This window comes from Aphidius gifuensis, linkage group LG1 (genome assembly GCF_014905175.1).
Source record: "Aphidius gifuensis isolate YNYX2018 linkage group LG1, ASM1490517v1, whole genome shotgun sequence".
NCBI classification, from domain to species: domain Eukaryota; kingdom Metazoa; phylum Arthropoda; class Insecta; order Hymenoptera; family Braconidae; genus Aphidius; species Aphidius gifuensis.
In genome coordinates, this window is record NC_057788.1 from 10,951,973 (window position 1) to 11,090,025 (window position 138,053).

Consider the following 138,053-nt stretch of genomic DNA (forward strand, 5'->3'; position numbering starts at 1 on the left):
AAATTATACATTTTTAAGTTGACAAAGTCTTCGTTTGATACAAAGCCCGTTGTTTGAATAAAATAACACAAGCATTATTAATTAAAATTAAAATTTATATAGAAAAAGTATTATTATATATTTTAATACAATTTACAGATTAATAAAATGTTTGGTTCTATATTTTTGTCAACAAAGAGTTGACTTGAAGTCTTGGCGACTGAACCCACAGAGTTTTCAACATCTCTACACCAACACAGTTGTATTAATACAATTGTATTCATAATTTTACAATTTTTTTGAACTTTCTTTGTATTGTTTTAACACAAAACTCAAGACAAGACCATTTTTAACATCATATTTATATTAAATTGTACCGAGTTTGTTTTTTATGTATGATGGAGAAATTGTTACTTGAAAATTATTTAAAATTATATCTTAAAATCAAGATTTTTATATATACTTAATCCAACTGATATTTGGTTGATATGTTTTGATGTAATATATATCTTAGGTATATATAGAATGGGGGTTTAAATTTTTATTGGAACCCGTGCATCATCAAACCGCAAACATTCTGGCCATGGTAACATAAAACTTTTGGTGAATTTCACAAGAAATCATTACAAGAAATAAATAAAAAAATAATATATATTATAAATTTTGATGTCTGTGAACTGTGTATACAATGATCTTGAGCACTTCTGCATTTCAGAGTGAACCACAATCGTCTTCTCAATTTATATTCGACCGCGGGATATTATCATCACAATATCAATGCTTTTATATTAACTCTTTTTTTTTACTAATTCAAGAAAAAAAAAATTATTCGAATATCATATATATTTTCTTGTTTTTTATAAGATTATACTTCAAGCTTTTAACCTTGATAATATTTTTTTTCAAAATTGTATGTATTCTCGAAATAAAAGTGTAGAATTCTCAGGAAATTAAAAATTTATAGATCCAAATTTTTAAAATAAAGATATACGTCTTTTTTGGTAATAATATATTTACAACACTCTTAGAAACTTTATCAACAATAGTTGAAGAATTTGTCCACATGCATTCATGAAAAATAATTAATAAAGTTGTTTTTTTTTTCAGACATATTCCCAGGTAGAAATAAGAGTCAATTTTTTGACTTCTCACATCAAATTAACATGTGAAGTCAAAAAGTGACCTCAAATTGACTCTAATTTCTACCTGGGTTAGCTAATATATATTTATAGCTTACGAGAAAAAAAAAAAATTAAACAATATTTATGTTTTCATTACAAATCTATATGCTTTTGTTTCATTAGGTTATTTTAATTGTAAAAAACAAGTGATAGCAGATTGTAATAATTTTTTATTGACTGATATAATTGTTAAGTAAACGGAAAGTTACGAGGGGCTATTCATCACCAAAATTAGTGACACCGTGACTACAACATGTAATCAAAAAATACAAGTACTACACTTACTACACCTCCACTACACCAACAAAATATGATGACTACACTATTTACTATATAGTATACATGTATACTAGGGTGTTTTTTTTTTTTCGATATTTTTTTTTCTCTTTACCCATCTTTATACAAGTTTATACAACTCTAAATCATGCCCAGAAAAATGGTTAACTTCATTCAATTATTTTTGATCATGGAGGCTTTTACTTTTTTCGACCAAATTCACGTTGGTCCTATTATATATTGAATTTTATAATATTTATAGTTTTGATCATTTACAATTTTGTTTTTCAGAAAAATTGGAAATACTACCTTTTTGAAGCATTATTTCACTATTTTTTTTAATTGTAAATGATCAAAACTATGAATATTATATGCTATAAAATTTAATACTCTATAAAATGAGACCAACGCAAACTTTAACGGTCGAAAATTAAAGCCTGATCAAATCAAAAATTGAATTAAACCCGTTATTAATCAAATGGAAAAAACAAATGACCCCTGAACCACCTCTAAATATTTTTCAATTGAGTTCAAATTTTTTCTGGGCATGATTTAGAGTTGTATAAACTTGTATAAAGATGGGTGAAGAGAAAAAAAAATATCGAAAAAAGAAAAAAACACGTACCCTATACATAGTATACATTGTATACATTTCAACTATATTTTTTAAGTTTTTTATTAAGTTTAAGAATATTTCTTTTCACATTTCTCCACGTTAGTATTTTTCGGAGAAAAAAATTCTCTCCTCATTTCTCCGCATTGGTCAACATGAGAAAAAATCGGAGTAATCACGGAGAAATTCAAAGTAATGGCGAAAAAATTCGGAAAAATATTTTCACAAAAGTAGTGAAAAAAGTACAAATACTACATAACTAAACGTGACTACACCTCGACTACATGCTACTACACCATGACTACACCAATGAATAGCCCCTCGGAAAGTTAAATATAAATAAAAAAATCACCTAATCTACAAAAAATCATAGCAATAAGTGGGTTTTAAAATACAATTTAAAATTAAAAAAGTTATCCTACTGATTAGAAGTCTTAAAATTTATCATCAAGTGCAGAAAAGGTCAAAAAATATTTAAAATCATTCCCATCTTTGCAGAACCACTGGATCACAATGTTCCTCAACCAAATAAACTATAATATTATGTCAAATTTAATTATCAAAGTGATTAAAAAATGTCCAAGTAAATTAAATGCATAAAATTTTTAATTAAAATACAAATATTTTTTTAAATAAATTATTGATTAATCGATTCTTATATAGATACTCAAAAAACAGATAATAAATCCAGTTAAATATCTGTAATTTAAATCAAGAAAGTTGAGCCGACTCAAGTATTATCATTTATCACGAAAATGTAAAAAAATAAAAAAAATGAATGTTTCTTTAAAAAAAAAAAAAAACATCCATATCTTGTTTAAAAAAAATAATAATTAATTTTCGTCATTATATTTTCAGATTAATATTTTATTTAAATAAAAAAATAATATACAGAATTAAATATAAATAGGTTGGTTTATTCAAATTTAAAAAACACACTTGTTTATTTTTAAAATTTATTTTATTTTTTGCCATGCAAGCACGACACAAAAACATAATATCCTTATTATATTAATTTTTTAATACAAACATAATGATTGCGTAAACAAAAATTAACAAAAAAAAAAAAATATCTGGTTACATCGAATGACAGTGTTTAATTTAACAGCATTGAGATCATTACAGAAAAATAAAAATATAGCAGTTATTAAATTTTAGTGAAATAAAAATATTTTTAAAAGAAAACAAGAAACAAAAAAGGACAAACAGTGAATATGGTTTGAGGGTCTGTATATGGTATATGGGTTTATGGTCTGGTCAAGCCTTTCTCATGCATGTACCTATGGGTACCAGAGTCTGTCTGTGTCTTTGAATGTGTATATATGCACATGGCTTGAGAATATATAAGGTTTTATTTTCAAAATTTATGATTGTCAATAAATTTTAAAAGCGTTTCGTCTGGAGCCCTTAGGGCTGCCAACGGTTGGGCCAAAATAAAACAAAACTTAGTTGTATTCGCGCGCAAATATACTATAACCAAAAATTGCATCAGTGGCGGTGGTGGTGGTGCATCATCAGAGTGTTCAGAAGACTCTCAGCTTCTGCCGCTATATTTTTTTTTTCATTTTATATATTTTATTCTACGTTCTGCTTTTTTTTTTTTTTTGAATATCTTTTTAGGTATTTTACATCCTCGTTGTTATAACAATACTATAAATATTTTTATATACATGTCGATGGGACATTTTATATCAATTAGATAGACATATAACTCTCAAGCAAAAACTGACCTAAAGTGTTCCTCTTTTCCACAAATTTTTTATATCGTTTCATCAAACTAACGTAATATTTTCATTAATAAAATTATTAACATTTCAAATTTAAATGAAGCTTTTGATTTTAAAAATTAAAAGTAAATACTTATGTGATTCAAAATATAAAATATAGCTCATGTATATATAAATTTTAACATTTTTTTTTATGTCATTCTTGGCTCAACTTTTTATATGTCTTTTTAACTTCATAATTGGATAATTTTCTAACTTACTTATATACAAGTTTTGAACAGAGACTATTTCATTTAAAACACCTTGTGAATTAGTGCAACTAATTACGTTTTGTACAATCGGCATGAATTTTACTACCCTGCGATTTTCATCTTTCTTATTTCAGCACATATGTGTTTGTGTATTTGTATATATGAAGAGAACCAATATTCCCCTTTCTTTCCCTCTATTTTCAATAACCCATCTCTTACCTTATACCCCAGATTTTATTTCTTTTAGCTTTAGGGCTTTAAACGTACATATATCTTTTATAATACCTTTTCTCTAGTTTCGTTCGTTCAATTTTTTTTTTTCATCTTTATTTTTGTATTTCAACTCAACTTTTTTTTTTTTTTTTTCAAAACATAATCCTATCCAAAAGTATAATTTTTTAATAACCATCAACAATTGTTGTATTTGTAGGGAACAAAATTATCTTTTTTCTTTTTTTTTTTTTGGCAAAACATACCTTCTTAATAAGTTTGAAACAAAAAAAAGAAAAATGCTTTTTTCACTTTATGCAACTATATTATATATCCGCACATGTATATACCATACGCACAGAAGTTAACGATGAATATTATATTTTCTGTATGGATGTTTCTTGGAACGTTTTATGTTTATTGTTAGAATGAGTCAGAATGCGCGGCAAATGGATTGTTTATGTGTGTGTCCTTGTTTGTGAAAGAGCGAAAATAAGGGAACCTTTTTGCATTCACCCACGAGAGACAGAGGGTATTCCCATTTGCCTTGGTTCCGAATGAGTAAGTTTTTTTTCTTTTTTTTTTTTTTTTTGAATTATCACAAGTTCTGTCGATGTTATTATGGGTTTTGCGGTTCCACGGATCAACAACACACACTCATTCTGTGCTCTTGGTTCTCCAGAATGCCAAAAGTTTTGTATTTCATTTCTTATATATATTAGTCGGATATTTTTTTTTGTTTTTTGCTTTTTTTTAAATACCAAGAGCTCGCAAAATATATTGCAAAAAAATATTTAAAATAAAAATATGAAATAACTTTAAAGTCTGGTACAAATACGTGATTTTCAACAATATTTTTTGGATATGAAATTTTTTGTTTTTTATTATACATGTTACACTTTTATGTTTGAGACTATGTTTCTATACTGAAGACAAACTATTCGTTGTTTGAAATCACCTCCCTCGTCATTTCATTTTAGCAGTTATTTCTCCATACACGAAAATCGATATTTCATGGCTAATCACCAGGATTTCTGGAAGGCGTGGAAACGCCATTTATTATTTATCGCATTGCCTCGGGTTAGAAAAAAAAAATTAAAAATAAAAATCATGTACACTAAAATGAACATATATGAATTTTTTGATTTATTTTTCATTATTTAAAAGTCTTAATAGTACAATTAATTTAGATCAAAAATCAAAATGCTAGATGCTGCAAAAATATACACTGTTAGAATAAAAATATAAATACAATGTTAAAAATGGTTTACACCTAATTTTTATATAATGTTAATTTAACACATTTAAATTTATTGTAAATAATTTTTTATGTTAACTAAAATTTTTAATTTGAAAAATATGTTAATTTAATATTTTTGATTGTCGAACAATTTATTTTAATATTCTGCCAGTGAAATTTTTTAAAATTAGTAATTAATTTTGATCGAAAAAATTTCCTGCAAGTCTCAAAGAAAAATTATATTTAGGAAGACTGTATGTTAGAAATACGCACTCTATTACTCGAAAAATAATTCAAGGGGAAGTCACTATTGTGTAATCTGATGTACATCGAGAAAGGAATTCTCAATAATCTTTTGTAATCTTACCGAAATGATTTTTAAAAAATTGTGAAATCATTGCAATCTCTTGTACTCTTCTCTAATAAACATTTATCTATAGTGTACCCTAAATTTTGAAGTCACTTCCTCTCATGAAAATTAATGTATTTAATATACATGTATACACATATTTTTTTTTTCTTATCTTTTACACTAAATTTTTAAGTGCAATACATAGATAAAGCTAGACTATATACATCTGGATAAAAAAAAAAATAAATAAACGAGCATCACCGTTCATATTGTGTTTATAAAGAGACGAAATAATTACTCATATAAAAAAGCTCAATCGAATGCCTGATGCAGGATGACGAGGCGCGTGCGGTCGAATCGTCTTGTCTTTTTCATGACCCCCTTCTCCCATCCCCTTCATAACATTATTTTTTATTTTACATTTTTTTTTTTGCACAATCTTATTTCTTATTATTCCACATGAAAAAAGATGATGTAAAAAAAAAAAAAAAACTAAAATATCAGGCAATAGAGAAAAGCCTAATCATGCGCCATCTTCAATATTATATTAATTAAAAATCCAAGATCCTTTGAACATATAAACGATTTCATTGTTCGATTATTTTCTTGTTTTTTTTCATATAAAATTTATACATATATATATATATTTTATTATTATTCTTTCCTTGTCGATTCTTTGCTTGTTTTACACTTGTCTCCATCGTTGAGCATATATAAAAGTCAGAGACTATATTATCGGAACAAAGAGGAAACGATTTGAATTAAAGAGATGCCCAGAGAGAAGTCAAGGTGAAGGGGAATCAAGAAATTTTTGTTCCCACAATATTGAAAATTTGTTGAGTCATCATTTCAAAGTTCGACGAGCCAAAGAAAAAATATATATTATATATTATTCCAATTTTAAAATGAACGTGTGGCTTCTTTCAATGTTTATACTTAAGTTAATGTGTTTAAGTGTGCATTTTATATATGTATGTGTTGGACAGCTTTAGTCCCATGTTTTTTTTTTTCTTTATATTTATATATATTATGTATATGTGTATGTATATTATATGATCGTAATACAACCCTTGTCTCTCTTAAACGTCTGGCCACAGGGACCTGTATATATCAGTACTACTCTATTTTATATCTACAAGAGCCACGCTTCATTAGCTCATATATGAAAGAGAAAATAAATTATTCTTTATTCTACATATGCCTTTTTCATTTTTTAAAAACTGATCAATATATGATTTTTTTTTTTAAATTTTATTTTATAAATAAGCACAAGGCCTACAACACATGATCTTGTTCATCGTTAGAATTTACAAATGTAATTATTCAACTTTGTATATTTTATTTTACTCTTTTTCTTCTCATTATAAATTATTTTTTATGTGTTTATATTTTTCTTTATGCACAAAGATATAACATTATTATATGTATCATACATGGGATCTTTTTTTTTTTTTTTTAAATTGTCTGTTGTTAATTATAACTTTATTGCATTCATTGTATTTATTAACGAAAAAAACAATAAAATTTTGTTAATTATTTATGAATAATATAAATATTCTGCCAAATTATTTATGGCATATTTTTCGTTATATATTTTATATAAATTGTTGTTATTTAATTATTTTTTTTAATGAGAAAAACACTGAGTGCTTTTAATACAAACTCTTGCGTCAATTTTACACACAAATATACTGAAAAGATGTTTAAAAAAATATATTAGTACTATTAAAAAAAGCTCAATTAGATAAAAAATTAATTGACTATTAAATTTAGGGGTTGTTCTTTCAGGTAAAAAATTACATAAAGATTAAACACATATTTTTTTACTGAATGAGTTCTTTTTCATGCTAAATTCAAAAAACAATTGTTTCAATTGTTTTGTTTTACCAAAAAAAAAAATACTAAATTTTCTTTATGAAAATTTCATTGTTTGATAGAGTTAAAAATTCTTCATGCGTGACAAAAGACATCAACAATATCCAGCATGGAATTTTTAATATATTTAATTAATTAATTAAATTGTTTAATTTAATTTGATTGATGTGATAATAAGTATTAATACTGTCAACTAAAATTATAAATATATATATACAAAATAAATATATATTGAATGTATTAATTTTCAAAAATAATTACAACAAGATAATGGTAAATGTAAGCTTTCTTTACATTGTCAGTTTTAATTGAATCAATCGCTTAATTAACGAACATCACAAATGACGCGTCGAAGACATCGCATTTATTTGTCTCATTCTTTGAGTTGTCTGTCTCTTTTTTTTTTTGTTTTTTTCTTATTCTGTCTCTTGTTCTTTTTTTTGTTTTTTTGTGTATATATAATAAAATATATATTGTATGAACTCGTCACTGCAGTGTGTGTTTTGTTCTCTGCAAGCACTCAAAGTTAAGCAACTTAAGACTCGCACACATACTAAACGAGAGTCGCTTATTAATTTCTGTTCTCTCTTCTCGATCTTATATAAAATCTTATACTAAATGTGCAGCATCGTTTTTCATCGAATCATGTATCTTTTTTTCATCGTTTAATCGAACACAACAACTTCTATTTTAAATTCTAGCTGAATTATTATTTTTTTTTTTTTTTTGCCAGTAAAAATGAAACAACACTTTGGTATGACAGCTTTACATAAAAAATCTATAATCATATATCTTATGTATTTGGACTTGCTTATTATAACCATCTGCCTCAAAAATTTTTAAAAAAAAAGTTGTATAAATTTAATGAAAACATTGACAACAAATTTTCTTTATTACCCTTAAATATTTTAATGAATATTTATTCAAGTTTGTATTGTAAAAAATAACAAACAAATACTTATTAAATTTTTTTTTGTCAATTTTTTCAAGAGCCATACACCCGCATTATATACCCGCATAACCAAATTTGTATTCTACATTTTTTAAATCATTTTTTTATTAAAAATTTCAAGAAATTAATGGAAATATATCACTGTGGGAAAACCAGTTGATGCTTGTGTTTTTTTACTTAATAATTTCATAACAAATAAAGCTTTTTTTGTTGAAGATTATTATTATTTGAGCAAGTGGATGCATGCGATTGTAGGTTATGTTTTAAATGTGAATTTTTTGACTGATATATATTAGTAAATATTCTGAATCATTAACTATATTATTTTTTTTTTTTTTGGTTTTTATAATTCAATTCACCTACACAAAAGAAAGAGAGATAAAAAAAAATATAATCAATTGAGTGCAGGAGGAAAAATTCGTTGTTTTTTATTTATAATTTTTTTTAAGTATTCTGGATGAAGAAAAAAGAAAAAAAAAATTTCTTGATTTATACGGAATTGATGTGCAGTACGATTAAGAGGCACACAGCCTTTTTGTACAGGGAAAAAATATAAAAAAAATATAAAAAATGAATAAATAAATGAAAGAAAAAGAAAAATAAAAGGGCCTGTTGGACCCATTCTTGTGTATATATATATACATGTTGTTGGAGGTTAGACCTCGAGGCTCCACGATCTTCATTTTTTACTTTCAAAAAACATGACGATGCTCATTTTTCTGACTCGTGAAGAATTCTTCAAACTGACGTGTAAACCAAACGGGGTTCTACAATATGTGAGTCCATGTGGGGAGAAAGGACGGACGCGGGCCCCTTTGGATATCGTCTTTTGGGTCCTGAAATCCTCCACCCATCATCGCTCTTTCTCACTTTTATATCTTTTCGCGTTTTTTATTTATTTTATTATTTTTCATAATACAATTCAACAGAATTTTTTATATATATTTTTTTTTATTTCAACTATTTTTCAGAATAATATATCTGAGGAAAGACTGCAAAATGAGGACCCAAAAAAGAAAGAAAAAAATATTCTTTTGTGTCATTTTTACCAGCCGGTTTTTATTGCAGGATATAAACAGTAAAATGAATTTAAAAACTTAATCAATAAATATTATACTTATGTGTATGGATCATATTAAAATCAATTCTTTTTTTTTTTTTTTTAAATCTCTTATCAGCAAATGAATAGAAAGATTATAATTATCATTAATTTTTTTATGAAATATTATTAATAAATAAAAAAACTTATTCATTTTCGATAAATGTCAAGATTGGACGTTTCAAAAAATATGAATAAAGTCTGCTTCATCTTTTTCGTCTTGGAATATTTCATATTTTGTTTGACATACAGGGACCAGTCTCGCGGTTATAATACTGGGCCTTACAATATGACTTTGGGATTTTCAGGCCCCTGGCTATATTATTCTCTATATAGTATATCTCAGCAGCGCGATCTCGGCGTGGAATGATTTTCGAAATATGATTAATTGCCCAGCTCGTCGGTATTTTTCGTTCGGGAATCCATTTGGATTTTAACCTGGCTTGGAATATCTTTCTCCTCTTATATAGCTTCCACTATCTTCTATTTTTTTTTTTTTTTTTTTACTTTTTCTTAACACACACAGTGTCTTTTTTTCTCAAAATTTTTTTTTTTTTTATTGTTCTGTTTATTTCATTTGGTTTTTTTAAAAAACAACATTTCAAAATAAAAAACTTTTTGTATGGTTTTTGTATTATTATTGTTATTTTCTTGTTTCCAAAATTCAAAAGTTTGTGTTAAAAATTTGAATTTATCATGAAATTTAAATAATATTATGATTAATTTTTGGAAATACCAAATAATATTATAATTTCTTTTTCAACCTGTGAATTTATTGTGTCCACAAAGAACCCTGCTTAGGACTATACATTTTAAAATTTTACATATACCTATACAAATGTATATTATTAAAGAAAAAAAAAAAAAAAAAAAACTCCTGAAGGTTTATAAATGCATTTATATATATACAGTCAATAAATTCTTTTGTAAAATTAATAGAATACTAATATAATTGGTTATACATTTTATTTTTTATTTTAAAAATTTTAATTTAAATATTCCAAAGAATTTTTTCATATATATTTTTTTTTTTCAAATACAATATATTATAATACTTCATTCTCCACTACTTTATCTTATTTCTCTGCGATTGCCGTAGAGTTGAACCGATATATCTCAAATCAGAGCGCGTTCAATTCATTTGCAAGATACGATCTTTCATTCGAAATATGAATATTATATTACAAGTTACCAGTCTTTTTATGTGTTTGTATATGTGTGTATGTGTATGTGTATTGAGTTTAAGATGAGAAAAAAAAAGGAGAGTAATCAAAGGGAAAATAAAAGGGCACAGAAGACAGTGTCGATGGGGGCCCCCACCATTAACTTCCTCATCGGGGATTCACCCTTCGTCACATGAAGTACACGAATTAATGCATATAAAAAAAATTTTTTTTTTCTTTTATTTCTTTCCATTTCGTGTTATTTATTTATTTTCATTTTATTTCATTTATGTGTGTATTTGTGTGCGAGTTCTTAAGAACTTGTAGATCGAGAAACAGGAACCTTGGATGAGCATAAGTCGCGGTTTGTCGAATGTAAATGTCTGTAGGAGCTCTTCGATTCTTAGCTCTTATGGTTTAAATGATTATTGTGATGGTTATATAGCTGTATCAGTATAAAAGATTCACAATGATACTTTAAATTGGATTTTGAATATCATCAGCAGAAGTATACTGTATAATTACGTTGCAGAATGCACTAGTTTTTAATAAAATTGATTACAATATTCAATCATTTCTCTGCTTTATACACAAAAGTATTTTCCATAATCGAAAGAATTTTTTTTTCATATTATAATTGTTTCAATAAGGTTGCAGAATGCACTAGTTTTAAATAAAATTGATTAAAATATTCAATCATATCTCTACTTTATACACAAAATTGTTTTCCATAATCGGAAGTATTTTTTTTTTTTTTTATTCATATACATTATAATTATTTTAATGCAATTTTTTTATCATTATTGTTATTTAAAAAATTATTACACGAACCAATAGTGACTTTATACTTTCGAACAAAAAAATTGGCTTTAAATCTAATATATTTTTCTTATTATAAATAAATTTGTTTAAAAAAAAAAAAAAATTCTAAAACAAAATTAATTATTTCAATTGAAGAAATTCATTTTACAAACTCAAAAAAAAAAAATTGTTTCTGAGTGTGTAAATATATTACAGGGTGTTCAGACAAGAATATAGTGATTGATGGACATTAAAATATAAAATCTTCAAGTATAAAGATAAACTGCAACGGCTTTTATTAAAATAATAAAAAGTCATGTCATATATCATGCTTATTAATATTTATTATTTGAGATATTTTTCCATCATTCGGTATAAAATCCATCGATACGGTACAAAATTTTTTTACAATTTTTAATGGATAAAAGCTTTACTATTGTCTTACTCTAAATTGATATGAATATGTATATTTTATTTAATTATCAAAATAACATGTTGAAATTTTCATAACAAATATATATTTTTTTTCAATGAAAATTTTAAATTTAATCGTGCAATTGATTTAAATAATTTACAATGCATTTCAACAATTTTTTTATAAACAATAGTATGTACATATAATACAGAAAAAAAAAAATAAATAATCCGAGCGTGTGCGGGCGGCCTATATATGCATTGGCGCTCGCGAACGGAATAATAATAAAAATAAAAAATGAGAATTGGAAAGAAATAAATTCGTGTATATAAATATAAAAGTAAAAAAAATGAAAAAGGCAAAGATGGAATAACGCAAATAAAAGTTGCTATAAAAAAAAATATATACAGAGTGAATACTCTCCTCTCTTTTGACTAAGAATTTTTAAATTTTGTCACGTTCAAATTTAAACACAGTCATTTGTTGCCGCGTTCTTTTCTCCCATCTATTCTTTTATTCCATTCTGTTGTGTTTCTATGTCTTTTTGTCTTCACCAATTCCACTATTCGAAACTGATTTTTTTTTTCACTTACATATATATATATAAATGTATCTTATTTTTTTTTTAACTCAAATCTTGATGACTTGAGTGGCGGGAAATTACGTTATTTCGAAATTATAACATTCGATGTGGCTTTGAATCGAACGAAATCGTGGGATTATTCTTGACTTCTTCTTCTTCTCTATATCATTATTAAATAAAGATAATATAAAAAATAAAAATAAATAAACAAAATTACAAAAGAAATTTATATATATATATTTTTTTTTTATTTTTGTGATTTGATTTTTCCAAGAATACTGTAGTCTCATATTAACATGATTTCAAAAGAAATCACTGCCTGTAATACAAGATTTTATCGTATATATATATTAATAAATAAAAAATTCATACCACAAATATATTTAGTGTATCTTATCTAATCGGTATAGATAAAGGAAAAAATAATAATTAACTTAGGAAGTCCTCTTGAGATAATATATATATTTTTTAATAAATAAATTAAAATTTAATTTCATATAAATTTGATAAATATATTTTATCTTGTAATTAAAAATTTCAATATGTTGCAATACATAATAATTTTTTATTTATATTTTTTAATATTGATATAAATTAATTAATATTAAAAAAAAATCAAAAATTCGTTTCTCCATTAGACAAAAGATTGAAAAAATAAATAAACCTTAATGTATATAAAAAAAAAAAAATGATCAAGAAATAAATAATTTGCAAAACAAAATATTATATGCTGAATACGGGTATAGGGTTTATTTATATATATAGGTGCAGAGCAACACAAATGGGGGTCTGTCTCTTTTCAAATAATTCAAAAACCAGCCGATCGAACATACATTTCAGGGGTCCCGGGGCCCTCGCGGTCTCGCACCGTGTAATTATCGTCGGAGTGCTCGAACCGTGCCCCTCGAATCACTGAATGCACCCAGTGATCCTCAATCCCTTGTATAAAAGTGAATAAAAATTGCCAAATCACATCCTTCATTATGTATTTCTGCATAAAATAAATTATCTTATATACTCACTTTAGATAACAAATATATATTCAGCTCAAAAGAATATTAAAAAATATATCTAGCACTAAAAAGTTTCACGGTAAATGTTTTTTTTTAAAACTTTAATAATAACTAAAATTTCACCGACTCATGTTTAAATATATATATCTGAATAATCATTAGTCTATATACTTGAAACGAATAACTCAACTTGAAACAATATCAATTTATTTATTTTTTTTTTTCTTCTTTCTGGTATTTTTATAAGTCATTTATCTTATCAACTAAAATTTAATATGGAAAAAAAAATATTTTTATATTATTTATCAAATCAAAATCTATTTTAAAATTTATACATTACTTGAGTATATAGATATGTATTTATTTTATATATACTCGAGTTATAATTATCCTTTTTTTCTTTATCTATAATTTACTTTTAAAATATTAAATTAATTTTTTTATTAAAGTTATTATTTTTTTTTTTTGTTTTTATATTCTTTAAATTTAATACAGATTCAATTACTATCATTATTATTTTTTTATAATATATTAATATTACTCTAAATTTTTTTTCTTTAACTGGATAAAAAAAAAAAGTTTTAATTAATAAAGAAAAAGTTTTTTCTTTCGTAGTTTTTTGTTTTTTTTTTTTTTTAACGAATCTATAGGACATTTTTTTTCGATTGTATTATTTATTTTTTGTACATTTAATTTCATAAAAAAAAAATAAAAAGTTACTTTAATTAATTTTTCTTATTTTCATGTTATGGTCAAATTTAAACGACAGTATTAATTTTAAAATTAATATTTGTACAAAATTATATATCAGAGTTACTCCATATTTTACAAATAATACTCTCAAAGATGTTGCTAAAGATGTAAGTTAATTTGTCCTTATTTATATTAATAATTTACATTTTTTTAAAATAAATTTTTGTGTTTTTTAGAAATGTGTTGTACTGTATGAGTAAGTAAGAGAAATGTGGAATATAATTAGTTTAAAAAAAAGCATTAAATAAGTATCTGAATTGCCAACACGTGCAGCAAATGGTGTTGATATAATAATGTTATCTTCAACAATTGAAAATGCAATTGAAAGTTTTAAATGAATAATCATCAACAAAAAGTCAATAAATAAAACTATTTACAACAATTTTAATAGTAATTATTATATTCTATAAAATAAAATACAAAATATTGCAAAATTTTCAAAACTTATTTATTTTAAATAAAAAGCTATTTATCATATAAAAAGATAGTTAATAAATTAGCTACAATATTAGAGAAAATTTTGTTTCATTCTTCATCCTTGTTTGGACCAGCAACACGAGCAGTTTCTGATGCAACCTTTTAATCAAAAGACAACACAGAATAATTATAAAAGAATTTGATTATTGTCAATAATGTTGAATTTTATCTTTTTTTATCAATCGAAACTTACATCTCTTTGCTCTTCTTCTCTTCTCTGTCTTTTTTTTTCTTCTTGCCAGGCTAGAATTCTAGCTTTTCTTATTTCCAAATCTGCTTCTCTATCTGACATTGTTGTTATTTACTTATTTATTATTAATACATCTTGCTAGAATCAAAAAAAATAATACATATTCACTTATTGATTTTTTACCACACAAGAAACTTCTGTTAAATAATTTTTTTTTCGATTTATAATAAATTTATTAATTTATCAATATATTTCTGGCATGGAAATTTCCAAAATAACATTTTATATTAATAAATTATAACGGATTAATAATGTCACGTAAATGTAAAATAAGAACAATAAAATTTTTATGAATATTAAATCTGTCCTTAAGAAAGTTATGCAGCTAACACTTTTTTATTTGAAATATAACGAAAATGTTCTGTAATTTTGTACACAGTTAGATCTTTTCATTCGGAATACGACAGTATAATTATTTTCTTATGATGATCGGTTGAATTTTTTGAAATTAATTATTGAAAACATTATTTAACATTGGACTTTATGGAGATTTCGACCAATTTTTTTGGATAGAAAAAATGATGAAAAAGTCTGGAAAAAAAACCACACATATTCTTGAAACCGAGTTTTATTGAATGCGCGAAAGATTTTTATATGTTGATAAGTCAATCAAGGAGTAATTAATTATAAACTTAACCTAAAATAAACAATTTCAGTTTTGTCTGTGACGTCAGAAGCCCCTCACAACCCTCGCAATGACTTTGTGCATAACCTCTTAAAATCGGTTCTAATTAAACAAATATTGTCAAAATAATCATGACAATCACCCTGTTAATAAGTTAAATAATTTAAAAAATAATTTTTTATAGCAATAGAACAATGACAAATTTTATAATAAATATTATATTTAAATCAATAAAAATATTAAACCTCACGTGTGATTATACGGCTGACCACGATGCGAATCGATGCAAATCTATTTCTGTCTTGGCAATGCTTTGCAAAGAGAGACACACACAGACACACATACATGAACACCAATGGGCACTTTTACACCATGCACATGTAACATACTAAGTTAGCCAAAATTATTTATTTATAGACAATAATTATTTAATAATATCTTGATAATAATACTAATGAATAAATAAAAATTTAAATAAATTTTTTAATAATTATTGTATAGTTAAATAATTATAATTATTTTTTTTAAAAATAAATTAAACTGTTAAATGTTGAGAATTGTTATAACCTCAGAAATTTAGTCATGTGTGTTTATTGTTTACAAATTGTCGTTGTTGCTTTAAATATATAATTACTCAACAAAAAAATCTAATTTTTTTTGAAGAGAAAAGCTGGGCATCAATTTATGGGATCATTGTCAAACCTCAGCATCCTCATTCACCTCTATCATATTTTAATTAAATTTCTAAAAATTGGGGACAGTAGTTCTTATCAGCACACATGCTTTTATCAATACATATATATTTCTTTCTCATACTTGACTCGAGGCATTACCTCTTGATTGACTAATTACAAATAACTCTCATTATTTTATCCCTTTGTGTGACAACCTGAGAACTTTTTATAATAACAACCCGAGTGGAAATTGAATCCGGCTTGGCCGGATCCTGATCCGAATCGGATCCAGTATGGCTAAGGTAATCCGGATCCGGGTTTCCTGACCCTTTTCGGATCCGTTATGGCTGAGGCTAACCGGATCCGGCTTTCCTTACTCTTTCCTGATCCGAATCGGATCCAGATTGCCGGACTTTAATCGGACCTTATTTTTTTTTTTCAAAGTTATCTCCGGGTTCAGTCAGGTTTGGCTAAGGCTAACCGGATCCGGCTTTCCTGACTCTTTCCTGATCCGAATCGGATCCAGATTGCCGGACTTTAATCGGACCTTATTTTTTTTTTTCAAAGTTATCTCCGGGTTCAGTCAGGTTTGGCTAAGGCTGACCGGATCCGGCTTTCCTTACTCTTTCCTGATCCGAATCGGATCCAGATTGCCGGACTTTAATCGGACTTTATTTTTCTTTTCAAAGTTATCTCCGGATTCGGTCAGGTTTGGCTAAGGCTAACCGGATCTGGTTTTCCTTACTCTATCCTGATCCGAATCGGATCCGGAATGCCGGACTTTAATCGGACCTTATTTTTTTTTTCAAAGTTATCTCCGGGTTCAGTCAGGTTTGGCAGCTAACCGGATCCGGCTTCATTTTCCTGATCCGAATCGGATCCAGATTGCCGGACTTTAATCGGACTTTATTTTTTTTTTCAAAGTTATCTCCGGGTTTAGTCAGGTTTGGCTAAGGCTAACCGGATCCGGTTTTCCTTACTCTATCCTGATCCGATTCGGATCCGGAATGCCGGACTTTAATTGAAGTTTGTTTTTTTGTCAAAGTTAACTTCCGGATTCGGTCAGGCTTGGCTAAGGTAAGCCGGATCCGGTTTCCCTGATTTGAAACGGATCCAACTTAGAAGTATTTGAAAAAAAAAAAAAAAAAATTAATTTCAGAATGTCATTTTATTTTTTGATAATAATAAATACATTGTTGCATATATATAGTATTAATCATATCAAGTTTTTCTATTGTAATTTTGAAATAACTTTCTACACTTGTAAAGGACTTTTGATTTTATGGATTCCACGTACGCCGCCGTGGTCAATAGGATAGAGTTGCCGACTTTGAACAGAATAGCCCCGAGATCGATCCCCGCAAAATCCGGAATTTTAGTTTAGTTTAGGTTGAATTTTCTAAGATAAAAATATTGTTAATAATGATTGTTAAAAAAAATAATTGAAAAAAGCAAATATATTTTTTTTTTTAAATCAAAATTTTTTTAAAACAAAATTTGGATCCGGTTTAAATATAATCGGATCCGATTTGATAAAATCGATCCAATTTGATGTAAAATCGGATCCGTTTTAGATGTAAAATCGGATCCGATGTAAAATCGATCCGATTTAAAATGTATTTCGATACATAATTTGGTATCCGATTTAGCCACGGTGTTCTTATTGTAACCGGATCCGGTTCACCGGATCCGATCGAGCCAGCCGGCGTTACATTTTCAGTCCGAATCGGATCCGGCCAGCCTGATCCGATTCGGATATGTAATCAGGCAAACCGGATCCGTCCTGGATCCGAATCGGACTGAAATTTCCACTCGGGAAAGGGTGTTCGTCGATGTTTTACATTTCTAGCCACTGTTATACTTCTGTTATGGCATGATCATATCCACCCTCATACAAATTTACACACTGCATACCTCAAGTTTCTTGTACTATACACGGAAAAAAATTTTCACGAAATTTTACTACGGTCCCACAGTATTCAAGAAACATCGGTCAACTAATACATTTTTTACATTAAATATTACGAAAAAAAACAATGTTGTGATTAAAAAATTGCAATGGACCATAGCAATATTTGAGATTTCGATTTTTTACTTTGTATAAAATAAAAACTGCAACGTAACATGGAATCTTTACAAATTTAAGTTCAAAAAATTATTATGCTTCTTTTCTAATACTACAATGTACCATAGTAATTTTTATAGGTTTTTATTTTTGCTTGAGCACAGCGTCGAACTTGCTGTGCATATTGTAGATTTTACAATAGTTATGTTGAAAAAATTGGAATGTCTTCATCTAAAAATTACAATGCACCATAGCAATTCTTTATCTACTACTTGCCGCGATGCTCGTTGTTACCGACTGCAGTATTCAAAAGCCTATGTTGATATGGGCTCAGCGAAAATTCTAATGGGCCATAGTAAAAAAAATTAAATTACTGCGCGGCCGTTATTCTGCGCATTGGAAATTCCAGATGATTTTTAGCTTCGTCTGCCTTTGCCGATAATCGATTCTTTCTATCAGACGTGCACAGACATGAAATAAATTTTAACGGCGAAATGTGTAATGTGCTTAATTCAAAGTCAGCCAGTGTTACTTTTGTTGAAGTTATCAAGGGATTTTAAAAATATATTTTCTTTAATTTACAAGTGAAATTTTAATTTTATTTAAAAAAAAATATAAATGTTATTCCTATAGAATAACGTAATATGATTGATAAAAAGTTAATAATACAGTTTACAATACAAAGAAAATAAAAAACTATTAGGATGAACACTTTGATGCATATAAATTAATCGACTCAAATGATACTGAACTAGGTTTTATTCGACACCACAAAATTATTGAGTATATACATCAGTTATAACGTCAGAAATTTTAACATCTCAAGGTTTTCCTTTAATACCAAAAAGTTGGATGTAAAAATATTATTATTATTATTATTATTATAAATCATTCTATAATAAATTATCGTCTGAACGTTATCTGTGTATTTATTTAATTTTTCTATTTGTTAGATAGTATTTCCTGCACTGCCCCTCACGAGCGGGAGGGGGCGGTGCGGGGTAAAAAAATTTATAACTATTGTAAAATTTGCTATTGCTTATTTCAATTTTTATTGAGTTTCAAACAAATTTTTCGAGTGTACATATTTTTTTTTTTAATTTTCTACATTGTAAAATTTACGGTTTGTCTCATCAAATATTAATATTCACTTCTTAAGAATTTGCATCGTCAATTTCCAGTATTTAGTATTGGCTTTGTACATTTCTCATATGGTTATTTAAAATATTACTACGGTACCAGGGTAAAGTCCAAACCGTTAGGTGCTTCAAGAAAAATTGCTATGGCCCATATCAAATTCTAATACATTTCCCCCACGTTTCCAGATTGCTGTGGGCCATCGTAAAAATCGCGGTGTTTTTTTAGTAAAAAAAAAAGAAAAAATCTATCCGTGTATATATACATATTCACTTTCTCTTCGCAGCATCAGCATGTGTTGAATTAGGACTTGCCTGCACTTCCGGCTCTGATAAAAAACGTATTTAACTGTTTTTTTATATTTATATTTTTTCTTTTACATGGATATTTTAAGAATACATTTATTTTTTTTTCATTTTTCTTTCCTTGAATCTTATTCCATCAAAATATATGACAGAATAGCTTGAAAAATGTGAGAATTTTTTAACCGACTTTTTTATTATTTTTTCATTTATTTATATATAGAAAGAAATGTAAAAAACGATTAAGAATATTCTCATGAGGTTCAATCATTAGAATTTTTACGCAACGCCAGAAACTCTTTTCATCGTTCACTGATGGATGGATTAAAAAAACCCTTTCTTCATCTCCCTTTAAAAATGATGCCCCTTAAATAACGTAAACCTCAAAAAACGTGACGAGTCGAAAACTAAATTTCATAAAAAAAAAAAAAACATGGCAAGAAACTGGTTGAATATATATAGTGAAGAAATATTTAAAAAAAATAAAAAATAAAAAAACACTCAAGAGGGTGAAATAAAAAATAGTCAGGTAAATGATGGGACGAAAATGATTAATCGTTTCATCAATTCACGGCCCCATCAAGGGCTAGTATTTTCAATTTTTATATTTTTTATTTGGAAAATCATTTTTTTAGATATTTTTTTTTTTATCTTCAAGATTTTAAATAAAAATCTTTATTCGTGAGAGTCGACAACCCCTACTATGAGGGGTCCGTACCCCATTGTAAATCGATACCTTCGTAAATCTTGAAAATTACCAAAACATTTAGCAAAAAATGCATTCATTATTAATGGGCTTTTTTCATTTTATTTTTTTTAATGACAAATATAAATAAAATAAGCTATGTGGATCAATTCTAAGTGGAAGCGGATGTTGGTATTTCAACCCTTGAATAGTTAAATCAGTATTCAATATTTACCCACATATGAATTTTTAGCTCAAGATAAAAAAAGACAAGTGAGGAAATATAACATTAGTATATATTTCCCATGCTCATCATATTTTTTGATGGTTGTCTAAATGAAAGCTCTAAAATAAAAAAAAATTCTTGTTTTATACTTTAAAATTTTTATACCTATTTTAAATAAGTAAAATAAAAAAAAATCATACAAAGAGAAAAAAATAATTGTTAATCAAGATATGTTTTTAAATAAATTTTAAATTTAAATAAAATTAATTTTTATTATTTTATATAATGAGAAATAAATAATTTAAAAAATAATTTTTGTTATTTAAGATTCGTGACATGCACAAATTGAATTATTGACAACAAATAATTTTATGATGAAAAATAAAAAAATTTCTATTCAACAAGGCCATGTTTAACATTTTATCTTGAACGAAGATTTTTTTTTCTTTTTTTTTTTCGAGTCATGAAAAATTTTTTTTCTCAGTGTATATTTATAATTCAGTTTGATCCCACGTTTATTTCCAATAAACCATCCCCTTTTTATACAACTAAAGAAAAAAATAAAAAAAACCAGAAAACAAAACATTTGAAGCTTAATTGAATTTTATGAATGTAAATTGAATATTTCTCGTACGTGACACAAGCAGAGTCACTAGAGTCATATTTAGGCTTAACTCTTATATCCTCTTTGAAAGTTATTTCTTTATTTTCTTTTATTTATTATTTTTTTATTTTTTTTTTTCTTCTTTTTCATCGCATATATATACGACTACATTCCCCTTACTTAATTTTTTCCATTCGTCGATTTGAAGCACTCAAGAATTAAGGCAGAAAAAAAAAAAAAAAACAAAATAAGTAATAAATAAATAAAATAAAAAAATAAATAAGATCTGTGTATTATTTGTATATGCGTATGTAAGAGTGTCAAAAGACCATGAATTGGTGAGAAAAAAAAAAAAAATACGAAATAATACATCCGGAAGTGACCAGCATTGATGTATACATAAAGCAATAGAAATTACTTAAAGACGTTTTAAATGAAATTTACTAAGCCTTTTTTTATGTGAAACTTTAATATTTTATGGTGGTTATATTTATACCAATTGTTGAAAAATTAAAATTTATTTATACATATACAAATGATGCAGATCAAAGGGGTTAACTTTTTTTTTTTTTTTTTCTAATTTAAATTCAATTGAATTATTAATACAGTAATTGAATACATAGAGATAAAGGCAACACATATACGCTTAAAACACACGTATTTTCAGAAATCTAAAATTATATATATAAAGATTTGATAAGTGGAGCCTTAGGGCCATGTGCGGGCGCATCTTATAAATTATTATTTAACCTTCTTCGCTTGATGTTGCCTTGATGTGTACATGCTTTTCAAATCAGAGAAAATTTTCTTTTTTTTTTAAATATAAAAAACTGACAGTCTGCGCTCTTTCAAATATGTATATATATATATCCTTATCATGCAGTATATTTGCTCAAGATGATTAAAATTTATATTGAGCACTCAAGAAAAATTACACGCATTAGTTTTTTTTTTAACTTCATTTTTTTTTCGAAAGAAATTATGATATTTTTATGACACACCTCAAATATCTGTAGTTACATATTTTCAATAAATTTTTTTATATTTTCCAAATTATTACGTAGCACGAAATTTATCCTTTACCCACGTCATCAGTTAAAAAAATCCTGACGACTCATCCGGAGTCACGTTTCTATAAAATACATATGTGTTATTATGTGACCGTAAAAACGGCAGATGTAAAAAAAAATTTATCCCACATTCAGTAAATCTACAATTTTCATTTTTGAATCTGTAACAAACAAGTCTATCGAGATGAAGATTATCAACAATATTTTTTTTTTATTTCTGTATGTTTTTTTTTATACATGCTTCCTGTTTTATCACGAAAAAAAAAAAAGGTAAAAAGAGGTAACACAAGAAAAAGGAAAGACACATCTTGCTTCAAAACAGCAGTTATGGAAAAAATATATAAAAAAAGCTAAATACTCTTTTTTTTAGGCGTCAGAGGAAAAAGAGGAAAGGGTATATATATAAGTACAGATGTTGAACGTGGTGTGCAGCTGACAAAAAAAAAAATGAAAAAAAAAATAAGAAAAAAGGGGTTAAGGACCCTGTTAGAGATGGAAGAGGGTCGTGGTTTTCGTACGGGTAAGTTGAAGGATAATATCAGAACCCGAAACTCTCAAGAACAATTGACCCAATACAATGAACAAGATATAAAGATAAAAAGTTATATTGAGGACAATAAATATCAATAAAATTTTCCAATAAAATTTAACAGAAAAAATAAGCAAATTAAATTGTTTTTAATTTATTTAAAAAATTATTTAGCAATTGTTTATCAATTTTATGACTCATAACTTTTATTGTTTTAATTTTTTTTACTTTCTAACTTTTTAAATTTTTATACTCTTCTAATGTTTGAAGAGAAGAGAATTATTTTATTTTTTTTTTTCGGGTGAATAGGGTTAGTAACACAGCAGGATTGTAGTGAGCATAAAAAATAAAAACTATCAAAGGAAAAACAGACCGAATTGGTGTAAGGGGTGTGTAAAAGAAGGGATATTCTGAAAAAAAAAAAAAAAAATTGCGCAAGATGACATCTTTTGGGTTCCCATTTCAATTTTTTTACTTTTTATTTTTTTCTACTTTAATTCTATGGACCTCAGTTCCTTATTCACAAGATCTTTACCTGCTACGCTATACGTAACCAGCACCAGCTGTGTTTTCTCAAGAGATTTTGGATTTCGTATTTCCGTGGATATATTTTTATTCTTTTATTTTTTTTTTTTTTACCCCAACAACATACATATATAAATATATATATTTTTTTTATACAAAATTATGTGTTTAAATTCATTTTAACCACCTTGCAAACGCGATCTCTGACACTTTTTTCTTGATCAACTTTGACACTAGATCTTGATAACGTCAAAAGCAACTCGATAATATTTCATGGTTTATTTTGTTTTTTTTGTATACTGTTAGAAATATATAATATAAAATTTAACGTAATTCTGTCGTTAAAAATGGTCAATAATTAATTTTTGTATTCAACCTTAAAGATAATTAGTCAAACAATTTGTTTAAATTTTCAACTGTCAGGTGTTTAATTAACATCTTGGAGTAACAATTTTAGTTTAAAAGTATTTGTATACTTTTTTAATCTATAACACTAAATTTTTAACAGTGTTATATTTTTTTTAAAGTAGACTTTATAGATCCATGATCGTCTCCGCCAATTATTAAACGAATTTTTGATGCCAAAATTCAATGAATATTGAAACAAACGAAAATATATTTTTGCAAATTCATGGACACTTTCTGACTGTGGTCGATTTAGTGGCAATGCTAATTCTTAAATTGAAATATAATATACACTGTTAATTAAAAATCGCACTGTTTTCAAAAATATTAATCAAAAGATTTTGAAGATAAGTTGTGTCATTTACATTTAAAGAATTTGTAACTTATTTTTCAAGTGGCAAAAACTAAAGTACTCTTCCATAAAGAATTAATTTTTTTTTTCGCATATTGACTGAACTACCCTTTCACAAAATTCTCAGAGACTTCAAGCTATATACTGATCAAAATCTAAAAGAAAAAAACTTAAGAAAAAGAGGTAAGCTTTATTATTTAGCATAGCTTTTTTATAATAACAGAAAAGTGTTAATATTATTTTGACTTTTACGAATAAGTAGAATTTCGAGGTATTTCTAAACAAAAAAAATAAATCAAGAGAATGTAACCAACATAAATAAAATGACAAAAACACTCACCACCAGCACTGACTCTCAGCTGTTATTAAAAATACTTTTTTTTTTGTTTTAAATTAACAGTGAAATTGGAGTAAAATTTTCTATTACAATTAAAAAATTAATTTAAAAAATCTCTAGTTTATTAAAATACCTCTATTTTCAATTAAATTCCAATATACTATCATTTTATTTCTTTGATTGTTGTTCATAATGGCAACATAAAATTTGCAACGACTTTTATTTAAACCAAACTTTTCCAACATGATAAAAATCCATTACGTAATTATCTACTGATGATTTTTTGCTTTCAAAAGATACATATGATTTATATGAAAATTTTAAAAATATAAAAAAATCATCAATTGAATGCTAAATGAATAGTTTGCATTCACCATTTCACGTAATATTATATTGCCCCTTCGACCCTGAAAAAATAAAAAATAATAAAATAAATAAAAAAACGGGAAAAAAAAAAAAAAGATACACTGGAGAATTTTTTTTTCTTTCCCAGGACGCAGGTATATTTTGGAAGGTATGATGAGATATAGCATAGAAAAACCGACGCAAACCAGGGATTGTATATAATATACTGTTGCATAAGAGGTAAAGGGAGATTTAAAAATCCCAAATCGTGTCTCTATTTAAATAAGATTCACCCTGTTTAAAAATTCTTATAATTCTCATTTTTTTTTCCCTTTTTTTATTTTTTATATATTATTTTCATTTTTATTTCACCCCTTATACGAATAAAACCATCAGCCAGTCATAAACTTCTAGTGGATTCAGAAGAGATCTAACGGAATCTATTCCCAAGGGGTTAAAACGTGCAAATATATTTTTTTTTTCTCTTTTTTTTTATTTTAACCCTTTAAGTTATACATTTATGTCCACAAATGATAAATTTATATAGTTGACACATTCAATATTGTAAATATATTTCAACAGATAAAAAAATATTAAAATCAACATAAATTTAAAAATGATGTATATATACAAAATATTTAATGGTTTATTTATTTTTTTTTTTTTGTATACTGTTAGAAATATATAATATCAAATTTAACGTAATTCTATCGTTAAAAACGGTCAATAATTAATTTTTGTATTCAACCTTAATAAGATAATTAGTCAAACAATTTGTTTAAATTTTCAACTGTCAGGTGTTTAATTAACATCTTGGAGTAACAACTTTAGTTTAAAAGTATTTGTATACTTTTTTTATCTATAACACTAAATTTTTTTTATTTATATAATTATAAATTTATAAATATTTATTATTATTATTAATAAATATCTATTATTATTATAAATATATAAATTTATTTTATTTATTATAATTATAATTTTTTTAATGAAATTATTGATTTAATTTAAAATAACAAATCAATAACAAGTAAAAATAATACTCTTGTCATTAAAATTAAATAATTACTCAAGTTGATTATCAATTAATGATTTTAATAAGATTATTTTAACAATTGAAAAATAATCTTTGAAATCATTCGACTTTTACTCTCGTGATTCAATTGAAAATAAGATTAATTTTTGAAAATATCTATTCAACATTTAATACAGTTTTTTTTTCAGTTAAAATATATATAAGTACATAACATATCCAAAGATCACATCATTAGGACATTTTTTTGTCTCGCAATTGACACTTTTTTTTTCCAAACAATAATTTCTCACGACACCCCCTTTTGGTTCCTGTATCCTTTTTTTTTCTTTCAACGATTTCGTTTTTTAAAGTAGTCATGAGTGACAAAAGTTTTTATTTTAAATAAAAAAAATTGATCACCATCCATGATACACCAAATCGAATTGAGTGTGTAAAGTCGATTGGCGACATGGTATAAAATTGGTATAAAATCATCTTTCTTCGGTATAACGCATATCTGACATCAGCAGCAGTTTGATTCATTTTATTTTCACCATATTTTGATGGATGGAGTGTTCCAATCATGTGTAAAAAAATTTCGGTGAATATTTCCATGGATAATAAAGTTTCTTATGTTGCTTATAATATAAATTGTGGATTTAAAATTTAAAAAAAAAAAATGATATTCAGAGGGGCTGTATTTGTAACGATGAAATTGCAATCCAGTGGGTTTATATACTTTATTATTTGTTTATTTTTTTTCTTACCAATGCAGTCACGGGAAATGATCAGTGTATAAGTTTCAAGGCAAGGTCAATCACTTGAATATTAACGACATACTAATATTTTTTTGTCATTTAAAAATAAAGTATTTGCACTCGTATCACAAGAAAAAAAAAAAACGTGAAATTTAATATAAATTTGATGTTATAAAAACGATGTAAACTTAATTTTTAAATTAATTTAATACTTGTGGTTTTGTGATATTATTTTTATATTAACTCGATATTTAATTCAAAAAATAAATTAAATATTTTAGGTAGTCGGAAAATATAATTCAACATTAAAATTTAAATCTTAAAATTGTGTAAAATGTAGTTCAACAAAAATGGAAAGTGTTATTTTTAACTACGTGCTTCAATAACTAAAAGATCCATCATATTGTCTTCACCAATTGGCAATTATAAGGATTTTTGATGCTAAAATTCAATAAATATACTAAACGTAAAAAAAAATATTGTAGCAAATTCATGGAAACCTTGGGCGTTCATCAATAATCTTGATGGTCAATCACACATTCTCGTCTATTTTTCTGATTGTTTTCATAATGAAATTATAATTATATTCTGCAGTCAAGTTTATAAGAAGAATAAAAAATACCACTGGATTTGATTAAAACAAACTTAATAATTCTAATTTAAACGTTTTAATTAAATAAAAAGCATAAATTCTTGAGCTTATAAGCCAGATTTTTTTAAATATTTAGAGATCATCAAAGACTACAAAAGGCTCCCGCATATAAAACATCAAAAATGTCGCATAACGTCCCATTAATGTTTTGCTATCTTCACTACTTGTTATTTTATCATTCTTATTTTTCGTTTACTTATCTTCCCCTTTATTTTAAATTTTTTGGTTATTTATGTTTTATTTTTTAATTTCATTTTATAATTTTTTTGTTTTAAGGGTTTTATTTAACGACAGGGCGCCAGAGAAAGGAATCTCAACCAAAGCGAGACGACATTTTTCTTATGTCCTCGGAAAGTCAGGAGAGCCGACGATTGGAACCCATGTTGATCATACAAACTAGCAGTTTTAATACTGTCCATCCAAGACTGTTCCTTTGTGATCGACCTACGCCGATTGGACTCATAAATCAATTAATTTCAGCTAGTTCGATATGCCGGCTAATTTAAATTCTTTCGGAAGCTCCAATGTTTCCTCTTCCACCATCATCATCTGCACCACCATCATCACTGACACTACTATATTATATAAAATTATTTTGACACACGTATACACATGCAGTCTTCAATAAAATTTAAACTGACTATATATATATATATTTATTTATATGAGAAAGAATAAGCAAGAATCGGATGACAGAGAAATGCATTTATTAAATACCATGAAAGCAAACGATAGTTAAAGTAAAGTATAGTAAATATAAAAAAAAATTGATGCGCCAGGTTATAGCTGGGGTGGTAAAGGATGGAGGGCGCCACCTTAAATATTTCTGATCGGATTCCAACAGTGCTTGTTGATCTGCTTTAAGAATTTAAACAACTCATTGTAAAGATGAGCTAAAAGACAGAAAAAGACAAAGATTAAAACTAAAAAAATTTGATTATAATAATAATGAATATACTGCAGAAGACAAGACAAAGAACAAGAGAGTGAAAACAGTAAGTCGTGATGCATGTGCAAAATGACAAAAAATATATACAATTAGACAAAGAATGAAGCACTTGCGACTACCAATCAGCGGCTTTACAAAATTAATCTTTGAATCGAACCAGATATTTTGATCGATAATAATTTTTTTGATCAGTGATTGTTTTTATGAATTTAAAAAATAGTATCTGCAGAGAGTATATGCAAGTGTTGTTTGCAGGTAACACAGAGGTGTGAAACAACATGTAACCAAGTAATTGAGCACAGTTTCTAAGCAATTAGTCATGAAGAAAAAAAAAAAAAAAAGCTTAGGGACATGACGACTTACCAGAATTTTAATAAGAAACATTTTGAAAAAACTAAATAATAATTTTAAATATACCCGTATAAAGTACAAAACAAAGATTGAATTTTTGTAAATTAAAAATTTGTTGAAGTTTTTTTTTTTTCGTATTCACTCAGTTGTTTGAATATTTGATGTTTATTGAATAAACAATCTCAAGTTATCAAAGCACATCAAACTACTTGTCAGTACTTGACAAAAAAATCGAAGAAAAAATATATTGCAATACTTTAACGCCAGTTGAAGTCAGTTGTTGGTAACTTGATCTTGTAATTAAGTAGAAAATCACATATAGAAAAATATATTCTTTAAAATAACAACAACTGAAAAATAGTTAATAGACACACAGAATACCTGTAAAGGGATTCTACAGATATAGACAGACGTTCAATGTGCATAACATGATCGATCCATTACTACGATTTGTTTTATTATGCAAATGAATTCAATTTTTTTTAAATGACTACAAAAATATCGTAAGGCCTATTACGTAGTTTGAAAAAATATTACCATCAATTTTTTGAAGTTACGAGATTGTTGATTCACTTTTACCCCGGAGGGTCGGTTATAGTAGCGACATCTTGCCTTTTTATCGAACATCGAACAGCAGACAATAAACTCAGCAGATATAGTGTAATTTAATAACTTCAACGATGATCATTCAAAGGATCATTAATGAAATTTCTATAAATTAACAAACTATATTAGTTTATTGTATTTGGTTATACATGTAAATCTAAATTAAATCTTGGTTCTAAGGCCTACCAAAACGCAATTTTATTTTGGTATTTTTGATTATCGAATGAATATATTATTTCAGCAAATCATAAACTATGATTTAATTTTGAGTAATAATTAATGATGAAATTAGTGCATGAATAAAATTCTATTTGAAATACTCACCAATATATTCGATGGCAAAAAAACCAACTTACCGTATTCAGATAAAATAAATGTCTTTATAAAATATATTTATCTCCGTCAAACGTTCGTGGCAGTTTATTTCTAACATGTCAAATCGAGGTCCAAAATACTTGATTGGCAAACTATTTAAAATTGGATTCAAGCCTATTGAAAAGTTTTGGAGTATTCTTTGAGTAAGTTCAGGAAATAGTTATTATAGTTTAATTAGTTATATAAATTGAATAAAATGAGCTGTAGTATTTATTGGCAATATAGAAAAGAAAAATTAAAAAATTATTTCATTTAATAGTATGTGTCCGTCTACGGTGCACCAACCAACCAATTAAATAGCTTTTCTAGTAGGACTAGTTGCATTAGCTCACCCAGCTTCACAGTCTTAAAATCGGCCATGCATATATACAGTTTTATGTATTTAATTTCAGTCCTATATAATTGCTATAAATTATATTTCAAAAATATTTTTAAAGTAAACAAATAGATATAATTATTTCAAGTTATTTTGATGCATGTTTTAATTCCCGATTTCTCTCATATTTACCCATGCGGAGAACTAAGGAGAGAATTTTTATGAGCGTGAAAAATTACTCCGAACTTTTTCCTTTCTTTCTCCAAAAAAGACTAACGTGGCAAAATGTAGAGTAATCACGGAGAAATTCGGAGTAATCGCACAATTTTTTTTTTTAATCCACCACTTTTATTCACGTATAAAAATAAGCTATCAAAAGCTTCAAAAGCACGCTCGAACTGTATTGTGCGAGTCTTGGCGTTTTTCAATGACTGTTCCCAATTACTTTGATGGTCAGCTGTTACCTTGAATATGTTTAATATAGCATCTACTACGTCCTTTATTCAAAAGAATCCCTGAAGACAACCCAAATAATGGCTTCTAATAATATCTTTAAATAAAGTTGGATTGACTGGTAGGCCCAACAGAATTGATCTTGTTTTACCGGTAAAGCCTATATGTTTTCTATATGAAAAAAAAAAAATCATTATTATTGTAATTTTTTCGTATATCGAAAAGATACGGACTTTACTGGTAAAACAAGACTACTTTTGTTGGCTCTTAAACGCACTTAAGAAACAATTGCTTGTCTCGCTTTTCTTTGATCAAGGCACTTTTCATTCTGCAGGTTGACCTCATCCATTAACTGCTAGAGGTCTTTCTCTTGTCACGATTATTTATCACAGGCTCTATATTTTGAGATATTTTTTTTTTTTTTAGTACATAGTAAGAATAGGCGATAATAGAAATATAATCGATTATTTTCTAAAATCATCAGATAGCTAATCAATTAATCGGGCAAAAAAAACATCAGATAATCGATTATCCGATTATTTTTTGTTTTATAATTTATATGTTAAAATTATAGTGATGTGAAACGACATCAGCGGACAGTGACAGTCAAAAAACCTTTATGTCACTACATCATTGACCGATTAAAAATTGATGACAGAAAATGACGAAAAATATATATTTTTAAAAGCGATTGTTTTACCGACTCATAATTTTTTGTCCATGATTTTGGTAACGAAAGCCTTATTAATATCATATTTGAAGATATATATATATACTTTATTATATATTTATACGCATTGAAAAGATATGTTATTTCGAATAGCTTGAGTCCAAAAAAATAACCAAAATATAATTTTTAAAATAAATATTTTTCGTATCGGAAGAGTATAATAATATTTAAATGGCTTAACGTATCGACGAGTCAGTAATATGAATTAATAATACTAAAAGGAATAATTTTAATTTTATTGAATAATTGTCCTATTAAAACGCTTGAATCCAAAAATTACTGTAATGTTTAAAAAAAAGTAAATTAAAAAAAAACTTCTATGATGTCCTTGATCCTGGATATCAAAATTATATATAAAATAGTTCAAAAAAATAATTGTAATGTTTCAATATTTTTTTTAATAAAAATAAGCTCAAAATCCAATGTTATTATAGGAAGTCAATATGACCGTGAATATCACTGACCATCATTTTTCAAAGAAAAAATTGTTAGTAAAATAGAGATGGTCAGTGATGACAAAGGAAAAAACCATCATAAACATGAAAACATCTCTAATTATAATTTAAAATGCAACAAAATAAAAACGCTATTAGTAAGGAATAAACAGGAATAAAAAAATCAATAAAAAAATTTAAAAAAAAAAATTATATTTAAGAAAAAAATCTTATTGGTTTCAGTTTTATCACTCTCGTTGGTTTCTTTTTTTTTTTTTTTTTCACTGGAAAAAATTTTTTTTTTACAAATGTTAGCTTTATAAAATAAATATTATAAAAAGGAACAACTGGTAACTTATTTTTTTTTTGTATTTTAGTTTTATTCATTACTCAAAAAAAAATTGGAAATATGTAGAATGTCAAAAGCACAGATATTTTATTATTTAATTTATTTGTTACTTAAACAATTTTGTAAATTTTTGTTATTAATATTTTTTTTTTTCATCAACTAAATATCGTACCAAGAATGAAGACACAATGTCATTCTTGCTGATTCATCATTCATTGAACCACTTGACTCTGCCATAATTGAACCAGAAAGAGAAAAAAGTCTTTCTGATGGAACTGTTGTAGCCATAATAGAGAACAAATCTCTTGCCATACGTCCTAGTGTTGGAAAAGTTTCTTGGTGATTTTTCCACCACTCTAATATGTCTTGGTTCTTTTCAGCTCTCTTTATCGCTAAATATTCGTCCAATTCGTCTTGATAATTTTTATGCATCGGTGTATCTTCGAAAATTGACGTAATGTCAATTTTATCTTCATTTTTATTGTCGATTTCTTGTGAATCCATTTCATGTACTTCAGTTTCAACAGAATCAGCGTATTTTTTATACATGATTTTAAAGTTTTCAATGCAATTTTTTTTCAAATTAGTACCCCATGTAGTGGAAGAAAAAATCTTCACTTTGTGACGTGGATCAAGAACCAACACAGCACAATAAACCCAGTTCGTCAGATTATAATGTTTCATCATTGTATCACGAGCTGCCTGGAAGCCGAGTATTAAAGTTTCATCAACGTTAGACCGATATATTTTTTTGTCCAACTCGTTCACAATTGTGTCAATTTTATCAAATAACATGTTGATAGCAATGATGGCCAATGGCAGAGTGACATATGTTTTGCCTCCTAATGTTTTTGATATATGTTTAAAGTGTCTTAAAAATTCATAAATATGATTTAATATGTCCCACTCATTTTCACTCAATGTGAACTTTTGCCATAAACTAATGTCTACACTCCACAACAAGTTCAACCCTTTTTTTAATTTTAAACTATATTCAATCATATCGTATGTTGAATTCCATTTTGTAGACATATCTAGTACTGGCTTGATATATTCGATGTTAACAAGTGTACAACTAATGTTAAGTGCATTTTGTAAAATCTCAGACCGTTCAATTTTACCCAAAGTCTTCCTCAACTTATAAATGGCTTTTGATGGATTTAATTTGGCAAAAAAATTATTATCTAGGTTGTCTGAATGATCTGTTGCTCTAATTTTAAATACAGAATCATCGTCACTTGAATACTCATCGTCATTTTCATCACTAGACATGGTTGATGCATCATCACTATCATTAATAACATGATCATTATCATCATCATCATCATCATCACCATCATCATTACCACCATCATTTTCTACATGCATAGCTTTGAGCAGGTCTTGCACACCAAGATTTAACACGTAAGATACGCAACAAAAACGTTGATTTTCCTTATCAAAATGAAAACCAGAATTTTCCATCAAAGTCACTAATTCATTCATGAATTTAATATTCGCTGATGCATTATTAAAAGTTATTCCCTCTACTTTGTCTTGGAGTTTATATTCTTTTAAACAATTGAAAAATAATTGTGCCATGTCAATACCATTATCTTTTTCTTTAGAAGAAAGAAAATCTAAAGCGAAAGAATTTATTTTCCAGTTATCATCAATAAAATGACAAGTTATACCATAGTAAAACTTTCCTTTTGAATTAGCCGAACCATTTATTGTAAACGAAAACTTTGATTCATTATTTTGTATAATTGTTTTAATCCTTTCTTGTTGGTTTTTAAATTCAGAAAAAAACATTGCTTGAATTTTTTTTCTAGAAGGTAGTTCCATGTTTGGATTTAAAAACTGGATAAACGTCCGCGTAATGTCATCATCAAAAAAATCAAATGGCAATTTTTTTTTAGCCAGCAATTTAATGAGAAGAAGGTCCTGCTTTGATATTCTTTCCTGTAGAAAATAAAAAATTACATAATATTAGATAATTTATTTTTTACTTTTTTTTATTTGTTTATAATGTACATACATGGAGAGAAATATCCAACAAAAATTGTTAAAAAAATACTTAAAAATTGTTGATGTAAGTCCAATAAAATATGATGTGGTTATTATCAAAATTTGTTTTACCGACCCACAATTTTTAAATATTAAAACAAAAAAAAAAACAAAAAATATTAAAGTGAAAATAGAAATTATTAAATTTAAAAGTAATAAAGACTAATAATAATAAAATGTTTACAAAATTTGAATAAATAAATATAAAAAATTAAAAAATAAAAAAAAATAATAAATGAAAATAAAATTATTAAATTAGAAAATAAAATTTGTAATACGGACTAATAATTGTAGTTAATAAAAATTGTACTAATGTTTTAACAAAAATTATGAATCTACAAATTCAATTAATTGAACATTTAACTTATTAATAAAAACAAATAAAATTTAAATTTGCATCTTGGTACTAAATTGTTGTACCAGAACCACAATTTTTGTTGAACATTTCTCTCCGTGTACAAGAATAACAAACAATGATTTAAAACTTGTATTGTTACTAGCTTCTTATTTTTTTACAATTTTATTTTGGTTTAACCATTGCATTGTAGTAATAAACAAAAATATTAAAATAAAAAAAAATAACAATCAATTTAATTAATACGCGCGCCTGTATCCATAATTTCTAAAATGTTCATTGTTTATTATTGTTATAAAAAAATGCATCAGTAGAAAACCACAAAAAAAATATATTTTACTTCTTCAAAATGTTCTTTTTTCAATGGATATTTCAGAAATACTGTGCAACAAATATTTATTGTAGAAAAATATATTGAAAATGAAAAGACCAGTCGAAAATTATGAAGTTAAAATTTTTTAAAAGTTGAAACAATTTTTTTTACAATAAATATTTGTTAAAAAGTATTTCTGAAAAATCCATTAAATAAAGGACATTTTGAAGAAGTTGAATATATTTTTTTGTGGATTTCTACTGGTGCATTTTTTTATAACAATAACAATAATAAACATCTGAGGTGTCGCGCGGTCTGTCAAGAGATCGCATGTGTTACCGATTTAATCTTTCGAAGATCACTCTTTGTTTATTTGATTTATTCCGTTAGCAGCAAAAAAACAAACTATGTCTCACTCACTCTTTTTTTGTTGTTTTTTTGTTGCTAACTAAAAAAAATAATAGAAAAAGGCAAACAGAAAGAAATTCATATGAGAGTAAGTAAGAGAAAAACAATGACCAATCAAATGTCCGGAAGACCGTGATGATGTTTGTCCTTTTTATATAAGGATAATTTTATAGTGACTTTTAATAATTTTTAAAATAAATTTTTATTATTTTTAATAATATGTTTTTGTTTTAGTGATATTTCTTTTATTTTAATTTCAAATTTTTTAGTAATCTTTAATTAATATAAAATAAAATAAAAAATTCATATAAAAAAACCAGTAAAATATTACACTCGACTATTCATATTAAATTATCGTCCTGATCTACTTTATTCACATATACACGAAAAATGAAAAAATTATTACCTGTGTTTGAAAAAGTGTTCTTTGACCAGGTTCTAATACATTTTGTTTTTTTATCCCATTTAATTCTTTTTGCCAAATCATAGGATGTGCTGATTGCAAATGTTTTATAATGCATGATGTATTTCCTTCTTTGCGTGAAACGAATTTATCAATTTTTGATTGTTTACATACAAGACATTGAGCCTCTTTTTTATTATCACGCACAACAAAATCAAAAAACTTAGAATATTTAGATTTTTTTTTGCTTTTTTCACTCTCAATACTTGGTGTCTCACTCTTAGTTGGATTACTTTCATCCAAACGTCTTTTTTTTGTCAGTTCACTATTATCAGACATTATTGTAAAATTGAAATTTAGAATTTTATAACACAAAGCAATTTATTAAGAGAAAAAAAATTGGTTTAAACGTGTCAACCACTAGCTGGTTTGTGATATAATAAAACAAAATCGTAACTAGTTGTGGGCATATGACACTCACAACGTTGCCGCACTCTCCTACGCTTAAAAAGTAATAAAAAATTTAAAGAAAACAAAATCGTGTTTTATTTTGTTTTAAAATTCGAGGAACCATAGCTTGATAATATATTTTTATCGAGAGCAACGGCTTTATATTTCAAGTAATCTTGAAAATGTTAATACAAATTATAATATATTTTTTCGTTTCTTTCTTTATCATACAAATATTGAACTTCAAAGACATATGACTAATACAAACATAAATATTTTTATGATCCATAAAATTTGAAAAAAAAATTCAACCGAAGCCACCGAAACTTTCGGTCTGAAAAATGAAAATTCAAGTTTTATATCAGTTTCGGTATCGTGCCCAGCCCTACCCAGTCGGGAAAACAACAATCTTGTTCAATTGAATTTCTCCTTACTTTCCCCGTTGTAAGAAATTAATTTAATCAAGTTATATTTTTTAATAAGTATTATTTATCAATTATAATGAATCGGTTGACACAATTAAATCAACCCGGCGGTTCAGATTTTGTTTATGTTTGTTTTCCTAGAAAAAGCTATTACCCTTGGTGCTGTATTGTGTCATGAAAAACACATGATGCATTTGTAATATTACTCCGCATAGTCGGTCACCTCCGTACCAGTATCGGCTTCTAATCTTATTTTAAATATTTCTTACATCGTTATCCTTTAAAATGCACCCAGTCAAAAAAAAAAAAAACGCATCCCACTATAGCTATGTGGTGCATCACCTAGTGCAACGTCGGAGAAATATTTTCACCAAAATTATTAGTGACGCTAAAAATACAGAGATAAATAAAATTAAAAAATTTTAAATGCAATTTTAAAAACGAAATCAACTAAGAGTCTCTAACTTTTATGTTTATCACCTATTAGCGTTTTATTATCATTTTCGTGTTGAATCCTACTTTGATAATACTATACAGGCAATCGCTGTTAATTATTATCAAACTCATTTCTATTTAAAGTATTAAACATTAAAATTATAAAATAATAATGCTAATATTATATTTTCATGATGATATATTAAATTTCAGTTTGAAAAATAGAGCGATGTACAGAGCTGACTGATGCTGATATGAGATACTTACTGACACGTAAATCTCGTACATGTGTAGCTCCCCTGAATAAATGATTGTCGCTGATAACTTGTCCTACACTCCTACGCTAAAAACAAATCTAAAATATCTTCAAAATATGTTTTAAATATTGAAGTTCAACCTCATATTTGAATTATGAAGACTAGAGTCTTTTAGTCTTCAGGATTTAAATAAAGTTAAGAAACAGTGTACAATACACGACTATAAATAGCCACATAAAATATATTTTGTATCAAACTCTAGCTTCTCCTGATCCACTCATTGAAGTCCTCAGATTCATAGTTTCACAAAAATTCGATTTAGAAATATTTGTTTTATGTACATGACTTGAAGCAGGAAGCGTCGTATTACGTGTACAAGTTATAGCAAATATAAAATTGCAGAAAAAGTCAAAATTGATTTAAAAATTTTTTAGGATAGTTTTACTGCACGGAGAAAAAAAAAGAAGTAAAATTTATTATAAATAATAAAAATGGTTTTTTCTTTTTTTTCGAAAATTTTCAGCACCGAATAAAAATTAGGGGTGGTGGGCTGAAAAGGAAAAAAAAAATAGTTAAAAATTTTTAAAAGGTTTCATTTTTCAGGGTTTAATTATGATCGAGTTAAAGGAACTTGTTCCACATGCGTTTCTCGAGCAAGAGAGATATGATGAATTAATAAGAGTGTACTCTCAATGGTCGGGGATGTAGCTCAGATGGTAGAGCGCTCGCTTAGCATGTGAGAGGTACCGGGATCAATGCCCGGCATCTCCAACTTATTTTTTTTTTTTTTCTTCGAAAGTCATCGCGACGGGAAATGAGGCCATAATACTTATTGAATTATCATTTTATAAATTGAAAATAATAAAAATAAAATGTGACAATTATTGCAACAATGAAAAAAAAAAAATATAATAATAAAAAATTATTTTTATTTTGTATTATTATTTTTATTATTATTGTAAAATGATTTCACAAGGTGGTCTTGAAGACCTTGTACATAGCTATATATTTTATTTTGTATGATGTACCATTCTCCATTGAACCTCCTCAATATTAATGAAAAAAACCATACTTTTACGTTGCTCCAAAAAATAATAATAAAAAAAAAAAATATTGTGTAACAATATATTTATTTTTTAAATAAATAAAATACAGACATTAATGTATTTTTTTTTTTTTTAAACTTTAATAAGAAAAATTGATAATTACGGGATAATTTATTACCACGTGTCTCATTAATATAATAAATTGATTTTAAAATTTTTAATGAAGTCAATATTTATAAATTTATTTAAATTATAAATAACTTTAAATTAATTTTTTTTTAGAAGAATTAAATTGTTAAGGTCGAAAGTAACGATAATTTCCCGTTGTTTAATTTTTGATTTTTTGGGCTTAAATTAAAGCCTGAATAATTATCTATTTTGATGAATTATTTCAGAATTTTATTGCTTGGTTTTTTTGAGATAATTGATGTCAAAGTTGACAACTTTAACACACTAGGATAGGGATGGAACACACATTTATGCTTGTAGTTAAAAAAATTGTTGTTTAATATTGCTTTTTTTTTTATCACTTTGTAGTACTTTTTAATACGGATTTTTTAAGCCCTCATAGATCATTTTCCACCTACGATTTTAAGAGATATTCAACTTTTAATTATTAAATTTTCTATCATTAGCGGTCATTCTCTCTCTTTTATTCGTCGTGCTGTCTCATGTTTCTTGGCTATGGTAGTATGTGTGTGCCTATCCAGATGGAATACAGATACACATACTATCAAGAACCTGTCAGTATAGTGAATATATTTTGGACAGAGGGGCACTGAAAATATTTTTTATATGCATATGTAGATGCGCACCCTCTCGGGCCCAAACTTTGTTCGACGATGGGATTTACTTTCGACCTTAATTAAAAGAAAAAAATTTTTAAATGAATTAAATTATATAAAAAAGAAAATTTTTAGTAACGAATTCGTTCTATTGAAAATTGAAAATTTTCAAAACTCTGGCGAAAGCCCGTGTGGTTTATCTCGATTATTCCAGATTCATTACGGTTTAATTTTTTTTCGTTCAATTTACTTTTTTTTTAACTAAACAAATTTTTTTTTTCAAATCATTTTGTTTAATACTTTTATTTATAAGAAATTTTTTCCGGGGCAAATTTTTTTTTCTTTTAATAACGTGGTAATTTAAATAACTATACGCGCATCCCTTTTTTGTCAAAAAACAGTGTTAAAATTCAAATTATTAGTTGTTTATACTTTCAATAACTTTTGAACAAATATATTATATTATAAATATATTATATGTTTATAAACATAAAAAAAATTTGTAAAAATTCCTGATTAAATTTCTGAGAGCCACACTCTCTTCTAAAAAATCGTTAAAAGCAATCCTTCATGTCTATTTTTTTATTAGATTAACATACCAGACACTACTTATTATTATAAACAATTGTTGATAACTAATTAACGCGAGCTCGGAGCGTTTTTTATCAAGACAGTGTGGCTCTCGGTATTTAAAAGGCCAACAATTTGAGACCAAATGGATATAAATTTTGTTTTTTTGTTAATTAACAAATTTCTAACAATAGCAAAAAAAAACTACCTCTTAATTATATAGATTTTGCAATTTTAAATGTCTAGGCAAAAAATCGCATTCACCCGAGTGGAAATTGAGATCAAGTCTTGATCAAGACTTGATCAGGCAACATTGATTTCAAATCCATTCTTGATCAAGATTTGATCAAGTATTCCGATCAAAACTTGATCAAGTATCTTGATCAAATCTTGATCACGTTTAGCGTTACGTTCTTGATCAAGATATTTCATCAAAGCTTGATCGAAAAAATGAAAAAAAAAAATTATTTACAAATTATTAATTTTTTTATTATTGTATTATGAAGTGTGATGTCATAGAGAAGAGTTAGATAATTATCGAGCGCGGAAGTTTTTTTTTTCTAATACACGGTAACCGGGGTAAACCGACGAAGTATAGATTGACGTAGTAACGGGTAAAATTGAAATTATCGACCAGAAGAAATAATACCGTGTGATTTTTTGAAGCTTATATATTTAGACCGATCTTGAGACATTATTAGGGCTGAATTTTTGCGTTTTTTAATTAGTAAAAAACTTTTATTAATTATTAAAAAAAATCGTTATAATGACGTAATATATAATAAATTAAAAAGTTAATGTTTCTTGATCTATCTTGATCAAATATTTAACAAAGAATAATTAACAAGTTGAATATTTATTGATCAATTCGTTATCAAATTTTTGATCAAGATTTTATTATCACGGACGTGTTAAGATTTTCTTGATCCTATCTTAAATCAAATACGACCTTAAATCAGAAGAGTTAAAGTTTTCTTGATCAAGTTTGGATCAAGACAGCCGTATCAAAACGTGTTAAAGTTTTCTTGATACTCTCTTGATCAAAGAAACCTTAAAAAAGAAAGTTAAAAATTTCTTGATTAAATTTGGATCAAGACAGCCGTATCAAAAACGTTAAAGCAATCTTGATGTCTATTGATCAAGACGGCCTTAGTCAGACAAATTAGTTAAAGTTTTTTGATAACTTTGGATCAAGACGGCCTTATCAGAACAGTGTTAAAGTTTTCTTGATCTATCTTGAGCCGGTTATCTTTAATTAAGCATTTTGATCAAATTTGATAAAACGATCAGGTTTCTGAGTTAAAAACAACCTTGATCAAGTATTGATTAGATGAGGCTAAATTTAAATGAACAAATTTCGCTCCACGATTTGTTTTTAGTTTTCTTAATATTTTGATTTTAAAATTTTTGCAAAAACATTTTTTGTTGATAACTAATTTATTAACAATGAGAATATTTTTTTTTCTATTCTCGGTTGTAGTATTTCTTCTAGGCTTTAATTTGGTTCTAATACAAACATCCTATCTATATTATTTTAGAAGATATGAACATTTTTCTAAATTTATATAGTGAAAACAATACTAGTAGGCTTCCACCTACGTAAAAAATTAAAAAAAGCTTAACCATATAATTCATAAAATTTACATTTTTTTTTTCTGTAGTTTTTTTCATGAGTTGTTTTTTGAATATAGGAATCATGATTTTAGGAAAATTCTACCCAGAAATATTTTATTATGAACATGAGTAACTTTGAAATGAAATATTTAATTGCATCACAGAAATAAAAGAATTGAAAATAAAGTGATCGAGACTTTGACGAATGAAGTATCATGGGTAAATTGTGAGAAGGGTTTTTTGAAAGACACAAGAAAACATAATTATAATTTGTTTTTTTTGTAACTGAATGATTAAGTGATCAAAAACACTCAGCCATTAAATACTGAATAGTAAAATAAAAAATATTCAAACTAAACATCCACAAAAATGTCATAAAAAAATGAATTAATTCAAACAGTGGTTGCAGCATCTTTTTTAGAAATTGTCTTTTATTCGTGTGAACGGAGTGTTGTTATTTTTTTTAAATTATTACTAAATAACAATAATATGGTAACTTTAATCTGTATCTTTTGATTTTTTTCTTCTTTCTTTTGACACTGATGACGTTGAATATTCTTTATTCTTTAATATTTTTATTTTTTTCTCTACATTTTCTATTCAAATTATCGTCACTTTTAGCACGTTTATTTATTATTTTTTGTTTAAACGCTTGTTGATCAAGTGATTGACCAGAATTATCAATTCTTTCAGTTGATATAGAATCAAGATGATCCAATGAACGAATTAATCTTGGTAGTTCAAGGTTCTTCATAGATTGGTGTTCCAATTATTTCAGCAGAATTTTTTACTGGTTGATAATGATCGTTAACAAAAGTAACGAATTCTAGTTATTATTTTAAAGATGATTCTATAAATAAATGTCTAACTAATTATTATTAATAAGTTTTTATAATTTTTAAAACAATTGTCTTGAATATTTTATTTTCATATATGTATTCTTCTACATTCATTAATTATTATACTATTATTTATTCTTATTGTCTTTAATATTTAAAAATATTATTAAATTCGAAAAATGATAAATAAACTTATCTGTTTTTCATTAAAAAAATTTAAATAATTCAACTGCATCAAAATATGTAAATTATTTTTTCATTACAGTTATATGATGTATAGGATAAATATTGAAAAATAATAATCTAATTTTTTGAATAGTTAAATGTACAATTGTTGTGGTCAAATGAAAATACGTAATTATATCTGTGTTCATGATTTTCATGAAAACTGTCGTGACGCTCTCTGGCCTGTTCAGTCCATGTGTTTCATTCATTGAAAATCCTTCAAGTATAAAACAACAATAAAAACATTGTAAACATTGCGAATACAACAATCAAAAACTACATAGATTGAAAAAACAAGTTTTAAATACATTCATTAATAAAATGGCACAATTTGATAAACATCAGCTTGAGAAAACTGATCAACAGTTGACTCATTCAATTTTTGTTGGGAATTTTCGAAAAGAAAAGAATATTATCTCGGTCAGCGTGAAACCATATTTTCAAGGTTGTCATTAAATTATGGTCAAGACATGTACGACGCCATGATGATAATTATGAACAAAATTATAAAATCCAATAAACACAAAATTAAAGTTGAATCAACAAAAAGTGTAGCAGCAGAAGCCGCTCGTGACTCAGGTTATGATGATAATTCTGATCAGTTGAATCAACAACAACAACAAAAACAAGTTGACAAAGTTCACAGTCAAAACAAGACGATAACAAAATAAAGAAATATACCAGTTGATGAAATTCATTCCAAGAAGATATTCAAAGAAGGTATGTTTCAAATAACGTTAAGAATTTTATTAAATTGCAACTTGGTTCAATTTATTTTATTTTTTAGATAACAAAGAAAATAACTGTGAAGATTCAAGTAATGCTAAAAATATACAAATTCAAATGAAGAAGAAAGTGTAAGCATTGAAAATGAAATTTTGTCAATTACAGATGATTCAATTAATGTTGACAAAATGAATAACTCAAAAGATTATACAATTGGACTAGGAATAAAGTTAAATAGTATTTCCAATTCATTTAAAGATAATAATCAAAGTTGCTCGAAAATAGTCATTGAGAATGACGAAGAAGAAGAAGAATTATTTACAGAAGAAAATATAACCATTAAAGATGAAATGTTGTCAGTCACAGAGGATTCGATTGATGTTAATAAAACACACAACTCGGACAATCCGTCAGTTCGACTAAAAATAAAGTCGAATGAAATTTCCGATTTATTTAAAGATAATAATAAAAGTTGCTCAAATGAAGTCATTGACAATGTTGATCATCAAAAAAACACAAGAATTCGTACTGGATCACTTGCTTCTAAAAAATATAATGTTTATACAGGAGAAGATGATGAACTAAGCTCTACCGCAGACGAAAATGACCTTAATGATGATGATGATGATGATGTATCAGTTCCTGTCCATGTTATAACGACAATTGGTTTATTTGGAAATGGCTCATAAACAGCAATTGGCAAATCCAAACTTTTTGCTTGTCTATGTAAAAAAGCAACACATTCATCTGTTAAACAAAAAAAAGAAAAAATTATTTATGGGCACTATAGCTGTTGGTCCACCACTCGTGCTGCACTTGCATCATGTTCACAGGATCTTCGTGTTGTTATATGGACATCAAATGATTATTCAAGTTGGACACCAAATATATTAAATTTGATGATGTTATTTGGAATGTAAGCTGGTCATTGACTGGTGGAATCTTAGCAGTTAGTGGTAGTGATAATAAAGTATCATTGTGGCGTGAAAATTCAGAAGAACAATGGACATGTATTTCTAAACAAGATAATGCCAATTTAAATAACGCTGATCAACGAAATTTGTAATTATTAAAACAAGCAAACAAACAACAATAATGAAAAAAAAAAAAAATATTTGGGTTAATAATAAATGTAGCCTTACTCAATATAATAATTATTAAAAAAATGTTTTGAATATACAAATTTGTCAAAACATTTTTATTACTTTTTTTGATGTGATGTTTGTTTGACAAAAATTGTACAGATTTTAATAATTGACTATATCATTTAGTATATTTAAATTATTTATTAAAAGCTACTCAATGCTGCTGCTATTATTATTGTTAATAAATTATTAAATACTAGTTTATTAATATTTATTAAATGATAATTTATTATTATTAATAATTTATTGATAATATAATAATAGTGGTAATAAATAATTTGAATAAACTTTTAATAAAATCGTTACCATAAATAGCTTGTAGTTATACATGTCTGCGATCATGGGCGTTGTGAAAATAAAATTAAAAAAAAAAAAAATTAAATAAATAAATAAATAATATTAATGATTATATTTATTAATCAATGAGTCAAATTTATTATATATAGTTGAAAAATATAGTTGTTTGAAAAATGAAAAATTAATAATAATTTAAATGCTGATAGAGTTTTTTTTTTTTTTTAAATTAACAGACTAATTTATGTTGTGAAATGAATTATTATCACTAACAATAATGTAATATTACTTGAGTTAATTTAATAGAATTATTTTTAGGCTTGGAAAAAGTTGAATTAATTTTTTAAATATAATATATTTTATTTATCTGAAAATCGTTAGATGCGTATATGTGTATTGTATATATAGTGAGTATTTTCTTTTTCTTTTTTTTTTTCTAGGAAAAAATAATTTCTTTTTTTTAATCCTAGACAAAAAAATTTTAATTTACGAAACTTAAAAACTTCATGCGAAACGTAAACAGGTTTTTGCGGGTTTCTGTATGAACTTGTAATAGTTAACCACTGTCGATCACTTGGTCTTGTGGTCCATCTTGCTCAAATTTTATTTCTGATTTTTGTTTATAAATTTTATATAATAATATTTATTTAAAAATGAAAATAATAATAACATTTTTGTTGTCTCTTTGTGTTACATCAATATATTGTGAAAATAATACTGTGATAATAGTTGACAATCAATTAGTGTATGCAAGTACGTCTGAAATATCATTGTATGTGCAGGATAAAAATGTAACATCAGTTGCACCAGATGCCTTTCATGATCTTGGTGATTTATTTGCACTTGTATTAAATGATAATCAAATAAAATCATTCGCAAATGGAACGTTTTCGTATTTTTCAAATATGATATTGTTGAACGTTGTAAATAACAAATTGAAAGAAATACAAGATGGACTCTTTGATGGCCTTGGTGACTTGAGTTATCTCTACTTACAAAAAAATGAAATAACACATATTGGTAAACACGCATTTGTAAATTTATACAGTTTACGTACTCTTAATCTCAGCAAAAATAAATTAACAACATTAACACAAGATTTTAATCACATATTATCATCAGTTAGAGAATTCAAATTTTCTTGGAACCAAATAACACATATCGATCCATATTTATTTGCCAGTAATATTTCGTATTATAGAATCGATTTAAGTCATAATAATTTGTCAATTATTCGCTCTAACATGTTTTATACACTTGGTGAAGGATTAATAGTTGATTTAACTTATAACGACATTAAGTCTATTGAACCAAGCGCATTCACGTGTTTAACATGGGATATAAGCTTTGATCCAAGTGTTGATGTTAGAAGAAACTCTCAACCTTGTTGGTATGAGGTGAAAAAATATCCATTCCATATGTTGAACTAAACGACATTTTTTCAAAACATTTGATTGAAAATGATTAAACAAAATTTAAGTTGCAGTAAAATAATAAATAATATTAATGATGAAGATAATGTTCACCTACAAATAATGATGATGATGATGTGTCATTGTGTCTTGAGAAAGAAATAAAATAATATTGTATATCGTATATATCTATATGATTAACATGAAAATTTAAATAAAAAATATCTTTATAAAAATCACGTTAATTCAACTTTATCTGTTTTTTATTTTTTTTTCCTGAAAATTAATTTGCTTTTTTTTTTTTTATTCACCTTTAGTTACTTAGAATGGAAAAAAAAAAACTTTGTAATTAGTCAATTATAAAAAATACAAAAAAATCATATTATGTACAACAAAGTCGTAAATATGAAAATAATAATTGTATTTTGATATTAAAAAGAAAATGAATAAATATAATTTGTATTGCATGTAAATAACGATAATAATGAAATTATGCATTATTAATTTTAATAATTATATCAGAAAATAAATTAAAAATAATTAAAAAAATTCATTACAAGTTTATATTATATTATACTGTTATTAGATTGTCAAATAATGCTGATCAACGAAATTTGCAATTATCAAAACAAATAAACAAACAACAAGAATGAAAATAAAAAAAAAATTATTTGGGTTAATAATAATGTAGCATACTTAATATAATAATTATAAAAAAAATTTTTTAAATATATAAATTTGTCAAAACATTTTTATTGATTTATTTTATGTGATGTTTGTTTTTTTTTTTTAATTTCCATTTACAATTTTTTAATTAATAATAAAATAAATGATGATGAAAATACAACAACTATATATGTCTGCAACTATTTTATATTTAAAATATAGTATGAAATAATAATTAATTAATTTTTTTTTTTTAGTAACATTCAAAAATAAATAAGTGATTTTAAGTCCTCCAGTAAATATTTATTGATTTTTGTAAAGAGGAAAAAAATTATTACTGTGATACTTTATATCAATTGTTACACTGAATATACAATTTATAAATACATACTAAAATTAAACACGTATTAACGTATTACTTATTTATTGTCAATAATAATAACAGGTCTATAATTTTATAAGTGAATCAATGTTAAAATTTTCAGCACTACCAACAAAGACAGTTCCATGTTTTGCCTCATTTGAAAAACAAAATTTAATTGTATCAATAGCTGCATCAACTTGAGCTTTTACATTATCTAAATCTTTTAAATGATCACTAATTTAATTTGCGGAAATTACTGACACAAAAATAATAAATACAAATAATTTTATTTGAAATTTTAATTTCATTTTCACTGTGGGTTTTTCTTCTCAGCTTGAAACGACAACTGACAATATAATGTCGTAACTAATGGCTTTATTTGCATTATGCCTTGCATGCAGGCGTATAATTATCAAATATTTAATTTTTAATATAAAAAATTACCAATACACTTAGTTAAATAGTTTTATTATTTTTTTATATACTTATGCTATAGCATAGATTTATTCTTGAGATTTAACTTGTGATAAAAATATAGTGGTACACTTGAAAAAAAATCAATAATGAAATTATTCCTACAAGCAGTGAAAAAAAAAAATATATATTTCAAATTGTTTATTATCTTTGCTATATACATAATAAACATAGATCTATGATTCTAGTGAGTACTTTTGTTGAATAGAAAAATAAATAACATTCTTATTATTATATGTCAACAGGCTATAAAAAAAAATCTGATTATAATTTTCTTAGATGAGACTTCCTACTAAAAAATTAAAATATTTAGTGTCTACGACTGAATCTAAAAAATAAATTTTAATTGAAAACTTTTTTTTTCCTAGAAGAGCATCGCAAAACATGATTTCTTTTTATTAAATTTGATCTGGTTGGATATAGTTTGTTCTAGTCAGATCTGGTCAGATAGGATTTTATCTGAGCGCAGATCAAGTTTGATCTGATTAGATCAAATTAGATCTGATTTAATCTGCCGATTTTTCTCTGGGTACCTTATAACAATAATAATAAAGGTATATTTTCAGAATATTTTTTATATTTATAAATATATTTGCATATATTTGCATTGGTTTACCCAGCTTCACAGTCCTAAAACCTGCCATGCATATACTGTTCTATGTATTTAATTTCAGTCTTATTTAATTGCTATATAATTATACTTCAAAAATATTTTTAAAATAAACAAATAGATACAATCATTTTAAGTTATTTTGATGCGTGTGTTAACTCCGAAATCCGAATTAGTAAAAAGTAAACAGAAATAAAAAAGTGATAAAATAATTTAAAAAAAAAATAAATAAATGATTGATAAAAATTTTAATTGGTTTCGGTTTTACACATTTCGTTAGTTTAATTTTTTTTCCTTTTTTTTTACTGGAAAAAAATTTTTATTAACAAATTTTAGTGATGCCGCAAGACGAGACGAGAGAGAGCTGACTTCTCTCTCTCGTTTCGAATATTCTCGTCTCTCGTCTCGTCTCGACTTCTCTCGGCCAACAATTTATTCTTAGTAATTTTTTTTTACAATATAAATAATAAATTCATTACTTTGATTTTATTATATTTTTTTAAAAAATTGTTTAGTACGAATCATTTATGCTTAGATATTATTTGGTTATTCCGGTAATTTTTCTGCGAAAAAAAAATATAATATGGAGAATAAATATATGTTATCTACTGTACTACATAAAAACAAGAAGAATATAAATAATATTATAATCAACATTGATGAAAAAAAATCGAAAATTTATTATAATAGATTCAACAAAATTATGAAAGTATCTAAAGTCCACCAAAAAAACATAATAATAAACCAAAAAAAATTGAAAACAAGTAAAAGAAAAAGGGTCAGAAATTTTTTTTTTTGTATTTTAGTTTTATTTATTACTCAAAAAAAAATTGGAAATATGTAGAATGTCAAAAGCACAGATATTTTATTATTTATTTGTTACTTAAACAATTTTGTAATTTTTTGTTATTAATATTTTTTTTCATTAACTAAATATCGTACCAAGAATGAAGACACAATGTCATTCTTGCTGATTCATCATCTATTGAACCGTTTGACTCCGTCTTAATTAAGCCAGGAAGAGAGAATAGTTTTTCTGATAGGACTGTAGTAGCCATTACGGAAAACAAATCTCTTGCCATACGTGCTAGTGTTGGAAAAGTTTCTTCGTGATTTTTCCACCACTCTAATATGTCTTGGTTCTTGTCAGCTCTGTTTATCGCCAAATATTCGTCGAATTCGTCTTGATAATTTTTATGCATCGGTGTATCTTCGAAAATTGACGTAATGTCAATTTTGTCTTCATTATTATTATCATTTTCTTGTGAACCTACTTCTTTATGTACTTTAGTTTCTACAGAATCAGCGTATTTTTTATACATGGTATTGAATTTTTCAATGCAATTTTTTTTCAAAATAGTACCCCATATAGTGGAAGAAAAAATCTTCACTTTGTGACGTGGATCAAGAACCAACACAGCACAATAAACCCAGTTGGTTAGATTATAATGTTGCACCATTTTATCACGTGCTGCCTGAAAGCCGAGTATTAAGGTTTCATCAACGTTAGACCGATCTATTTTTTTATTTACCTCGTTCACAATTGTGTCAATTTTATCAAATAGCATGTTGATAGCGATGATGACCAATGGCAGAGTGACATATGTTTGTTCTCTTAATATTTTTGATATATGTTTAAAGTGTCTTAAAAATTCATAAATATGATTTAATATTTCCCACTCATCTTCACTCAATGCGAATTTTCGCCATAAACTAATGTCGACATTCCACAACACGTTCAACCCTTTTTTTAATTTCAAACTATATTCAATCATATCATATGTTGAATTCCATCTTGTAGACATATCTAGTACTGGCTTGACATATTCGATGTTAACAAGTGTACAACTAATGTGAAGTGCATTTTGTAAAGTCTCAGACCTTTGGATTTTAACCAAAGTCTTCCTCAATTTATAAATTGCTTTTGATAGATTTAATTTAGCAAAAAAATTATTATCTATGTTGTCTGCATGATCTGTAGTTCTAATTTTAAATACAGATTCATTGTCACTTGGATATTCATCATCATGTTCATTTCTAGACTGCATGGTTAATGCATCATCATTATCATCAACAACATGATCATTAATATCATCATCATTACCACCATCATGTTCTACATGCATAGCTTTGAGCAGGTCTTGCACACCAAGATTTAACACGTAAAATATGCAACGAAAATGTTGATTTTCCGTATCAAAATGAAAACCAGAATTTTCCATCAAAGTCACCAATTCATTCATGAATTTAATATTCGCTGATGCATTATTAAAAGTTATTCCCTCTACTTTGTCTTGGAGTTTATATTCTTTTAAACAATTAAAAAATGATTGTGCCATGTCAATACTTTTATCCATTCCTTTAGAAGAAAGAAAATCCAAAGCAAATGAATTTATTTTCCAGTTGTCATCAATAAAATGACAAGTTATACCGTAGTACGACTTTCTATTTGAACTGGCCAAACCATTTATTGTAAACGAAAACTTGGATTTATTATTTTGTATAACTGTTTTAATTTTTGCTTGTTGGTTTTCAAATTCAGAAACAAACATTGCCTGAATTTCTTTTCTACGAGGTAGTTCCTTGTTTGGATTCCAAGACTGGAAAAGCGTTCGTGAAATGTCATCATCAAAAAAATCAAATGGCAATTTTTTTTTAGCCAGCCATTTAATGAGAAGGTGGTCTTGGTCTGATATTTTTTCCTGTAGAAAATAAAAAGTTACATAGTGTTAGATTTTCTAAGAACCAGTTTAAAAAACAGAAACTCGGAAAAAATAAGAAGTTCCCCTGCCGAGATTCGAACTAGAGTCTTTTGCCTTTCTGGGCAAATACCTCAACTTCTAGGCCACAGGGCTTTTTCATATTTTCTAAGTTCGAACAAGTTAACCACAACGTCCTCCTATTCGTCATCAGAGCTTACACACGATATTTTCTACTATAAATGCATTATAAACGAGATTTTACGCGTGAAAAACTAGGATATTATTTATATATATCTATATATTTTAGAATATTACAGATGACTAAGTTGATGTATAAGATGTATAAGTTATAAGATGTATAAGTTATAAGATGTATAAGTCGTATGCATCCCTGGTGGAAATATTTTTCCGGCATTACTCTGGCTTTCTCCAGCATTACTTTGCTATTTGCCCATTTCCTGAGAAATTACTCCGGTATGACATCAATGACCGAAAAATTCTTCTGGCATGAAATCACTGACGGAGAGATCAATGCTGGATTTTTGTCTTCTTCATTGATCTCATACCGAAATAATTTTGCCGGCACTAATTCCATGCTGACGAATCTATTCCGGCATCAATCACATGCCGAAGTATTTTCTCCGACAATGGGCCAAAATTGGAGTAATGCTGGAGTAATGTTTCCACCAGGGTAATATAATATAATCATATTAGGAATAATATAGTTTTGTTTATTTAAATTTGAAAAAAAAAATTAACCAACTGATAATTATTACCAGTTAATTATTATAATTGTTAACAATTAAATCACAATTATTGTATAAAATAACATAAGAATAATTATACTTTTAATCTTTTTTTTTTTTAATTTAAAATTAAGTGTTTTTGGTCCAATTCATTTTGCATAGCAAAACTTGAAAAGAAAAAAAATAAAAGTTGAACGTAAAAAAGTTATTTCGAAGAAATGTTACATACCAAATTTGAACAATTGTGAAAATAAAATACAGTTGATTCATTCGTATCCGACGTACTTGGTTCTAATTTTATGTTGATGTTTGTTGTTGTTGCTGTTGTTGAGATAACAGCGTTTTCATCATTGACTGAACTCAATTTTATATTTTCAGTAATTTCATTTGAAACTTTTTCTTCATTATTCAATGGATCAACAACTGCCACCTCATCAGGTTCCCAATTACCATGACGCTCAATATCATCTTTTGATTCTTCACTGTCAGCCATTAAAGTTGTTGACGTAATTCGCCAGCTATGTCCAGTATAAGTTTCGGCATCTGGTAATTGTAAATATTCAGCTACTTTTCGTGGAAATGAGGCGATTGTATTTAAACCAATTGGTACATTCCAGCATTTTTGTTTGTGATATTTTAAAAAAAACCTGTCACTTGTTGTTGCTGTTGGTCTCAGATTCATGTATTTTTCTATTATTTTCTTATAAACCCCTTCAATGACAAATGATTTTGGTTCACTCGTCTTTGTTTTTGGTATATTAAATTTAATTAATTTTGTACCTTGATCACTAATTAACTTTTCAACATTATTAATTTTGAGTTCAGTAAGCTCTGTTCTTCTGAGCTCACCTTTCAAGGCAAGAATACTAACAGCCTGTAACAAATTTTTAAGTTAGAAATATTAAACAAAAAAAGGAATTGAAAATAAACCCTGGTAGAAATAATCTCTCCGGATTTCTCCGGATATTTCCGGATTTCTCATGATTTCTCCGGACTTAATCCGGATTTTCTACGTAATTGAGACTTCCGGAGATATTTACGGAGTAATCTCCAGACTATTTCTATATCTCCGGATTTTTTCCGGAATTTTGACTTAAAAAACAAACACAAAAAAATGGAAAAATTAATAAGAAAAAGTAGAAATAAGAGTTTACCTACGAAAAATAAAAAAGAAATTTTTTTTGAAAAAATCCGGAGAAAACCCGAAAAAACTCCGGAAGTCTCAATTGCGTAGAAAATCCGGAGAAATCCGGAGAAAGTCGGGAGAAAATCCGGAGAGATTATTTCTACCAGGGAAAATAGTAATATTGAATATTTTTATTAACAAATATTATATTTATACATACCTTAATACACAAATATTCATCATTAGGTGCATTATTTAAAAAAAATTCAATTTCTTTGGCAGTTAAATTTTTTGATTTTTTACTTCTGCATCCAATTGATTGTTTTTTCAAATATGCTGACACTTTACTAAATGAAGAAATATCTATCTCTTCTTCTGCTAATAATGTTTTTTTTAGCATTGTATGCACTGACCATAATGATGATGGTGAATAATTTTTATCATCTTTTAAATATTGCATGTATGTTAAAATAATTTTTTCATCTGCAGAAGATGTTTCTTTTAATAATTGCCATGTCTTGAAATGTTGATATGTACGTTTATATATTTTTTCAGATTTATCTGGCACCAACTTTTGTTCAATAATATCTGCTGTTTTCAATTGTTCAATTGGAATACTATTAGATGAAATACAATTGTCAACCGACATAGATATATCTGATTCTGTCATTTTGCACAATCTTGAATCACTAAAACTTACTGATTAACTTGTATAGTTGGTTATGACTTGAGTGTATGTGTGTTTTTTTTTTTTTTTATATCATATGTAGATGTGTGTGATACTACGTCGTTGGAAACAAGACTTAACACTAAACTAGAGGAAAAAAACACCTATTACAGGGGCAAAAAACAGAGGCACATTTCGTTTACTTCATGCAACTTTTGTTTACTCTAAGCAACGTTCGTTTACTCTAAGCAACTTTCGTTTACTCTAAACAACTTTTGTTTACTCTGAACAACTTTTGTTTACTCTAAGTTACTTTCGTTAACGCGTTACGCGTCTATGTTGTCAGTTTACTTATGGTACAAGAACTACAAGTATAGCAAGGTATAGTCCATCAACTTTTCGTCACGGTTTGCGCAGCCGTTCAGCCAATCAAAAGATTACCTTTGATTGTCGAGTCTCTAACTTTTATGTTTATCACCTATTAGTGTTATTATTATTTTTGTTTTGAATCCTACGTTGATAATACTACAGGCAATTGCTGTTAATTATTATCAACTCATTTCTATTTAATGTATCAAACATTAAAATTATAAAATAATAATGCTAATATTATATTTTCATGATGATATATTAAATTTCAGTTTGATAAATAGTTATTGGCTGATGCTGGTATGAGTTACTTACTGACACGTAAATATTATATACATGTAGCTCTCCTGAATAAATGATAGTCGCTGATAACTTGTCCTACGCTAAAAACAAATCTAAAATATCTTCAAAATATGTTTTAAATACTGTAATTCAACCTAATATTTAAATCATAAAAACGAGAGTCCTCATGATTTGAATAAATTCAAGAAGCAGTGTACAATTCACGACCAAAAATAGCTGCATAAAATATATTCTGTATCAAACTCTGGCTTTTCGTGATTTACTCGACACAATTATTGATTAACATACCAACATGAATGACTGTCTCATCTACATCAATTGTCAATCGTTTAAAAAATTTAACTACAATGTAAATATGAGTTGAAAACATGTCTTAACAAGGTAATTTTATTTATACAACACTGTGGCGAAAATAATTGATACATTTCCATTGTGTAATTCACATACTTGAAAAAATCACTGAAGAAAGCACAAAACTAGAAAAAATTATTTTCTCAAAATGAGTTTGTTACATTGATCACTAAATTTACAATTATTAATTGATTCATTTACGTATTGTATTTTCATTCCATATTTGTTTTTGTGTAACACTCTCAAAAAAGTTCAACACATCAATTATTTATATCCGTATTAATTGGAAAAAGAAAAAAAAAAAAAAGATATTTGTAACAAATTGAATTTAAATGTTTGTTCTTTTTTTGTTTTATTGCAATACAAGACCAATTCTGTCTGGTGTCATACTTGGGCAACGCCAGTTGAAAAGATAGTATTGAAGATTTCCATCACCAATACCAAACTTCAAGGTTTCCAGGAATTCTTTGTTTTCCATTAGATCAAGAGCATTGAAAACGTCAAAGCCAAGCTATAAAAATAAATCAATTATTTAAAAATGATTACTCAATTATTATGAATGATTAAAACTAATAAAGCTTACATTTTTTGCTGAAATAAGAGCATCAGTCATCAGATCAATCCAAGGTGTTTTTGTTGAAACATTGTAGAAGCTATATGCTGCACGTAAAGTTTTATGTGTCTGATGATGCATGACAGAACTTGGTAGAGTATAATAACTAACAAGATCAGTAATTATTCCATTATTTTCAACGACAAAACTATTAATAATACCATCATGAGGGAAAAACCAGTGTCGAAATTCATCTTCAGTAAAGACTGGTGATAAATCAAACTTCTCGAGATACTAAAAACAAAAATATTAATAATATTTATTAAAATGATTTATTTGTGTTTAAATAATTTAAATAAATAAATACCTTGTTGAGTAATTTTTGTGCTTGTGGCACATCACTTTCTTTTAATTTTCTGTAACCAGGAACTTTTGTATTTTCTGGTAACTTGTAAAATTTAAGAGTTCTTTGCATTGTCATATTACGTGAAAGATGTGAAAATTTAATTTCAATTAATTTTTTTGGATTTAATGAACGATGCCAATAACGACAAGTTGATACTGGTTTTGGTAAAACAACACCAGCCGTATAAACAGCTTGAAAAATACCTTTTAAATTTACTCTTCTTGTTATTTCACGTATTAAAACTGGTGCAACACGTTTTGATCGTAATTTTTTGTGTACACAAAGAAAATTAATTTCAACCATTTTTTGTGAGCTAAAGAAAACAATTTAGAATAATTAAAACTCAATATTTAATATAATATTAATGTTGAATTGTAAAAAAAATCCTCACTGATTATAAACTCGTAGAGTTGCTGGTATTGCTGATATAAAACCGACTAGTTTACCACTTTTTGATACACGAACACCACAGTGCCACTCTTTACACCAACCTGGTGGTTGTAAATTCCTACATAAAAACAAATTTAATAAATAATCAACTTAATTTAGTTACTTATAAATTATATTGTCATTTTACCATTTAAGAAAATCTTGTGGATAATCAAATCTAAACATTGCATCGTCATCTTCAACATAATTTTCCGAGAGCAATGCATAAAGTTCAGCAAGAATCAATGGATCTTCAAGATTCAATGTGTCCCATTGAAAATCAACAGGTAATGAGTAAGGCTCTTGTCTTACTGATGTTTTATTTGGTTCAATTGGTTCATTAACAACAATTTTTTCATCTATTAAAATAAATACAAAAATAATATTAATTATCTACAAAATTATAATATTTTTAATCAATTTATTTAATTATAGTTTACCCATTTTTGGAACTGGTTGAGTGCTCCAAAATTGATATGATTTATGCAAAGCTTCTTCTTGAGTTTTTGCTGGTTTATATTGAAGTTCAAATGCCTCCAAGGCCAATTGAATTTCCTTCAGTGGAATGTTACAAGTACTTGGAGTTTCGCCATTTTTAACAACGACATCAGTTTGATTTTCACTGGCACTACTAGCATCGACAACTTGATTTTTCTTTTTACGATTACGTTTTTTCGAACTGAAAATAATAATATAAATATTAACAATAAATAAACTTTGTATTTTTTGATATAAAAATTAATTAACAAATATTAAAATGCTCCATATTAAATTAAAGGCGTGAGTACTTTTTTTTTTTTCATGAATCAACACTTGGTTCCTCATGCTTTCATATAAAAATGATTATATAATTTTATAAAAAATTAAAATCAATTAATAAAAACAAAACAAATAGTTTGTTGTATTATTATTGCTATGACTATCTAGTTGTTGCACCCAAATGAAAAAAAAATGCCGGCCTTGTTGGCAGGCCTAACTCATGTCATAGTAAACTATCAACTTAAAATAGTAATAAATAAATTATAACCTTATTATACTATTGTTTAATAATGATTTAATAATTTACCTTTTGCTTTTAGAATCTTTCTCACTATTATCCTCTTTTTTTATATCTTGATTAACGACTTCATTTTCTTCTTCCATTTTTTGATGATTCCTTATTTCCTCTAGGAGGAATTATAAATTATGTGGAATGCCCTTGTAGTTGGTTCTTCTTGGTTCATTCCCGTGTCCATATGTACATGAAAATTTTGTTTCTTGCGCAGGCCCGCTGGTAGCCTAGCAGCAGAGTTGAATGAAACGAGTAATTTTTCAGTTTCTTACCAGTTACAGTAAATTATTTGTAAGTTACTAGGAAAACGGTAAGTTACCGTAAATAACATATTGTTTTATGTTAGGGATGTGTGATACTTTTAAAAGTATTCGGTATCGATATATCGGATATTTTTTTTTTCAAATATCGGTTATCCGTTATATCGGGTTGAAAAGTACTCGGTATATCGAATATTGAGTACTTTTAAAATAAAAAAAAAAACCAATGTTTAATGAGTTTTTGATATTAATTATTATTTTATTTAAATACATCAGTATTAATATTGTTTAATACTGATCCTGTATTTTATGTAAATTTAAATTGTTTTACATTTAATTTTTTTATTAATATATTAATTGATAATGATAAAAATTAATAATAATATATATATGTATTTTTAATAAATACAAAACAATATTTAATATTGGATAAAATTATTGATAATATTTGAAATTAATAACAACTTTTATCATTTTAATTTATATAATTGTTTATAAAATAATATTTTTTGGTATGCTTTTTGGTAATATATATTATTGGTTGTAATCAGTTAGCCGACAATCGACGGGCCGACATAAAACTAATGATTGAAATCGATTTGTACTTCAATGTAATGTATTTGTGACTATTAGTAACCCCCCTCATCAATTGTAATTAATTAATTAAAATTCTATGTTGCACTTAGCCGACAAATTATAAGGAACAGCTGTAAAAATTAATTTATGACTGTATTTTATAGGAAATCATTTGTACATTCCAAATATATATTTGTTATATTTGTCCGAGGTCAACTTTTTTTTTAATTAATTAAATAAACATTTAATATTAATTGCCTAATTAAAGTTGTACGGCGCATGCGTGTAGATTTTTTTTTCTATAGTGTATCAATTGAGATGACAGCTGTAAAAGATGGCAGCGGATGTTTATTTACAATAAAAAATTTTCAACAACATACAGTAATTTACTAAAACAATTTAAACATTATATTGTTATAAAAATCCCAAGGACAAGCAGTAGCTAAGGAATGAATGGAGCTTAGAACATAATTTTTTTGGCTACATTAATTCCTTAGCTACTGCTTGTTCTTGGTATTTTTATTTATTTAATAAATAAATACATGTATTTTATTAAATAAAATAAAAAAAAATAAATACATTTTTATTTTTTTAAAATAAATTACATGTATAATGTATATATATATATATGCAGCACCGCCATATTATACGTTTTATCCGGTTTTATCCGTATAATACGCGTATTATACGAAATGCGTATAATATTCCAAAAAAGCCCAACACTGACGTCGACTATTTTATTTACTGTTTGTTTACATTTTAAGATATCTGTCGTACAAGCATTGTTAACGTCAATTTTTCTGTTCTGGTTCAGTTCTGGTTATTAACAAATATACAATAAATAAATTAAATTTTATTAATTGATATATAAATTGAAATATAGAACTTTTAAGAACTTACGTGTGGAGTCTGTTATTTTTGTATCCAATTTGTGTATATAATAGTTAAATTTTCAAAGTTAAGACCAAGGTTAGAATTGTCAATTTGGTTTGATTAATAAATAAATTTATTAATAAATGATAGATTAATAAATTTTTTGAACCATTGTATATTAAAATGCTGTTATTTTTTTTTACTATATTGAAAAGTAACTTTTTCAATTAACATGAAATATCATTGTGACAGTAAGTTAATATAATGACATTTCCAAGCTTGATAAAATTGCTAATTAAACATATACTAATTATTTTTATATTTTTTACTTTTTAGAAATATCATAGTTTATATTCTACAAAGAAAATGGGAAGAATATGTATCGTTCGAAATTGTAATGGAGGAAAGAATGATAATAAAACTGAAGGACCTCACATTACTCTTTTTAGTGTACCAAAGGTAATTATATATTAATTAAACTAGATTATAAAATGATCAACAATTCAACCATTTTTTATTTGTTTATAAAAAAAGTTTATTATAAAAATTATGATGCTTTGGTCATTGTTTGTTGGGCCTCATCATTCTATCTGTTCAGTCCTTTAATATTTTAATCAACACAAATTTCTCAACTGATTAATTTACTTGCAATTAAGTTGAATTATGAATTTGGTTAAAGTCTTATTCATTATATTGAATTTTTTTTAAATAAAATGTACAACTAATGCTTTTTTTATGTTGGTTATAACCTTTAGGATCCAGTACTTTTTGATGCTTGGAAGTCGAATCTTCCAGAGCTTCGAAAGCCTTTAAGTACTTCATGTTATGTTTGTGAAAAACATTTCCATCCAAGTGATATATTATCTCATTACACACATAAATTATCAACAAATATATGGACTTATTCTCGGGGCTTGAAGCAATTAAAGCCCAAAGCTGTTCCTATAGTTTCCAATAACAGTGTGACTGTAGATGATACAATGATACATGATCAGCATCACAGTGTTGAAAATTCAAACACCAACGAAAAAAATACTGATGTCGAAATTGAATCCTCAATATGTACAATTAACTCAAATAATAATCATTCAAGTGGTCCAAGTGTATTAAATGAAAAAGATACTTTAAATGATGATACCATGGAAGTCCAAGAAATACAAAACAAAAAGTATAAATCCGAAGTATCATTTAGTTTTGATTCTTTAATTGAAAATTTAGACACTATAACATATTCGAAAGGATGCAGATGGAGTTATACAATTACATCTGATAAAAAAAAGATTATTTTTGTATCGTCTCCATCTGATGGTATTTTACGACGAGTTGATATATATTCTAATCTGTCTACTAATGTTATAATGGATTGTATTCTTGTTCCTCAAAAGCATTTACCTGATCGATTCAAAAATATAGATGAAATTATTGAGTTTTTAACAATAGTTTACAATTGGAATTTATGTCTAACTCTGAAAAATTCAAACAGGTAAACATTTAATTAATATTAATTATATTGTAGCAAAACAAAATAAATAATTTATATTAACCCATTATATTATAACAATTTCACTCAAAAATATTACGTATTTTCATTTTATTTTTACTATATATTCTAGATTTATTCATGATGGTGTTTGTGAGGCCATTGCTCCAAATAATGAAAATTTTTTAGGTCGAAGACGTCTTAGATGTATGCCTTGTGTCTTAAGACGAGAATCTAAGCAATGTCAAAATCTTGATAAACAAATTAAACAAGAAAAGAAATCTTTAAAAGTTTTAAATCAAAAAGTGAGAAGATATAAGAAAAAGGTAAATACTTGTAAAATTAATGGATAATTGCTCAGTTATTATACACGTAGTGATAATTATATCAATCAGATATTTATTTTTTCTCCTCAGATTGTAACACTTGAAGCACATGTTCATGATTTATGGGACTCAAAAGAGTATAATTGAAATATGTAGAAGTTCAATCCTTTTTCCTCCCAAAAAATTATAAAAAGATTGTTAAGAAATGACTCGTATTGAAAGAAAGTATTGAAAAAAAAATTGAAATTCCGTTGACATATCTAATTAACTAACTTATACTATTAATCACAATTGCACCTGTTTTGTGCAAAAGGTAAACATAATCATACATGCTAAACTGAATAAGAGTGATCAAGAGGCACGGTAGTGCCTCGAGTCAAGTATGAGAAAGAAATATATATGTGTTGATGAGAATATGTGTGAGATGAGATTAACTACTACTACCGTGCCTTATTATACATCAAATATTTTGTCCCCTTCCGTCGCAAATCTTTTAGAAATTCAATTAAAATGTGATAGAGTTGAATGAGGATGTTGAGGTTTGGTAATGATCCCATAAATCGATGTCAAGCTTTTTTTTAAAAAAAAAAATCAGTTTTTTTTATTGCGGTAATATATATTTAAAGCATAATTGATATTTACGGTCTTTGCGTTTTTATCAAATCGACCAGATTTCTTCCGTTCAGTTGGTAAAACTTTACAATTACTTCTCTTCTCTTTTTTTAGTGTTTATATTTTGGCTGCACTGCGCAGTATGTTATTATTCATGGAGTTTAACAAGGAGGGTAATCTGTGACGTCACACTGTGTATTGGCATAGGGAGCCAATTTATTTATTCTTTAGTTTTTGGTAAATATGGCATTATTTTTTCAAGTATTTCGATGGGGTATTTTGAAAAGCCGAACATCATTTTCCATAAGAGCCTATGTTTAACCTCAAAAAAAGGACCATCTTTAACAGTTAATTAATAAAAAAAACATCTTATAACAAAAAATCTGATTAAAGAAAAGGGTGTATCGTTATTTCAATTATCTACTCTATAAAATTCGTGAAATCGTCATTATTTTTAATTTTCCCTGGTTGTACCTTAACACAGTTAAAAGCCAGAGTTTACACTCCTTATTCACCTTCATGGAGAATGGAGATTGATGGAGATTAATTAATTTCTGGTAATAAGTGGTATTGCATTTAAAAAGCCTTGCTTTAGAAAATATATGCAATAAAATTCCAATGAGAGTTACCCTGGTAGAAATATTTCTCCGACTTTTCTCCAACTTTTCTCCGCCATTTCTCCACTTCTTTACGAAAATGACCCATAGTTGGAGAAATGGTGGACAAATTGCTCCAACCTTTCTCCAACCAAAAATTTACTCCAACTTTCTTCCAACTTTTTTCCGACTTTTCTCCAACTTTTTTTCGCCATTTCTCCAACCTGAAATTTACTCCAACTTCTTTCCAACTTTTCTCCAACCATGGGTCATTTTCGTAAAAAGGTGGAGAAAGTTGGAAAAAAGGCGGAGAAAGTTGGAAAAAGTTGGAGAAATATTTCTACCAGGGGTGTGTTGGTCAAAAATAATAGTTTTAAAACAGTTTCGAAAAAAATAAAAACAACAGAAGAATAATCATTTTCAATAAAACTCTTGAAAATCTCAGAATATATATCCTGAAAAAAATTAAATATAGATCTAAATAGATGTGTTGCCGTAGATTTGTCCGTCAAGCGCATTTATATGGGAAAAATTCGACTCACAGAAGAAAATGATAGAATTTATAATTTATTCAATAATTCAATTGAAAAAAAAATATTCCATCTACAATAGACAGATGCAATAATTCAATTGAATAATACAATTTCTAATCCAACAAATGAATCAACAAATAATTCTCAAATGCATAAATTGGCATTAAAAATAGTTGATAATCCACAAGAATTAATGATCGAACAACATCTTCAAATATCAGTTGAGCCAAATTGCATGGAAGAAATATTATTATTTAGGTTACCACAAAAAAAAATATTATGTTAACAAGATATCCCGAGATGAAATTTTGTCTCTGAAAACAGCCTCCGAAAACTCTGCAGCCTTTAAACACAGCTGTCTCTAAAGTGGATAAATCAAAGTAGTTCAGAGAAATTCTTCAGAAATCAACGTCGAGAAGAAAATTTTTCCACTCATTTCTCCGCATAGGTCAACTTGGAAAAAATTCGGAGAAATTCAGAATAATTACGGAGAAATTCGGAAAAATTCAAAGAAATATTTTCACCACCCTGGTAGAAATATTTCTCCGACTTTTCTCCAACTTTTCTCGGCCATTTCTCCACCTCTTTACGAAAATGACCCATAGTTGGAGAAATTGGTCCGCCATTTCTCCTACTTTTCTCCAACCAAAAATTTACTCCAACTTTTTTTTCAACTTTTTTCCAACTTTTTTTCGCCATTTCTCCAATTTGAAATTTACTCCAACTATTTTCCAACTTTTTTCCAACCTTTCTTCAACCAAAAATTTACTCCAACTTTTTTCCAACTTTTCTCCAACCATGGGTCATTTTCGTAAAAAGGTGGAGAAAGTTGGAAAAAGTCGGAGAAATATTTCTACCACGGTACGCTATCAATTATTTAATGTATTAATTATGTATAACTTTTAAATTAATAAATATTATTATTTTCGATTCTTATTGATTCAAATAATAATTGGTACTTTGGCGGTGTACATACGTACATAATATTTGGAGTAGGGATGCACAAAGACAAGAATCATTAATCTGCACATACTAACATTTATTCATCAAAAAATTATATTAGTAATTAATAAAGTAACTTATTCCAATAGTATTTTATTACAGATTCTAATTCTCGAAAGAATTATCTTTCGATTCCAAAAAAAAAGTTGAAAATTAAATCCAGGTTATAACTATGCCCTCGAAATTTTAATTAATTAATAACAATCAAACTATCAACTCCCAAAGATTTCTAATTTCACTCTAATATTTCTCCAGAAAATCTCCAATTATTGAAGATGCACACGAGACGAGACGAGACGAGATTTGATCGAGTCTCGTCTCGGTCTCGAAAAATGACCAAAACAACAGTTTCGTCTCGGTATCGTCTCGCCTGAAAAATTGTCAGTCTCGTCTCGGTCTCGTCTCGAGTGTGGCCTAGTGGGCACCTCAATGCTATAGTAAAAATTTATAAAATTATATGCGGCACCCTTCACTTTTTGTTGCGTAGACGGTCCTGTTTTCCACCAATACATATACAGTTGTGTGTATCAATATGCACACAAACGTATTTTGTTACCTCCACTCCTTTACTCTTTAACTTTTTTTTTTTTTAAACAATGATTGTTTAACTTTCTAGCAGGGAACTTAAATTTTTTTTTTTCTATAATTTTTCTAAGATTTTGAAGTTTTATGAAGGTAGTTTTTTATTTAGGTGGTAAGACAAAAACACCGTGAAAATTCGAGATATGTTGTTTTTTTTTTTAACGTTTATGTTTTTTACGTTAGCATACACGTTAAAAGTTGTTGACTTTAAACAATAATAACTATTTTACTAGCACGGATAGACTTCTGAAATTTTGGCATAAGATAGATAATTATTTCATAAACCTACTCTAAAAATTTAAAAAAAAGTTAAAGATAATCGAGTGATGTTCGAACTCCCTTAACATATAAAATTATTTCAACAGGTGAAGTTATATACTAGTCAAATAATAAGTTTCAATTGATACTTACGATATTTGAATTAAATTTATATTTAATTGATAGCGAGAAGAGAAATAACGTTCGATGAATTCAGTAAACTACAGTAAAAATACAGTAAAAAGAAATGAGTAAATTTATAAGTAAGTAAGTGATAAGTAAGCCAGGATAATTCGATAAAACAAAATACAAAATATAACAATGAAAATATTAAACCATACAATTAATTCAATTATAATTTAACGTATAATGTATTATATCCAAAATTTTGTGTTTAATAAGCTCGTAAATATTGATCTAAAATTAATTTTATTTCAACAATTAATATCATTGAAATATTAAAAGCACAAGTATTTAATTGCTCTCTTCTCTTTTTTATTATTTCATTACCAACAGTGTTTTACATTATATATTAAAACATTTCATATTTGTATATGTAATATATAATATAATATAAACAAATGTGAATAGTATTTAGTCTCGAATATATTATATAGTCGCAAGTCAATAACATAAATAAAAGTTAATAGATTTTAGGTATACATGGTAAAATTTCAGTTGAACGATTTATATTTTTAAACCGTTATTGGCCTTCACCATGATTGTTTGTTTCATTATTTTTATTATAGAATTTTTTATTGAATAACCATAAATTGAAGCATAAAGTCCCCATTGGATGTTTAAAATTTTATCTATATATAATAGACTAATTAATTGATTGGAATGAAATTTATGTAGAGAATATATTTTATATAGTATATAGATATATAATTTTTTAAAATTTGTTTTTTTAAAAATGATCGGTGCTTTATGATATATTTTCATTTTTAATTATCTAGATCTTTGAGTTAATATATGGGAACACATCGGTGTCAATTGCTACACACATTTTTTTTATTTTATTTTCAATTAAATCTCAATTTAAAATATAGCATAGGCATCTACATAATTAATACGAGATTTAAACAATTCCTTTTGTTATTGAAATTCATATTGAGTCAATTAATACCCATGAATGTCATGAGTTAGATTTTTTTTTTTTTTTTATAGTCATTTCTTTTATCAATGATATGCATTTAAAATTGAGATTGCGAGTGACAGGCCAATGTATTTTGACAGTCGTGTTGTTATTGTCATCTTGGAACCATTATTTCCTGATTTTGTTCGTTTACCTTTTGATTTACCTCGTCTTTTACGTACATAAATTGCATTTGTTGAGTTTGTTGGTGACTCGACATTGCAATAACTCATATCACAACAGCTTATACATATCTAAAAAAAAATTAAAATATATTTATTTTAGTTCGCAAAATAACACTACTATTTTATTTTTCTGTTGAAAATATTTCTCTATTGTTGCTTTGCAGTATTGTAAAAAAGTTTAAGGATGAATATTTCTATAGAAAAATTTTCTTTTAGCATATTATTATTACATTTTTTTACGGAAAAATATTTTCAATAAAGATAATAATATTTTGTATACCTGTTGAGTGTCAACGGGAATACAACCAATTGACGCTGGGGTGCACAGTTTTTTGCTTGCACAGCTTTTGCTTACCTGTAGATAAACCAAATGAATATTAAGTTATTTTTTACATCCAACTATGACATTGAATGGAAAAAACTTCAAGAAAAAAAAAGATAAATATATACAGATACATAAAATTGTGAATTTGATAGTTTGCATATGATTTAATTTTCATTTTTTCTCACCAAGACGCTGTTACCTCGACTATCTAAAATATGAAGAGAACGGCAGAAATCTCTACTCCCAAGTGGGCAGGGAGTATCAATGGCCCATTTGTTGCACATCTGCGAGATAACAAAAAAAAAAAAAAAAAAACTATATATACATTGACTATATAAAATTACATAAATATATATGAGATAGTTTGACGTGTTATTGAATAACCAAACAAGCGACGACAGCTTGAAGAAATATTGTTATGATAAATGATAGATGCCCGAGAGGATGTATTGAATAATTTTAGTTTTATCTAGGTATAGAATAGTGATAAATTGTCAATTAGCAATGAAGCAGACAAATAGTTATATGGAAAACAAATGAAAGACTATTTAAATCAATATATCGATTGAATAAATTAGCACGAGTTCATCTCGATTTTTTAAATTATTCAGTAAAAGAAAAAAAGGTTAAATAGATTTTGTTAAAGCAAGTTTCTCGACGAGTGGAAAAATATTATTGAATTATATAATTCAATTTACATTTATAATTAATGTGCATAGTTGAAAATTTAAGGTATGATTTTTGCAAATTTTACAAGAACTAATAATTTTACACGGTTTAAAAAATCTTTAGATAACGACTCATTTTTTTTAGTCATATAACAAAATGACTCAGTCATTTTTCAAGTGACGATTTTAGCACTTATGATGACTCTTAAAAAAATGATTCAGTTCTTCAAAAAATGACTAAAATTAAATATTATTTTTAAGTCCTAAAAAATATGAGTATATGATTTAAATGACTTGATTATTTTTTTACGAAAAGTCAGTCACTTTGAGCGATAAAAAATGACTAAATGACTTGTATTCAACAGCCTTAAAAAAAAAGGGTTCAAATGACTTGCTATTACTTTGTAAGATTAATTACAAACCCTCAAGGCCTCAATGACTAAAAAAAAATGTTTAAGACTGAAAATGACCCGGAAAATTTTACCTTTGAATGTAAAATTCTATCATTTATCAGTAATGTTTTTCGAACATATTTTAACATTATTTATAGTATATTGATTTGACTGATATTTTGTTTTAAAAATCATTTTAACATTTTTTTTATTTACATTATTATCTTAGTTTTAATTAACGTTAATTTAACACAAAAATAAAATGTGAATCATTTTTACCATTAGATGTATATTAAATTTCAAATTTTATTTCTAACAGTAAATATTTTTTCCAGTAAAGTTTCAGCAGAAAATACATAGAGCTTTACATTCTTTCAATAATAATAACTGAAAATATTTTAATCAGTCATTGTCGTTTATATAAATGATAAAGTGCATTAGATAAATACCTGGTTATCGCTTACGTTGACACACGTATAACAAGTAAGACCTGTAAAAATTAATAAAAAATAAAAAATAAATATTATTTATTATTATAAATAACAAGTAAGTTTGATATTTACGATATATATTTTCCTCGTCTGTACTCGTTTTCATAAGGCCACTTTTTTGCTGTATCTCATTCCGTACGGTCTCATTGCTGGTAACGATATTTTTTCCACACGTGCTTTCAACAGCTAAGAGCAGCCCGACCACCAGCAATGTGATCATTCCTTACATTGCTAAAAATCAATGAACAACGAAAATTGGTGACCCACAATATTTAAAGTTATATTTTTTTTTTATGAGATATATCTATAAATTGGTATTTGGGTTAACAAAAGTTCATTCAATTTTTGTGAGATAGTGAATAAAAGTCAAATTGAATAGTATTTTTATGACACAGATTTTTTCATTTGCTATTATATCATTTGACCTATAATTTATCTTGGCATTTGATATCCTAATTAAGAGCTATTCATTTTTTTAATAAAGTTAAAAAGAAATGGATCGATTGATTATCTAAAAAGATTAATATATTACCGCGAATAAAAGTACAAAAAATTTTATAATATACTCACTTGAAGTATCACAAACACTGTGCCAACGTAAACATTTATTTTAAAGGTGATCATTTATAATATCACATTATTGTTTATCTTGTAATTAAATTCATCTCTTGTTCAATCAAAATAAACTTGAAATTTGAAGGCCCCTCAAATGTTTATCTTTCAGCTATGCATCAACTATCCAAATGTAATTAACAAGTCTATTATTATATAATATGTATAAGTTCAATATTTTTTAAAAATAAATTTCTCATCTAAAAAAAAAATAAAGTCTTTTTGATTATTGATTTAAAAAAAAAGAAAATAAAGTCTTGTACTATTTTTGATGAGTATCAAAAGCAAAGCCCAATTACATTGTTATCATCATCATCATCATCTATAAAACCAGGCACACACAAAAAAAAAAAGTGGGTAACCCAAAGAAATGAAAAGAGAACGAGAAAGAAGAGACTACTGGCAAGGAGAAAAAAAGGAAAAAAAAAATCACTTCATTCTATAAACTTGCAAGTATTGCTTTTTCTCAATTATTCTTTTATTTTTATTTTTTTTTTATTATTTGATACACATTCACTCACTTTGCGGCAATTTTTTTTGTAGCACTATATTTTTTTTTTTTTTGTATTGACTGCAGATGAGTGAAAGAATGAGGGAGCTTTTTTTTTTTACTACAATTTTACTACACGTAACAAGTTAAATTTTTGTGGTCAAGAAACAGGGTAAACTTTTGAATAGAAAATATAAAGCTTTGATCTCTAATTCACTGAGTTAAAACAACAAGCTAAATTAGCACCAATTTAGTTGAATGATTTTTTATATTCAACTTTGTTTTTAATAATAATTTACATTTGGAAATAATCATAAACGTACCATTTAGCGTTCTGTCTCGTTTTATTTACACAGCTGTTATAATTACATGTATATCTATGTTATAATTTTTTTTTTGGGAAAAAGGGGAGGGGGAGTAAATGTACGGTCCAGGGTGCCGCGCAGAATATACTGCTGAGCCGACTGGAATACAAGCCCGGGAGTATGGAGCTTTTGCAGCCCCGAATCACCCTATGCGCAAAAGCCATTCCGAAAATCCTCGGAGATCCTCGATTCGATACATTCGAGGTCGCATACTCGTAACAACTAGTGTACACGTGAGACCAATGCAGACCAATGTAAGACAGCCGCAAGAGGCCCTTCCGAATACTTTCGGATTGCGTGCTCACCATGGCTATTGTTACTCCCGTCGTTATATGGCTTGATTGTATTTTTTTTTTTTTTTTCTATTTTTTCACAAAAACGAAAAAATAATAAGCAATATCGACCAGCGACTATTTGGTTTTGCGACTTGACCTCAAGTTTTGGAGATGATTAAAATATCATCTAAAATGTATAAATAGTTTTATTTTTGTATGCTAAATATTTTATATATATAATGGTTATAATTATTTCTCACCTATTGATTTTGGACTCGTTTATTTTTGGAGCTTTTTCATTATGCACAGTGTAATTGTGTTAAATTATTTATACTATTTTAATGTACCCACGTATATAATATGTATGTTTATTTTATAAATATAGTTTTAGTAATTTCTTATTTAATTTATTAATAACGTCTGACCAACTAACCCAAAGGTCATACTTAAAGCTTCTTAATAATTAAATTATAAAAATGCTAGTGTGTGTAAATTTTAATATTGATATTTATAAATTACAAAGTAACAAAATTATTTAATTGCTTTATACATTGTAAAATCTGAGTACTATGAAACAATTTTAAATTTGATTTGTCTGTCGTAATTGTCAAGTCATTTCAAAGTTAATTCATTAACATGTATATCAGTGTATAGAATATTATTAAATTAGAAAATTAGTATCACTGCCGGTTATAAAGATAGCTATATTAATATTTTTAAAAAAAAAAATTCAACTCCTGAAAATAAATTTGAGCTATACGTCAATATATCTATGTTATTCAATTTTATGAGAGAATAAAAATAACATACATATCTGTACTAACATAAAAAATAAATTCCTACATACAAAAAATTTCGAAAATAACAAAAAAATTCAATCATATAAATTCACTTGAATTTATGTTTTACAAAAATATGCATTTTGTTTTTTTATAATGTATAGCCATAGAAGAGAGTCGTTGTGTTTAACAGAAAAAAATAAAATAATGTTAAATATTGCATTATACATTGTATATCATCCACATTCTGAATATATCAAGTGTATAATGTAAATAACTGAAAAGCTATATATATTCAAAATAGCAAGCGTCAAATATAGTTTAAGTATATACAGTAAAAAGTACAGAGAGGGAGAATGGACTGCAGATATTGATCTTTGACACCACAAATATTGAAAGTGTGGGCCTGTTAGAAATGTCATCTATTACGTTATTGATATTATTATTTATTATACATATATAAGAAATATATTTGATAAATTATTTGTTTATTTTTTTTGTTGTCGTATGACATTTTCTTTGTAATTTATGTTCAACATTAAAAACTTTTCAAATATTTATTATTGATTCCAAGAAAAATATAGTACTAATCAATATTATTAATTAATTAATTATTAAGATGCGTAAAAAAGTACTCCTTCAGATAAACGTGAAAGAACAAAAAAAAAATAATAATAATTGATTTTCCGCAATTTGAGCCATTCCTGAACGAAATTGGTTTATCTTAATTATAAGGTATCATATCAAATACTGACGCTATCAAAATATTAGGATTAAAAATTAAGTGTAAACCGTTTTTAATATCAGATTAATGCTAAATTTAACATTTTGTTATAACAGTGTATTCTAGCATATATATTCATAAGTAAAATCGATAAGAAAAGTATGTTAAAACTGATAGAATTTTCAGCAAAAATTTGAAAAGAAAAAAAGTAAATAATACAAAGAAAATGAAAAAAAAAAAAATAGGCTCACTCTGTGGCTGTTGTTGTTGTTCATGATGATTCTATAATAATGACTGTATAATGATGCGAACAATAACAATACTTTCGTTCCACAAAATAAAGTTTTGAATATCTTTCTTTTACATTCAGAAAAAAAAAAAATGGAAAAATATTTCCGCTGATATTGTCATTCATATAAAAATAAGCAAAAATAAAAAGCAAGCGGAAAAAAAAAATATTAAAGTAGAGCGTACATCACACTACGTGATATGACGATGTGCGCCTACGGGTGTTTGGAATGCGGAGATGGTATATATAACAAAATAGTTTTATCCACTTTGTAAATAAATATAAAAGCTCTATAGCCTTATTTAGCATTTTTTTTTCTTTATTCTATTCATTTTGTCACCCTTATTTAATATTACAGGATAGTAATCTTCTTATATATACCCTTTGTACATTCACACTTCTGTATTCTCAATGCTTGTGGTTTATAAGTAGTTGAAGTGGCAATCCTATTTATTCAAAACAAAAGTTAGTAAACACAAAATAAAGAGCGTTCGTGAACAAACACTTTATACGTCAGTTTTTTTTTTTTTTTTTTGCATTGATTTATCGAGTACTTTTTTTAACTCGATTGTACAGGTATATAGACTTTAACAAATTTCAAGTTGAGCTTAATATTTTTCGGTTTATTTAAAAAGAAAATAGAGTTTTAAAATACTTTTATATATGTTGGAATTTTAAGTGGTCTGATTCTGGAGTGATACGCAAAATACGAAGTAATTACTTGATTAATCACCAAGAATTGTTTTACTAGGAAATCTATTGGTCGGTGATATTCTCCACAAAGTATAGTTGGGGTAACCTCCACTGCCATTTTTCCACAGGATCAAGATGAATTCTGGCAAAATTAATGAGTAGATTATTTACTTCTTAGAACATTCAGTCAACTCCTACCATATACAAACAGTAACTCTTGAATAATAACTGGTTGCGAGACTTGGCCAGGACTATAACTCGTCAATGGGTCATTCACAGAAACAGGCAGTTGAAGTAGTGAGAATTGATGAGAACATTTTTATTTAACATAATTTTTTGATAATGACATGTCATTAAAATAGTTAAAACTTTTATTGAAAATTCTGTGAGCATTCGAAAATTGAATTTAGTTTTCATTTTTGCCACTTAAAGTCGTTGTACATATGTCTCTTTTTTATTAATTATGAATGTGTATCAAAATGAAATCACTCAGGTAAGTAACACGACCAGTAAAGTCGTTGTTGCCCCAATCAACTGAAAATGTATGTTATTAGCATTTTTTGTATAGAATTGAAGATTCATATAATTATTAATAAATTATTATATAGACTCACCGATAATAATAAAGGAAGATCAACATTAAAAAGTCCACTTAACGCAGTAAAGTATAGTTTTCGATTGTGGAAGTACATGGTTGATCTTAGATCACTCTAAAACAGAAATGGAAAGAAAATTATTTTCAAATCAATGCTAATAATCAAATTATTATGATAACCAACAACCAAACAACCTAACTATTATTGTTCGAGAATAAATTGTCAGAAAATACTGATTAATATACCACACCAAAACATGCATATGTATTTAAAATAATTTACCTGAGCAATTTTCGATTGAAAATCTATTAATGAAAAAGTTGAAAAGATATCTTGTGAGATTTTGTTTGCCTACAAAAAAAATCATCATATAACTTTTCATGTTTTATGGTCATAAAAATTATCACGTGCTCACTTTTTGACTTGTTAAATGACAAGAAAGTGCTATGATAAAAAGAGCAGAGCAATTAACCAAGATTGAGATCACATTAAATCCAAGTATCAAAGACTGCTTGTACTTAACTGTTTCCAAAACAGAAAAGATTTGGTATACCATAAGTGATGAACAAAATGTGATCCATATAAAAAATTGGACTGAGTAAATATTATTGATTATTTTTGCTGCTTTCATCAAGTTGTAATGCATCCTTACTACATTTTTAATTGTAATGCTATTATATTCTCTTTCTATTGTACAGTTGGAGCGCTGATTATTTCCTATTTAAAATATGTATTTTATTTATTCTCAACACAAAATTAAAGATCAGCAAAATATTTTTCTCACCTTCACATATTGTGTTGTTGTATAAATGATCAAAACGTCGGTACAATAACCACATTATACTACCAAACTTGTAAGTTTGCATATGAATGTTTATATATATGAAACAAGTTAAAACCGCTGTGGTGAATCCTTTGATAGTGTTGACCGTCTCCATATATATCAAATAAACAGAAAAACTCCAAACAAGTATGACTATAGTTAAGAAACAACGAATAAAATAAACTGTTGGAAGATGAGTCTTTTTATTTTGAAAACTTGAAGCGTTGTCATAAGCTTGAAGGTAATTTAATGCTGACACAAGTTGATTTTTTTCTAGTATTGAATTGATACCACCGTATATCGGAATTGTAAAACTTGTGATATATAATGTTAATAAAAAAATTATTCCAACTGTATATAATTCCTCATAATTGTTAATAATAATACTGTACAACGTACGTCCTCGTATAATACAACCCAAAAAAATCATTAAAATAGTGTACAATATTTCCAATTTCGTTATACATAACGATCGACCATTATTAATTATTTTGTAAGGAAACAAACCAAATATTTTTGCACTATATAAAATTCCTTCAATATCGTACAACATGGTTTAATTCCAGTGTTTTTGTTCTTATCGTTTTTATCAACTTGTTCATTCAAATTTAGCCAAAAACTGAAACGTATTTTATTCCAATAAATAATTCTTTCAATGGTCATTTATTATTTATAGATTTTTTTTTTATACAAAAATATATTTATTACTAACCATTAAAATGTGGATTTGTATATATATTAAGTTATTATTGGATTAAATGTGAATGTTTTTTTTTTTTTTTTCAAATTCAGAGTCATTCTGTTTAATATTACGCTAATGGTTCATCAATATTATATTGAAAAACTAATATTACATATTAAATGATATAATATATTGATTTACTGTTTTTATACATTTATCTATTCCAAAAAAAAATATAAAAAAATACTTATGTCGTAGTACGTTATCAGTGATATTTCTATAATAGGCAGTTTAAGAAGTCAACTGGAAAATATATTTTTTTGATAATGATACGTGAATAAGATATTTTAGTTTTTTGTTCAAGAATTCGATGATATTTCAACAACAGATGTAAGATGTAACAAGGCCTTGATTTCGGTTTATGAATTATTCACATTTTTAGAAGTATGTACTGGAAATTCGTGCTAATCACTAATATATAACGTCAAACTTCTAAATTTAGTACGCATTTGAGCCAGTAGAGAACAATTATAATTATATCTCTTTTTTAGTAATGGAATAAGTGTCCAAATGAAATCAGTCAACTATGTAACACCACCAGAACTGTCGTTGTTGCCGCGATTAACTAGAAATATATATTATTTTTTATGTATGGAGTTAATAATTCAGACTATTTATTAATTAAATATAAACTCACCGATAATAAAAGTGGAAAATCGACATTAAAAAGTCCACTTAATGAAGCAAAGTTTAATTTTTGATTGTTGAAATACATAGTTGATCTTAGATCACTCTAAAACAAATTTTAAAAAATCAAAACGTAATTATTTTCAAATCAATGCTGATTCAAGTTTTTACGTTAGTTGATCTAATGGATATAAAATAATTTACCTGAACAAATTTCGTTTGAAAACTCATGAGAGAATACTGCGAAGAAATATCTTGTGAGATTCTATTTGCCTACAAAAAAAAAAGCATCATATAATTTTAACGTGTTGAAGGCATAAAAATTTTGACGTGCTGACTTACTTTTCGACTTGTTAAATGACAAGAAGCTGCTATGATGAAAAGATCAAAGCAATTAATTGCCAATCCAACAAAATAAAGTCCAAATTTCAAAGAGTAATTGGCTTCAATTCTTTCAAAAATAAAAGAAAGTTGGTATGCGATAGTCATTGAATAAAATGTGGTCCATATAAAAAATTGAACTGAGTAAATATTATTAATTATTTTTGCTGCTTTCATCAAGTAATAATGCATCCATACTACATTTTTAATTGTTATGTTTTTAGATTCTTTTGGTGAGCGATAGATAACATGACGATTATATCCTATAAAAAAATATGTATTTTAAAATTTTTCTCTAAACAAAATCAACAACCAATGAGCTATTTTTCGTACCTTTAGATACAGTGTAGTTGTACAAATTATCGAAACGTCTGTACAGTAGCCACATCATACTAGCGAAATTGTAAACTTGCATATGTATGAATAAAAATGTGGTACCAAGTGAAAGTGCTGTGATAAACCCACTAACGATTGCAAATTCCGTATACAATAAAAAAAGACAGGAAACATAAAGCACTACTATGAGTATTAAAAAAAAACGAATGAAATAAACCGTTGGAAGATGTGTCTTGTTATTTTGAAAATTTGAAGACTTATCATAGACACGAAGATAATTAAATGCTGACACAAGTTCATTTGTTTTTAACATACATGAGATGCCACCATACACGGACATTATCAAAGCAATAATTTGTGTTGTTAATAAACAACTTGTTCTAATTGTTGATAAGTTTTCAAAGTTTCTGATACAAATGGAAAACAATAATTTTCCGCGAACAATAGTATTGAACAGAATAACTGAAATAGAGTACACAATTCCCCATTTTGTTATAATCAATGAACGGTCATTATCAATTATTTTGTAAGGAAATAAACCACAAATTTTCGCACTATATAGAATTCCTTTAATATCGTTCAACATTGTTTAAGTACAATATTTTTATAACTATCGTTTTTATCAACTTATTAATTTGAATTTACTAAGAAACTGAAAAACTCAGGGTAAATGAAAAAATTTTTCAGACACTATTTGTTGTAAATTATTATTTAAACAGTTCTTTTTTATATTGTAACAAATTTCTTACGAAATAAATGAGAAATTAGATATTTATTGTTTGTCGTATGTTTATAGATATTGGATTGTTTTTTAACTGCAAGTCATTTAATATAATATTACACTAACAGTATATAAAAATCATACCAGTGACGACATTATACATAAATCAACTGATATACTGTAAATACTATACTATATTTTAATATTCATATTTCTATTTATATTTCTTTTATACTTCAATATATATATATGTATTTATAAATAGAATAAATATTCAAAAAATTCTATTGTTGTCTGATCCCATTATACCTTCAAAATTTTTCCAAAACCATTATTCATTTCATATTTCTTTTATTAATTTTGTTTTTATGTGTGTTCTTGTTTTGTGTTGAGTCAATCGTTTTGACTCCATTGTTGTTAAACAATCGATATTTTTTTTTTTTTACGTTTCAGGCATGGAAAGCAATTTTGACGCTTTTAAATTATTTGCGATCACTTGTATACAACCAACTGCGTCAACATGAAAACAGAACATAATATTAAGTGAGTAATATGACCAGTACTGTCGTAATTGCTGCTCCGATCCACTGAAAATGTATTGAATTATTATTTGTTGTACGGAATTAAAAATTTCTCGTGTAAAAAAAATTTCGTTCATTATGAATTCATGGCAAAACTCCGACAAATAAAACAGTGAATATGTGAATTTTCACCTGCAGATAGTTTGCGTAATGAATGGTCACGTGAATATGAATGTTAATATTTTTAGGTTTACTCGTTATGATTCAAAATATAAAAAGTTCACAATAAGGATCCTGGCGGAAATATTTCTCGGGCATTACTCCGTTTTTGGCTCATTGTCGGAGAAATTACTCCGACATGCGATCAAGGAAGGAGAAAAAAATCCAGCATCGATCTCAGGCCTGAGTAATTTTTCTGGCAGTCATCTCATGACGGAGTATTTTCGACGTTATTGATCTTACGCCAGAGTAACTTTTTCGTCATTGATATCCTGCCGGAGTATTTTCTTAGGAAATGAGCCAAAAACAGAGTAATGTCGAAGTGATGCCGGAAAAATATTTCCACCAAGGGATACAAATGGTAATCCAAGTTTTTAAAATGAATAAATAACTGAATATTGATCAAAATGTATACATTAATTGTAATTGATCTTCTCTTTTTTGACGGGAATATCTTCATTATTTTCCAGAAAAACTAAAGCTTATTTATCCATAGATTCATATTTTTCATACTATAAGGTTTGCTTAGCAACCTTATTTACAATGAAAAACAAAACAGTTTGCGAAGCAAACAGTTGAATTTGTTATTCAATTAATTTTTTTATTCATTTTTATTTCAACATATAATCATTAATGTGATTATCAATTCATCAACTCAAATCTCTAAGAACAAGCAGCAGCCAGGGAAACGATGTAGCTAAAGAAGTAGCCAAATAGATTAATTAGTAATCTTCATTAATTTTTCAGGGATATTTGCCATAATAAATTGAAATAATTGTCGGAAATGGCTGAGGAATTAATTCAGAGTACAAATGAATTTATTTAGATTCATCCTCTCCTTAGATACATTTGCCATAATTTTTTAATTAATTATGGCAAATGTATCTTAGGAAACAGAATTGTACACGTTATTCTTGTATCGATTTGCAAGATCAACTTCAATTCGGTCCAAGTCTTCATTGGTATTTCTGTTAATTCCATTGATATTTTTCTGGTCATGAAAGTGTTAGCCTCCTTTTATTATTTAAGGCACTTTCATCATCCTCAGAGCTATCATAACATGACGGACGTCCTGACCAAAATAGTAGACGGTTTGATGTTGTGCTGGTACCAATTGATGTTGATGGTGTTCATGATGTTTGTTGTTGGCGAGTTGATGATTTTTGTCGAGTAGATGTTCGTCGTTGATGAGTTGATGATTATTGTTGTGTAAGTTGACTGTTTGGCACAGACTGCTGACTCAAACAAGAGTTTTTATCAACTGATAAACTACTCATTGACCGGCTTAGAGTCTCTGCAGCTGGATATGATCGTTCAGATAGCTCTGTTGGGGCAAAATCAGCTGCAGAAAATATATTTCTGTTGAAAGGACATATACCAGTTGCTCTAAATCCAGCTTTGATGTTTCTTGATGTTGCGGATTTCGAAAGAGCAAGACTCATTATCCTGGCTATGTCCTGCTCAAGAAGTCTCTTGAGTCAATTCTGTTGAGATTTCAGCATATTCATTGTTGACTGGCTTCACTATGCTTACATCCAGTTTTAAGTACCAGATCAGGATGACGATCTCGAAAACTTCGGTATCAGTCTTACATGCTGATCCAGTCCAAGGAGTCATAATATTATTTTTTTTGGCTATCACATTGGCTAGTATTCTTGCTTACTTGAATCTAAGCTCACGTAATTATGATTGAACGGTTACAATATGTTCATTAAATCGATTTTCTCGAGCTGGAGTAAAAATAGTTTCAAAACGTCTTAACCCTAAAGAGCAACGAAAAAAGGCAAAAAAAAAAAACAATAAGTTGAACAACTGGTAAATAAAACAGGTGATTTACTCAAATATTCATATTCAACTCAAGTTTAAAATAAAATAATAAAAAAACATGATAATATTTTATCTTTAGGTACATGTATTTTTATTTTTGACTTATCATCCCTATCACCATGATGTATCTTCTGTTACATATATTTTTACATAACGTTTTGAATTCATCATTATCACCATTGTAACTGTAAATAATTGTTCATAATTTTAAATAAAATTAATGTACAATCCACGTCTTCGTGCGACGATATTCACAAGAGTTATTGAAACAAAATTTTTTTTAAAACAATGCTGAATCAAGTTTCCACAATATCCGTCAAAAATCAAGGGAGAACAGTATACTTTTGTTAGACCGAGAATATTCGGTAAGAGTTTACTTCTTCAAACGATCAAAGCTATTTGCAGGTGTAAAAATATAGAATTATTCGCTCCGTATGAAATAGGTCAGAGTAAATATCCAGTCATATACGATATCATGTATATCGATTTTTCACAAATTGTACTCACTTCGGTTCAGGATTTCAAAAATCATTTATCATGTATTCTTGAATCTATCGCTATCGAGTATAAAGTACAATTGGATCGAGAATTATATTCGCAAAATCTCGAATGCTGGTCCTTATTAAAATTATTAATTAAAAAGTTATATAAAAAAAACAAGCAGAAAGTGATCATATTAATTGATGAATATGACTACCCAATTGTTCATGTGAAAGACGATAATAAAGAAACTATTTTGCAAATTATAACATGCTTATATAATACATTCAAATCAGATTCTAAATATGTTAAAATGGCTTTTTCAACTGGCATAACAACCTATAATTTATCCAGCATTTATTCAGGGGCCAATAATCTAGAACACTTAACTCTTAGCAAAAATTATGCTAAGATGACATTAGAAAAATCTACATGCCTCAACTAGAACGTTTTGCTAAGAAATTTTACGATAAGTGAGGAAAAAAAATATATGTAAAAAATGATAATAAAATTTGTGAAATTCTAAATAATGATGATGATGATGATGATGATGATAATAATAATAAAAATCTTGAAATTCTAAAAAATATCGCAAAAAAAAATACCCGACGAGATGCCAAAAAAATTGAATAAAGTTATCGACAAAATAATGGCGGAATTACAGAAAAAATACAATGGTCATAAGTTTTCTTATGGTATTGATTGTCCATTAGTGTATAATCCTTTTTCGATTATGCATTGTTTGCAAAGTTGTAAATTTGGAAATTGGTGGTTTAAAATTGATCCGCCAACAAATTTTGTAGAGACTATTATATTGCAAAAAAATGAATTTGAAAGAATTTTCAATGGAAACAATCTAAAAACTACGACAGTTAATTTGGGCACACGAAAAACTAGTAATCAAGACACAATAGTGTCAATGTTCCAAACTGGTTATTTAACCATTGAAAAAAAAGAACATGGCACTACTTATTTAAAGTTCCCCAATGATGATGTTGGTGATAATTTCATGAAATTTTTCAAGACATTGCTTTTAGAGAAATGTACGATGAAGATTACATATTCAGAGGAAACAATAACGAAATTAATTCAAATCTTACATGAAATGGATGTAAAACCATTAATTTTTTTTTTGAATTCTCGTTTAAGAGTAACAAATTATAAATCACTACCTGACAAAGAATGTGGTATCCATATTTATTGCTTCGCGTGTATAGAGACATTTTGTAACTTGTTGAAAAATTCTGGAATGACATGTAAGTCTGAAGTTATTGCAGCTAATGGAATACTTGACATGATGCTGACAATAAATAACGAATTGTTTTTTATTTTCGAATTTATAGTATATTGTGTAAGGTGGTAAGGTGTGTTTTATGAAATGGTGTGCACAAAGCTAAATTTGACGGCTGTTTGGCAAAATGAATAGTATATTGATCGGTCGTTTATTATATTTACATTAATTTCTTAATTTTAAATCAAAGAAAAAACGGACTATATCCATCCAAGTGGCCATCGTTATTCAATACTCATAATGAAAATACAGATATTATAGAAATTTGTAATTAGGGGTGTGCGAATAGTACTCGGATCGAATCGAATCGAATAGTACTATTCGACCGAAAATCGAATCGAATTATTCGAGTTTTCGAATACCGAATTATTCGAAACTATTCGAACTATTCGAAAAATTCGAATATTCGTAACAATCGAATCTCACGAATAATTCGAATAGTCACGAATAATTCGATATTCGAATAGTCACGAATAATTCGATATTCGAATTATTTGTAATAAATATGCGTTGTATTAAATTAAAAAAAAAATTTTTTTTAAATAATATATGAATGTATAAGAAGAATTATTAATGGAATAAATTTTTATTTAAAAAAACAATTAATTATTTTTGATATATATATATATATAGGTATATATTAAATAGCATTAAATTATTTATTTTATTATATATTTTTTGAACAAAAAAAAATGTAAATTTCTCAGTTGCTCAATTGACTTCGGTTGTCAATCCTGAAACGAATGTGATTGGTCCATGACGTAAACAAAAGTATAGAGCTTAAACCATTGGCCATTTGTAAATATTTTATTTTAAATTAAAGTTATTAATTTTATCATTGGTGTAAAAATTATTTTGGATTAATTTTTTTGTTTGTTAATTGACTTTTTTAGTATTTTCAGTTAGTTGATTTTTTTTGCAAGACCGTTGTGGGTGTATTTAAAGTTTTTGTGACGAGAAATAATGAGTAATAATAGTGAGAGTTCTGCTGGATCATCTTCTGAAGATGATACTCCAATTGATAATTTAGCATGGAAAAAAAAAAGTCTTATCTGGCAATATTTTAGTCTAGTTATTGAAGATAATGCCAGGTATGGAAAATGCAATGCTTGTGCAATGCAGTTGCAAATGGGTACTACAGGTAAGTGGGACACTTAATTATCTATCTAAACTCGATATAAACTTCTATAAAAACTCGAAAATGTGTATAATTTTTTGAATTATATATATATATATATATTTAATATTTACATATATATCTTAAATTCATACGTAATTATATATTACTTTTTGAATATATGTATATATATATATATTCATGGGGTTTACATAGAAGTGTCACTATCACGTGACTTAACCAACATGGCCGGCTGGAAAATAGTAGATTTGAATTTTAATATTTAAAAAAATGATTGTGCATATACTGCAGTAGTGATATATTTTTTAAATGAACAGATTATACCCCAATAAATTTAGTAAAGTAAAAAATGAACATATTCATTTATTTATTGATTTTAAAACAAATTATTTTTCTTTTTGAATTATTTTGTGCCACAAATTTTAATTTAAGTCTGTATTCTTTAGCAACAACTTCATCTTTGATAAATCATTTACGAAACCGACACAAAGAACTATATGGTGAATTTTCAATTGAGCAAATGAAAAGAAAGACACGAGGTAATTGACTTAAATAATCATTTATGGCTTTTGTGACGTACTCGCATCTACGACCACGATTTTTATCATCAGCTGAACTTCCCCGAATGCAATTTGATAACTTAAATTCAATTTAATTTAAATTCAATTTTACCTTAATATGAATTCGTTGAACACTAAAATACCACAATCTTTTTTTTTTTGCTTTTTAATAAAAAATACAATAAATTACATTCAATAAAGTTGAGCTCATGACAAAAATCGTGGTCGTAAATGCGAGTACGTCACACTTCTAATATTCATTTACTCATTATAATATATTTATTTATTAATTCAGGTCCTCCAGCAAAAAAACGTCAGATCGGGTTGTCTGTAAATGAAACCCGAGAAATTGATGAAACTCTCACAAAAATGATAGCGATTGATATGCTGCCATATTCTTTTGTTGAAAACCAGGGTTTCAACAATTTATTAAAAAAAATAATTCCTGAGTACCAACCACCCAGTCGTACAACTGTATCAAGGTCATTGATGCCACAGCTTTATGAACAATATAAAACAAATATAGGTAAACTACAATCAATTGTTTAATAACTTACACTATACCAACAAATTGCTGTCACCGATATTTATGGATTTATTTATTTCTTTATTTATTTCTAAAATACACACAACATTTTTGAATAACGATATTTAATATTTATATATCATCTAACCATTGATTATTTTACACATTAATCGGTCATTAGTCTTTACATAATTAAAAAATAATCAAACAATTTATAAACTTGAAAAAAAAAAAATAACAAAAATTCTTGTAATAAATTTACAAAACATTCGTATTTATAAAAATGTTAAAAATTAGAAATTTGCCTTTCTCGATATAACGACAAAATACTTAACAATTATTCTAAAAAAATTTCATAAAAAAAAATTATTTAAAAGTTTATTTAAAAAATTTATGCAAAAGAATGTAAATAGAATTTTTAAAATGATAATTTTTCATTATTTTTAGATGATAAAAAAAAATATTTATTTTACGATAAGAATAAAAATAAATTTTATAATAACACTTAACTTTTTAATAACTTTTATAATAACTTAATACATTTTTATTCTTTTCATTAAAATAAAGTTTATTTTATATATTTATTGCATAAAATATTAAATAAAAAATTGAACTATTTTTACAGCTGATGAGATCAAAAAAGATATGGAAGAACAATTTACTTGCTTGAGTTATACGACAGATGGTTGGACATCTCGTGCTGGTGATTCCTATTTGTCGTTAACATTACATTATTTAACAAGCAATTTTGAATATAAAAACTTCACTCTGGGAATACGTCACATTAAAACCAGTCACACTTCTTATGAACTGGCGAAGTTACTCAAAGAAATGTCATCTGAGTGGATTGGATCTGAAGAATTATCATTCACATCTTACTGTGTGTCTGATAATGCTCTAAATATAACTTCAGCAGTTCGTAGTGCTGGCTGGGAAAGAATTTATTGTTTTGCCCACACATTGAATTTGTGCATAAAGGATGCCAGAAAATCTGACCCGGAAAATTTAGCAGTGTTGCTTTCAAAGGTATATTGAATTTTACTTTAATCTACAATCAATTGTATTGATATTTATTTTTTTATTTATTTATTTATTTATTTACATGAATATTTTCATTCAATTCATATATTCATTAAAATGAAAAAATTATTGACGATTAAAAATTGATAAAAAAAATTAAAGAAATATTTACGTTTTATATATATATATGAATACGTTATATAATATAAATACAGTTTTGAAATATTGTTTTATTGCAGGCTCGAAAAGTGGTAGGATATTTCAACCACTGTAATCCAGCTAGAAGAGCTTTACTTCAAGAGCAAGTTGCAGCAGGTGTTGAATCACCTTTATTATTAATTCAGATGGTCGATACAAGATGGAATACGGAGTACTTAATGTTGGAAAGGTTGTTGAAATTAGGATCATACGTCAGAAAAGTGGTTCATGATCTTGATTTTGAACAACAATTAACGAAAACAGATTTTAAGTCATTGAAGAGCATCGTACATGTCTTAAAACCTCTGTACGATGCAACAATGATGGCGTGTGCTCGCAAGTATCCAACTTTATCAATGGTGATTCCTCTGACAGAGATTATTAAAATGAAAATGAAATCAGCCATGAGAAAATATGATATTGATGAGTCATTGATGGCTCATGATCTTGCTGAAAATCTTTTAGAAAGTATGTCGATTCGCTTTCTTGAAATGAGTGATAACACCAGCAGATATGCAACCTTCTTGGACCCTCGTTACAAAAAGTTTTTTTTTTCACTTGAATGCACGTAGGGTTACCATATCTCGAAAAAGCCAAATCAGGACATTTTCCTCCCACTCCAAAATTTTACCCCCTCCACCTATAAATTTATGTTTCAAGTAGATAATCATAACAATTCATTTATTTTGATTATATGTTATTTATTCATTTGTTTACTTTTAATTATTCAATAATTATTCATCAAAATTACACAAACGATAGAAAAAATTTTTTACAGTAGTTAATTTCTTTGTCTGTTGACTATCAAAAATTAATTGGTAAGCGAAACTTTTCGTTTGTTTTAGCTAAGTTGTTAAATTAATAATTATTTAAAACAAACTGAAAGCTAAGGGAAGTTGCTTACCAATTAATTTTGAAGAATTAATTTGGCTAAAGAAAATACTAGCGAGCTACATCCTTTTAGCAACTTGACAATATAGCTTTTTATTTATTCAAACAAATTGAAAGCTATAGGAAAAATGGCTAAGAAATAGATGTTGCTTACCAATTGATTGTCAATAGGATTTCGACGTAATTGAGACTTCCAGAGATATTTACAGAGTAATCTCCAGACTATTTTCATAATATCTCCGGATTTTTTCCGGAATTTTCGCTTAAAAAAAACCAACAAAAAAAATAGAAAAATTAATAAAAGAACCAGAAATAAGAGTTTACATCCGAAATATAAAAACCGAATTTTCTTCCAAGATAATCCGGAGAAAATCCGAATAAATTCCGGATTAATATCTCCGGTAGTCTCAATTGTGAATTGCGTAGAAAATTCTGAGAAATCCGGAAAAAATCCGGATAAATTATTTCTACCAGGGAAATTGAAAGTTATAGAAAAAATGGCTAAGGAAAGGATGTTGCTTACCAATTAATTTTTGAAGAATCAATTTAGCTAAAAAATTTAACTGGCAAGCCACATTCTTTCTTTAGCCATTTGTTAATAGCTTTTTATTTATTTGAACAAATTATAAGCAGTAAAAAAAATGGCTAAGGGAAGGATGTGGCTTACTTATTCATTTTTAAAAAATTAATTTAGCTAAAGAAATTAAGTGGCAAGCCACAAAATTTACAAAAATAAAAGAAGGGTTGCCTACGCTATAGAAATTTTGCATCGGGCCCTCTATACTCGATAGGACGAGGTACATATTCTGCACGCCATTTTAATTTCAATAATTAGAGGTATTCAAGAGTCTATCATAGTTAGCGTAAATGATAAATTCTATATTATACCTATTTACTAAAAAAAAAAAATTACAATAAAAAAAAAATTTTCAAAATTGTGAACAAGTCTCAAAAATCAGGACATTTGACAAATCAGGACCGTATCAGGACAAGCCAATCAAAATCAGGACATGTCCTGCTAAATCAGGACGCATGGTAACCCTAAATGCACGAGAGAGATCCAAGTCAATCTGGTTGCTGAAATTATGGATATCAAATCATCTCAGACTGATAGAACGAATGAAGAGATGAGTCGACAACTCAGTGTCCAGTCAAATGCAAGTCAAATTTCTGCATCCAGTAAGTTGATTGTTTTTCAATAGTATGATAATTATATTTATATTTATGTGTATACATATTTTTATATATATGTTGAATTTTTTGATATAAATTATTTAATATTATTATTACCTATATATTTATGTGAATTTTGTCGCCCTATTCTCGTGTATAAAAGTTGTCAACTTTGACATTCATTATCGAAAAAAAGCCGAGGCAAAAAAAACTAAAATAAATTATCAACATAGATAATTATTTAATTTAAAAAATAAGCCTAATTAAAAGAAAACCGAGTAGAAATTCACTTATTTACAAACAACCTTAAGTTATGTTATGTCATTGTTAAAAATTAACACTTTTTTTTAACACTCTATTCGACCCTTTATCAAACACTTGAATGAGTGCTCAAATAGTTGAGTTTTTTAAATAAACAATTTAACGTAAATAATTTTATAATATCATTTTAAAATAATTTTCCAACATTAAAATCAACATATAAAATTTTAATAAACAAAATATTGTTTTAATAATTATGTAATTTGATTATATAAAATACACGACTACTAAAATACACAAAACAAATATATATTAGTATATGACAAATATAAAAATATAAATAAATAAGTAAATATATAAGTAATCATTATATTAAATAATTATTAAAAGAACAAATCAAAAATATGTGTATGTATGTATATAAGTATATGAATTTGTGAAAGAGTGTATAATGATTCGTTGTTTTCTAAAATGCATTATTTCGTATTTTTATAGTGTATATATATATTTACTGGATGTATGAAAATATGTATTTTTAGATATAAATTATAAAAATACGAAATAATACATTATCTAAATCAACAAATTAATATACACTCTGATACAATATATTTCTTGTACATAATATGTAATACATATATTTGTGATTAATTTTTACGGTATAAATAAATAAAAATAAAATCATTTTTATGTTTGCTAATAAAAAGTAGTGGTGTGTTCTTTATATTTGTAAAATTTAATAATATATATATATAAATATAGACAATTAAACGATATATATATATATATATATACATGTATATACTTGATAGAACTACATTTGACTTTTTTAGGTGAATTTTGGAGCGTTATATAGTTCAACCTCAAACTGTGCAACGCTCAAATTCCCAAATTGAAAAAATTTTTATTGAAAATGAATTATTGGCTTATTTGAATGAACCAAACATCGATGCAGCGAAAGGTTGTCCTTTTGAATGGTGGAAAAATAATAAATCTAAATATACCCGATTAGCATTAGTGGCTCAACATTATTTATCGATTCCATGCACTTCAACAGAAAGTGAACGATTATTTTCGGATGCTGGGCAAATCATTGAAGATCATCGATGCTCATTATTACCAGAAAATGCTGAGTTACTCATATTTCTTGCAAGAAATGCTCGTATATAAATATGAGTAAATAATAATAATAATAATGTATTATAATATTAATTGATATTATTCTATAAAACATTTAATTTTAATTCTTGTTTTCATATGCTTTAAAAGTTTATAAATAAATTGTTATTGTTTGTTAAATAAAATTGAAAACGTTATCAAACTTACATTTTTCATTTTTAGTTTCTATATAATTATATATTTATTTTAACACCAATATTAATTTTAATGAATAATTCGAATGCACCGAATAATTCGAATACGTCGAATATTTATGAATAATTCGAAGTTTCGAATAGCAACGAATATCAACGAATTATTCGAGATTCGAACCTTCGAATAGTGTCGAATAGTTCGAGAATTCGAAATTCGAAAATTCGAATAATTCGATTCGAATTTCGAATCGAATTATTCGATTCGATTCGATACGAATTATTCGAGTTTTCGGATATTCGCACACCCCTATTTGTAATATTCGTAATATTTGTAAAATTTTCGTAACAAAGTAGTAGTAAAGAATGTTGTTGTTTTTTCTCAGTCTAAAAAATCTAGCTAAGTAAAAAATTTTGCTGGTAAAATAATGTAGATATTGATAGTTTGGCTACAATTACCCCATGTAGGAGAACACAACACGGCCAATAATTGGCCGATGCTTGGCGAACTTCCGCCAATAATCGGCAAACATAATTAATGGTTATTAATGCGCCAAGCCTGGAGTGTTACGGTAAGTCAATATCGGCTGCCATGAATGGCCCAATTATATTACTTATTATATTACTACGGATTTCCCGTATTTTTCCGAAGTGAGCCAATTCTGGAATAATCCGGAGCAATTCCGAAATAATCCAGAGTAATTCGGAACAATTTCGGAATAATCCGGAGAAATATTTCCACCAGGGTGGTTTTTATATATTCAATTAACTATTCAATCCAGCCACAAAACGTCTTAGTTGTCATCCACCCTCATTCAGTAACTGTGCCCCACGATCCATCCATTGTACCAGCTATCAAAGATGGCTACATTTTTTCCTTCCGAAAATGAACGTGGGGGAAAGCAATTCATATGATGCTGTTACACCGGTGATTGTTTCGCCTTGGTCAGTAGTTGTCAGTTGACCCGATCTTCTTTGACCTTTCAAGCAAAGTATCTTGATAACGGTCTTTGGGTCAACTGACTGACTAGTTTCATCAATATTGAAAATTCTGTTCGGTGGGAACCTTGCACCAGTTTCACCATCATCAACCCTAATATTTGGTTGTTGTTGTTGCTATCTAGAAGATCAAAAAAAAAATTCATAACAACTTTATTGAATCATCTAAAGCCAACTGGCTTGATCGATTGACACAGACTCAGGATTTTTAAGTACCAGATCAGGATGACGAGCTCGAAAACTTCGGTATCAGTCTTACATGCTGATCAAGTCAAAGGAGTCATGATATTATTTTTTTCGGCTACCACGTTGGCTAGTATTCTTGTTTACTTGAATCTAAGCCCCCGTAATTGTGATTGAACGGTTACAATATGTTCAACATTGAATCGAGCTGGAGTAAAAATAGTTTCAAAACGTCCTAACCCTAAAGAGCAACGAAAAAAAGGCAAAAAAAAAAACAATAAGTTGAACAACTGGTAAATAAAACAGGTGATTTACTCAAATATTCATATTCAACTCAAGTTTAAAATAAAATAGTAAAAAAACATGATTTATCTTTAGGTACATGTATTTTTATTATTGACTTATCATCCCTATCACCATGATGTATCTTCTGTTACATATATTCTTACATAACATTCTGAATTTATCATCATTATCACCATTGTAACTGTAAATAATTGTTCATAATTTTCCCTGGCAGAACTGGCGTGATCGCTTTTGTCGCCAAAGCCAGAGCAAAACCAGAGCAAAGCCAGAGATAATAAAAACAGAATATCAACAATATCAAACGTAAATTTGGGCTTTATATGGATATATTATTTAAATTAAATTATTATTGAACTTATTTTTAGCAATAATATTGATGTAAAGAGATAAATATAAGTATAACAAGTAATGTAAAAATTGACAGATTTTGACGTTTTGAGGTTGACTTGAATCGGCTAAACACAAAAATCCCTAGCGTGAAGCAATAGTAAATCCAGACCTTTTCCAGAGAAAAGCCAGACTTGTAAAAAAGACATTTATTTATAACAATAGCACTAACTATTAATAAACAATATTAAATTAATAAATTTTAATGACTTTTAAAGACTTTTTTATTAATATAATTAATGTTTCGCTTGCCCTGGTAGAAATATTTCTCCGCCGTTACTCCGGCTTTTTCCGGCTTTCTCCGGCATTACTCCGGCTTTCTCCGGCATTACTCCGTTTTTGGCCCATTTCCGGAGAAACTACTCCGGCATGAGGTTGGTGGCGGAGAAATTACTCCGGCATGAAATTGATGGCGGAGAAATTATTCCGGCATGAGGTTGATGGCGGAGAAATTACTCCGGCATGAGATTGGTGGTGGGAAAATTACTCCGGCATGGGATCGATGGTGGGGAAATTACTCCGGCATGAGATTGATGGCGGATAAATTTTTCCGGCATGGGATTGATGGCGGAGAAAATATTACAATTGTTATTAATAAATACTATTTTTGAGCAGACAAACTATAGAAGTATTTTTCATCGGTTGAACATTTTTATAATATGACAATCTATTCTTTTGTGTTCTTTTGGTTCATGGAGAACCACATCCAACCCCGCACATACACATGCTTTATAAAAAAAAAAAATTGTCAAGTTCGCTCACACATTTATAATCTAATCCTCGCCGAGTCGCCGGACGGCTGCCAGAAATACCACCTCTACTGCTCACCATCGCTACTCATATACATGTGTGCGCCACTGTAGCATAGCAGGCATAGCAGTGGAAGCAACGTAGATTGTTTTTATTCATTATCTTGTTAAAAGAAAAAAGTTGTAGTGTTGTGCCCTAGTATATAAGGCAATGGAAAATCATATCAATAAACAAATAAAATAATAAAAAAAGCCATATTGTGCCCAGGGCTAATATTAAAACACTCAGAATAAATGAATTCTGCTTGGATAAATTTGTGGTTCAGCAAAATGGCAGCAGCCGACTCACCAACCGACGACAGTCTTTATCCAATTGCAGTTCTGATCGATGACTTATAAAATGAAAATTTACAAGTAAGTACAATAATTATTATTTTTCAAATATTACCAAAGTTTTTTATGTTTGAAAAAAAAAAAATAACTCGATCTTAGTCAGCAAGTGTTTGTAACAATGAGGTTATAACTGGAGCGGTTTTTTTTTATATTAATTTCATCATATCAGTTGACTTAAAATTTGTTTAAAATGTAAATATGATGAACATTTTATTTTATTACAATTAATGAATATATTTTTGTTTTATAGCTGCGATTAAATTCAATCAAAAAACTTTCAACGATTGCCTTGGCACTTTGTGCTGAACATACTCGTTGTGAGTTGATACATTTTGTTCCATTGGTACAACGTTTGGCATCTGGTGATTGGTTTACGTCAAGAACATCGACATGTGGTTTAATAAGTGTATCTTATCCACGTGTCAGTACAGCAACATCAGCTGAATCAAGAAATCATTTTTGTAATTTATGTCAAGATGATACACTAATGGGGCGACATTCAGCATCATCAAAATTGGGAGAATTTGCGAAAGTTGTTGAAATTGAGTATTTAAAATCTGATTCAATTCTAATGTTTGTTATACTTGCACGAGATGAACAAGATTCTGTTCGTTTATTAGCTGTTGATGCATGTGTTAGTATATTGCAACATTATTACAACGAGAAGATGTTGAACAACGTGTTATGCCAAAATTACGTCAATGTGCTGCTGATTTATCATGGCGTGTACATTATATGATTGATGATGAATTTATAGATCTTGGAAAGGCGGTTAATTATAAACGTACCACATTCCGAAAATATAATTTTAGTTTTTCTGAGTCACAAATGTGATGGTTAGTTTAAATAAATATATTTGATAAAATTGATGAACATATAACATTTCTACATTGTTTTTTAGTAATCTCATGCCGAATTAATTACTCCGGCATTAATGTTATGCCGGAGTAATTATTCTGGCATAAGATGAATGCTGAAGAAAATGCTTCGGCATAAAACTAGTGGCGGACTAATTTTTCCGACATAACTTTCATGCCGGAGTATTTACTCCGCCATCAATCTCATGGCGGAGTAATTTTTCCGCCGTCAATCTCATGTCGGAATAATTTTGTCGGCATGAAGTTAATGTCGGAAAAATGAATCCACCACTAGTTTTATGCCGGAGTTTTTTCTCCTTCACAGATCTAATGCCGAAATAATTTCTCCTTCACTGATCCCATGCCAGAATAATTTCTCCGGCACGAATCCTATGCCGGGATAATTCCTCCGCAATCAATCCCATGCCGAAATAATTCCTCCGCCATCAATCCCATGCCGGAATAATTTTGCTGGCATTAATCCCATGCCGGAACAATTTTTACGGCATGAACCTCATGCCGGAATAATTTCTCCGCCATCAATTCCATGCCGGAGTAATTTTTCCGCCATCAACTTCATGCCGGAATAATTTCTCCGCCATCAACCTCATGCCGGAATAATTTCTCCGCCATAAATTTCATGCCGGAGTAATTTTTCCGCCATCAACTTCATGCCGGAATAATTTCTCCGCCATCAACCTCATGCCGGAATAATTTCTCCGCCATCAATTTCATGCCGGAGTAATTTTTCCGCCATCAACTTCATGCCGGAATAATTTCTCCGGCACGAATCTCATGCCGGAGTAATTTCTCCGCCATCAATTCCATGCCGGAGTAATTTTTCCGCCATCAACGTCATGCCGGAATAATTTCTCCGCCATCAATTTCATGCCGGAGTAATTTTTCCGCCATCAACCTCATGCCGGAGTAATTTCTCCGGAAATGGGCCAAAAACGGAGAAATGCCGGAGTAATGCCGGAGTAATGCCGGAATAATGCCGGAGTAATGCCGGAGTAATATTTCCACCAGGGTGATAAAAAAAAAAAAAACACATCAAGTCTGGCTTTACTCTGGCTTTGCTCTGGCTTTTGTCTGGTTTTACTGTGGCTTTACTCTGGCTCTCTTCTGGCTTTTGTATTGTCAGAGATTAATGTGTTTTTTTTTTTTTTTTCACACGAAAAATTAATTATATTAATAAAAAAGTCTCTAAAAGCCATTATAATTTATTAATTTAATATTGTTTATTAATAGTTAGTGCTATTGTTATAAATAAATGTCTTTTTCACAAGTCTGGATTTCCTCTGGCTTTGCTCTGGCTTTTGTCTGGTTTTACTCTGGCTTTCCTCTGGCTTTTGTATTGCCAGAGATTGATGTGTTTTTTTTTTTTTTTAAGCGAAAAATTAATTTTAACAATAAAAAAGTCTCTAAAAGTCATTAAAATTTATTAATTTAATATTGTTTATTAATAGTTAGTGCTATTGTTATAAATAAATGTCTTTTTTACAAGTCTGGCTTTTCTCTGGAAAAGGTCTGGATTTACTATTGCTTCACGCTAGGGATTTTTGTGTTTAGCCGATTCAAGTCAACCTCAAAACGTCAAAATCTGTCAATTTTTACATTACTTGTTATACTTATATTTATCTCTTTACATCAATATTATTGCTAAAAATAAGTTCAATAATAATTTAATTTAAATAATATATCCATATAAAGCCCAAATTTACGTTTGATATTAATAACAATTGTTAATATTCTGTTTTTATTATCTCTGGCTTTGCTCTGGTTTTGCTCTGGCTTTGGCGACAAAAGCGATATCGTTTTCTTCTGGCTTAGCTTTCACCATTTCCGCCAGGGTTAAATGAAATTAATGTACAATACACGTCTTCGTGCGACGATACTCACAAGAATTATTGCAATAGAGTATACTATTTCCCATTTGGAAACAAACTACTCATTATTTCACTACCATCATGGCACCAGCACTCGGACTGTAGAGAAATAATTGAAACTATTTAAACTATAAAAAATATATTTAGAAAAAAAAAAAAATTCATCATCATTTCTTTAAAATTCTTTAAAAAAATACCTTTCATTAAAAAAAAAAAAAAATTTTTTTTTGATTTCTCCAGTATCTGGACATCTAAAATATATGAGAACCAGTTGTTGCACACGTTGGGTACCACTTTCTAGACAGGGAAAAAAATATCAACATCAAACAAATTTAGGTTATGTTTGGTAATGTTGTCAGTTTTACCAGTTGTTAATAGTGTACAGATACTGGTCCCAGATAAAATTAAAAGACCCCAGTAGTCGGACTTTATTATTTATATTTATAAAATTTTTATCTAAAATTTTTTTTTATCTAATCGAAAAATTTAAATATTTTTACAGAAATTAATATTGAAGGGAATGATAACCTTTTAAGATCTAACCCTGCCTGATATTTTTTCCAAACAACTTTTTAATTAGTAAAAAAAAATATAAAGACCTAAAATTTGTATATTTAATGAATGTTCCTGAAAAATTACAAGTGATTTTACCACCTTCTCGTCTAAAGTATATTTAGTAATGCCGCGATACGATACGATACGATATGAGGCCCCATATCGTATGGTATCGTATTTTTTCAGGGCCATATCGTCTCGTATCGTACCGTCAAGTGGTCCTATCGTCTCCATATCGTATCGCAAATTTATCATATCGTATTGTATCGTCATATCGACGATATTGTGAAAAAAAAATTCAGTTTCTGTTGAATTTTTTCAAAATTTTATATATTTTTTTTTACAGAAATGCCTGTATATGTATTTTATTTTTATTCCTTCTATCATGTATACTTCGGCATCTGGATTTTTTAAAATGTTTTCAATGATGAACAATATATTTTCGAGGAAATACAAAGTTTTCAAAGAGATAGAATTGAAAAACTTCGATCAAATCTTAGGGCCAAGACATGCAAATTGGTTGCATGAAAGCTCGTAAAAATATTTCAAACAATGCTGTCTTATCTTTTTTTCATATATTTTTGTATACTGCACACGGAGAGAAATCCGCAGCAAATAATGCTGTAGAGTATCAAACAAATTTTACTGTAGTCTACTGGAAATTGAGAAGTTGCGTGGGGAGGCCACCAGGATCGACTAGAATTTCCTACTACACTACAGTAATTTTAATCAAAACAAAACAAAAAAACGTCACAAAAAATTAAATAAAACCTTATTATTTAAACATCAGAATAAAAATGTAATGTGTTTATTAATTTTAAAAAAATAAACCATTTTATAATTTTCATGTGTTTCACCGTATTTTTATTTAAATTCATGAATAAAATAAAAACAATAAACTTTTTTAGAAGAGGTTAGGAACACACTTGATTTCCAATAAATATTCGTGTCATCTGGCGGGAAAACCTGCTGTACACTACAGTAATTTCTGGCATAAAGTATACCATTAACTCGAGACTTCCAAAAATTCCGGTAGACTACAGTAAAAAATTTAGATGAAATATAATAATAATCATTATAATAAGTGGGAATTAGTCGCTTTAATGACGTCATCTATGATTTTTACGATACCACTACAGTAATATTTGCTGCGGATTTCTCTCCGTGTGTGGTTGTAAATTCCCTGCTGTTAAGGAGGTTATGCACAAATTCATTGCGGGTGTTGCGGGGCGCTTCTGACGTCACAGACAAAACTGAAATCTGGCTACACTGTGAAAAAATAAAGTGAAAAGCACCTGCGCCCCGTATACAATATATGGGATTGCGGGTATGTGTGTGTGTTTAAACATGCCATACGTTGCCACATCTAATTTTTGTAAAGTTTATAATTAATTTCTCATTAATTGACCAATCAACATATGAAAATTTTTCGCGCAATTAATAAAACTCGGTTTCTAGTATATGTGTGATTTTTTTCAAGACTTTTTCATCATTTTTTCTATCCGAAAAAAATGGTTGAAATCTCCATAAGAGCCAATGTTAAATATTATTTTCAATAATTAATTACAAAAAATTTAACCGATCAACATAAGAAAATAATTATACCTTTGTATTCAGAATGAAAAGATCTACTTGTGTACAAAATTTCAGAACATTCTCATTATATTTAAAAAAAAAAGAGTAATTTCTGCATAACCTCCTTAATACACGGTTTTTTTTTTTTTCTTCCTTGAAAAATTATTTTGTCAACAAATAAAACTCTAAAATGTTGCAGATACAGATGATTTTTATTTTTTTTCTAACCGTTTTTCAGAGGTCATTTTCTTAAAATACTCTTCTGTTAATGTCTTATTTTTTTTTTCTTTAACTTTTCAACATGAGTTATTGGGTGTCCGAGTACAGCTGAAATTCCTTCAATTTCATTTAACATGGTTCAACTGCAGTGTTTTTGTGACTATCGTTTGTATCAACTAGTTGTAATTTAAGTTTAGAAAAAACTAAAATATATTTTATGATCATTTTGATCGCTGAAAGCCGTTGTGAATATGTCTCTTTTTCAATAATTATGGATGGGTATTAAATATAATCACTCAGCTAAGTAACACGACCAGTAATGTCGTTGTTGCCCCGACCAACTAGAAATGAATGTTATTATTATTTTTTATATAGAATTGAGAATTCATACAATTGTTGAAAACTCACCGATAATAATAATGGAAAATCAACATTAAAAAGTCCACTCAAGGCGGTAAAGTATAGTTTTCGATTATAGAAGTACATGATAGTTCTTGAATCACTCTAAAATAAAAATTAAAAAATTAAAACAATATTATTTCCAAAACAGTGGAATCAAGTTTTTCCGATGTCCAACAACCAAATATCCTATAACTTTCATTGTTTGAGAATAAATTGTCAAAAAATACTTTTTAATATAACGCACCAAAGCATGCACGGAGGGCGTTCTTAGTCAAATCACAGAGTCATCTGCCTGACCCACTGCGATTTTGATAAGATGGGCTATTTTTGGTTGATTCCGGGCTGTAATAGTCAGAAGAAAAACTTTTTTTTTTTTCAAAATGAATATTTTATAAGTTTTTTATTTCAAAAAAAAATAAAATAAAACTAGATTTTCCCTGTGGTAAAATAAGGGTCTACATGCAATAACCCGCTACGCGTCAAAAAAAATTTTTTTTTTAAACAATAATAATGTTAAAAAGAAAATAGTCTGATAAGAGATAATTTTTATTTTTTGTTGTTAATAATATTAACAATCATAATTTATAATGATTCATAAATAGAAATTATATTTTATTAGACTTTTTTTTTTTAATCATTATTATTGATTAAAAAAAAAATTTTTTTAACGTGGAGCGGGTTATTGCATGTAGACTCTCAATTTTCAGTTTCTGCTTTTTTGAAAATTTTTTTTCTGAAAATAAAAATTTCAAAAATCAAATAAAAGTATGCATTTTTTCGGACCCAGATTTCTGTCATGCTTAAACAGTGTGCATTGTGTACTTTATTCTGTGAAAAAAATTTAGAAAAAAAAAAAAGTCCTTTTTGAGAAATCCCAAACTTAGTAATATTTAAGATGATGGAGTCTAGAAAAATTGATGAAAAAATTTCAAAAAATTAAAGGCCTAATTTCAGCTCAAATCAACCAAAAATAGTCCATCTCATCAAAATCGCAGTGGGTCAGGCAGATGACCCCGTGACTTGACTAAGAACGCTTCATATAGATATAAAATGATTTACCTGAGCAATTTTCGAATGAAAATCTATTAACGAAAAGGTTGAAAAAATATCTTGTGAGATTTTGTTTGCCTAGAAAAGAAAGTATCATATAACATTTCATGTGTTATAATCATAAAATTTTTCACGTGCTGGAGGTTTACTCACTTTTCGACTTGTTAAATGACAAGAAAGTGCTATGATGAAAAGATCAGAGCAATTAATCAAGATTGAGATCACATAAAATCCAAATTTCAAAGACTGGTTGTATTTAATTCTTTCCAAAACGAAAAAGATTTGGTATACCATAGTTGATAAACAAAATGTGATCCATATAAAAAATTGGACTGAGTAAATATTATTGATTATTTTTGCTGCTTTCATCAAGTTGTAATGCATCCATACTGCATTTTTAATTGTAATGCTATTATATCGACTTTCTATCGAACAAATGAAACGTTGATTATTTCCTGTTAAAAAAATGTATTTTTTTTTTTTTCTCAACACAAAATTAAAGATCTACAAAATATTTATCTCACCATCACGCATTGTGTAGTTGTATAAATTATCGAAACGTCGGTACATTAACCACATTATACTACCAAACTTGTACGTCTGAATATGAATGTTCATGAATACGAAACAAATTAAAACCGCTCTGATGAATCCTTCTATAATGTTTACCGTTTCCATATATATCAAATAAACAGAAAAACCCCAAACAAGTATGAATATAGTTAAGAAACAACGAATAAAGTAAACTGTTGGAAGATGAGTCTTTTTATTTTGAAAATTTGAAGCATTGTCATAAACCCAAAGGTAATTTAGTGCTGACACAAGTTGATTTGTTCTTAATATTGAATTAATACTACCGTATATCGGAACTATAAAACTTGTGGTATGTAATGTTAATAAAAAAATTATTCTAACTGTATATAATTTTTCATAATTGTTAATAATAGTAATGTAAAACATATGTCCTCGTATAATACAACCCGAAAAAATAATTGAAATAGTGTACAATATTTCCCATTTTGTTATACATAACGATAGACCATTATCAATTATTTTGTAAGGAAACAAACCACATATTTTTGCACTATATAAAATTCCTTTAATATCGTACAACATGGTTTCATTGTAGTGTTTTCGTGACTATCGTTTTTATCAACCTGTTTATTCAAATTTACCACAAAACTAAAATGTATTTTATTCCGATAAATAATTCTTCCAATCGTTTATTATTCAACGATTTTTTTTTTATACAATAATATATTTATGAATAACTATATTGAATTGTGAATTTGTATATATTTATTTATTATTGTATTAAATATAGATGTTTTTTTTTCAAAGCCAACGTCATTCAGTTTAATGTTAATCCAATAGTTCATTAAAATTATACAAATACTGATATTATATTGATGAACCGATATTACATATTGAATGATATATTCTATATTGATTTGCTTTTTTTAATACCTACACTTACCTATCTTTTCAAAAAATATAAAAAATTACGTGATTAGAATATTTTAGTTTTTTGTTCCAGAATTCGTGAGTATTTCAACAACAGATTTAAGATGTCATACCTTGATTTCAGTCTATGAATTATTTATAATATATTTGGTAGTATATGTACTAGAAATCAAAGCTAATCACTAATATACAAATAACGACTAACTTCTAACTTTGGTCCGTTTTCAAACCAGTAGAGACTAACCTCATCTCTTTTTAGTAATTAAATAAGTTGTAAATCATATTATCTAAACAGTTTTTTTTATTATAACAAATTTGTTACAAAATAAATGAAAAATTAGATATTCATTGATTGTCGTATGTTTATAGATATTAGAATTTTTTTTTTATTGCAAGTCATTCGATATATTACGTCAACAGTATATGAAAATCATACCAGTGACGACATTATACATCAATTGTCTACTAATTAAATATACAAATCTACTAATATTTAAATATTTATACATCAGCTTTTATATTTCTATATACGTATTCATAACAAGAATAAATATTTTAAAAAATTCTTTTGTTGTCTGATCTCATCATATCTTCAAATTTTTTCGAAAACCATTATTTATTTCATATTTTTTTTATTAATTTTGTTTTCATGTATGTTCTTGTTTTGTGTTGAGTTTTTAAATATTTTTAAATAGTTTTGACTACATTGTTGTTATACAATCGATATTTTCTTTTCTTTCAATTTTTCTAAACATGAAATGCACTTTTGTCACCCCTAAATTATTTGGGATCGCTTGTACAACAAGAAAACAGACGTTATTAATAATATATTAGGTGAGTAATATGACCAGGACTGTCGTGGCTGCTCCGATCAACTAAAAATGTATTGTATATTATTGTTTTTGTGTACAGAATCAAAGATTCATATCATTATTATGAGACTCACCGATAATAACAGTGGAAGATCAACATTAAAAAGTCCACTTAACAAAGTAAAGTGTAATTCCTGATTATGAAAATACATGGTTGATCTGAGAAAACTCTAAAACGAACTGTAAGTTATTATGATGTCCAACAACCAAATGACCTAACAATTATATTGTTAAAAAAAATAACTTATAACACAACGAAACATCTGTATATACAATATGGTTTACCTGAGCAAATTTCAATCGAAAATTTATCAACGAAAAGGTTGAAAAAATATCTTGTGAGATTTTGTTTGCCTACAAAAAAAAGTATCATATGATTTTTCAGGTTTGATTGTCATAAAAATTCTCAACGTGCTGACTCACTTTTCGACTTGTTAAATGACAAGAAAATGCTATGATAAAAAGATCAAAGCAATTGATCAAGAATGCGACTCCATTGAATTCAAACTTCAATGACTGGTTGTATTTAATTTTTTCCATGAAAAAAAAAAGGTGGTATACCACATTCATTGTATAAAATGTGATCCACACAAATAACTCAACTGAGTAAATACTAGTAATAATTTTTGCTGCTTTTGTCAGGTTGTAATGCATCCATAATACTTTTTTAATAGTTATCTTATATTCTTTTTGTATCAAACGGATGAAAAGTTGATGATTTCCTATGAAGTAACATGCATTTTATTTTACCTTGAAAAAAAAATAAAAGATCAACAAAATATTTCATTTACCTTCACACATTGTGTAGTTGTATAAATGATCAAAACGTCTGTACAATAACCACATTATACTGACAAACTTATAAGTTTGCATGTGAATATTTATGAATAATGAACAAATTATTAGTACTTCGATGAGTTCAATAATTTTTTTTGTATTCGAATATAATAAATAAACAGAAAAACTCCAAACAAGTATAATTATAGTTAAAAAAAAACGAATAAAATAGACCGTCATAAGATGAGTCTTGTTATTTTTAAAATTTGAAGAGTTGTCATATGCACGAAAATAATTAAGTACTGATGCAAGTTGATTAATTCTTATTATTGAATTTATACCAGCGTATATCGGCATTATTAAACGTATAAAATGCAATGTTAATGAAAAAATAACTCTAGCTGTTAATAATTTCTCATAGTTTCCAATAAAAGTAATGTACCATATATGTCCTCGTGCAATGATACTCACAAGAATTATTGCAATAGAGTATACTATTTCCCATTTTGTTATAATTAATGAATTACCATTATCAATTATTTTGCAAGGAAACAAACCACTTATTTTTGTACTATATAAAATTCCTTTAATATCGTTCAACATGGTTCAACTGCAGTGATTTTGAGACTATTGTTTTGTGACAAGTTTGCCAACTTGTTCAGTTAAATTTATCAAAAAACTAAAATATATTTTACTTCAATAAATCGTTCCATCGATGTTAATTCATTATATTATACAGATTTGCTTTTTATGAAATAATATATTCATTATCAGCCAATTAAATGTGAATTCGCATATTTAGTTATTGTTATATTAAATGTAAATGTTTTTGCTTTAAATCCAAAGTCATTCAGTTTGATTCATGCTGACGGTTTATTAAAATTATACGAACTTGGACATTACATTGGTAAATCAATGGTTATTTAATTTTTAAAGCTTTTTTTATACAATGATTATTGTATAGTATTTATTCATATATTTATTACTAACCATTAAAATGTGAGTTTGTATATATTTATAGTTAATATTGTATCAAAAATAATTTTTTTTTTTTCAAATTCAAAGTCATTCAGTTTAATATTAAGCTAATGGCTCATCAAAATTATACAAATACTGACATTATATTGATGAATTACATAATATACATATTAAATGAGTTAATTTATTGATTTGCTGTTTTTAGACATTTATCTATTTCAACAAAAAAAATATAAAAAATACTTATGTTGTACGTTATCCGTAATTTTTTTACGAGGATATTAGTAATAATATATTAGGTAAGTAATATAACCAGTACTGTCGTTGCTGCTCCAATTAACTGAAAATATATTGTTGTATTATTGTTTTTTGTACAGAATTGAAGATTCATGTCATTATTAATAGACTCACCGATAATAATAATGGAAGATCAACATTGAAAAGTCCACTTAACAAAGTAAAGTGTAATTTCTGATTATGAAAATACATGGTTGATCTTAGACCACGCTAAAACGAACTGTAATTTATTATGATGTCCAACCAAATAGCCTAACTATTATTAGTCCAACAATAAATACATCTGTATATACAATATGGTTTACCTGAGCAAATTTCGATCGAAAATTTATTAACGAAAAGGTTGAAAAAGTGTCTTGTGAGATTCTATTTGCCTACAAAAAAAAAGCATCATTTTATTTGAATGTGTTGAAGGCATAAAAATTTTCACGTGCTGACTCACTTTTCGACTTGTTAAATGACAAGAAAATGCTATGATAAAAAGATCAAAGCAATTGATTAAGAATGCGACCTCATTAAATCCGAACTTCAATGACTTGTTGTATTTAATTTTATTCATAAAAAAAAAGAAGTGATATACCACATTCATTGTATAAAATGTGATCCATACAAACAACTCAACTGAGTAAATACTAGTAATAATTTTTGCTGCTTTTGTCAGGTTATAATGCATCCATATTACTTTTTTAATAGTTATATTATATTCTTTTTGTATCGAACGGATAAAACGTTGATGATTTCCTATAAAATAACATGTATTTTATTTTATCTTAAAAACAAATCGAAGATTAACAAAATATTTCTTTCACCTTCACCCATTGTGTAGTTGTATAAATAATCAAACCGTCTGTACAATAACCACATTATACCAACAAACTTATAAGTTTGCATGTGAGCATTTATGAATATTGTGCAAACAGATACCACTGTGATGACTTCAATAATTTTTTTTATGTCAAAAGATAATAAATAAACAGAAAAACCCCAAACGAGTATAATTATAGTCAAAAAATAACGAATAAAATAGACCGTCATAAGATGAGACTTGTTATTGTTAAAATTAGAAGAGTTATCATATGCACGAAAATAATTGAGTACTGATGAAAGTTGATCGATTCTTATTATTGAATTTATACCAGCGTATATCGGCATTATCAAACGTATAAGACGCAATGTTAATGAAAAAATAATTTTAACAGTAAATAATTGTTCATAATTTACAATAAAAGAATTGTACAATACACATCCTCGTGTGACGATACTCACAAGAATTATTGCAATGGAGTATACTATTTCCCATTTTGTTATAATTAATGAATTACCATTATCAATTATTTTGCAAGGAAACAAACCACTCATTTTTGCACTATATAAAATTCCTTTAATGTCGTTTAACATGTTTCAACTGCAGTGGTTATAATAAAAAAAAAAAAAACTGCAGTGGATTTGTGACTATCGTTTTTTGACAACTTGTTCAATCAAATTTATCAAAAAACTAAAATATATTATACTTCAATAAATTGTTCCATCGATGTTAATTCATTATATAAAGATTTACTTTTTATGAAATAATATATTTATTATCAACCAATCGAATGTGAATACGCATATTAAGTTATTGTTATATTAAATGTCAATGTTTTTGCTTCAAATCTAAAGTCATTCAGTTTGATTTACGCTGACAGCTCAGTAAAATTATAAGAACTCGGACATTACATTAATGTGAAAAAAAAACAATTTTAAATCAATGTACATATCGAACGATAATACATTAATTTGATATTTTTATATATTTCCTGATTTCGAAAATAAAATATTTAAACAAGCACTCATGTTGTTTTACGTTATCATAGATAAATAATTTTACTATCGGTAAATTTTTTTTTTCCGTTTATGATACGTACTTGTAAAATTTGAGAATTTATTTTAGAATCGATTTTTTAGTATTATGCCAATACCCAGGTAGAAATCCAACCTCGTTTTGACGTCGAGTGATATATGCTAATTTCCGAGCTTAACGCTCTTATGAATGTCAAAGTCGAGTTAATATTATGGTGAAAAACAATATTAATTAAATTAAACATGTTAATAATAATAATATCCATAATAATAAGAAATTGAGGTATTTTTCATATATTACGGAGGTGGGATAGACGCGAAGCGTCCCACCATAGTATTGTTTTTATTTTTCAAATCAATTCAACCTCGTTTCAACGTCGAAAAGTAACGAGGTTGACTCGAGGTCGAATGGGGTTAGAAAATAAAAAACATGAAAAATAACTAAATTTATTATTATTATTATTATTCTACATTTGTCTACGGCTTTTCCTTAGTATTTTATTTATCCAACAAATATTATAAAATACATGCAATTTAACAATCACTTGATCTTTGTAGAGGAATTTATTTTATATAATATTTCAAAAGAAATACTGGTATTCACTGCTAATCCTTAGTATGTTACGTTATCTATATATTTAATTTTCATTTTGCCTACTGAAAGCCGTTTATTAATTTTGAAAGTGTTTCAAAATGAAATTACTCAGGTAAGTAACACGACCAGTAATGTCGTTGTTGCCCTGACCAACTAGAAATCTATATTATTATTATTTGTTGTACAGAATTAGAGATTCATACAGTTATTAATAAATTATTATAGACTTACCGATAATAATAATGGAAGATCAACATTGAAAAGTCCACTTAACGCAGTGAAGGATAGTTTTCGATTATGAAAGTACATAATTGATCTTAGATCATTCTAAAACAAAAATTAAAAAAATTGAAACAAAATTTTTTTCGAAACAATGATGAATCAAGTTCCCACAATATTCGTCCACTAAATGGCCTATTATTGTTTGAGAATTAATTGTCAGAAAATATTGACTAATATACTAGACCACAACATGCACGTGTATATAAAATGATTTACCTGAGAAATTTCCGATTGAAGATCTATTAACGAAAAGATTGAAAAAATATCTTGTGAGATTTTGTTTGCCTACAAAAAAAAGCATCGTATAACTTTTCATGTTTTATGGTCATAAAAATTATCACGTGGTAAAGATTGACTCACTTTTCGACTTGTTAAATGACAAGAAAATGTTATGATAAAAAGATCCAAGCAATTATTCAAGATTGAGATCACATAAATTCCAGATTTTAAAGGCTGGTCATTTTTTATGTTTTCGAAAACAAACAAGATTTGGTATACCACTGTCAATGAACAAAATGTGATCCATATAAAAAATTGAACTGAGTGAATATTATTTATTATTATTGCTGCTTTCATTAAGGTGTAATGCATCCATACTGCATTTTTAATTGTAACGCTATTATATCCACTTTCTGTCGAGCAGATGGAACGTTGATTATTTCCTATTCAAAAAATGTATTTCATTTATTCTTAACAGAAAATCGAAGATCAACAAAATATTTATCTCACCTTTACACATTGTGTAGTTGTATAAATGATCAAAACGTCGGTACAATAACCACATTATACTGACAAACTTATAAGTTTGCATGTGAAGGTTTATGAGTACAAAACAAATTAAAACCGCTGTGATGTATCCTTCTAAAATGTTTACCATCTCCATATATGCCAAATAAACAGCAAAACCCCAAATAAATATGAATATAATTGAAAAAAAACGAATAAAATAGACCGTTGGAAGATGAGTTTTGTTATATTGAAAATTTGAAGCGTTATCATAAGCCTGAAGGTAGCTTAGTGCTGATACAAGTTGATTTGTTTTAAGTATTGAATTGATACCACCGTATATCGGAATTATAAAACTTGTGACATATAATGTTAATAAAAAAATGACTCTAACTGTTAATAATTTCTCATAATTGTTAATAAAAGTTATGTAGAATACACGTCCTCGTATAATACTACTCGAAAAAATCATTGAAAAAGTGTACAATATTTCCCATTTTGTTATACATAACGAACGACCATTATTAATTATTTTGTAAGGGAACAAACCACATATTTTTGCACTATATAATATTCCTTTAATATCGTTTAACATGATTCAACTGCAGGGATTTTGTAACTATCGTTTTGTAACAACTTGTTTATTCAAATTTACCAAAAAACTAAAATGTATTTCATTTCAATAAATAATTCTTTTCATAGTCATTTATTATTTATATATATATTTTTATTATACAATAATATATTTATTATAAAGTACTGAATTGTGATTTTATATTTATTCATTTATTATTGTATTAAATGTGAATAGATAATGTTTATTTTTCCAAATTCAGAGTCATTCAGTTTAATAGTTGTTCGAATCTATATAACTAGGCTAACATTATATCGATATACAGCTATTACTGTATAAATACTATCCTCTAATAGAATTATACATATTTAAAAATACTCTGTTATTGTCTTGTCTTATCTTCTAATTTTTTCAAAACCATTATTTCTTCTTTAATTTATTTATTAATATTTTTTTTAGTTGTGTACGTTGAATTTCACTGCTTTGTTGTTAAACAAACGATCTTCTTTTTTTCTATAATATTTTTCAAACACGAAGAGCATTTTTAATGCTCTAAATCATTCTAGATCATTTGTTTAATGTAACTATTATTATTAATCAGCAGTTTCAAATTTAAATACTGAGGTTTTTTTTTTTATTTGTTTGGCGCGTGTTACGACACAAACCTGTGAGGCACTTCTGCTTATCTTTTCTTGCCATCGGCTTTTTTGGAAATTTTTTCAAAACATACTCTGAAAATAAAGTAATAAAACAATGTTTAGTTATCTAAATAAAAAAACTAAATGATAATTTTATTCAACTTTTATCAAGTGTATAAAAGAAATTACTAACTGTCTGCAGCAATGATGACATCTTTTGGAATCGGCTTCTTTCCACCTCGACCTGTAAAGCTCATCTTTTTCAAAAGATCTTTACCGATAATTTTCCGCATTAAAGCAGTCAAAAGCTTTGATGGTTTTTTAATTTTCCTCATCTCAATAGCTTTGAGTTCTTGAGTGTCGATAAATACGTTATGGCCTTTTGACAGTTGGACTTTATTTTGCCCACCTATCTGCCAAGATCGTTGATCAGCAGCAATTTCAGTGTCATTAGTATCATTACCAGCATCATTGTCTTTATCATCATCATTATTATCACCAATATATTCATCTTCATCTTCATTATCATCATAATCATCATCATTGTGATTGTTGATAATATCAGTATCGTCATTTTCAATGTTGTTTATAATATTTTCTTTTGTATCAAAATTATCATCATGATTGTCATGTAATCCAGTAACTATTGGGGTACCCCAATTATCAAATTCGACAACCTTCAACAATTCTTTATTGTCTGTAACAAAATAGGGGAAAAAAAATTGAAATAATATAAAATAATAGACAAAAAAAATAACATCACTTACCACTTTTCAATAAAATGCGGCCTGGGTAAAATTGTCCTTGCCCTGCCCATTCTATTTTTGAAATGTTGCCTTCTCGAAAACATTTTATTGCACATGATGGCACAACCATGGGTTGGCCATCGCCACTTCTCCAATTAATCAATGAAAATGCCATCTAAAATAAAAAATTCAACTATTTCAAGTTTAGTTATTTATTTGTTTATTTTATTATGAATTACTTTAATTATTCAGAGAAAAAAATGCTCTGTTCAATAGGTTATGTTCCACACTTTTTAATGATGCTTTTTTTTTTCTTGTTGAATACGAAGTTAGCAGGAGTTTCACATACAGCGCATTCACACTAATTATGACAAGCAAGTTAGCTTTCACCAACGAATACTCACACATTCACGACAGCCAATCACGATTAAGAACATACATTTGCTACGTAAATATATGATTTTACTTGCGATCATTTTTTTGACCACATTCCTGTAAATGAATTTTTTTTTAACCAGAATAAATGATTAACAGAAAATGTACATTAGATCTAACAAAAGTATGTTTATTTGTATTGTCATTAGATACACTTGATCGTGATTCCTTGTCAACTGAATTTGTACATAACTTACCATTAAAATTATCACGTTTACCAAACTGAATTAATGGAAAAAATCATTAAATATTAAATTTAAATTCTGGTGCATGGCCAGATTATAAAGAAAATTCTTAATATGATATTAGCTACCGATCTACCATCGATGTATACCGAGTTTCGTCTCATTTGAGCAGAGTACTAAATGAAAATTACAGCCAATCAAAAAAATTGACTAGTAAATTTCTCTATTCAACATTGTTCTGATTAATTAAAATTTTCATTCAGTACAAGGCACGATTTATTTAAAATTCATGGGCAAATAGAGTGTTAAATTTAGGACGGATTCGTGCACTTGTGACAGATAATTCGATTTATTACATCACTGCTTATAGGGTTTAGTTAATTTCTCATTAATATAGCAAAAAAAAAATTATTATTTCATTGAAAACAAAAATAGGAAAAAAAATAACAAATTTTACAATACTATCTGGGGAGGACAATGATCGATCATATGTCTGGGAAACCAATTTTCTAATAGTATAGAAAACAATAATTATTAAATCATCACAAAAAAGAACTTTAATAAGTTTTGTGTACAAATATATTTTATAATTAAATAATTCCAAAATGAAGCAGTCTCAACGCAAGATGTATCCTACACCACACTTCATCTTCAAAGCAATCAAACAAATATCAAGATAAAACTACTTATGTAAGCAGTATGACCAGTAGTGTCGTTGTTGCTCCAATTAACTGAAAAATCACATGTCATTATTTTTATTTATACATAAATTTATCCATTTAAAAATTGAAAATACATTATGAACTTACCGATAATAAAAGTGGAAGATCAATACTGAAAAGTCCACTCAACGAAGTAAAGTATAGTTTTCGTTTATAAAAATACATAGTTGATCGTAGATTATTCTAAAGTAAGAAATAAAAAATTATAATAGAGTAAGAAAAATATCATTCAGTGACAACTAATTGTCTAAAATATTTTAACCAATTCACTATAAACGTAACTTTCCAGAATGCAAAGAAACATGAATGTATAAATTAATTTACCTGCTCAAATTTCGATTGAGAATTAATTAACAAAAAGTTTAAAAAAATATCTTGTGAGATTTTGTTCGCCTACAAAAGAAAGTATTATATAATTTTTCATGTGTTATAGTCATTTCTCCGGCTAAAGATTGACTCACTTTTCGACTCGTTAAGTGACAAGAAGCTGTTATGATAAAAAGATCATTGCAATTAATCAAGGGTGTAAGCCAATAAAACTTCAAAGAATTGTTGTGTTTTGATCTATCAAAAAAGAAAAAGAGCTGGAATGCTACATTCGTTGAATAAAAAGCGATCCATAAAAAAAACTGAACTGAGTAAATGTTATTAATCTTTTTTGCTGCTTCCGTCAGGTTGTAATGCATCCATATTGCATTTTTAATAGTAACGTTATATTTTTTCTCTATCAAACAAATAAATCGTGGTTTATTTTTTGTATAAATTATTATTTTTAAATTTTCCATAGAAAGAAAAATGAAGATCTACAAACTTTTTTTCTTACTGCCACAAATTGTGTAGTTATATAAATTATCGAAACGTCTGTACAGTAACCACATTATACTAGAAAAAATGTAAGTTTGCATATGAGCAATTGCGAACAATGCAACATGTAATAACACCATGATGAGTCCACCGACAATTTCTATCTCTAAATACAATAAAAAAAAAACAATACCATAAACCAGTACCATGAGTATTAAAAAAAAACGAATGAAGTAAACCGTTGAAAAATGTGTCTTATTTCTTTTTAAATTTGAAGAGTTATCATAGACACGAAGATAATTAAGTGCTGACACAAGTTCATTTGTTTTTAATATACATGAGATACCATTGTACACTGACATTATCAAACCCATGGTATGTGTCATTACCAAACAAATTGTTCCAATTGTTACCAAGCTTTCATATTTTTTAAAACAAATGGAATACAATAATTTTCCTCGAGCAATAATATTGAAAAGAATAATTGCAATAGAGTATACAATTCCCCATTTTGTTATAATCAATGAATTTCCATTATCAATTATTTTGTAGGGAAATAAACCGCAAATTTTCGCACTATAGAGAATGCCTTTAATATCATTTAACATTCTTCAAGTACAATATTTTTACAACTATCGTTTTCATCAACTTATTAATTTGAATTCGCCAAGAAACTAAAATATTCGATATAATTTTTTATGGTCATTTATTATAAATTATTAGTGAAATAATTCTTTCTCATGAAATAATGAATTCCTTACAAAACAAATATAGATTTGAATAACAATTAAATATGATAATAAATAAATATTTCGAAAATAACAATTTTTTTCTTCCTTTTTTTTCTATCGCAAGTCATCTAATATAATTCTAGGTCAACAGTAAACACATTATATTCTTCTATTTATTTCCTGCTATTCTAATAATTATGACCATTCATTTAATTTAAGATTGTGTTTATTTTTTTTTCTTCCAATTGATATTAAACCAATTATCGTTAATAGTATGTACAATATATTATCAATATAATCGTTTGGTTTGGTTCAAAAATTCAATTTAAATTTTTGTGTAGAGTCAATAGTTTTTACTACTTTGATGTTGTATATAAAAGTAAATGTGAGTAAAGTTTTTGCTGCAACTAAGGTACTTATATTATATATCACAATACGAACATGATTACCCTGGTAGAAATACTCCGTCGGATCGACATTAGGTTCGACTTAGCTATGTCGGCAGTAAAGTCGATTTTAACATTTTGCCGAGGTAAAGCCGACATAAGGAAAAAATCAAAGAACTAAGTATCAATGCACTTAGAGAAATTTTTTAGCTTTGAGCAAGTTATTCTAATCTTTTCTTTATTTTTTAATTTATACATTCCTATCAATAAATATTATTTTGTTTTATTTTAACTTTAACATGATCAAATGAGAGACTCAGTGAATTCTCCATGTGACATAAATTTATATTCGTATATAAATACGAAAAATCCCCAGATGAAAAATTTGTCTACTTTACCGACAGAAGTAACATGGACATTCTGTGCATGCTAAATAATTTGAGCTATAAACATAACCTTCAAATTTTGAAGAGATAGTTGAGTAATAAATAACATGGGTCAATAAATTATTTATTCTAATTAATATATATTTTGTAGAAATTTTTTAAAATTATATCGAAATTACTGATAATAAAAAAAATGAACAATAAGAGAAAAGAAGACATTGCATTTTCACTAGCTGTCAAAAAAAGAAAATATTCTAAAGTACGTGAACAAAATAATAATGGAGGTTTTGATGATGAACACAGTGTTTCTTGTGAGAACGATAGTGGGTCTGGTGATGATGATGATGATGATGATGATGATGATGATGATGATGATGATTCCGCTCAAAAAAGTGATGTAAATAGTTCTAGTTATCATGATAGTAGTTCTGATGATGATGATGACTCTGATTCCGCTCAAAAAAGTGATGTAAATAGTTCTAGTTATCATGATAGTAGTTCTGATGATGATGATGACTCTGATTCCGCTCAAAAAAGTGATGTAAATAGTTCTAGTTATCATGATAGTAGTTCTGATAATGATGATGACGACAACGACTCTCATTCCACTCGAAGAAGTCATGTAAATACTTTTACTAATCATGATAGTAGTTCTGATGGTGATGATGTTGATGTTGATGGTGGCAATGACTCTGATTCTACTCGAAGGAGTTCTGTAAATAATTCTCCTGATAATGATGGTAATTCTAGTGATTATAATACTGGTTTTAACAATAATGGTCATGGTTCAAGTGATGGCAATGAGTCGGCTGATGATAATAATATTGTTAATAACAATAAAATTGTTAGAAATAAAATAAGAACTTGGGCAATTCAATCTCATGTTCCTCAGTCTACTTTAGACGGTCTACTCGGAATCCTTAGAAATGATGCTCAAATAGATGTACCAAAATCATCCAAGACTCTTCTTGGTACCGCTAAGGCATCATATAAAATAATTTCAATGGATGATCATAGTGGTGGAGAACCTGGAGAATTTTCATATTGTGGTATTGCACAAGGGATCCATAATTGTGTCAACTTAGCAGCTCATGAGTCTGATACTTTGCAATTACAATTCCACAGTGATGGCTTAGCTGTATCAAAGTCAAGCTGTGTTTCAATGTATACGTTATTATGCAAAATACATTCTTCTACTGTTTTCTATGAACCTTTTCTTGTTGCAATATATACTGGAAGATCCAAACCTATGAATGAACGAGAGTATTTTTCCCAGTTTCTTTTTGAAATAAATGAATTACTGGAAAATGGCCTTGAAATATCTGGAAGACATTTTCATGTGAACATACATTGTTTCATCGCAGACACTCCAGCTCGAGCTTACATGAAAAGTGTAGTAAGTCATACTGGAAAGCATGGGTGTGAGCGGTGCAGAGTCAAAGGGGTATATAGAAATAATCGTATTGTGTTTCTTGATGCTGATGAAGAACCAAGAACAGATGAAAAATTTCGAGCCAATGATGAAATAGGACATCGCATTGGTGCATCATCGTTATGTTTCATTAGACCACCGATAAATATGATAACAACTTTCGTTTTAGACTTTATGCACCTAGGTTATTTAGGCATAATGGGAAAATTATTAAAGTATTGGTTTTCTGACAGCTCAGAGTTTAAAGTCAGTCTAGCATTCAAAAAAGAAGCTGCAAGAAGACTGGTAATGCTCAAACAACAAATTCCGTGTGAATTCCAAAGAAAAACTCGTGATTTGCTTGATTTTTCCAAGTACAAGGCTACAGAGTTAAAGTTTTTTGCACTTTATGCTGGACCTGTGGTGCTGAAAAATCTTCTTCCACCAAGACAGTATCATCATTTCATCTTGTTTCATTACGCATCAAGACTTTTGTGGTGCCCGGAGACTGCTCAAAACAACGTGCAACAAGCAAGAAATTTATTGAGACATTGTTTTGATCAATTCAAAAATATTTATGGCGAGAAATCATCATCAATGAATGTCCATAATTTACTTCATGTTGCTGATGATGTAGAAAATATTGGTTGTAGTTTCAGTGAAATGAACGCGTTTTGCTTTGAAAATTTTTTAGGTAAAATTAAAAGACTTCTACGTTCTGGTAACCGCAAAACAGCTCAGGTTCTTAGACGTTTACATGAAGAAGCAACCTTAAACAACAGACCAAATATAAAGCCACAAATAGAAGTTATTAAAGAAACAAATAATAGAATCAAAAAGCTTCGATTCAAGGGAAAAATTTTATCTGCTGAACGACCCAACAATATGATCTTGTTAAAAAATAACCGTATTGTTGAAATTAAAAAGTTTATCAATACACCAAATAAAATATCAATTCGTGGAGTTGAATGGAAGACAATATATCATATATATAATAACAAATGGGTACGGTCTGGTCACCAACGTTCATGGGAGTTGAAGAATCATTCTGAGCCAGATTTAATCACCATTACATTAGATGATATCAAAAATAAAATGGTGAGAATTGACTTGAATCTGTCAACCGTTGCTCAAATACGTACATTTGTAACGCCATTACTACACGAATAAAAAACTGTAAATGTATATATACAATTGTGTTTGTCTACTGTAGCTTGAATGACTAAAACAATAAGATTGTAACAAAAAAATGACTACATGGTGAATTATAACTTGAATTTTTAATTGTTGTATTGAAACTTTTTTAATTGTTTATTTATTCGAGATGCTGCTTTAGACAATTGTCCAACAGAACAATATAATTTTTAATTGTAAAAAATATTTGATACCTTGAGTGGATCTGTTTTTAATAATGTAAAATCATCAGGTTGAGGTGCTGTAAATGGATGATGTGTTGGCGTTAAAAAACCCTTATGAAAAATTAAAAAACCATAAAAATTTGAATCCACTTTTTTTTATTTTAGCATTTTTACTTTCCAAAATATTTGTAAACTCGGTACGTATTTTTCCAAGTAATTGTCTCTGAAAGAAAAAATATATTCAATTTTGTTGGGCAATAACATTTTATCAAGTAAAATTCAAAAATTTACAGCATCATTTTTAGCACCACTTGCAATAAATAATACATTTTTATTTTTAATTTTTAATACTGATGACAATGCTGATGAATCAAGTCCAATATTATTAATTTTTGATTCCCAATCATCAGATATTTTAATTTGTATTAATTGTGCATCTTTATAATTAGTTCTTTTGATTTTATAAAATTGATTTATTATTAAACTTGCCACGTAATTAATTTGATTTTAATGATTACTATTATTATTACTATTTTAAATGATATAATTTTTTTTTCATCATCAGTTATTTCTGATGGTGCATCAGACATTAAATCACGATCTTCCATTGACTTTGGAAATGCAATGACTTTTTTTATGCTTGGTGAATCACATATGATGGAAATTAAACGATCCATACCTGAAATAAATTAATGTAATTTAGAAAAAAAAATTTAATTAATGCTTGATTAATTGTTAAATATTATTTTTTTACCAAATGCAATACCACCGTGTGGTGGTGCACCACTTGACAGTGCTGATAATAAATGCATCATTTGTGATTTATTGATATTTAACATTTTTAAAATTTCTCGTTGTAATTCTGAATTGTGAATACGTATTGATCCACCAGCTATTTCTGAACCATTTAAAACCAAGTCATAGTGTTGTCCACGTACCTAAAAAAAAATTAATTTTATTTATTTATTCAAGATGCTGCTTCAGACAATTGTCCAACAGAACAATATAATTTTTGATTGTAAAAAATATTTGATACCTTGAGTGGATCTGTTTTTAATAATTCAAAATCATCAGGATGAGGTGCTGTAAATGGATGATGTGTTGATGTTAATAAACCATCATCATTTTTCTCAAATAATGGAAAATCCAAAACCCATAAAAATTCAAAACCATCTTTTCTTATTTTAATATTTTTACTTTCTAAAATATCTGTAAACTCTGTACGTATTTTTCCAAGTAATTGTCTCTGAAAGAAAGAATATATTCAATTTTTGTTTGGGCAATAACATTTCTACAAGTAAAATTTAAAAATTTACCGCATCATTTTTGGCACCAATTGCAATAAATAAAGCATCTTTATTTTTAATTTTTAATACTGATGACAATGCTGATGAATCAAGTCCAATATCATTAATTTTTGATTCCCAATCATCAGATATTTTAATTTGTATTAATTTTGCATCTTTATAATTAGTTTCTTTGATTTTATTAAATTAATTTTTCGTTGAACTTGTTAATGAATTAGCTGCATCATTTGTAAATGATAAAGCATAAATAAAATTATTTTGTTTATTTGTATTATTGCTATTATCATTGATAAATAAATTTGTAATATTGGAAATTTGATTAGGAATTCTTAAATCTGGTTTATCAGTACCATACAGTACCACAACATTATTATCATATGTAAATTTTTTAAATGGTATATATTGAAGTTTATTGGAGTAAAATAATTAGCACAAGAGCTGTTAATAATTTCTTCAACTAAATTAATAATTCCTTGACGGTCCACAAATAATATTTCAATATCAAGCTGTGTAAATTCTGGTTGTCTATCTGGTCTAGCTGTTTCATCACGATAACAACGTGCTATTTGAAAATATCTATCAATACCACTAACCATAAGTAGCTGTTAAAATTGTTGAGAACTTTCAACAAGTGAATAAAATTTACTTGGTTCTCGTGTTGAGACAATAAATTCTTGTGCACCACCAGGTGTTCTTTTAAATCATGTTGGTGTTTTAGCATCAACAAAACCACAATTATCAATTAAATATGTTCTCATTTTATGTATAACATTTGATCTTATACAAAGATTATTTTGCATTAATAAAAAACGTTTCTTTTGGAGATGTACTTTTGGCATATTATCTTGTCTTATATAAAAAGGAAGTTGAGCTACTGAATTATTTTCTACATTTAATTTATCTATTTTTATTTCAATTCTTTTTGTTTTCATTTCATCATTTTCTCTACCTTTTGGACAAGCTATTACTTTGCCAGTTATTGATAATACACTTTCATAATTTCATTTTTCAACCAAAGCAATAAGCATTTCATTCTGTAATTAAAAAAAAATAATGATAATACTTTGTTGTTGTTTTCTTTTAAATATTTAATTTACTTATATTTACATCATCTGGAATCATCAGCTGAATTTTATGCTGATTCAGGTACTTGTGGTCCCCATAATGGTAATAAACCATTACATTTTGTATTTGCATTTTGTAATGCAGCACTTTCCCATTCATCTCTTGCTCTTGCTAAACGTACTGCTGACATATGACAATCAACATGTACAACATTAAAATGTGTTACTGTTGTATAACCAATTGTTTTACGTGTTTTAATTTCAAATTCTTCAACATTACAACGTTTTGTAAATGTATAAATTCCTAAAACCATATTTGGTTTAAATTTATAACCTTCACGACAAATAACACAAACAAGACCACTTTCATCACCAAGATCTTTCATTTGTTGTAATATTGTACCACTACTTGATGCTGTTACTTGTCCTTTATCATTTGTACGCATACCAAGTGCACCAAGCTGTATTTCTCTCATAGCCATTGCTTAACGTTTTTTTTCACTTTTAGTATGTTGACGTGCTTCGTCAATTAATTTTGCAACTTTTTTATTAGTACATAATGCTTCAAGTAAATTTTCAGCAAGTGAACCAACATGTTCATCAGATGATACTTGTTCAAGACGATGTATTATTGATATTGTTGGTGGTGTTGCAGCAAGTTGTGTTGGTTCATGTTCACTAGCAAGACCAGTTAAACAACGTAATATATATTTTAATGCTGGTTTTGATATAAATTCTTTAAGTTCATCTGAATCAGTACGTAATAATGTTGGTTTAACACATGGTGCATATACTGTTATATATTCAAATGCATCTTTAACAATTCCCATATCTTTAAGTGTATTACCAATTGAATTTTTTTCAATACCTTGTGTTAATATACAAAATAATTCAAGTTTTTGTTTATCTTCATTTGTATGCTCAAAATCAAATTCATAAAAATTTAATACTGGCTTAAAATAATCACAAAGTACTGTCATTTTTTCTGTATTACCATATGTTAATGCAGCAACAACTCTAGCTAAATGTATTAATACATTATTACTTTGTCGTACTGTTGATAATTGTGTACATTTTAATAATGCATTAACATGTTCTGGTCCACCAAGTGTTCTTGAAAATTTTTCAAAATATTTTAATGGTTGTGATGTTGCACTTGCAAGTATTGTTTCCATAATATCAAGTAATTGTTCAGTTATTTTAGCTTGTGTTTGTGATGAATCAAGTGATTCATTTGATAAACAACGTTGTAATACTTGTAATAAAACAGTAACAGCACCAATTTCTGGTTTAATTAATACTTGTTGATTTTTTTTAACTTTAACTGATAAACGAAATAGTTTTAATAAAACTTGTAATAATGGTTTTGCACGGCAAATATCTTTAATACCAGATAAACAATTAAGCATAACTTGTAAACCACCACAATCAGCTAATACATTTGCCATTTTATATACTTCTTCATTATTAACTTCTTGTTGTGTTGTTGCATTTAATGTTTCATCAAATTCTTCAGTAGCATCACCAAGTAAACCTCTCATTCTGTATACAACTCTCATAGCATCACATTCACCACCTTCATGTGCCCATATTTTTTTATAAACATCTTTAACTGGTAAATCTAAACTTATTATTTTATTATTAACAAGTAATTCCATTCCATTATCATCTTCAAGTAATGCAACTAATTCACAGTCTTGACATATTTTATTTTTAACATCACGCATTAATGGTCCCATACCAGGCTCTAAATTACTATATGGATTACCCAACATTCTACCTTGTAAAAAATCTTCTTGTTGTGGATCTTTTTCAAGTGTTAAAAAAAATTCACCAATATCTTTTTCTTCTGGATATATTATTGAGCATAAACGTTCAAATACAAATACAGGTGTTAATAAATCTTGTGGACTATATTTTTTTACTGTTTCAACACATACAGCCATAAATTCTTTTGTTTCTTCTTCAGTTCCAGATGTCATTTCTTCTAATAATTCAAGTAATTTTTCTTGTGTATCATCAATAAGTCTTGTACGTTGTACAACTAAACGTCTTAATGATAAATAACCATTTAATACAGCACCAACTAATCTTCCTTTATATTGTTGTTTAATATTATCTTGTTCTAAAAATGTTGCTAATAATTCAGTCAACATTTTTAATGAATAACCTTGTGATAAATCACTTGTTAATGTTGTTTTTTCAAGACGATGTAATTCTTCAATTTCACGTATTAATAAATTTGCTAATTTTGTCATAACACCACGTACAGCTAAAAATTGTTTCCATGGTGATTGACGTATAAGTGTTTGATATAAAAATAAAAATTCAGCTGAATTTTCACCAGCATTTCTTAATTCATCAAGATAACCAGTTAATAATATTAATATTTTTTTTCTTCTTTCATTACCTTGACATAAACTTTCAACCATATTACAAGCAACTTGTCGTGCAAGTCTTGAACTTGGATTAAATAATACTTCTTTAAGCCAAGCACCATTTACTAATTTAAGTGGTTGTATTTCACGTAAACGTGTACAACGATAATACCAACGATAACCATATTTTTCCATTAAATAAATTATTCTTGCTTCTTCACGTTTCATTGGTTTATTATTAATATTATTATTGCTATTGGTATTGTTGTTGTTGCTGCTATTATTATTATTATTTGTATTATTATTTGTATTGTTATTTGTATTATTATATAATGTATTGATTTTTTTACTTGGCATTTTTTGTAACCATTCAGTAAATGAATGTTTTGAATCACCATTTAGCCATTTAGCAACATCAATACTTACACCTTCTGGTGGTGGTTGTATTGTTGCCAATGAATTAATTGTTTTATCTTTATTTTTTTTCGATGTTGGTTGATCTGGTTTTATTAAACTATGTAATATTTTTAAACATGGTAAAATAAGACTTTCCATAACAACTGGACTTTTTGATTCTTTACATGCCATTAAAAACAGCTGCATAACACAACGTAATTTTTGTTCCCAGCATGAATCATCTTTTTGTACAAGTGCAGCAAGTAATGACATTTCATGTCTAACAGCCATTGCTAAATCTAATGTACTAATTCTTCCTTTTAATGTCATTGTTATTCTATACATTAATAATGAGCATAATTCTTTTGTTGATTGATTATTATCTTTAGTAACAATACATAATAATTGACGTACTTCATCTTGTACTTGTATTGTACCTCTTCTTAAATTATGTTCAACAAGTTCTTGTATTAATCCTTGTTTACATAATACTTCTTTAGCAATATTATTTGTTGCTAATGCACGTAATAATGTTAAACAATGTTCAGTTGCAGCAATTGCACAACCATAACATTTACCACCAACAGCAACAATTTTTTCTTCTTCTTTTTTATTATTATCATCATCATTATCATCATATGTTATTGCTGTTGATGTTGTTGATGATGATGATTGCTGTTGTTGTTGACCACGTTGTTTTCTATCATATGCAACAAGTTCTCTACGCCATGCAATAACACGTTGTGTTATTGTACTTAATTCTTCAAATGATGTTTTACAATCACCACAATATCTTTGTGCTAAAAGTTGTATTGTTCTATTAACTTGTGTACTACCAGATATTTGTAATACAATATCTTCAGCACCACGATTATCTGTTCTATGTTCAGCAATTTTCATTAAAAACATGTCTAATGTTGGTTTATGTGCTGTTAATGTTTTATATGAACGATCAGCTTTTTGTAACCATGTATTTATTGTTGCAACTGTTTTTTTACGATCTTCATCATTTTCAATTGGATCAACAGCACAACATGGACGTGCTGTTAATGTATAATCAAATTTTGCATATTTACAAAAACCACATGCATGACATAAAAATGGATCTTTTTCATCATAATTAATTGCACGACATTTGTGACATTGAAATACATTTTCACCACAATTTGCACATACACCAGGATTTGCTGGTACACTTGCTGAACATCTTGGACATTGTAATGTTTCTGATGATGCTTGTATATTTTCATAAAAATCAGCATATTCAATCATTAAATTACATGCAATTATTGGTAATGGAAATTCCATTTTAACTTCTGTTTGTCCTTGTGCTAATGTTATTTATTTAGCTTTATGCCACATTGTTGGTTTATTTTTTAATTCAATAACAGCTTGTACTGAACGATTATTATAAAAAACATTAACTGTTCTAACCATTTTTGTTTTTTTTAAATCACCAATTCTAAGTAATATTCTACTAATTGTTTGACTTGATACAAGTTTAACAATTTGTGTTGTTGTTGTAAATTTAGCATCAACTTTCATTGATGATAATTTAATTGTTGACATTGGTACTTCTGGATTATTACAAACAAGACATGGTTCACTCTCTAAATAATAACCATCTAGCTCAACAAATTGTGCAAGTACAGTATATAAATTTGCACTTGGATGTCGTGATAATAATTGATTTTGTGTATGTAATACTGATACAGCTTGTTCCATATATGTTGGCATTTTTTTATCAGTATCAGGTGTTTTTAATGAAAAATAACCAAGTAAATCAACAAATTGTGCTGCTTTACGTCCATATGCTGGTAAATATGGCCATAATTTCCATAATAAATCTAATAATATTTCTTGATCTGATGAACCACTATTTTTATATATTGCTAATATCAATGAATGTGCTTGCCATCTGACATTTGTATTATTTGTTTCTAATAAAAATGATTTTATAAATTTTTTCAACAACACTGATGACACTTGTTTTTGTACTTGTTCAACTAATATAACACATTGAGTTTCTTCAAATTTAGCTTCAATATCAGAATCTTCAGATTTTGCACGATCACGCCATTCTTTTGTTGATGTTGTTGCTGCTGCTGTTGTTGATGATGTTGAAGAATTATTATTATCTTTTTTCGAATCATTTTTATTTGTTTTATTATTACTAATAGTATTCGATTCTTTTAATTTTGTTGTTGAACAAATTGCACATTGTAATAATTGTAATACAGTTGGACTAACACCCTCATCAAGTAATGTTGATATTTTAAATAAATAAGATAGTACGGTATTTTGTTTTAAACAAAAACGTTGCCAATTACCAGTTCTTGTTGTTGCTATTTCAACACAACATTTCAAGTGTTCAATTAATTCAACAAGTGAATCATATAATAAATTAATTGAATTTTGTTGTATAATATCAGTTGTACTAACACCACCACCACCACCACCATTACAACAAATTTTAACTGATTCAATATGTGATACAAGTGCATGTAAATCTCTTAATTGACGATATTTTTCTTTATTACCACATATTAACTGTAATAATTTTCTAACTTGACGACGTATAAATGGTGTTTGATATAACATCATATATTCACAAAGATAAAAATGCCATGCTTGTTGATCAAATAATGATTGAATTGATATATTATTTTCAGCACTATATTTATATACTTGATATGGTAAACGTAGTGTCATTTCAGTTAATAATTGTGGATATGGTTCAAAAACATCATTTGCATGTCCACGTACATATTGACGTAAGAAAAATGGTGACATATCTGGTGGTGATGTTGTCATATGTTCTTTTAATAATTGTCCACATATTATTGTACCTGGATCATCAATCGTTGTTGTTTTCCAATATTTTAATAATTCAGTTAATAATGATAAACAATGATCAATAACACCATATTTACTTAATATTTCAGCGCTCATTTGTGATACAAAACCTAAACTTTCTAATGATGTTGATGATGTTGATGATTTACTACTACATTTTGAACGTGACATTAATACACTTAATAAACGCATTATAACAAGTTGTACTTCTCTTTTATTTGTACGTTTTGCTATTTCTTCAGTATCAACTGGTTTTTCAATTTCCAATTGTTTTACAAGTATATGTAATAGTTTTTCAATTAATAAACGATCTCTTTCATCATGTCCATCAAGATCAGTTGTAAGCATTAATAAAACTTGCATAAATGGTATTGATAATGCACCAGAAACATTTGTTAATTCAGGAATAAAATCCATAAAATGTTCAAGTAATGATAATTGTACATTATGTAATTTTGTTGTAACTTCTGTTGGTTCTGGTTCAATTAGTGGTGTAGCTTCTTTTATTGTTATTATTTCTTCAATATTATCTTGATTTTTGATTGTTACTCTTGATGAATTAATAGCTGTTCCAAAAGTACCAGGTGATGATTCATTTATTTCTTCATGTAAATAACTTGGTCCCGGATTATTTTGATCACTTTTATTATTATCATTGTCATTTAATCTATCACTGGGACGTTTATTTCTAATTGGTGGTATTGCTGTTACTGCTACTGTTGCTGCTGCTGCTGTTGTTGTATCAGGTGATCCACCTTCATCATCTGATCCGCCACCTGATGTAGTAGCATCAGAATAATTTTCAATTAATTCTTGATTACCAGGCAATTTGATTGCTGCTGCTGCTGCTGCTGTTTCATCTTCAACAACTTGCATTTGTTCAACTGAATTATCATCTAATTCTTGATGTTGAATATATGCTTGATCAGCAAGTACTTGAAGACCCTGTAATGCTGGTCCACCAAAATTATCTAAACCTTGAATAAGATTATTGAGACCTTGATGGAAATGTTGTTCAAATGCTTGAAGATCAGGTGGATCGCCTCCACCACCATCACCACCAGCACCACCATGATCTTGAAGACTCAATGCAATTGCCAATTCCATTGCTTCATCATCTGCATCTGGTGGTAATGCAAAAAATTGTTGTAATCCTTCAGGACTAAGAAATGATTCAAGAGGATTTGGCATAATACCTCCAGCTTCTTGTAATTGATTTCCAACAATACCATCAGCTCCAAGTAATGCCATTGGTTCAATTGCATCAACATCAAATTGATTATTTTGTTCTTCTTGATTTGATACTTCTGACATTTGTTTATCTTGATTTTCATCAATTTCTTTAATTGATGATGTATTTGTACCACATAAAGGTGGTGGACTTGGTTGTACACATATTCTACGACGTTTATATCTTGCTATCTAGCTGTAAATTTCTAACAATTGCCTGTTTAGCACTATAACTTATTGCAATATTTGATGATAAAAGAAATTGTAAATAAAGTTTAGCTGTTAAACCACAATTCCAATTATTTAATTCAGTTATTGTGAATGCATGAATTATTTCAACTAATGCATAAGTTATTGTTTCTGTATGTTTAAGACCAGGTACAACAACTGGTGCAAGTGCTAAATTTTTTGGATAAACAAAATAAAGTGTCCAAAAAATATTAATTAATAAAAATATTAAATGTTGATTATCATCATCACCATCAGTTTGTTGTTGTTGATCTGTATTGACATCTTTATGACGATTTTGTAATTTATCAATTCTTTGATTTTCAAATATTAATATTTCACTTTCATCAAGTGGCTTTATTTCACATTGTTAAATAAATTTAGCTAAATTATGAGGTCTTGAAATTGCAATACCACGTACAATTAATACAAGACGATAAAAATTTTCAGCATCCATCCATGTTTCACTTAAATTACGCATTGTTTTTAATGATTCAAAAACATGAGTAAGAAGTACATGATCTTTGTGTGAATGATAAGTATTTTTAGAATTATGTAAAGATGTTAAAAGAGCTGTTGTATGTAATTGTACTGTTGGTGATGTTGGAAGTGTTAATAAACTTGATGCTACATCAATAGCTGTTGTTTTTAATGGTAATTTTGTTTCATCACCAGCACTAAGTGTAAATGATGATTCTAAAACTTCTAATATACTTGATATCATTTTTTCAATATTTGCTGAATCTTTTGGTGATTTTTCAATTGATGCTAATGATGAAGGTAATGCAACAGTACTTTCATTATCATTATTTGTTGATGTACCAGATGCTGTTGCTGCTGCTGCTGCTGCAGCTGATGATGACGATGATGATGATGCTGTTGCTGCTAAAACATTTTGTCTAGTTGGTATATCATCTGTTTCTTCTGGCCATCCAAATGAATTTTTTGTTTTACCATAAATTTTGATTGAATCAACCATAATAACATCTGGATCTTGTGATAAACCAAATGTTATTGTTAATCTTTTATCAGCTTGTAGACTTTTTTCTCTTGTTAATGGTATATCAAACCAACGACTACGTGTTGATGGTGTTCTAATACTTCTACCAAATATTTCAATATATAGTGGTGATCTTTGTACATTTTGACTTCCTAATTGTACTCTAACACCAGTCATAACTAATGTTGGATCATTATTTGTTATTTCAATATTAAAACCAATTGATTTTGTTGATACAACATACATACCAGTTGTATTTAAACGATTTTTAATTTGTGCAACATTATAAATTTGTAATAAATCATTACCACCAAATTCAACATCATTCATTATTTGACAATGTTCAAAGAAATCAATTGGAAATGTTATTGTACCAGCTAATTTACCAGTTTTTGTTGATTTTTTTTTTCTAATTTGTTTCATACAAGTTAATGATCCAATTGGTTGAATTTTTGATGACATCCAATAGCCTGTTTTTTCCATTGCAGCCATATAAATTCTAAGACTACCATCTTCACAAAGTAATATTAAAGTTGTTCTATGATCTGAATTTGAGCTTGGATGACGTATTGCAACCATATCCATTATTCTTGCTTTTGGTACAACTTTAATTTCATGAATTAATATTGTATCTGGTTTAATCATTAATATTACTGGATTATTTGTTGCTTGAAGTACTGAACATACAAGTCCTGGATGATTAGCAACTTCACTCCATTGACATTATGGTTGTGATTGATTATTATTTGATTTATTTGTACTTGGCTTATTATTATTATTATTATTGTTGTTATTGTTATTATTACCACTATTATTATTATTATTTTGTATTGTAATCATAAATACAGTTGTTATATCAGCATCCATAACTTTTAATGGTGCAATAAAACTTTTACCACATGTATAACTAAAAAATAATAATTGTAATGTATGTGAATAATATATTGATACACCACCACCTCCAATTTGTCCATAATCTTTAATTTCTGGATGATAAACATCAAGTGTATTTGTAACATAAAATAGACCATGTTTTGCTGAACTTTCATCATTCATTGCTTGACTATATATATAACCAGCTGATGACATTAATAATAAATAAAATATACCATTATCAGTATGTACAAATGTACAATCACGTATTTTACCAATTGGTACAAGAAAATAATATTGTGGACTTAATGCATCTTTTCCTAAATCATATATTTTAACAAAATCAGCAGTTATTAATGCAAGTTGTGTTTGTGAACCAGGTAACCATATTGCTTTTATTATAAAATTACCAGGTTCACGTTGTGGATGTAGTACTAAATGATTGTGATATGAATCTCTGAGTGTTATGAATTTTCCTATTTTTTGAAATTCCATTCATCATCCACATAATTTTACATCATCATCAATGTTATCAGTCGTTAATTCATCACATATATGTGATCTTAAAAAAAATTTATTAATTGGAGATGGTTCTTCTATTGGAGGTACAGCTAATTTTTCAACAATATCCTGACTAAAATCCACTTGGGATACATTATTTATCGTTGCTATACATTCTAAAATAATAAAAATTGAAATTCAAATTCTTGAATGACAATAATTCAATTAATTATACCTTTTTGTTATTGATAATTTTCAAGGTGATTTCGTTTGATTTTGTCAATGAATATTGACATAATATACGTGTTAATCTGGAGCTCGTTAACATGTTGATTATTGTTGTTTATTGTCACACTTTCTCTCACATTTAAAACTTGAATATTGTTAGGTTAGGATTTACAAAGCTTGATTGAACGTTGACACAACAAAGCTTTATTTTTTTTTCATTAAATTGTATCAAATACAATTTTCAAGTTAAACGAATTAATTAATTAAAATAATAAATAAATATTATTCATTATAATTATTAAATAAAAACCATGGTGTTCCAATTTTTGGCTGATTACTAATATTTGTCCATACAATACATTCAATTTCTGGATTAACAGCAAGTGATGATAGATTTTCAACATTTCATGTTATTAATGAACGTCTATAACGTCCATCTATTTTTGATACCATCATTCTACCTTACTGATGTATACCAGTAGGATCAATTTCACCCCAATATATATTATCTTCAATCCAATCAATTGCTATTATTCATTTTTAGCATTAACCATGTCTGAACGTTTTATTTCATCATGTTAATCAATCTAAAATATTAATTCCATTTTTGGATCAATGTCAATTGAACGTACACAATTTTTCATTGTAATAACCGATTATTCATTATTCTTATGTGTATTTATCGAACGTATTTCTGTACTAGTTAAAAATATATATAATGATACATGCACGACAAACACCACTGTGATTATCAACATATTCAAAACTATCATTTTTAAAAACTTATTTTCATCTGATCCTTCACCACAATACGTTATTGATATAACGTGTTATACAACAATGATTATTACATTGGAATCTACGCTGAACATCACACGTAAAGTTGGCTATAAAAAAAACAAAAATCAAAATAATAGCAATTAAATATTTAACAATTTAAAAAATATTATAAATAATTACCATTTAGAATTGGACTTTTATCTGATCCATCACCACCATCAATACATCCTTTACGATCACCAAGTCACTTATATAACCGGTATTACAATCACAACAACATGATATTGGTGTATCAATACATTTATGACGACATTGATTTACTTGAACTTTTAAACATTCATCATCATTTTTTAAAAAATAATAACAAGTGTTTTCAAGTGTTGATTCATTATCAACTCTTGACCCTCAGAAACGACGTTGTGAAGTGTTTGACAGAGCAAAGCGCCACTGACATGGTTCTAGAATGTTCTAGAAGGTTGAATAGGGGTTATTTTTTAGTGACCAAAACGCCAACTAAATTAAAAATAATAAAAAGCAACCTCTCAACTGTAAACAAACACGAACACAATGAAAAAAAAAACGATCTTCCACGAAGTAACACAACACATAACAAGTCATAACAATATAATAATAAGTTAATCGACGAGACTTCAGTTCCTATTTTTTTATGTATCGTTATACAAAATAAGGTTCTGAATTTTAATATTATTGTTTTTTTTTTTTTTTTTACGTGATAATTGAAAAACATTATGTATAATCTCCATAAATATCAACTTGTTGAATGGATCAACCGAGGACCAAGACCTCAAATACGAAAAATAGACATTGTGCCTAGATCTTGGATAATAACTGAAACAAAAAACAAAAAAAGTAATCTTGTTTCCTATTATCCACCTAGTCCATACAATGATTTGGATAATTTAGTTCAAAACTTTTCCCAGCCTGATACTACTTGGGACACGTATAATATTAAAATTGTTGGTGGATCAAGTAAGTTTTTTTAATTTTGAAAATACAATTTATATAAAGAAGCTAACAGAACGCTAACATTATATAATTATAATTACTCAATAGAAGAAATTTAATAACAAAAGAAAATATAAAAAAATTTTTTTATAATTTGTTCAAGTCGATAAAAAAATTTTTAATCTATTCGATTAATTTTTCTTTTTTTTTTTCATGTATTATAAAATTAAGATACATATGAAGGTATACTTTTGATGTATGAAGAATTGAAAAAAGGAGAAAAATTTGGCTACTCTTCTGGTAGTGATGGCACGAAAGCTAAAAAAGCGGAGGACAGTGAAAAAATTTACCACGATTCCCAACTTCGAGAAGACGAGGCTTTGATATTAATGGAACAAACAAAATTAGCTCAAGAAAAAAGTAAGTATAAATAATAATTATCATAAATGCTATTATTTGTCTTCTAAAAATATTTAAGTTATTGCAGACAATCATAATATTGGATTTAAAACAAAAAAGAAAGAAAGTCAAAGTTCATCATATGCAACAACGTTAAATGCACATGTTAATAATGATGATGAAAGTGATACAGATGACAATTTGATAGATCAAGAGAATGATAATGAATTAGAAACTGAAAAAAATCAACGTCAATGTTCATCAAATGAAAAAACATTAAATACCCGTGTTGTTGATAATGATAGTGTTACAGATGATGATTTGATGAATAAAAATAATCATGGTGGATCAAAACGAAAAAGAATTCAATGTTCATTAAAGAAAAGAACATTTACACGTGTTGTTGATGATGATGATGATGATGATGATGATGATGATGATGATGATGATGATGATGATGATGATATTCATACAGATGACAATTTGATAGATCAAGAGAATGGATGATGATTTGATGAATAAAAATCATGCATTCAATGTTCATCAAATGATGATGATGATGAATGATTAATGATACCTACCCGATGTTGTTGATAATGATAGTGTTACAGATGATGATTTGATGAATAAAAATAATCATGGTGGATTAAAAAGAAAAAGAATTCAATGTTCATTAAAGAAAAGAACATTTACACGTGTTGATGATGATGATGATGATATTCATACAGATGACAATTTGATAGATCAAGAGAATGATAATGGACGAAAAAAAAAAAAAAATCAAAGCCAATGTTCATCATATCAAGAAACATCCAATACACGTGTTAGAGATGATCTCAATGCTGATGATAATAATCTAATCAATGAAAGAAAACAATCGAAAAAACAATCATCTAAAAAATCAACAGATAAAACTGATAAGCTTTACCATATGGTAAAAAAAATGCAAAAAGAATTTGAACAATTTAAATCAGGAAAAAAGAAAAAATTTTTTAACATTGAAGAGAAGTATTTTGTAGATTTGCCAATGAATATGTTTTTTGATATAGAAGCATACGAAGATGAATTGAAAGCTAACCAAGAGTTCAGAACTGATACGGTAATATATAAATAGAAAAACTTTATCTACCACTCATGAAATTTCTGTTAATACTTCTCATGTTTTTATTAATAAATCTTTATTTACTTCCAGAAAATATACATGCAACAACTCATTGAAGAAGATTATTCATTACCAAATTGTACACGAAAAATCTTGAGGGCATTTTTTACTCAAAAAATAGCAATGAAACTGACATTAACAAGAAAAAGAAATAAAAAAATTGTGATGTCAGATGACTTGCCTCATTTAAAAGGCTGTATTTTGGGTAAATACATACATATTATCAAAAAAAGAATTTTATAATATAATAATAATAATAATAATCATAATAATTGTACTGTTTTCAGATGTATTAAGCAAAAAATTTAAAAGTTTGAGTAATATCAAAGACCGATGTTTAACTATATTGAGCCAGTGCCTTACACGAGCCTCAGACTGGGACAATCATCGCAGAGAAGAAAAAAAAAAAAATAATGGAAAATCTTTGGCGGATTATGTTGCTGAGGAACTAAGGGAAGAGGACATTTAGCTTCAGTTCAAAACTTTTTTTTATATTTTTTTCTCTGTTTTACATTGTCATTCAATATTCATTATGGTTTTGTTGTTAGTAAATTAATTTTTTTCAAGTCTAAATATATTTTGTGTTTTGTATAATTAGACATTTATAATAAATCAATCTTATCAAATTTATAAAAAATAAATTAATTAAATGCAAAATTTTATCACTAGCTTGTGGTGGTTGAAAAAACTGAATTAGGTAATTTTTTGATTAATAAAAGTTAATTTTGTAATAAAATAATAGCCACGGTCAAATATTAAAAGAAACCGAATAATTTGAAAAATAAAAAAATATACACATTTACAGTAATTCCATTTTTTTTTTTTTCATGAGAACCATATTAAAATTTTAGCGTTTGACCCACTGCCGATAATGTCATTTTATTAAAAACCATGCTAGGTATTTTTTTTTTTGATGATGGTAATAAATTCAAAAAAAAAAATGATACAAATTGTCATGAAGACTAATATGTCAATATAAAACTTGGAAATATCAAAGTGGGTCCTTTTGCTTTTGATACCTCGAAATTTGTACGCTAATAAAATATTTTTTTTTTTTTTAATTACTTTAACCTCGATTTTACGACGACAAATTAACAAGTTCGACATTGTGCCGACATTCGGCCGACATTCGGCCGACATTCGGCCGACATTGGTCCGACTTTAAATTCGACTTAACTATGTCGAACGCTAAAAAAAATTTCTACCAGGGTATATAATTATAGTTAACATCTTGTATACTAATGAAACTTAATACCTTAATTAAATAAATCCCGGAGGCAGATCAAACACACCCAATATGAACCTTGCATTGCTACTTTTTCTTGAAAGCGAACGAATGGATGTCAATACAAAATGGCTTAGTTAAGTAATACGACCAATACTGTTGTTGTTGCTCCAATCAACTGAAAACGTATATACATGTTAACATAATTATCGTTTTCATTTCTTATATTATAAATAGATATATGTATATATCCATTAAAAATTAATGATTCATTATAAACTTACCGATAATAATAATGGAAGATCAACCCTGAAAAGTCCACTCAGTGAAGTAAAGTATAGTTTTCGTCTATGGAAATACATGGTTGATCGTAGATTATTCTAAAGAAATAAAAAAATTATAATAGAGTAGAAAAAATATTATTTATTGACAATTCATTGTCCGAAATTGTAACCAATTTACTGACAGTCAACGTAACTTTCCAGGATGCAACAAAATATGCATGCGTATATAAAATAATTTACCTGATCAGATTTTGATTGAAAATTAATTAACGAAAAGTTTGAAAAAATATCTTGAGAGATTTTATTTGCCTACAAGAAAAATTATAGTATAATTTTTCATGTGTTATAATGTCATAAAAATTTTTACGTTCTGACTCACTTTTCGACTTGTTATATGACAAGAAGCTGCTATGATAAAAAGATCATAACAATTTATCACAAATGCGACCCAACTAAATCCAAACGTGACAGTCATGTTATGTTTAAATCTTTCGAAAACAAAAAAAATTTGAAATGATACATTCATTGAATAAAATGTGATCCATAAAAATAGCTGAACTGAATAAATATTATTAATGATTTTAGCTGCTTGCATTAAGTTGTAGTGCATCCATGCTGCACTTTGAATAGTAATATTATTAAATTCTTTTTCTAAACAGATAAAACGTTGATTATTTTCTATAAAAAAATATATATTTTAAAATTTTTCCCAACAACAAAATAAAGAACTATTTTACTTACCTTCACATAATGTGTAGTTGTATAAATTATCGAAACGTCTGTACAGTAACCACATCATACCAACAAATTTGTAGGTTTGCATGTGAGTGATAATAACTACTGCACAAATTGATAGTGCTATGATAGGTCCATCTACACTTGTCAATAAAAAAAAAGAAAACACATAAACCAATACCATCATTATTAAAAAAAAACGTATAGAATAAACCGTTGGAAGATGAGTCTTGTTATTTTGAAAATTTGAAGAATTATCATAGATACGAAAATAATCCAGTGCTGCCACAAGTTGACTTGTTTTTAGTATACAAGAGATGCCACCGTATACTGGCATCATCAATCCACCGATGTGTGTTGATAATAAACAAATCGTTCCAATTGTTGATAAAGTTCCATAGGCTTTAAGACAAACATAATAGAATAATCTTCCTCGAATAATAATATTAAAAAGAATAATTAAAATATTGTACACAATTCCCCATTTTGTTAAAATCAATGAATGACTATTATTAATTATTTTGTACGGAAATAAACCACATATTTTTGCACTATACAAAATTTCTTTAATATCGTTTAACATGGTTCAACTGCAATGTTTTTGTGACTATCGTTTTCATTGACTTGTTCATTCAAATTTATCAAAAAACTAAAATATATTTTATATTAATAAATAATTCTTCTCATGGTCATTTATTAAATAATTATTTTCTAATATAATTACTTATTTATAATACAAGCCATTCGAATGTAAGTACATATTACATAAATAACGTTAATGGATAAACAATTTGTTTTATTTTTTCAAAAATGCAAGTCATTCCATTTAATATTAAGCTCACATGGCTGATCTAGAAATTAATTACTCAAGTTTCATATTTGTATCGATTAATATATGTATAGGAAAAAAGTATATTTACGTTATTGTTGAAGTACAAATTTAGGTGTAGTATTTGTTTGCAATCAATTTTTTTTTTTTTTTTATAATTTTTCCGATATGTTCACATTGGATATTGTGAGATAATCTTTACCCTCGAAACATTTTAGCAAATAAATTTACAGTCATTTGTTAACGCATTTCTTGTACAGAGTAATATATAGGCAACGCTGCAACAGATTTTTTAAATTTGAAAATTATTTTAAAATATCCATTTGTTGAAGCAGTGTAGAATATTTTGGAGTAAATATTTCATTAGTTGTTATTTTTGAGGTACAAACTTTGAGCTTGCATGGTGGTACAAATTTAAGCACAACTAACTTTCTATTTTGGAAATAAAACATCGAAATAGGTACGTTAATTATTAAAGAAGATATGCAATTAGATATGTTAATGACCATTTCGGAGTAAATATTTGCTACGTCGTTATTATTAAAGGACAAACTCCAGGCTTGATGGTACAAATAAGTAGAAATTATTCTGGGTATGTAGCAATTTTTTACCCCTTTAAGTCATCCTTAAGGGGAAAAGAAAAACTGTGGATAAATTTCTCCGTCGTTTCTCCAACCATGGGTCATTGTCGGAAAAAAGTGAAAAAGAGTGGAAAAACGGCGGAAAAATATTTCCACCAGGAAAGTAACTATAGTTATTATTAAAAATGTATAAAATTGTCGGCTTATCGGAAATTTTTTTTTTCCTTCCAGTAGCCATTAACCAACTAATAATGTTCTGTCGGAACATTTGACAAGGAAAAAGTAAACCTGTCTTTCTCGCATATCACATTTTAAATCTTTCTATGAGTTCTTGTGCATGATGAGGAAAAATGTTTTGAGGAAAAAAAATATACCGTTAAAACCTGTGGAATTAATGAAAGAACATACGTAAGTTATCGAAAAAAATGATTAATTATTGACAATATTCCGAGTAGAAATTCAGGTCAGGTTCGGATCAAGACCTGGTCAGGCTTGCCTGATTTTAAATCCAGTCTGGATCTAGTTACTGGATCCGAACCTGATCAGGACCCCGAGTGGAAATTGAATCCGGCTTGGCCGGATCCTGATCCGAATCGGATCCAGTATGGCTAAGGTAATCCGGATCCGGGTTTCCTGACTTTTTTCGGATCCGTTATGGCTAAGGCTAACCGGATCCGGCTTTCCTTACTCTTTCTTGATCCGAATCGGATCCAAATTGCCGGACTTTAATCGGACTTTATTTTTTTTTTCAAAGTTAACCTCCGGATTCGGTCAGGCTTGGCTAAGGTAAGCCGGATCCGGTTTCCCTGGTTTGAAACGGATCCAACTTAGAAGTATTTGAAAAAAAAAAAAAAAAAAATTGATTTCAGAATGTCATTTTAATTTTTGATAATATTAAATACATTGTTGCATATACCTAGTATTAATCATATCAAGTTTTCTTCTGTAATTTTTAAATAACTTTATACGCTTGTAAAGGACTTTTGATTTCATCGGTTCCATGTACGCCGCCGTGGTCAATAGGATAGAAATGCTATATATATATATAGTATATATATATATATATATATATATATAGGATATATATATATAGTAATTATTTAATTTTTAAAATTTACTCTACATGAAATAAAAAAAAAAAGAAATAATCTTCTTTACCGACATTTTATCTAGTTGACTGCAGATTTAAATTGTTATTTATTTATTGTCATATTTATTTATTTGTTGTTATATTTCTTTATTTATTGTTATATTTATTTATTTATTGTTATATATTTTTATTTATTGATATATATCTATTTAAAAATAACTGTGTTTTTCTTTCGAAGGAAGATTTTAATAATTATAATTTTTTAGGAACGACCTCGTCATTAATCAATCATCTCAAAAATCGACATCGAGAACAATATAATGAATTTACAGAGAACCAACCAAGAAGAAATCATCATGGTCCTCCAGCAAAGAGACGCCGGACTGAATTATTAATTGATGAAGTAAAAGATATTGATGAAGCTGTGGCTGAAATGATTGCAATTGATATGCTGCCATATTCTTTTGTTGATAATCAAGGCTTTAAAAAACTAATGGAACAAATTGTACCTGATCATCAACTACCTAGCCGTACAACTGTGTCAAGGTCATTAATGCCACAACTTTACGAATAAACTACAAACAAAAAATAGGTGCTTATTTTATTTATTTATTTATTTATTCATCTTTTTGATTATTTATTTATTCAGATGTTGAGTAATTTAGTATATCTTAATTTATTTATCGCAATAGCTTGGTTTATTTTTTTATTTTTATTAAATTATTATGTGAATAGGTGATGAGATGCAAAAAGATATGAATGAAAAAATTACTTGCATGGCTTATACTAGTGGTCTTCGATTCTTGAAAAAAGTATCGGAATCGGAGTATCCATACTTTTTTTTTTAAGAATCGGAAAATCGATGCATCGGCCAAAAATAGTACTCGATACTTAAGTATCGAGTACTTTCTTTTTTTTTTTTCGAATGAATTATCATCTGATTATAATATTTTTATTTTTTTTAACTATATATTCATGAGAAAATTCAGAAAATTTAAAAAAAAAAAAAAATGATTTCATTTATTTATATAATTATTTATTGATTTGTTTATTGAATTAAAAAAAATTCCATTTCACGGTAGGCCATACGTTACTCGGTAGGTAAAGAAATCATCACTTTAGTGAAAAATGGTAAAAACACTATTTTTTTTTTCTAATATAATAGAACCATAGTTTGCAAACAAATAAAAATAGAAAAAAAAATCCAAAATAAAAAAAATTAACCAAGTGATTTCATATTTTTTCTTGGCTCAGTACACCCGATTTTTTTTTCCGATTCTTGAAAAAAAGTATCGAGAATCGATACATCGGCCCAAAAAAAGTAGCGAGTAAAAGTACTCGATACTTTCCGATTTAAAATCGGCTTGTCGATACATCGGAAAAAATCGAAGACCACTAGCTTATACCACAGATGGTTGGACATCTCGAGCTCGAGATTCATATTTGTCATTAACAGCTCATTACCTGACTTCAAATTTTGAATCTAGGAATTTTACACTTGGTATGCGATACATTGAACACAGCCACACTGCTTATGAATTATCAAAGTTGTTGAAAGAAATATCAGCTGAGCGGGTTGGACCTGAGACTTTATCAGTCCTAATCTATTGTGTTCATGATAATGCTCCGAACATAAGAGCAGCTGTTCAAACAGTTGGGTGGAATAATATCTATTGCTTTGCACATACTTTGAATTTATGTATTCAGGATGCAAGGAAAAATGACTGTGAAAATTTGGCAGAATTATACTTTCAAAGGTAAATTTTAATTTTTTTAGTATAAATGATAATAATTATAATTATTTTAACCACTCTGATCCAGCAAGGAAAGCATTACTTGCAGAACAAAGATCAGCAGGTGTTAAAAAACCCCTTGTATTGGTTCAAATGGTAGATCCAAGGTGGAATACCGAATACATGATGCTGGAGAGACTTTTGAAATTGAGTTGGTACGTTAGAAAAGTTGTTCATGAGTTGGACTTTGAGAAACGGTTAGCAAAGAATGATTTTGAATCATTAAAAAATATTGTATCCGTGCTCAAGCCATTTTATGATGCAACTATGATGGCATCAACACAAAAATACCCCACTCTGTCAATGGTGATTCCTTTGACAGAAATTTTAAAAATAAAAATGCGAAGATCTATAGTTAAGTACGATTCTACTAACTAAAACACCGGATAATCTTGCTACACGAACTGTCGTAATCCAACGAAAGTTATATGAAACGAGCAATATCGAAAGAAGTATTAAAAACATTGGCACCAGAAATAAAATCATTGCCACAGATTTCACAACTTTTTGTCGAAAATATTGTTCCAAAAATTCAGATAATTTATCACGTGAAAGATTGGTTAGTAGAATTGGAACTAAAAATAAATCTGAAAATACAAAATACGCGATATTTGCTCAATATCATAAAACAATAATTGAACAAATACCGAATATAAAAGAAATCGAAGATCAAATTGGCTCCAAAAAAATATTACTAAATAGTCATACACTTCATCCAGATTCAGCTCAAATTTTCAGTAAAGTTACAATCAGAAGAGATTATCCTGATTTCAGTTTATTTGATACGGGAGAAATTGAGACCCAAAGATTAATTCAAAATAATGGCACAAAAAATAACACATCAGTCACTGCGTATACTCCCTGGTGAAAATATTTCTCCGTGATTACTCCGAATTTCACCGCGGTTACTCCGAATTTCTCCCAAATTGACCCATGCGGAGAAATGAGTGGAAAAATTTTCTCCTCGTCGTTGATTTCGGAAGAATTTCCCCGCGGTAAAATTATTTTTTTCACATGTTTCTCCCCGTGTATTTTTTTTCGCGGAGAAATATTTCCGAATGTTCCCTTACCCAAGTTGATGAGAAACGACAGAAAAAATTTCTCCTCTTCGTTGATTTTAGAAAAAATTTCTCAGCAGTAAAATTATTTTTTCACACGGTTGGAGAAATGGCGGACGAATCTCTCCACCCTTTCTCCAACTTTCTCCACCATTTGTTCAATTTTTTTCCAACTTTTTCAATTTTTAATTGTTTAAAAAAAGAATGACTAATTATTAATTGTTACATAACGCAAAGCATAATGATGCGTTTATTTTTTTTGAAAAAAATGAAAATTCGAAGACACTTTTTTTCAAAAAAGTTGATATACCTGAGGTACTTGGTCTACAAAACTCCCGTGATCGTTGCATCAAATTGATGAATGTGGGAAAATAAGTGGAAAAATTTCTCCTCGTCGTTGATTTCGGAAGAATTTCTCTGTGATAATTTTTTTTTTTTCACACGTTTCTCCGCGTACTCTTATCGCGGAAAAATATTTCCGACCGTTTCTCCGCCCAAGTCAATTCGGAGAAAATTCGGAAAAAAATTTCTCCGCGGTAAATTTTTTTTTTTCACATGTTCCTCCACGTATTCTCATCGTGGAAAAATATTTCCGAACGTTTCTCCACCCAAGTCGATTCGGAGAAAATTCGGAAAAAAATTTTGATACCTTTCTCCACTCATTTCTCCGCATGGGTCAATTTGGGAGAAATTCGGAGTAATCACGGACAAATTCGGAGTAAATGCGGAGAAATTCGGATGTAAAATCGGATCCGTTTTGGATGTAATTTCGGATACATAATTTGGTTTTATTTACTTTTGTCTTATTCTCTATTTTTCCGTATACACCTTTTTTATATTCGAAATAATTTAAATTTGATATTAAATAAGGTGGTAAACTTGTGAAATTGTTTTGTCTATTATAACTATCAGAAGTATTGGCACAATTTTTACGTTCTTCAGTATTTTTTATTTTTTCGAAAAAATAAAATCTGTTTTTAAATCAAGATTTATTAAACTTTGTACTGTTATATCTTCTGAATTTTGTGGAACAGACAAGTTTATCATAGGAAATTCTTCTGGAGTATAAATATGAAGTTAACTATCACATTTTATGCATTTTTTTATGTAAACGAAATTACCATAAAATGTATTTTGAATCATTTTTTTCCCATATCCCTTTTTCGAATATTGATCGAATAATTGTAAAAGAAATTCTGAGCTATCATGTTGTGTTCCAAGTTTGAATTTCATGTTAGTTCTTAATGCTTCTAAAGAAAAACTCATGAAAGTACTTTTCTTTCGTGACATGAATAGAAATATATATCTTCAAGTAGTTTAAACAATGGAGATGTATATTTTTAAAATTGATCACAAAATTGTGATGTAGCATATAATGCTTGAACAACAGAATTCATGTAACATGTGTTACCTAAATTTGGAAGTCCCAATATTTCATTGATTGATAATTCTGCCATTTTTTACGTAATAAATTTGTTCTATTGGTGGACTAAATTTATTATTTCTAGTAAATATATTAAATAATTGAATGATTATTAAATAATATTTTTTTGATTGATTTTTTCCTGAAACTTAAAAAAACTAAAAGATTATACAAAAATATCTAACTACTATATTAAAAAACAAAAAAAAAGAAAAATATTAAAAACTATATAAAATAAAAAATGGTAGTCAAATCCAATGTCGTCCAAATCTGTAACATATTCAAAAAAAAAAAAAAAAAGAAAACCCATCATAACCCACTCATGATTGTATAAATAATTAATGCAATTATATAAAACTACCTTAAAAATTGAATGGAAAAAAAAGCTAATAGTGAAATAATTATTCATTAAGTAAATTGATTTTATAAATATGTTTAACCGTTCCAGAATTAAGGATTTAAACTAGTTTTTTAAAAAAATATTTATTTATTAATCTGAAAAATTATGGTTTTTTGAGTGATGATCGAAAAATCGAAAGTCTTCCAAAATGAAATTAGTGCATGCAAATAATGGCCGAAAAACACATAATACGGGTTCCAACATACAAATCGATGATTTAAAAAAGAAAAAAAAATCATTGGGATTATGTCCACCAAAGAATAAGGAGCCAGTGCACAAATTGTACAATTGTTACAATTTTTGTATTGGATTGTTTATTTTTTATCAGAGAGCCAATCAAACTACTTGAAAAAGAAAATAAAAAACATGTGGGTTATGTAAATGATGTAAATATGCTGACACAATAATTAATCGTAGAACTCTTTCTATTACTAAGTTTTAATATAAATAATTTAATATTAAAATTATAATTGAATTGTTACAATTTTTTGTAAAAAACAGAACGTGTTATATTATATAATAAAGAATGGAAGAACAAGCTCAAAATAAAACAACATTGATAAGACAAAAGAAATCAAAGAAGGTATTGTTTTACAAGCAATTCCCTGGTGAAAATAATGCTCCGAATTTTTCCGAATTTCTCCGCGGTTACTCTGAATTTCTCCACGATTACTCCAAATTTTTC

At 27.4% G+C, this 138,053-nt stretch overlaps 9 protein-coding genes, 1 long non-coding RNA gene and 1 other non-coding gene across 18 annotated transcripts; 4 read left to right on the plus strand and 7 right to left on the minus strand.

Annotated features, from left to right (window-relative positions):
• Positions 1–14,915: 14,915 nt before the first annotated feature.
• On the minus strand, positions 14,916–16,161 carry LOC122848050. Its single transcript, XR_006373437.1, has 3 exons — positions 16,086–16,161; positions 15,154–15,288; positions 14,916–15,059 (listed from the first exon to the last, which is right to left on the minus strand). It is a non-coding gene; the product is annotated as an uncharacterized LOC122848050 (long non-coding RNA).
• A 16,077-nt stretch (positions 16,162–32,238) lies between these two features.
• On the minus strand, positions 32,239–35,946 carry LOC122850315 (zinc finger BED domain-containing protein DAYSLEEPER-like). The gene is made up of 4 exons (XM_044149503.1): positions 35,865–35,946; positions 35,611–35,795; positions 32,670–34,023; positions 32,239–32,591 (listed from the first exon to the last, which is right to left on the minus strand). The coding sequence occupies exons 1-4, from the start codon at positions 35,944–35,946 to the stop codon at positions 32,239–32,241; spliced, it is 1,974 nt and encodes a 657-aa protein (XP_044005438.1).
• A 1,926-nt stretch (positions 35,947–37,872) lies between these two features.
• Trnaa-agc lies at positions 37,873–37,945 on the plus strand. The gene has a single exon. It is a non-coding gene; the product is annotated as a tRNA-Ala (tRNA).
• A 7,126-nt stretch (positions 37,946–45,071) lies between these two features.
• LOC122850409 (leucine-rich repeat-containing protein 15-like) lies at positions 45,072–45,848 on the plus strand. The gene has a single exon (XM_044149590.1). It carries the CDS (start codon positions 45,072–45,074, stop codon positions 45,846–45,848), a length of 777 nt encoding a protein of 258 aa, XP_044005525.1.
• A 2,962-nt stretch (positions 45,849–48,810) lies between these two features.
• On the minus strand, positions 48,811–53,401 carry LOC122848052. Its single transcript, XM_044145840.1, has 3 exons — positions 52,739–53,401; positions 51,622–52,266; positions 48,811–50,646 (listed from the first exon to the last, which is right to left on the minus strand). The coding sequence occupies exons 1-3, from the start codon at positions 53,186–53,188 to the stop codon at positions 48,874–48,876; spliced, it is 2,868 nt and encodes a 955-aa protein (XP_044001775.1). The 5' UTR covers positions 53,189–53,401; the 3' UTR covers positions 48,811–48,873.
• An 812-nt stretch (positions 53,402–54,213) lies between these two features.
• On the minus strand, positions 54,214–56,840 carry LOC122848054 (glycylpeptide N-tetradecanoyltransferase 1). Its single transcript, XM_044145856.1, has 7 exons — positions 56,663–56,840; positions 56,037–56,275; positions 55,745–55,955; positions 55,559–55,675; positions 55,129–55,480; positions 54,792–55,055; positions 54,214–54,719 (listed from the first exon to the last, which is right to left on the minus strand). Exons 1-7 carry the CDS (start codon positions 56,737–56,739, stop codon positions 54,561–54,563), a joined length of 1,419 nt encoding a protein of 472 aa, XP_044001791.1. The 5' UTR covers positions 56,740–56,840; the 3' UTR covers positions 54,214–54,560.
• Positions 56,841–57,817: 977 nt separating this feature from the next.
• Positions 57,818–62,371, plus strand: LOC122848058. 6 transcript variants are annotated; one of them, XR_006373439.1, is made up of 7 exons: positions 57,818–57,864; positions 58,572–58,607; positions 58,693–58,815; positions 59,112–59,839; positions 59,970–60,162; positions 60,253–60,475; positions 60,889–62,371. XR_006373439.1 is itself a non-coding variant. In XM_044145873.1 (5 exons), the coding sequence occupies exons 2-5, from the start codon at positions 58,723–58,725 to the stop codon at positions 60,307–60,309; spliced, it is 1,071 nt and encodes a 356-aa protein (XP_044001808.1). In that variant the 5' UTR covers positions 58,238–58,607; positions 58,693–58,722; the 3' UTR covers positions 60,310–62,371. The 6 variants fall into 6 exon arrangements, 2 of the variants coding, with proteins under 2 accessions (XP_044001808.1, XP_044001828.1); XR_006373440.1 differs by lacking the exon at positions 57,818–57,864 and adding an exon at positions 58,281–58,452; XR_006373438.1 differs by lacking the exon at positions 57,818–57,864 and having other exon boundaries at positions 58,251–58,607.
• Positions 62,372–62,796: 425 nt separating this feature from the next.
• Positions 62,797–68,609, minus strand: LOC122848079 (ly6/PLAUR domain-containing protein 6B-like). Of its 3 annotated transcripts, none has more exons than XM_044145906.1 (7): positions 68,370–68,609; positions 67,515–67,679; positions 67,017–67,175; positions 66,903–66,943; positions 65,579–65,677; positions 65,349–65,423; positions 62,797–65,137 (listed from the first exon to the last, which is right to left on the minus strand). In XM_044145906.1, exons 3-7 carry the CDS (start codon positions 67,162–67,164, stop codon positions 64,928–64,930), a joined length of 573 nt encoding a protein of 190 aa, XP_044001841.1. In that variant the 5' UTR covers positions 67,165–67,175; positions 67,515–67,679; positions 68,370–68,609; the 3' UTR covers positions 62,797–64,927. The 3 variants fall into 3 exon arrangements, with proteins under 3 accessions (XP_044001841.1, XP_044001858.1, XP_044001849.1); XM_044145923.1 differs by having other exon boundaries at positions 67,515–67,756; XM_044145914.1 differs by having other exon boundaries at positions 67,515–67,756; positions 68,078–68,609.
• Positions 68,610–112,588: 43,979 nt separating this feature from the next.
• On the minus strand, positions 112,589–114,485 carry LOC122850503 (aspartate--tRNA ligase, mitochondrial-like). Its single transcript, XM_044149666.1, has 7 exons — positions 114,323–114,485; positions 113,899–114,044; positions 113,619–113,711; positions 113,337–113,520; positions 113,171–113,261; positions 112,874–113,033; positions 112,589–112,693 (listed from the first exon to the last, which is right to left on the minus strand). The coding sequence occupies exons 1-7, from the start codon at positions 114,483–114,485 to the stop codon at positions 112,589–112,591; spliced, it is 942 nt and encodes a 313-aa protein (XP_044005601.1).
• A 536-nt stretch (positions 114,486–115,021) lies between these two features.
• LOC122848100 (E3 ubiquitin-protein ligase UBR4-like) lies at positions 115,022–124,412 on the minus strand. The gene is given in 4 exon segments (XM_044145935.1): positions 115,022–117,584; positions 117,687–121,443; positions 121,654–122,002; positions 122,004–124,412. Coding segments are annotated over 4 exon segments (9,075 nt in total). The 5' UTR covers positions 124,410–124,412.
• A 3,356-nt stretch (positions 124,413–127,768) lies between these two features.
• On the plus strand, positions 127,769–128,419 carry LOC122850604. The gene is made up of 3 exons (XM_044149772.1): positions 127,769–127,887; positions 127,981–128,155; positions 128,238–128,419. The coding sequence occupies exons 1-3, from the start codon at positions 127,816–127,818 to the stop codon at positions 128,417–128,419; spliced, it is 429 nt and encodes a 142-aa protein (XP_044005707.1). The 5' UTR covers positions 127,769–127,815.
• Positions 128,420–138,053: the final 9,634 nt, after the last annotated feature.

Excerpts from the sequence above, each read along its gene's own strand:
- LOC122850503 (XM_044149666.1), bottom strand. The coding sequence starts at position 114,485 with ATGGTTAGTGGTATTGATAGATATTTTCAAATAGCACGTTGTTATCGT. Across the intron at positions 113,712-113,898 it reads TTGGTGCCAAAAATGATGCG|AAAAATGATGATGGTTTATT; the intron begins GTAAATTTTTAA and ends CCATTATTTGAG. Across the intron at positions 113,034-113,170 it reads ATGGAAGATCGTGATTTAAT|AACTAATTATAAAGATGCAC; the intron begins GTCTGATGCACC and ends TAAAATCAAAAG.
- LOC122850315 (XM_044149503.1), bottom strand. The coding sequence starts at position 35,946 with ATGTCTGATAATAGTGAACTGACAAAAAAAAGACGTTTGGATGAAAGT. Across the intron at positions 34,024-35,610 it reads GAACACTTTTTCAAACACAG|GAAAGAATATCAAAGCAGGA; the intron begins GTAATAATTTTT and ends TATTTTCTACAG. Across the intron at positions 32,592-32,669 it reads TTTTTCTTCCACTACATGGG|TACATGAAATGGATTCACAA; the intron begins GTACTAATTTGA and ends TTGAAACTGAAG.
- LOC122848079 (XM_044145906.1), bottom strand. The coding sequence starts at position 67,164 with ATGATCACATTGCTGGTGGTCGGGCTGCTCTTAGCTGTTGAAAGCACG. Across the intron at positions 65,424-65,578 it reads GTCGAGGTAACAGCGTCTTG|GTAAGCAAAAGCTGTGCAAG; the intron begins GTGAGAAAAAAT and ends GTTTATCTACAG. Across the intron at positions 65,138-65,348 it reads TTCCCGTTGACACTCAACAG|ATATGTATAAGCTGTTGTGA; the intron begins GTATACAAAATA and ends ATTTTTTTTTAG.
- LOC122848052 (XM_044145840.1), bottom strand. The coding sequence starts at position 53,188 with ATGACAGAATCAGATATATCTATGTCGGTTGACAATTGTATTTCATCT. Across the intron at positions 52,267-52,738 it reads ATGAATATTTGTGTATTAAG|GCTGTTAGTATTCTTGCCTT; the intron begins GTATGTATAAAT and ends AATTTGTTACAG. Across the intron at positions 50,647-51,621 it reads TTCACAATTGTTCAAATTTG|GAAAAAATATCAGACCAAGA; the intron begins GTATGTAACATT and ends TATTTTCTACAG.
- LOC122848054 (XM_044145856.1), bottom strand. The coding sequence starts at position 56,739 with ATGGAAGAAGAAAATGAAGTCGTTAATCAAGATATAAAAAAAGAGGAT. Across the intron at positions 56,276-56,662 it reads AAAGATTCTAAAAGCAAAAG|TTCGAAAAAACGTAATCGTA; the intron begins GTAAATTATTAA and ends TATTATTTTCAG. Across the intron at positions 55,956-56,036 it reads TCAACCAGTTCCAAAAATGG|ATGAAAAAATTGTTGTTAAT; the intron begins GTAAACTATAAT and ends TTATTTTAATAG.
- LOC122850604 (XM_044149772.1), top strand. The coding sequence starts at position 127,816 with ATGAATATGTTTTTTGATATAGAAGCATACGAAGATGAATTGAAAGCT. Across the intron at positions 127,888-127,980 it reads AAGAGTTCAGAACTGATACG|AAAATATACATGCAACAACT; the intron begins GTAATATATAAA and ends ATTTACTTCCAG. Across the intron at positions 128,156-128,237 it reads TTTAAAAGGCTGTATTTTGG|ATGTATTAAGCAAAAAATTT; the intron begins GTAAATACATAC and ends TACTGTTTTCAG.
- LOC122848058 (XM_044145873.1), top strand. The coding sequence starts at position 58,723 with ATGGGAAGAATATGTATCGTTCGAAATTGTAATGGAGGAAAGAATGAT. Across the intron at positions 58,816-59,111 it reads CTCTTTTTAGTGTACCAAAG|GATCCAGTACTTTTTGATGC; the intron begins GTAATTATATAT and ends TATAACCTTTAG. Across the intron at positions 59,840-59,969 it reads ACTCTGAAAAATTCAAACAG|ATTTATTCATGATGGTGTTT; the intron begins GTAAACATTTAA and ends TATATATTCTAG.
- LOC122850409 (XM_044149590.1), top strand. The coding sequence starts at position 45,072 with ATGAAAATAATAATAACATTTTTGTTGTCTCTTTGTGTTACATCAATA.